The sequence below is a fragment of the Myxocyprinus asiaticus genome, chromosome 9, assembly GCF_019703515.2.
Source record: "Myxocyprinus asiaticus isolate MX2 ecotype Aquarium Trade chromosome 9, UBuf_Myxa_2, whole genome shotgun sequence".
NCBI lineage: Eukaryota > Metazoa > Chordata > Actinopteri > Cypriniformes > Catostomidae > Myxocyprinus > Myxocyprinus asiaticus.
Window position 1 is genome coordinate 40,133,133 of NC_059352.1, and position 144,179 is coordinate 40,277,311.

General features: G+C 40.1%; 6 protein-coding genes and 1 long non-coding RNA gene across 13 annotated transcripts in view; 5 read left to right on the top strand and 2 right to left on the bottom strand.

The window, feature by feature from the left end:
* Positions 1 to 11,655: 11,655 nt before the first annotated feature.
* On the bottom strand, positions 11,656 to 16,233 carry LOC127445682 (ermin-like). The gene is made up of 2 exons (XM_051705905.1): positions 15,450 to 16,233; positions 11,656 to 12,968 (listed from the first exon to the last, which is right to left on the bottom strand). The coding sequence occupies exons 1-2, from the start codon at positions 16,231 to 16,233 to the stop codon at positions 12,547 to 12,549; spliced, it is 1,206 nt and encodes a 401-aa protein (XP_051561865.1). The 3' UTR covers positions 11,656 to 12,546.
* Positions 16,234 to 17,930: 1,697 nt separating this feature from the next.
* LOC127445863 (cytohesin-interacting protein-like) lies at positions 17,931 to 22,582 on the bottom strand. The gene is made up of 8 exons (XM_051706305.1): positions 22,423 to 22,582; positions 22,225 to 22,262; positions 22,045 to 22,099; positions 21,837 to 21,939; positions 21,647 to 21,737; positions 20,932 to 20,998; positions 20,586 to 20,652; positions 17,931 to 20,204 (listed from the first exon to the last, which is right to left on the bottom strand). Exons 1-8 carry the CDS (start codon positions 22,567 to 22,569, stop codon positions 20,128 to 20,130), a joined length of 645 nt encoding a protein of 214 aa, XP_051562265.1. The 5' UTR covers positions 22,570 to 22,582; the 3' UTR covers positions 17,931 to 20,127.
* A 12,461-nt stretch (positions 22,583 to 35,043) lies between these two features.
* c9h7orf57 (chromosome 9 C7orf57 homolog) lies at positions 35,044 to 47,195 on the top strand. Its single transcript, XM_051706304.1, has 8 exons — positions 35,044 to 35,128; positions 35,668 to 35,741; positions 35,914 to 36,090; positions 37,438 to 37,528; positions 37,950 to 38,076; positions 42,900 to 42,982; positions 43,097 to 43,200; positions 46,338 to 47,195. Exons 2-8 carry the CDS (start codon positions 35,705 to 35,707, stop codon positions 46,388 to 46,390), a joined length of 672 nt encoding a protein of 223 aa, XP_051562264.1. The 5' UTR covers positions 35,044 to 35,128; positions 35,668 to 35,704; the 3' UTR covers positions 46,391 to 47,195.
* Positions 47,196 to 50,025: 2,830 nt separating this feature from the next.
* Positions 50,026 to 116,106, top strand: LOC127445821 (plakophilin-4-like). 4 transcript variants are annotated; one of them, XM_051706216.1, is made up of 22 exons: positions 50,026 to 50,228; positions 55,612 to 55,745; positions 58,493 to 58,605; positions 65,445 to 65,479; positions 68,159 to 68,281; positions 69,657 to 69,853; positions 70,221 to 70,650; positions 88,047 to 88,205; positions 88,617 to 88,818; positions 89,334 to 89,466; positions 92,070 to 92,283; positions 95,098 to 95,281; positions 95,508 to 95,625; positions 99,201 to 99,392; positions 100,544 to 100,717; positions 101,056 to 101,206; positions 101,356 to 101,548; positions 104,782 to 104,866; positions 104,954 to 105,071; positions 105,225 to 105,356; positions 113,010 to 113,083; positions 114,804 to 116,106. In XM_051706216.1, the coding sequence occupies exons 2-22, from the start codon at positions 55,617 to 55,619 to the stop codon at positions 115,041 to 115,043; spliced, it is 3,396 nt and encodes a 1,131-aa protein (XP_051562176.1). In that variant the 5' UTR covers positions 50,026 to 50,228; positions 55,612 to 55,616; the 3' UTR covers positions 115,044 to 116,106. The 4 variants fall into 4 exon arrangements, with proteins under 4 accessions (XP_051562176.1, XP_051562177.1, XP_051562178.1 ...); XM_051706217.1 differs by having other exon boundaries at positions 68,159 to 68,275; XM_051706218.1 differs by lacking the exon at positions 68,159 to 68,281.
* On the top strand, positions 59,126 to 60,450 carry LOC127445867 (uncharacterized). 2 transcript variants are annotated; one of them, XR_007898057.1, is made up of 6 exons: positions 59,126 to 59,282; positions 59,380 to 59,446; positions 59,546 to 59,713; positions 59,824 to 59,944; positions 60,030 to 60,100; positions 60,200 to 60,450. It is a non-coding gene; the product is annotated as an uncharacterized LOC127445867 (long non-coding RNA). The 2 variants fall into 2 exon arrangements; XR_007898056.1 differs by having other exon boundaries at positions 59,126 to 59,446.
* Positions 116,107 to 123,249: 7,143 nt separating the features above from the next.
* LOC127445853 (GTPase IMAP family member 4-like) lies at positions 123,250 to 128,144 on the top strand. Of its 2 annotated transcripts, none has more exons than XM_051706291.1 (4): positions 123,250 to 123,558; positions 126,024 to 126,116; positions 126,211 to 127,011; positions 127,109 to 128,142. In XM_051706291.1, the coding sequence occupies exons 2-4, from the start codon at positions 126,086 to 126,088 to the stop codon at positions 127,402 to 127,404; spliced, it is 1,128 nt and encodes a 375-aa protein (XP_051562251.1). In that variant the 5' UTR covers positions 123,250 to 123,558; positions 126,024 to 126,085; the 3' UTR covers positions 127,405 to 128,142. The 2 variants fall into 2 exon arrangements, with proteins under 2 accessions (XP_051562251.1, XP_051562252.1); XM_051706292.1 differs by having other exon boundaries at positions 123,479 to 123,575; positions 127,109 to 128,144.
* A 337-nt stretch (positions 128,145 to 128,481) lies between these two features.
* Positions 128,482 to 144,179, top strand: part of LOC127445818 (protein TANC1-like) — a 142,354-nt gene continuing 126,656 nt past the window's right edge. For both annotated transcript variants that reach the window (XM_051706211.1, XM_051706212.1), the window contains exon 1: positions 128,482 to 128,945. The gene's annotated coding sequence lies outside the window, so the exon portion shown is untranslated. The remainder of the gene's footprint in view (positions 128,946 to 144,179) is intronic.

Genomic DNA, 144,179 nt, shown 5'->3' on the forward strand with positions numbered 1-144,179 from the left:
CCAAAATATTTATACCTATGCCCTTCCCTTTAAGTACGGGCTCCCTATCATTTACACAACTGCCTGCATTCAGGCCGTTATAATTTACCATAAAGTCACAATCACTTTCATTATAAATATACTCCCTTCCCGACTGGGTTCATAAGGAGTTATTTCATACTATATGACTATAGTTCATAAATTCGTTATGAGCGCTCCCCTTCTGGCCAACACGAGGATCACTCACTGTGGCATACTCATGTCGGTCGCCATCCCACAAGACTGCAGCACCATGTTTCCTCTCTGGGAAGTTATGTCATGTAGTGCTGCGTGATGGGATTCTGTTCCCCATATGAATTACTACGTAATGTTGAGTGTACTGAGTCGTAAGGGAACGTCTCGGTTACATATGTAACCTCTGTTCCCTGAGACAAAGGGAACGAGACATTTCGAACGTTAGCAGCACTACAAGACTCTGAGTTCTTGAGAAATGGTGTTTGTGCACCTGTTTTTATAGCGGACAGTTTCACGCCAAAACAGGCGGGGCTCAAACACCATAGCCAATATTAGAATATTGCCGTTATTGTAGAGAGGTTTCAACTAGGTTGTGCAAGAAGGCACTCCCCATATGTGTTACTATGCAATGTCTCGTTCCCTTCATCTCAGGGAACTGAGGTTATTTACGTAACCAAGACAATTCTAAAGCCACTTTTTGTATTGACTTACCCATGATTTACTCCTCTGCCACAATGATGTAATGCATTTTAATTATTAGAATATTCTTTTTTATAATATAAATATATTATTTGTAATTATTTAAATATAACTATTTTTAATTATTTCACCATTATATATGGAATTATTGTTATTTGAGGGGCTTTCTCATCAAATATTTATATGCGATTAATTGCAATTAATTCGATTAATTCATCGGCACACCATTTAATTAATTCGATAAAAAATTTGAATCAATTGACAGCCCTAATTTCTTTGTTTATATTTTCATGGGAGTTTGGCACAAGCCTCTGCTGGGCATGCGAATCAGAATGCTTGAGAAGCGATTCACGTGCTCTTCCGGATAGGAGATGCTCTGGTTGACATCTGTGGTGCGGCTCAGTGTTGCTCGGAGTTCAGCTGAATAACACACCAACACACCGTTCATTGCATTTATAAATTCGCTTAAAATTCCCTTATTTGGGTGTTAAAATGTGATTGGAATTTGAATTGCACAATAATCAAAAATTAGAAAAAAGTTAGATCAAATAACTGTGATCAGACGATTATTTAATAATTGCGACAGGCCTAGTGTTAAAATACTTTCTTCTATCCCAGCTTAAAATAAAGAGACAACTATAAGTAAGCCATTCATATATTCATTTTCTTAATAACTGTAAGCACTGTGTCTGTGTGGCACTATAAACATTCCTGTGTTTGTTTTGAGCAACCCGCTTAGGCCCCAACAACGTTACTCAACCAATGGCGTGAGTTGGGGGCGGGACAATCTGACTGTTTGAACAATAGGGCCATATTCAGAAAGCTGTTTTAAAACATTGTTTATTTTTGCAATTCCATTCGGTGGCGCTAGTGTCCCAGAAATTACATACTTCAGCTTTAACATGAACTAACATTGAATAACACTTTTAGAACAATTTAAACAAGCTTCTCTCGTAACGCTTATGAATGCGTAATGGACGTCAAGGTTTTAATAGTGCTGTAAAACTAATGTTCGTTGTTAGTCCATGTTTACTAATATAGTAAAACCTTTCAATAAAGTGATTCTTTCGTTTTTCACTCACAAAGGATGTGCAAAGAAGAGCCATGGTGAAGGTCAAGCTTTGCAGTAAAATAACTTACATTTTGGGTTGTTTCTCAACAAAACCTATTTATGCCTTTAGAAGAATTGAAAAATGGCCTGTACACTTGAATTTGTTTTCCCATGCCACAGCCTTATAATTTCTACTTCAGCACATAAGAAATCTTTTTTCCCATCCTTCAATTATTCAGTTGAATAAAATTCTCACCATTCTTTGAGCTGATTCTTCTCTCTCTCTCTCTATGTGTGTGTGTGTATGTGTGTGTGTACATGTTTATACTACATTGTGTGGACCAAATGTCCCCACAAGGATAGTAAAACCTGAGATCACCTACCTTGCGGGGCCCAGCCAGCGGTCCCTATGAGGGAAATGGCTTGTTAAACATACTAAACGATGTTTTTTTGAAAATGTAAAAATGCAAAAAGGTTTCTGTGAGTGTTAGGTTTAGGGGTAGAGTTAGGGGATAGAAATTATCATTAGATCTGTATAAAATCCATAAAATGCATGGAAGACTATGGAGAGTCCCCACAAAGATATACAAACAAATTTGTGTGTGTGTGTGTGTGTCTGTGTGTGTGTGTGTGTACTATGTTTATATTACATTGTGGGCATCAAATGTCCCCACAAGGATAGTAAAACCTGAGATCACCTACCTTGTGGTGCCCAGCCAGCGGTCCCCACGAGGGAAATGGCTTATTAAACATACTAAGCGATGTTTTTTTGAAAATGTAAAAATGCAAAAAGCTTCTGTGAGGGTTAGGTTTAGGGGTAGGGTTAGGGGATAGAAATTATTGTTAGATCTGTATAAAATCCATAAAATGCATGGAAGTCTATGGAGGACATTTCTAGTGTCCCCATAATTCAAATTGCTTAAAAAACATACCAAACTATGTTTTTTTGAAAATGTAAAAATGCAGAAAGTTTTTTGTGAGGGTTAGGTTTAGGGGTAGGTTTAGGGTTAGGGGATAGAATATATAGTTTGTACAGTATAAAAATCATTATGTCTATGGAGAGTCCTCATAATGATAGCTGCACCAACATGTGTGTGTGTGTGAATGTGTGTGTGTGTGTGTGTGTGTGTGTGTGTGTGTGTGTGTGTGTGTGTGTGTGTGTGTGTGTGTGTGTGTGTGTGTGAAAAATGACTATAAACAGTAGGCTCTCTGTGTTTTAACGTCTCCTTTGTCACCATTTTCCCTGACCACGTCTCTGCCTCCGGGCAGACAGATCATAATACTCTTCAATCCCACAGACAGTACGCCAGTGGGAACACCATTCAAATATCGTCATGGCTTCCAACACAAATGGAAATTGTTGTACACCCACAAAGGTATAGAGCATATTTTGTGTGTGAGAGTAAAAGAGAGTGAGAACCTGTGAGCTTGGGAACAGTGTTGGGTGTAATCCAATTACAAAGTAATTAGTTACTATAATCTAATTACTTTTTTAGTAAAAAAAAAAAAGTAGTGTATTGCATTACATTTTAAATTCTTGTAATCAGATTACAGTTACTGACTTACAGTTAATTGATAATGCAGTGCTAGAATGAGTCATTTAGCAACCAACATGATCACACAGGAAATCAACATACTGCTTGAGAATGTTCATGTACCCTAAAATCAGCACCAAGTGGTATTTTTGCATCAATTCATAAGTACTATATATTTTAACACTATGAATATAATATCCTTTTTTTATTTGTGATGTATTATTTACTAACACCAGAAGCCCTCCCACGTGACATCATATCCTAGTCTGTTGCATTGTCTGAAAAAAAACTGCATGCCCAAAGCCTTGTGTGACCATCCCTTTACTAAACCTAACTAGGAGGTCTGACTAAATCTCAGATTTCAAACCATGTGACAATGGCTTGGGCCACGCAGGTGAATCTTAGACTGGTGGTCTTCCTTTTCCACAAAGCAGGAAGGCTGCACATGGGAGATTAATGAATTAGAAATTAAAATGGCGTCCTTTGGGAAACCCGACTTGCTCTCTGCATAAACTCTTCCCCCACCCCCCACGTCAGGCCGGCTGCTGTCCATGCCTTCTCAGAGCAGTTATCAAGCTCCCGAGCATTGTGTGGCCAGTAAAATCACACTTCCTCTCTGACTCAACCTCTCCCTCCTGGATGGAGACAAACAACTCTGCGGTCATTTGTGGTGGGAAGGCATCCTTATAATATGCACTGCAGACGAGCATCTCTTCACACCGGCCCTGGTTTGGTGATAAGAATGGTTATAAACCAGAGAGCACCAGTTCACAGGCATCACAATGGAAGCCTGTCACTCAAAGCTTAAAGAGACCCCAAAGGACTGCTCATCAGGAAAACCTCTTGCGACCTCCACTACCCTTGGGTCAGCCTTTCTAATTCCCTCCCCCCTGCTTTATCTCTCTCTCTCAATATATACAGTATATAGGCCTATATAAATGTCTCTATCTATGTCTTTGTTTCTCTTTTCTCTCTCTCTCTCTCTCTCTCTCTCTCTCTCTCTCTCTCTTTCTGTATGTCTAACACGACTGTAATATTATGGATCTCAGATGAGGAAATGAGAATCATAGCTTCATGTTGAAAAAGACTTGGAATTAGAAAAAATATATATAAATTATGTATTATCGACCCATTCTAGTATACTTAGGGCTATATTCACTAGTTAACTAAATTGCTTTGAATTAGTTAGCTTGGTATTAGGGATTTGAAGATCTGTAACCTGGTCTCATAGAATCACTTTACTATACCCAGGGCCATAACCACAATATAATTTATCCCCCCAAAAAATGAGACACCAGTTAAAGGAGTAGTTAACCTAAAAATTGAAAATGTACTTTTACTCACTCTTTACTCACCCGTATGTTGTTCAAAACCCATATGCTGGGTTTTTTCTTGGAACATAAAAATAGATATTTTAAGCAGCTCTATTCCATAGAATAACATTTTATAGTGATCAGGAGCTGTCAAGCTACAAAAAGAACAAATACTATAAAGTACTATTAAGGGTTCAGTTATAAAGACATCATAACAGTATTCCAAATGACAAGTGCATTATATTCCATGCTTTCTGGGGCCACACAACAGCTTTGTGTTGTACGGACTACTTTTATGGTATTTTTATAATGATTTTTTTTTTCTCTTTGGACCTTGACAGCAGTGGTCAATATGAAATGTTTTAGTATGGAAAAGAGCAGCATTATGATTCTTGAAGAAAATATTGTGTTAAGATTCTACTGGGAGGAAAAAACAATGAGGGACAACTTGAGGGCAGTAAATCATTTTGTGTATTTTCTTTTTGCTAGCCAGCTGACACAGCCATGTCATTTTACAGATACATCAATGATGAAAAGAAATTAAAATTATATTAATCTTTTCTTTGAGACAGCACAAGAAAGAAAGAAAAGATGACTGAAACAGGCAAATTGCTAGCAATGCAGACACAGTGTTTATCTTGTACTATGTGAACTTTAAAAATGCATGTATCTTTTTAAACCAAAAATTATAAAATTTTGGGCCTTCATCGCATTTCAAGCCTTTATTCAGAAAATGATTGCATTCAGAGCCTTTACTATATTAAAGGACCAAAGAGGACCATTATATTTGTGACCTCAACACCCATGACCCCCCACCCCCAAAATGGTTTGGTACCTCCCAGTGTTCAAGACATGGTTACAGCCTTGACTATACCTACAAATTTTACGTGGCTTGTTGTATGTATTGCGGCAGTTTCCTGGTGAAATAAACACTAGAGGTGCTACAACAACAATTACTTTTAATAACTTTGACAAAAATTATGAGTAAAACTGCAGATTATCAGTTCATAAACACATACTTTTTGCCCTGTTCATCTTACAATGCTATCTTATGGCATCAAAACACTTTACTGTAGTTTTTGACATGTAAGGTGATTCATTGTACTGTTTGCATTACATAACCTTACAAGCTTGTGTAAATCAAATTGAGTGCTATCAAAATGTGGTGTAGCTCAACTGATAGAGCACTGTACTTTCAATGCAAAGGACCGTATTGAAACACCGTATAGAACTTCCCATCCACACCACAGTGGGGAAAAGAGTTCAGAGCGGTCATCGACCAACAAAATAAAGTAATGCCACTAGCCAACAGGGTAACAGAACATTAAATCATTGCTCTTCACTCTTAGAAGAGTCAAGGAACGGCATGGTCATAAGACCAACAGCCAGAACACACTGTTTCTGTAAACATTAAGAAATTAACTTTCCTTCCCAGCAAGGATTTGGGAAGAAAGAGAGTAAAAATTCAAGTTATAAAACCTTGAAAAGGTGTTCACCCTTAGCCAAATCCCAGAAGGAGGCCATGCTCCTTGTAAAGTGGGCCTTAACATCCATGGGACACTGCACGCCTTGCGAATCATCAGCGAGTGCAATGGCGTTGACCACCCAGTGAGAAAGTCTTTTCTTGGAGACGGCCAAACCTTTTGAACGGCCTCCAAAGCAGATAAAGAGCTGATCCGTCAGCCTGAATTGACTTGTAGAGTCAATGTACATGCATAGTGCCCTCACATGGCAGAGCATGTGCAGCCTCTGCACCTCATCCGATTCAAACGAAGGAGGAGGGAAAGCAGGTTACCACCTAAGCTCTGCAGGATCAGCAGAAGCAGTATGGTGGTAGGAGAGGGGAGCGGTTTCAACTTTCAGAGCGAAAGCGAGCTGAGAGCAAAGATTTTCAAGTTGCATGCATTCACAATGAATGCAATCATTCACAGCAAGCGCTGTGTCAGTGTGGGCTCAGCCCAGGCAATAACAGCTATCATACTGACCGGGGGAAGCCACGTGATAATGAGGAAAGGAGGCACGCAAGGCTAGGCTGGAAACTAATCTCCTCAAATCTCAGCGCTCTATTGCCGTCTTTGAGCGCACCCCTTGTACGGTTCATCAGAAGCCACAGAAGAAGTATAGCAGGAGGAGAGGGGAGGGGCTTCGGCTTTCAAAACTAAAGCAAGCTGAGAGGAAAGCACCTTGAGCTTCTTGCGTTCACAGTGAATGCAATCAGTCTCAACGAGCACAGCTTCTATTAAACAGCGCTCATGCCTGTCAGACAGAGGGATATATATGTCGCTTACAATGTGAAAAACATTTGCAAAATGACATCTTGGAAAGAACGTTAAGTAAACGGTTCTTTAATGTGCTTTACACTCAATAAAACACACAAAAACAATCACAATGCAGTAGCGTTTCAAACTGGAAGTCATAAAGGATGCGCTGTTCGTCGTAGAACAGACAAGAAGACAGAAAATAATCCACTTGCTGTTAATGTGTGCAGATTCAACGACAAAGCGAATATTTGAAAGCAAACTTGGTAGTGCATTAAACTTAAAAATTTTTTTTTATCTGTTTGGAAGAAAATTTAACTTGCTTTTAGCCCCACACAGTGGACATTTCACCTTGGAACTGCTGCGATATGTGTAATGAACCATGTAATAACATTTTGCAAACCTATCTCCACATTCATGTAAAACCATAAATAATACATTTTGTCACTAAACTTACCCTGCACTGTTTGTGCCTATAATACCTCATAATACCTCAAGGTAGGGGTCCTTCACGGCCCTTGTCTCCAAGCTGAATTATCCACCACTGATATCGGTGCGTAGGGCCACGAAAACCCTTTCCCACAAATTGTCAGTGCCCTTGCCTGCCACGGCCACCGAGACAATAGCCATGCCTGCCACGGCCACCGAGCCGACACCACGCCTGCTATGGCCACCAACGCCCACGCCAGCGTTGCCAGCCTCGTCTATCCCAGAGCCAGCGTTGCCAGCCTCGTCCGTCCCAGAGTCAGCGTTGCCAGACTCGTCTGTCCCAGAGCCTGCGTTGCCAGCCTCGTCCGTCCCAGAGCCTGAGTTGCCATCCTCGTCTGTCCCAGAGCCTGCACCGCCAACTTCGGCCTCCTGGAGGAGGAGGAGGAGGAGGACAAAGGCTTCGCCCTAAGAGTCTTCCATGGCTCCAGTCTCCACCCAGGCCTCCTGACCCTGTTTCAGCTCTGTGGTTGTCAACCAGGCCTTCTGATCAAGTCCCTACCCTGAGATGGCCTCCTGGGTCCCCTGGCCAACCGCCTGATCTGCTCTGGTCCCCATGGTCTCATGGCCGTCTGCCTGATCTGCTCTGGTCTTCTGGGTCTCCAGGTAGTCCACCTAATCTGCTCTGGCCTTCTGGGTCTCCTGGCCGTCCGCCTGATCTGTTCTGGTCTTCTGGATCTCTTGACCTTCTGCATGATCTGCTCTGGTCCCCTTGGTCTCATGGCCGTCCGCCTGATCCGCTCCGGTCTTCTGGGTCTCCTGGTCATCCACCTGATCTGCTCTGGTCTCCTGGGACTCCTGGCCATCCACCTAACCTGCTCTGGTATCCCTGGTCTCATGACCATCCGCCTGGTCTGCTCTGGCTCCCTTGGTCTCCTGGCCATCCACCTGACCTGCTCTGGTATCCCTGGTCTCATGGCCATCCACCTGGTCTGCTCTGGCTCCCTTGGTCTCCTGGCCATCTGGCTGATCTGCTCTGGTTTTCTTGGTTCCCTGGTCATCTACCTGATCTGCCCTGGTTTCTTTGGACCCTGGCGTCTCCTGCCTCTTCGCTTCAGGAGCCGCTCACGGGGGGGTGGGGGGGGGGGCTCTGTCATGAATCCTGCCTTTGTTGTTCCTCCCACTCACCACCAGAATGCTCCATCACCTAGGGATTGACTTTAACTCTCTGGATTTTTGCATATGGAACAAAATAACCATTTCATGGAAAGAAATAAGGATTGGCTAGTTTCTCCAATTCATTCAGCCATTTCACTCAAACTTCCCCCTATTTGAGCTAAGATGTCATACGTTCCTGTGCATTCTATGTGCATATGCCATTCCATGGCATATTCGTTCTGAGTCACTGTGACGCCAAGATCTTCAGAGCTCTGGTCTTTGGTACTGACCTAAATAGAGAAGGGACAGCAGAACAGCCCTCCAGTCACCAAGCACCCATCTTAAATCTTACACCCACACAGTGAATGTACAGAGAAAAATGACCCTCCTGACCCCACCCTATGTTTACCACAAGGCGCAAGTTTCCTATTTGTCCCTAATCCCCTTAAATTTTCCAATGTGGCCAGAACATAGATTTTGTGAAATAAACACTTTGATATCTTCTTTTTTCTTTCATTGTATTTCTCTTTCTCCCTCTCGCTCTCTCTTTCTCTCTGAGTCTCAAATATTTTCCACAACAGCTCTCCACCATCCTTCACAAAGCTGTCATTGTGGAGCGATGATGGCATGAGATGGTTTCATGAATGCCCCCCGTAGAGTCAGGCCACAGTGGACCGCTCTCACAGCACACAAACACTGATGGATGACTCACACTTCCGAGGCGACCTCTTGCTCTCAAATCATAATTTATTCTGTACATCATCTTCAAATCTGTTCAAAGGGAAGCTGAACATGTCAGTGTCTCCAATGTGCTTTAATTTTTGCATTAAATAAATAATAATCAGGTAATATTGATTTACTAAACTGCTATTACAGTGCCTGCAAGGCAGCACTGTGTTGATATTCTTCAAGGAAACTGGTTCGGGTTTCTTCTAAGGCCCTAACCCCAGGTATTAAACTTGTGGAACTTTAGCCTGAACCTCTTAACATACAGACTACTTTCAAACTTTAGGTGTGCTATCAATGTTTTTTTTTTTTTTTTACTTTATACAATTTATAACATGTAAGAAAATGTCACACCATTGGAATATTTGCCTATGAAGCCTTCTTTAGACTGCAGCACACAGGTGCTTTCCTTTCCTGTTCTCCTTACTATAATTTTACCTAAAACTTTAACAGTATTTCAAGCAGTAGTTTTCCTAAAGATAATGCATATCTATCTTTTTTTTTTCTTGTTTCACACAATGATGGGTACTTTATGTTTTGTGACCCATGAAAGGCGTGTCTTCATTTATCCAATATAGAACCAGCAGACAACCACCTGGTCTTTATTGCGTAAACATGCCTCAGACATGGACAGATTGCCAGAGGAAGCCTGAAAAAGCTGCGTAAATGCCCCCAGCCAGTCATGGCATTTCAACTCAACATGATGCAACCTGCTCTCTGGGGACACAGAAAGAGTGAATGTGACAAAACCACAGAGAAAGAGGAAACAGAGAAAAAAGGATGAAGAGAAAATGAAAAGCTGTACCGCTCAGTCAGGAAAGGTCAATTACGACTCTAAACCACAGGGGACGTGTGTTGCCCAGGAAGTGCCTCCCGACCCCCTGCCCAGGGAGGGTGCACCACAACAGTCACAACCCTCTCGTTGCCATGGCAGCATGACATTTGTCACTATTCAAATGAGGCCCGGACCTGGCTAAACAAGCCAGGCCAAAAGCCCTGTCTTGTTTTGCCTAAATAAACCTAGAGCAGAATTATAAAACCATTATAGCAACATGAAATAAATTACAACCAATAAGCAGTATGTAATGTGGCTGGTGGAATGAAGGTGTTGTTCATAAACTGGCTTTAAATCAAAAGCAATTAGTGAGATTTGTATTGTAAAGTTCAAGCATTCATGGTGCTAACAGAGGAAACAACATCAAACACACACAGACTCCAAATGAGTCATTAAAGAGGGCCAGAAACATAGAGACATAAATATAAGAGACCATCGGGTCATAAACACCCATATTCCACCAATTACTGCAGTAAATATTTAATTATGCTGATTGTATTAGCACATAAAATGATGCAAGGTAAACAATTAGTTGGCCTTATTTCTTCATTACGTATTTCGCTAATTGAGCTGTTGGAAGTTTGATTTTATTACCAGTTTGTCATTATGGTTGTATATCCAGTAGTTTATTAAGTGTTAACTAGATTATTTAATATATATAACGCAAGATGTATCATTTTTCTGGTCTCATTGATTAATGTTTGAACTGTACACAACAACACAGTCAGAACAATTGAGTACAATGTTCAAAATGTAAATGATGACCTTGTTGCCCATTTACAGAAATGTTCCATCTAAAAGTAAACGGACCAATAATCATGCAAACCTTTTTCCTCACCTTTTATGGACATGAAGATCAAGAAAAAACAATATTGCCATCTTGTGGTGAGGAAACATTTATAGTACATACACTGAATATGTGAGTTGTAGCATTAGGGATATTATTATGTGGTGTGTTTTTATTTTAAAACGTTTAAATATGTGACTTTAACTAGTTTAAAACTAAATATAAGGGTAATTAACAAACAATGTTTCCAATTTTATAAAAAAATTAGGCATCTTTTAAAAATGTAGTTTAAAAAACATGTATCGAGTTAGTAGAAATGTAATATTTGTGTCCATGTTGGTTTCAAACATTTTTGAAAAACATTTATAGCCTGGTGGTGTAAATTAACCATCTAGTAAAAGCTATTAAAATACTTTACTTGCACCTTGAAGATATGTGAATGTACTTTTCACACAACAAATGTTCAAGCATATTTTTCAAAGTAAAAATGTTTATTTATTTATTTATTTATTTATTTTAAATATCATTATTTATTCAGTGTTTTTTGCTTCTAAGAAATTATAAAAAAAGATTATTCCAAACTACTTTTTTCAAAAATATAATCTTTTAATGAGACTTTTAGTTTTTTTGTTTGTTTGTTTTTTTCACGGTCTCCAGGCAGTTACACCACTTTTTGTTCTTTAACCCCCAGAAAAAAAAAAAAAAAAAAAAAAAAAAAAAACTATATATATATATATATATATATATATATATATATATATATATATATATATATATATATATATATATATATATAAAGAATGAACATTACATCATTGACCCATACTGTATATATAAATATGTACAATCAGTTTTAGGCAAATGTTTTTGCACTGATTTTATTTTTTTCTCAACAGATGAAAACAGTGAAATGATTTTTCAGTTTGGTCAATCAGGTAGAAAGACAGACTTCATAACATGAATGCAATTACTAGTAGGTGTCAGGTAAAATTATGTGATTATTGAAAACAAAGCAAACTAATTATCAGACTGCAAATCTATGAGTGTGTCAAAAAACAAACAGCTGATATGTTTATCATCTTTCTCACAGTATTTTGAAAAGCTTGTGTATCATTTACAAAGCTATGAAGCCATAATTACAATGGTTAGAAAGTTGCATCATATTCAAAAGGGCTGTAGCTAACAGGGTAAAAGGTGAGGGCAATTCTAGGCACCCACAGGTGCAGGGGCCCCCAATAAGGGCCCAGAGCAATTTACAGTCAAAGGGCCCAGAATGTCTAGCTACGACCCTGCATTTTACACACAAACACAAATATTGTCTTTGATACTGTATGTTTGTCTATAACTGCCTGCTCTTCCACTTACAGTATCATTCACGTGATTTGAACTGCTTGAGCCAGAGACCCAGATCAGTCAAGCAGACCACATGTTTTTTAGAAGTGCACTCATGATTGAAAAATCTAATTAAGCACTCTTTTCAGACAAATGAATGCCATGAGTGTTTTATTATATTGTCTTGTTTGTTTGCAATCTTCATTTAAAAAAAACTGTATTGATTTCTAACAGTTAATGTGCTCGTGGGTTAGAGATTGAAATAAAGCCATGCCACAAAATACTGTTCATGTGTTTGTGTGTGTGTATGTGAGCATATGTTATGTCTTTTAACTATAAAGAAGCTTAACGACCACAAACTTCCGAACAAACCATATGAAAACATACATAATGACACCCCATTTCTTTCATGTCTCAGACAGCATACATCAGTTATACATCCAGAATGCATTCAAACTCATCTATTCTCTGCTTTGTGTTTCCTCTCTTAATCTTCCTGTAGCTTACAGTGTTGTACCTGCACATAGCAGGCAGTTGCCGTTGTTGGTTTTCTTCCTTCTCGTATTCCTGGATTGTCATCTGAACGGACGGGAAACTCTCCAGATCTAATTCACCCAATCCATCCTCCTCTTCCTCTATCATTTCCTCTTCTTCCTCTATGACTTCCTCCTCTTCCTTCTTATTTTCCTCTTCATTCTTTTCTGAATCATTCGGACTTATATTTGTTGCCTCTGCAGATGTTTTACTCTCTTGGGGTGCTTCTGTTTTTCCATTTGTTTGCTGTTCCTCAGCTTTTACTGTGTCCTTGCTGTTCAGCTCCATTGATGTCACTTCCTGTCCTGTGATTGCAGTGGCTGTTGATGATAAGGAAAAAGAGATGCTTTAAAGAATGTCACACACCATTCTTCAGTTTTAAATTTTATTTTCTATAAAACATCATGTGACTTCCATTAATTGTATTTTTTAACCCTTAAACATACCGTGGGTCTTTAGTGACCCAGGATCTCATTCCACCCCCTCTACCTCATCTATTTTTTGGAGTTGTGCCCACACTTCTTTAGCATTCTCCAATCTTTGTTTTATAAATGGTGTAACACACACACACACACACACACACACACACAAATGCCAAAACTGCAAAAACTATTTTTTATTATGGCTTAAGTATCAAAAGTGTATAGGGTCATTAAAAACCCTAGGTATATTACAGCGTCATTTTTTATTTATTTTTTTATTTATTTATTTTGCACTTCCATAAATTACATTTTTATGATTATTTCATATCTGTATAAGTTTAGTATCACAGGATATCTATTTATTTATTATAAGATAAATCATTACTATATTCATACAAATAAATATGATATCACGCTGATTTTCTGTGCAACAATGATGAATTATCAATATCCCATGCGTGTACACATACATATTATACATGATAGTGATTTACTTGATTTACATTTGACATTGCTATTTTATGAAGAAACAACATGGAAGAAAACTATAGCAAGTGTAACACATGAACAGTATGATTTGGCTATTGTCATTTGGGTTACTACTGAAATTATGTAAGTTGTGCAACTATTTAGACTCAATAAGTGCCTGGGAAAATGCTTATGTGTTATGTGTAGCTCAATATGTGTTTGACAGCCAGTTGCATCTAAATTTCAATGTGAAAGTAATGAATCCTGTTTTAGATTTGTCCTGATTTTTTGCATTATCTCTTTGATATATGAAAAATAACACATTGAAATATATACAAATATATTTTATTCTGTTATTTTCTATCTGGGCATTTTGTAGCTCCATTTGCGATAGACATACGAATATGTAATAGTGTTTGGTGAAATTCCCATGCATATAAGGGTTAAACTAAACAACCCCAAATATAATAAACCAAGTCCAGTCCAATTATAAAACTAAGCTAAAAAAAAGAATCTCTTACATAACATACCTGCAATCATTAGTTTTTCCATATTGATCTAATAATTGGTTGGTCTTGAGCTGTTACCACAATAATCTATTTCTACTTGATTTAACACATAAACATTTTTTTTTTTTTTTTTTGCTGGTTTAACCTAAATTTTCAGGCAAATTATACATTAAATACATTTTTTGAATTTAATAAAACCAGTTAATGAAGATCTTTCCATATGTAGCACAATTTTAGTTTATCTGTCAAACAATTCTTACAGTGTAAATTTACGTATTCATTCAAAATTGGCCATAAAATCAAACAGCAGTCACTATATATGATTTACTGTTGTTTAACCCAATGGTTTGTCATGTTCAAAATAAGAAAGGACTTTTAAATTCTCAAACAGGACAGGACAGGACTTGGCAAAAGATGCAAAGTTGTTTTGTGGAATTTTAATTTGATTTGACTAAACAAAGTGGCTGACTCCTATGCTGGAATGAGCACTGCCAGCACACAATTCTTCCTTTAAGTTCCAACAATGAGACACCTTATATAACATGCCTGAGACTGTGGCTTGTGGTTACATAAATACATAAATACATAAATAAACTCATATTACTGTACATGATTTACTGTGGAGTTTGGACCCAAAAAGCATTTGAACACTTAAGCCACACTTGAATATGACTGAATGTCATTCAAAATATCAAAGCATGTGCCATTTATTGTTGAAAAAAGCACACCTTCCAACCAAAACATTTTTCACAAAATGAAGTTTGTTAGGTTTTAAATGATAAAACTAAAGATACAGTGTTCAAAATAAAGACAACTAGTATTTTGACACTTTCTGGTTTTCAAACGTTAGTGGAACATATCCATAGTATATATGATGAACTAAACCTGTGGTTACATTGCAAGAACACTTAAATGTGTGAACCTCAAATTGACATACTGTACATCCACTAATTTGTTAAATTGGAAAAAATGGCTCAGAAAAGTGATGTTTGTTATTTAATGCAATGACATTCAGACATTTTTTGTGGGATGTACAATATATGTCCAAAGACTTTTTGAGACCAGTGACATACAAAAAAAAAAAAAAAAAATAAGAAAGGATTTTTGATTGTTGTACTTATTATATTATTTATAACTGTATATTATATAGAGTATTATTTCTGCTCTCTTTTTGGCTGTGTAATTTTGTTTAGCAATAGCTTATCCATGATTAGTTTTCCCCAACAAACAGACAACTTATGTTGTTAAACATCTTATTATATTGTATTTTGAAAAAGTAAACTGAACCACCTGAACGTGAATAGTGAACATGCCATTTGCATTGCCAGTACAAAGGTAGAAATCAAACACCACTCCAACGCGACCTCAAAAAACCTTATTGTTTTTATTTAATATTCCTTACCTTGTTCAACTTGGCTCTGTAGTGCTGTGTGCGGTTTGTTTGTGGGGTCTGACTCCAGTTCCTGCGATTGGTGAACTAGAATGGACCCTGAAGGAGATAGATGCTCAGAAGTAGTCTCCTGTGGCAAGCAATCTGTGCATGGCTGTGTCTGTTCCTCCCTCTCTCCACGACTGAACGGAGCCTGGCTGGCATTGGGTGACGCAGACTCATTCTCACGCCTATTTGCAAAGCCAATGAGATTCTCAACCTCATTGTCTCTTTTGACCCCAAATTGTGGACGTGAACTTGGGTTTGTAGGATTGATGGGCTCATTAGTAGAGATGACATATTTTTGCTCCTCTAGTAATGGGCTCAGATGGTCAAATTCTAAAGTGACGCACTCTTTTGTAAGGTCAGAAGGGTTTGTCTCAAGGGTTACAACATTTGCCTCTGTTTGTAAATGTTCTAAATTCTGAAAATGTGAGATGTCTTGGTGCTCATCTACTGCAAAGTTGAGTTCACCTCCTTCATAGTAGGTTGATTTGCAGCCAGACTGGTGGATGTTAGCTCTTCCCATGTCTTCTCTCTCTGGTGTGCCAATTGCAATATCTTCCTGCACAGTGCTGATTCCATCATCATTGTCATCCGGCTCAAATGAATGTGTGTCCTCTTTATCACTGTCATCCATCATGACAGACATGGTGGCTTCCAGAATGTTTTCCAAACTCAGGATGTCCCCAAAGCCACCAAGTACTTTTGAAGCTGTGTGCTCCAGACTCTCTAAAAATCGCCAAAACAAGTCCATCGTTCTGTTGCCTCTTTTGATGGGGTTTTCCACTTTTCTATATGAGTCTTAGCAGTATCTTTTGCTAATCATGTAATCACCTAATCCAAGTCTTGGGATTCAGCCTTGTGTACTCCAAATATACAGTATGAGCGAAAGTGAATTGTTCTGTTGTTGATAAACCATTTAATTTAAGTTAGAGGAGGCCATGTCCACTCCCAGAAATATTTAAATAACCAATACGTTTTTAATCTAATTGGAACCCCTTGAATATCCCTGTTGTGATACATTATTGAGGGTCGTCTCAAAGGAGCTTTTCATTAAAGACCTGTGATTGAAAACTAAACCCTCTTAAAATAACTTTAAAAGGCCAAAACTGTGTGTATTTGTATGGGGATAAAGAACAAAAGGCACCATTCACAAAGCTAAATCTCATTACTTTGCACATGCAGAATAAGTCGTTTTACTTAAATTTAATGCGTCATGAGAAAATACCTCACTCTTCAAAGTATTATACCTGTAATGCGTAATTGGATCAAAATTCCCAAGATTATTCAAATCTGCAAGCTTAGGCTCTAACATATTACATCAGTCTGGTTGAGTTTTACATTGTTATATAACATAAACTCATGGAGCACTTTATTAGGTAACCTGCACATTTACTAATTCATGTGATTATCTTTTTAAGGTCAGAGGGGTTTTTTCTCAAGGGTTACAACCTTTTCCTCTGTTTGTAAATATTCTAAATTCTGAAAATGTGAGATGTCTTGGTGCTCATCTACTAAATCTCATTCTCATTCTCAAGTCTCATACTAATCAGCCAATCGTGTGGCAGCAGTGCAATGCATAAAATCATGCAGATACGAGTCAGGAGCTACAGTTAATGTTCACATCATCCAGCAGAATGGGGAAAAAATAGGATCTCAGTGATTTCGACTGTGGTATGATTGTTGGTGCCAGACGGGTTGGTTTGAGTATTTCTGTAACTGCTGATCTCCTGGGATTTCCACACAAAACAGTCTCTAAAGTTCATTCAAAATGGTGCCAAAAACAAAAAACATCCAGTGAGCAGCAGTTCTGCTGATGGAAATGCCTTGTTGATGAGAGAGGTCAACAGAGAATGGCCAGAGTGGTTCGAGCTACGGTAGCTCAGATATCCACTCTGTACAACTGTAGTGAGCAGAATAGCATCTCAGAATGCACAACACGTCAAACCTTGAGGCGGATGGGCTACAACAGCAGACCATATTGGGCACTTTATTAGGACCATAGTGTTCCTAATAAAGTGCTCAGTGAGTGTAAGTTGTAAAGAAGTTATAAAACTTCAACAAACTCTTTCACTAAGAAGCTAAAGACTGTGCAGTAATATTGGGGTCTCAATGAGGTCAAACACAGAATGAGGTCTCTGTTAATCAAGACATATGTCAATCAGTTTATAAAGTGATGAGCATGCTACAATTTTGTCTGTGAGAGAGGATGTACTGTTAATGATGTGTCATTTCCTGCCAGAGTTAAGATCTGTGTGGTAAAATGTGAACTGCATCTGTTTTTTTACCCTACTGAGATGATATCTGGGAAACCTACATGATCAGCAGAAGAAAACACTACACAAATCAACTTATGCAAACCACAGCCTACAAGATCAAGTGAACTGTAAAAAACAGCCAAACTGAAACAAGTTTGTGCTACAAAACACTTCAACACTTTAAGAGTTTCTTTTAAAGCTTTATTAATTTGACAGAAAAATAATAAATAAACATGTAATTTTTTATAAATAAAAAAAATTATATTTTTTACTAAATATACATAAAATAAAATAAAAAATGTTTTATAATAAATAATTCCTAATGGCAGATACCACTAATACACATACTGTACACAAATACAGTATAATAATACAAAAAGATTAAAAATGTTTTTAAATTACTTTCTCTCATTCCAGCTTAAAGGAATGTTCCAGGTTCAGTACAAGTTAAGCTCAATCGACAGCATTTGTAACATAATGTTGATTACAATTCACCACAGAAAATAATTTTTACTCGTCCCTCGTTAATAATAAAAAAATTGGTTACAGTAAGAAACAGTGGAATTAAATGGGACCAGTCCATAAACATCAAAATACACAGTTTCAAAAGTATAGACACAAAATGTAAACATTATACACCATGTTAACATGTATTTTAACATGTATTTTAGTGTGATAAAATATCTGTACTACATGATTTTAGTGTAATAAAACAGAGTTTACCGACATTAATTCGTCATGACAGCAAAGTTGTAATATTGGATATAACTTTACACAAGGCCAAGTTTTAGTTTGAAAACACTTCTTTTTCTCTACGTTTCGGCCTTCCGTCCACACTGAAAAATTTCTTTTACATCGAAAACAAAGCTTTTCGTAAACACTCTTTCAAGTGGATACATTTGAAAATGCCGTCTTCGCGTTGTAGTGTGGACAGGAGAAACACATGCTGTCATGTGACGCAGTCATGTGATCCACTCAACCAAAAACAATCAAGATGGCTGCCCATGTTGTGCTTGCTATTCACATTGATAGCACTGTTAAAGTTAAATGTTACTTTGTACAACCTTCAAATTACATTCCTTCAAAAGGCAACGGGAAGTTTACTTGGAATTGCTGTCCGGCACTGGAACAAGAAGACAACCCTTACAAAAATCTAAAGTTCATTGCAACTTTGCCGCAAACTTGCCGCAAATTCGCCACTGAGCATTTTCACATGCAAATAAGATTTGCGGCAAACTTGTGGCAAATTGTCCATTGTTGCCAAAGGTTTGCTGCAGGTTGGACACTACCGATGAAGAGCTGCAAACTTCTGGCAAACATTTGTGGCAAATCACAAGCTCATTTTCATGTGAAAATAGTGTGGCAAACTTGCAGCAAATTTGTTGCAAGTTTCTGGCTAGTTTGCCAGAACTCTAGATTTTTTTGTAACGGAATTGCTTTTCAGACCGTACATGGAATGGCAATTTTTTGCATGCGCAATAAGGATATTTAAGAGTTTTTATATGTTTCAATATGGACAAGCAAAACACTTGAAAATGGCAGTGTGGACGGAGAGCGTTTCAAAAACGAAAATGCAGTTTTTAAATGTTTCTGGATTTATGTGGATGTAAATCATTTTAACACCTAAAATGTTACATCTTGTGGCTATACTTTTGAAACAGTGTGTATTTTAACGTTTATGGACTGGCCCTTTTCACTTCCATTGTAAGTGCCGCACTGTAACAGCGTTTTGTTTTTAAGTACACAGGACGTGTCGAAATTATTTTCGGTGGTATTAAACATTATGCCACAAATGCTGTCGATTAAACAACTTGTATTGAACCCACTTTTTGTAGGTCCATTCGTGAGCAATTTGTAGGTTGAATCCAACACTGTTGTGGCTCTGTTGTACTATCAAAACATTCCTCTGTTTGTTTGAGCATCCCAACCATGCAAACAGAGCAACATTGACTCAACCATTGGAAAGAGTTTGGGGAAAGACTATCTGTATGGAAAACGTATTATTTTAGCAATTCTGTTTGGTGACGCTAGTGGCGCAGAAAATACACACTTTACCTATCAAATAAATAAGTTAAATAATTCCATCTCATTCATCAACATTTTCATTCACTATTCAAACCTTTCAATAAACCAATAAACTGAGTACAAAAATAAAGTGAACAGTCTTTGTAGATAAAAACATTTAAAAGTAAGCCTATTTAAAAGTACTGTACAACCCAGAAACAAATTTTTCTCTTTAAGGGTTGGACTGTAGCACAGAGTTTTAAGAAAGGTTGAGTTCCTTTTGTGAAAAGATCTCTAGTGGGGACCTTGATTCTTCTTGCTGGTCTCCCACAAGTTCCATTTTCAAGTCTGAAAAGGATAGTTCTGCCACTCTAGCTGTCTCCTTATCAATCAGTACCATCAGCAGAGGGTATCAGGGGATCCTGTAGGATGTTAGGGGGTTTCTGGATGCCTTCCGTGGCACCTGGAGGCAGAGGAGGAATCATTTTAATCCACTTCGCTTGAATATAATAGAAGGACTTTGAATTAAATAGCAATGGTTTGTAAACTGTAAACATTTTAAGTAACAAATTAAAGTATTAGTTTATTGCTACAGTAGGTGCTAGCTTTACAACAGTTTCACTTGAGAAAAGGGTTTACAATTGTCAGCAAAGCATCTTTCTGTAAAAGTAGATTTTTGTTTTCATATCAGCACACTCACTGCCCACATTGTGCCCACACACACACTTGAACATCTTTTGATGCCCTTGATGGGTTTTAAGGTGAAAAAATGTGCTTCTCTTGCAGGTAGTTTATGCCCATATCTCTCTGCCATTCTCACACACACAACCACACATTAACACACCTCCTTGCAGACGCACTTCCTGTGTGATAAGTGTCTGAAGCTCTTCATGTTTCTCTGTAAGCTGTCGCTGTTGTGTGGTGTGAAAGTGTGGGGGAAACACAGAGAAAGAAAAAAAAACTGTTAAGCATGAGAAAACTGATTCCTCATTCACAATTCACACAATTCCCTAAAAACAACACGTTTACTGTAAGGAAACGCATTTGCATTTAACTTTACGCAAGCTAGAGTAACAGCTCAAAACAGAGTCAGGACAAGAAGGATTATGAAGTGTTATAAAAGAAGATAAAAAGGGCCCAAGAAAGGGCATAGTGTATTATTACTGTAAGAAGATATTTAAGAAAATCACCTGCAGGAGATACAGCTTCCCAAACAGTTGTCTATGTTTTACTGTAGCACCCCTGATAAACTCCATCCTACAGTGAAAATAAGAGAAGACATCCTGTTCAGACAAAGAAGTGTATTCAACACATCCTGATACAAAACTCTACTCTGGGTTATTAAAACTGCTGCTACAAAATTTTAGACTGCAAATCTACAAACAATGAGATATGAACTGTTATACTGACAACTAATTGGACAGTATCTTATAAACCTTCTGATCTAAAGGCTTGAAATTATTGAAATTACTGTTTTGTAAACAAATATAAATTGTGCCTAGGTATGAACCATTTCTTTTTAATAATTATTTTAATACACAAGGAAAAGTAGCCAAGTGCCCAGCATTCATGGGAACTCCTTCAATACTGTTTAAAAAGCAAGCTACAGTACAGTAGGAGGCACCTTATGAAATTGGTTGAGAGTAAGATTAATAAATGCTATAAAAGTATTATTCATTATTAGTTTATTTAACTAATGTTCTTAACGAATGTTAACAAATGGAACCTTATTGTAAAGTGTTACCGTTTTGATGACTTTACTATTATTTTAAAATGTGGAACATTGCAATAAATACAAATGTTTAGGTGTGTCCAAGCTTTTGATTAGTAGTGTGTATCTGTCCAAAAATACACTAAAGATGACTACTGTAGTTAAAAGCAGCAGTTAATTGTGTTTAGTTTTACTTTAAGAGGCAGGACTTTTGAATCAGATCCTTGATCTGCTGACAAGTGAATCCTGCGGTGTGCACACTGTTGACTGTGACAATAGCATCACCTAAGAGGTGTGAGAGAGAGAGAGAGAGAAAGAGGCTTGTAGTAATAAGTATGACATTGGTGCTAGACAAAGAGCAAGGAAGGTGTCTCGATAACTCACCTTTTATTAACCCACAACTCTCTGCGATACTGTTCTCTTTCACCCAACACACACATGCGCCCAAATCCTGCTCTGAGCTGACCGTCCCCTCATCACTGCTTGTCTATGGACAGAGAGTAAAACTCTAATCATCTGAGATCTAATTATCCCGTGTAATGTCCTAATGAATGGTGAAAAGAGGATGAGTAGAGAGAGGTAATGAGGTTACCTGGATGTCAAACCCAAAAGTTTCATTTTCTTTTCTTCTTAAAATGACACTTTTCCTGTTAACAGGTAGAGAGAGAGAGAGAGTAAGTAAAAAGAGATATACGGTCTGAATTTGAGTTTTTATTGTAGGTTAAAAGAAAAGACAAATAAAAATGAAAAATCAATGACTTCGTTTCTTTACCATATGCAATGCTCTCTATTGTCTCTGGGCTGCTGTATCTAAAATATGATATTCAATTTTGTTAATTCAAACAGTTTTTAGGAGAATAAATATTAAAACAACATTAAATATAGGTTAAATTCTGTATTAATATATATATGATTCATATTTAATTTTAATAAGTCAGTGAGAAACTAAATGAAAATTTTGTTCACTTACGTTTCGTGTATGACTTTCATCTTTGTTTTTGGTTGCTTTGTGGTCATTCGTGCTCTTCTGTGTTTTGTGTCCAGTGTTAAACAAGTTATTTGTCGCGCAGCTGCCCTTTCCCAACAGTTTTCTGATGTATTGTACAGATGCTGTCATCTTCAGAGCGCGTGCTGACATCTCTGCTAAGAGTTTCGCTCATCTGGCTTCTTTTACACGCATTTTGAGCGGATGTCATGTGATCATAGTGAAGCCCCTGGGACTCCTCTACAAACTTTTACTTACTGTTAATCTATCAGCGCACAATTATGAAGAAATCTGACACTTGATTGAAGCAAACAAACGAACAAACAAAACGCAGGCTTACCTTATACGTATATATATATATATATGGTTATATATAATATTACGTTTCAAACAAAAAGTGGCCAGTTAGTCTGTTTTTATATATATATATATATATATATATATATATATATATATATATATATATATATATATATATATATATATATGTGTGTGTGTGTGTGTGTGTGTGTGTGTGTGTGTGTGTGTGTGTGTGTGTGTGTATTATTAATATTAAACTATTACGTGTGCGATATTGCTTTTAGGAAATTTTAAGTCAATAATATTAAACGTTTCACACATAAAGTGGCCAGTTAGTCTGTTACTTCTCTGCCAGCAAAAAAAAAGTTCCAAAATAAGCCACAGCATCAAGCACTCGTTCTCTTCACTGCTCTTAACCAAAGTCATTTTCAAGGCACTCAACACTGTTTTGAACTAGTAGAGAGTAGCACTCCCTTACGACTCAGTACACTCGACAATGCTTAGTAACGCATATGGGGAGGGCCTTCTTATACAACCATTATATTCTAATATTGGCTATGGTGTTTGTGCCCCGCCTGTTTTGGCGAGAAACTGTCCGCTATAAAAACAGGTGCACAAACACCATTTCTCAGAATTTCTTCTTTCAAGACAGCGATCATCTCTTCTAGAAGCCCTCTAACTTTGCCGTCGATACACACAAGTCAGCGGGTGGAATCTTCACAGCAGCGAGAAGACTCTTCGCTCCCCTGTAGTGCTCCGGTGAACATCTCTCCGCCTCGCCGCATGACGCTTAGCTGGTGAACGGGCCTCAGCATCCTGATTCTCCGCAGTGTGTCGGCAGGTATAGAGTATCCTTTAAAAGCAATTGTAATTTGTGTGATATAAATATAAATATTAATTATTTACATATCTAAAAGAGCCACTTATGTGTTCGCGTCTTTTTCAAGATGTCGTTCCGTAAGTGTTCATTGTGCGAGAGACACATCCCACCGTCAGACCAGCATGAGAGCTGCGTTTTCTGTCTGGGCCGTGCCCACGCAGAGTCAGCTCTCATGGAGACAGACTGTCCTCACTGTGAGTCTCAAGTCGCTTTGCTCACCAATCGCCCACGACTCAACCTCTCGTGCCCTCCCATCCACTGTGATACACGAGGATTCATACGAGGAGGCACGGCGGGGCTGCGAGGTCGAGCAGGATTAATTTGAGGTGGATCTCGTGCCGGCACATGCCCCGCAAGCCCCTCAATCTCTACGAAGGGTATGTTTCCCAATACGCTATGTGCGAGATAAACTCCGGCCTTCTGAAGGAGCGTTCGGCCTTGTCTCGTTCGGTGGACCTGACGCTGGGGATGATAAGGAGGATAATGACAATGTCATGTCTGGGAGATGCTTCGCGTCCTTACAAGGGTGGTCGAAGAACATAACCTCGAGTGGTCTCCCCCAGAGGAACCTGAGCAGTCTTGCCTTAATGAGTGGTTCTTGCAGTCTGGATGCCATCTGCCCCATTTTTCTCCTAAATTCATAGCGAACTATCTAAGTTCTGGCGCGCGCCCCTCTCAGCGCGCACGCGCAGTGATGCCGTTCTCACGAACGTTGACCATGGGGAAAAGAACGGTTATGTCCAACTACCCCCTGTGGAGGAGGCGGTAGCAGCACACCTCTGCCCTACGAGTAACAGGCCGTGGCAATCACAACCCATACATCCTTCTAAGCCATGTAAATGGATGTCCACACTGGCGGGAAAAGCTTACTCTGCGGCAGGACAAGCTGGATCAGCACTCCATGCAATGGCAGTGCTACAAGTATTTCAAGCAAAGCTCCTCAGACAAATGGACGAGCAAATCTTCAATCCAGAGACTTTCAAAGAGCTACGGGCCACTACAAACTTAGCGCTGCGTGCCAAGAAAGTCACGCCGCAGGCCATCGGCAAGTCCATGGGCAACCTGGTCATTCTGGATCGGAATATATGGCTGACTCTTATGGAGATGAGTGACAGAGAGAAAACTTCTTTGTTGGATGCTCCAGTGTCTCCGGCCAGGCTCTTTGGCAGCGCTGTGAGTAAGTATGCTGAGCGTTACATCGTGACTCAGCAGCAGTCACAATCTATAAGACACTTTATGCCCAAACAGAGCATAGCACAGATGGCTCGCCCTCACTCTGTTTCAAGCCTGCACCCGGCTAAAAGAACCTGCATGTGTGGCCCCTGAACAGGGTGCACTACACGTGCCAGAACTGACGTGTTCAGTCATGAACACCATTTAACAGGACAGAGCACCTACCTCAGAGCCAGCACATGCCGCCGCCAAGCCATCGGTGAGGCCACACAAGCCATGGCCCAGATGGAAGCAACCATACCAGCGCCTGCCTCACGCCGACGGGAGGAACACCCCCGTGCAGCAGAAGAGCTCCTGACGGGCGCAACGCTTTAAAGCAGAAAACGGAGCCCGTGGTTCCCTTCCGGTGCTCCGTAGAAGGATCGATTAGAGACACAAAAGTGTATTGTTGTTCACAATGTTTTGCAAAATGTTGTTTCTGTGTCCTATGCAATAAAAAAATGCTATACAAAATGCAATAAAGAATACAGCACTCATTGTAAATGCACAAGATGCTCATACATTCTCAAAAAAGAGCCCTTTTCCTCTTCAAAGCACACATTATGCGCAACCGCTCCCCTATAGTGAGCGTTGCATCATATCAAACATGAGCAAACCAAATTGCCCTCTGTCCCATTATGCGGATGCGTGGCGAGCCCTAATGGGTATTTCAGATTGGGTATAAAAAAACGATCAAACATGGTTACACGATCCAATTTGCACGCCAGCCACCCCGTTTCAATGGTGTTCTGTCTTCCACAGATTCACCCGAAGATGCACCAATATTACTAGCCGAAATACACAATCTCATCGTGAAAAACGCGATAGAGTTTGTACCAAATTGTCAAGCACAAAAAGGGTTTTACAGCCGTTATTTTCTTGTTCCAAAGAAAGACAGCGGACTTCAGCCAATCCTGGATCTGAGACATTTAAATCACGCACTCACAAAGCACCCATTCAAAATGGTTACTCAGAAACGGATCTTATCACATGTACGCCCACACGATTGGTTTGCACGATAGATCTGAAGGATGCGTACTTTCATATCCAAATTGAACGATATCACATGATCTTTTTGAGATTTGCGTTCAAGGGAACAGCGTATCAATTCTAAGTCCTGCCCTTCGGACTGTCTCTAGCTCCTCGCATATTCACACAGTGCATCGATGCAGTTTCATCCCTATAAGACAGAGCGGTGGACTACCTCGACGATTGGCTGTTACTGGAGCAATCAGAGGCTCTGTTATGCCAGCACAGAGACTTACTGCTTCAGCATCTAAAGAGTTTGGGCCTCAATGTAATCTGGGCGAAGAGTTCAGTTCAAACTGGGGAGAACACTTCCACTGAAGCTGTTTCAGATGGATTAGGGATTTATGGCGGCAGCATCATGCAAATATGCATTTCCCCCGGTATGCCTGATTCACTCTGTCATATGCAAAGTCCGAGAGGACAAGGAAACAGTTCTATTAGTTGCGCCGAAATGGCCCAGCCAGCCATGGTTTCCGGAAATGATGGAGATGCTGTACAGTTTGCCATGGGAAATACCACTGAGAAGGGATCTCCTCTCTCGGGCGCAAGGCACGATCTGGCATCTCCAGCCCCAGCTGTGGAACCTGCATGTGTGGCCCCTGAACAGGGTGCACTACACGTGCCAGAACTGACGTGTTCAGTCATGAACACCATTTAACAGGACAGAGCACCGTCCTCAAGATGCCTCTATGTGCTAAAATGGAAGATGTTCACTGAATGGTGTCTCTTACATGGCAAGGACCCAGTAAACTGCCCCAAACATGAAATTCTAATATTTCTTCAAGAGTGTGTATGTGGCAACTATATCTGCGTATCATACACATGAAGCCGGCGCCTCTATAGGCAAGCATGATTTAATCAATTTCCTTAAGGGAGCAAGGCGATTAAACCCACCTCGGCTGGCTACAGTCCCGACTTGGGACTTAACTTTAGTCCTAAAAGCTCTAGCAGGGCCCCCCTTCAAGCCTTTGGACTCTATTGATTTGCACATGCTCTGTTTTAAGACAGCACTACTGCTGGCTCTGGCCTCAGTAAAACAAGTAGGTGACCTGCATGCACTATCAATCGACAATTCTTGTCTGGATTTTGGCCCCAGTCTTTCAAATGCCACTGTCAAACCCAGGAAAGGCTATGTGCCTAAGATTCTAACCACGCCCTTCAAAGCGCAGGTGGTTCACCTTCTGGCCTTCTTACCTCCTCCATTTAATTCGGATGAGGAACAATCATTGCATTTATTATGCCCTGTGTGGGCACTACATGTATACGTTGAGACTACTTGCCAGTTCAGACTGTCTGATCAGCTCTTTATATGCTATGGAGGATGCACAAAAGGAATGTCTATCTCCAAGCAAAGGCTCTCTCACTGGATTGTCGATGCAATTGCCCTGGCTTATGAGTTGCAGAGTAAGACTTGCCCAGTTGGTGTTAAAGCACACTCAACTAGAGGCATGGCCTCCTCATGGGCATGGACGAATGGTGTGTCCTTACAAGACAAATGTTTTGCAGCAGGATGGTCCTCTTAAAACACATTCGCAAGGTTTTACAACCTAGACGTAACGTCTCTTTCTTCACAAGTCTTCTCTGTTTAGAGCACTTGTTATTCATTGGCCAAATATATATAATTATGCCCCTCCCTTTAAGTATGGGCTCCACATATTTTGCACAACTGCCTGCATTCAGGCCATTATAATTTACCATAAAGTCACAAGCACTTTCATTATAAATATACTCCCTTTCCGACTGGGTTCATAAGGAGTTAATTCATACTATATGACTATAGTTCATATATTCATTATGAGTGCTCCCCTCCTGGCCAACACGAGGATCACTCACTGCGGCATACTCATGTCGGTCGCTGTCCCACAAGACTGCCATGTTTCCTCTCTGGGAAGTTAAGTCATGTAGTGTGGTGTGATGGGATTCTGTTCCCCATATGCGTTACTATGCAATGTCGAGCGTACTGAGTTGTAAGGGAATGTCTCGGTTACGTACGTAACCTCGGATCCTTGAGACAAAGGGAACAAGACTTTGCAAACACTAGCCACACTACAAGACACAGAGTTCTTGAGGCACGAGCGATGCATTCCTTGTTCTCAGTCAGAAATTCTGAGGAAATGGTGTTTGTGCACCTGTTTTTATAGCGGACAGTTTCATGCCAAAAGAGGCGGGGCTCAAACACCATAGCCAATATTAGAATATTGACATTATTGTAGAGAGGTTTCAACTAGGTCATGTAAGAAGGCACTCCCCATATGCGTTACTACGCAATGTCTTATTCCCTTCGTCTCAGGGAACCGAGGTTACGTACGTAACCGAGACATTCTCATTTAAGTCTGTTGTTTCAGTTAAGTCAAATGATTGAATGACTCACTCAAAACATAAAGACACTCATTTATCACCACCTATTGGCATAAATGTGCAATCTTCAGAAATTGTCACAGAAAACGAATCTGTGAATAAAAACAGAGACTATTTAGCAGAGACGGGCCACTTTCCAACTGCAATGTACAAAAGGAAGTCCTGCCTAACAGGTAAAAGAGCCAATCATCTTTTAGATACAGACATCGCCTGTCAATCAACTCGAGAACGCACATGCGCATTAGCTATACAAACCGGGATTTATTTATTTTTTGTGTAATCTGAGGTAAAGAAGCACAATTTATGATCAGAATCAGAATCGGAATGCGCTTTATTATCAAGTGTGCTCATGTACACAAGGAATTTTTACACAAGAAACAAGCAAGTGCACACTGAACATTACAGTGAGACACAGAATATAAAACTAGGAAAGAGTACCCACAGTTTTCCTGAGCAACCACTGGGCGGCGTTATGATGATTCTACTTGCCTGTTTTGTATTTCTAGTCTCGAGATGCCAAGTAAAAACCGCCAAAATGAGCGATCCAGAGAAGAAGAACAACAATTTAAATGTTACTTGGTGTAAAAATGAATTTCAGGCTCAACTTGTGCCATTGTTGGCTGTCATAACAACTCAGAATAATTCATGATATCAATGTAACTTATCTCTGACCATCGCTTCATGTCATCTACACACTCAGGTGAGGCACTGTCTATAGAAAAAAACGGTCATCTCGACTCTGAAGTATCGGCATGTTTTTTGACATTTTACGATTTTTTACGAATGTAATACCTTAAACATTACATTACCTGCTAAGAATATATGCTGATGCGAGTGAAAACACTGGAGACCGGAAATTGAAAACAGTTGAATCGTGGAACACTTACGTGTTCAGGAAAAAGATGGATAAATAGACATATAATATAGAATGACGTATGTACATGTGTAAGTGGTAATGTATGTGCAAGGTAGGGGTATGTACAGTAATTTAATTAAATATGAGTGAATTTACATACGTACATGAGATATTTATTTACATTATTGCACTATGGGGAGTCCTGAAGGCAGTTTAATTTTTCATGTGGTAAATTGAATGAGGGTAAAAACTGTTCTTGTGCCTGGATGTCCTGGCGCTGAGTGCTCTGCAGTGCCGGCTAGAGAGCAACAGTTCAAAAAAGGAGTGGGCAGGGTGTGTGTGGTCCAAAGTGATTCTACCTGCACGTATCCTCACTCTGGATACGTACAGGTCTTGGAGGGTGGGCAGTGGGGCACCAATAATCCTCTCAGCAGTCTAGACTGTCCATTTTAGTTTCCTTCTGTCTGATTTGGCAGCTGAACCAAACCAGACAGTTATAGATGTGCACAGGACAGACTTAATGACGGCTGAGAAGAACTGAGTCAGCAGCTCCAGTGGCAGGTTGAACTTCCTAAGCTGGCAAAGGAAGTACTACCTCTGCTGAGCCTTCTTCACAATGGAGTCTATGTGGGTGTCCCACTTCAGGTCCTGAGAGATGGTAGAGCCCAGGAACCTGAATGACTCCACCGCTGCAACAGTGCTGTTCAGGATGGTGAGGGGAGGAGGGGGAGGTGAGGGGGGATTCCTCCTGAAGTCCACTATCATCTCCACTGTTTTGAGCGTGTTCAGCTCAAGGTTGTTGTGACTGCAGCAGACAGCCAGCTGTTCAACCCCCCGTCTGTATACAGAGTCGTCACTGTCACGGATGAGGCCAATGACCGTGGTGTCATCTGCAAACTTCAGGAGCTTGACAGAGGGGTCCTTTGCAGTGCAGTCATTCGTGTACAGAAAGAAGAGCAGTGGAGAGAGAACTCATCCCTGAGGAGCACCAGTGCTAATAGTGAGGGTCCCGGATATGATTTTCTCCAGTCTCACTAGCTGCTGCCTATCTGTCAGAAAGCTGTTGATCCACCGACAGATTGTGGTTGGCATGGAGAGCTGGGTCAGTTTGGTTGAGAGAAGATCAGGCATGATGCTATTGAAGGCTGAACTGAAGTCCACAAATAGGATCCTTGCTTACGTTCCTGGTCTGTTGAGGTGTTGCAGGATATAATGCAGTCCCATGTTGACAGCATCATCCACAGACCTGTTTGCTCAGTAAGCAAACTGAAGGGGGTCTAGCAGGGGTCCAGTGATGTCCTTCAGGTAGGCCAAAACCAATCTCTCAAATGACTTCATGACCACAGATGTGAGAGCGACAGGTCTGTAGTCATTAAGTCCTGTGATTTTGTTTTTTGGGGGGACCAGAATGATGGTGGAGCATTTGAAGCAGCATGGAACTTTTGCTCCAGTGATCTGTTTAAGATCTGTGCGAAGATGGGGGCCAGTTGGTCAGTGCAGACTTTCAGACAGGCAGGTGAGACACCGTCTGGGCCTGAAGTCTTTTGTTTCTGGAAGACCTGGCACACATCCTCCTCACAGAACATAAGTGCAGGTTGAGTAGCAGGAGGGGGGTTCCAGGAGGTGTTGGTGTTTGTGTGAAGTGAAGATCAGAGTGGGGAATGGGTGTGAGACTGGGCTTTTCAAACCTGCAGTAAAACACATTCAGTTCATCAGCCATTTGTTGATTCTCTCCAGAGCGAGGAGAAGGTGTCTTATACTTGGTAATGCTTTTCAGGCTTTTCCACACAGATGCAGGATCGATACTTTTCAGAGTAGCTTCTTTTAGCCACTCTGATTTCCTTAGTCAGTGTGTTTCTGTCCTGGTTGTACAATATTTTATCCCCACTTCTGTAAGCATTCTCTTTGGCATGACGAAAGGGTTTTCCTGTAAACCATGGTTTATCATTATTGAATTATAAAAATGTCCTAGTAGAGATGCACATATTCTCAAAGAAACTGATATATGATGTCACAGTATCTGTGAGCTTGGCCAGGTCTGTGGCTGCAGCTTCAAAACACACCAGTCAGTGCAGTCAAAGCAGGCTTATATTTCCAGCTCTGCTTCATTAAACCATCTCTTTACAGTAATTGCTACAGGCTTAGCTGATTTTAGTTTCTGCTTGTAGGTCGGGAGAAGATGAACCAGACTGTGATCAGAGAGTCCTAAAGCTGCACGTGGGACAGAGCGATGTGCATCCTTTACAGTGGTGTAGCAGTGGTCCAGTATATTTCTGTCTCTGGTGGGGCATGTGATGTGTTGTTTGTATTTTGGCAGTTCACAGGTGAGGTTAACTTTATTAAAATCTCCCATATTTTTTATTTGTTTTACCCTTTTCTCCCCAATTTGGTATGCCCAATTCCCAAGTCACTCTAGGTCCTCGTGGTGGCATAGTAACTCACCTCAATCCGGGTGGCGGAGGACAAATCTCAGTTGCCTCCACATCTGAGACAGTCAATCCGTGCATCTTATCATGTGGCTTGTTGAGTGCATTACCATGGAGACGTAGAGTGTGTGTAGGCTCACACTATTCTCCGCGGCATCCACGCACAACTCACCACGTGCCCCACCGAGAGCGAGAACCACATTATAGCGACCATGAGGAGGTTAACCCAATGTGACTCTACCCACCCTAGCAACCGGGCCTATTGTTTGTTTAGGAGGCCTGACTGGAGTCACTCAGCACGCCCTGGATTCGAACTTGTGACTCCAGGTGTGGTAGTCAACGTCTTTACTTGCTGAGCTACCCAGGCCCCCAAATCTCCCAGATTAATGATAAGAGAGTCCGGGTGTTGTTGCTCTGTGTCTGTGATGTGATCAGCCAGCTGTTGCAATGCTGCGTTCACACATAGTTGTGGCGGGTTGTACTTCGCACTCATCACCATGCGCTACACAGACGGATTTAACCGTTACACACATTCTCTGTGTTTACATCAGCGTCTTCCATTGAATGAGTTTTCATGTGCGTTCCTGAGAACGCCGACAGTGGAGAATACGGTGGAGGATGCCACGATGGGGCCCCCATAAGCCAGTGCGTTAATACGGCCCTGAGCACATTTTCTTCAATGCTGTTACATCTGTACATCAACTTTTGTTGATGTAAAAGCATGTTCCACCGCCTCTCGTTTTCTGTCTGGGATGGCTTCATTCAGCCAGGTTTCCATGAAACACAGAGCAGCAGAGTTAGAAAAGTACTTTTTTGTTTGAGTGAGCAGAAGCAGTTCGTTTTGTTGCTGAGGGAGCGGACATTTACCAGATGAATAACCAGCAGCGGAGTCCTAAAGCTGCGTTGCAAAGCTTCACAAGCACGCCGGCTCGCTTTACTCGCTTGCGTCTCTTGGAGCACTTGTAGAACACCGTTGCACCTCCAACTAAAATGCCAGAATAATCATTAGGTATGCTCTGCTGAATATTCAGCAGTTCATCCCTGGTGAAACTGATCGGGAAAGAGTGACAAAAAACATGACAAACAAACAAAAGTACAAAATTGTTAGAGAGCTCCACACTGAAGCAGCCATCTGCGGCGCCATCTTGTATCATGATATCAGTGTTGTCAGATTTTACTGCTGATTTGCTCTTTGATCGTAATCTTGACCAACCATTTTGGAGATTTCGGTCTTTCCCCATTCAAGTTCATAGGAGCTGCACTTGTATGCCGCTTGTTTACATAGAAAAATAGCTTCCCAGCCTCCCCAGGAACATTCCAAAGATGGCCGCCAAGTGGACTGACTTGCTAAAATGACTTGGATAAAACCAAAAATCAAAATCCCCACAGGACCGGAAGTAACTGGGTCATTCTCAAAAAATGTTGACTTTTCAACTTACAAAATATTGAATTTATCAAATCAGGTCTGTTCAGTTTTTAGCCATAAAACTGAGGGTAAACATTTTTAACATATTGACATTATGTTTATTCATAAAGGATAACTTGACTGTTGTTTTTTATTGTATTCTATTTTGCTTTAATTTTGTTAATACCATTGACGATAGCACCATGACAAATTCTCTTTTAAGATTAATTTTTTAAGATGGTGTCAATAACATCACAAAACATACAGTACATTACTGATCAGACTAAAATCAATTTTAATAAAATCTTTCAAATTAACATCAATGTGACGAGGAGGAGGGTGTGGCCGGGCCGTGAGGATGCACAACCCGTGCAGAATTGTCCTAATCAGCCGGGAGGGGAATAAAGATGAGCCGGAGGCGACAGTTCGAGTGAGAGAGAGACACATGCGGCCACTGTTCAGTTATGTCAATAAAATTATGTTGTCTGTTCTGCCAGTTCCCGCCTCCTCCTTGCCCGTCCTGTGAATCCCGTTACAATCAAACAATGTAACACCAATGATATTAAAGGTCTTTTTGTCATCTTGGATTTTCACTGACACCTAGCGGCTTGGATGCAGCATAATTTTAAATCAACTGTTTTCAGTTTCAGATGCCGTTGTAGAAATTTTATATTCACAGTCAGCCATGATTACTTTAATCAATGAGTGAAAGTGTCAAATAACAGGAGGGTTGCTGAGATTAAGCGAGAAGTATTCGGCTGGTCATGTGATTCTAACATGGCAGCCCCCATGTGCGGACCCTCACCATGTAGAATTAAACAGCTTTTAAAAGATTTCTGATACGACTGGAGTCTTCATTTTAATGTGAGTGGTCATACTGTACTGTATATTGTAAAATTACAATTCATGTCTTTAGGAATAAAACTTTTTTAATGAGGAACAAACTGAACCATGTGAAAAAATACAGTTCAAGGAATGTTCCAGGTTCAATAGAAGTTAAGCTCAATCAACAGCATTTGTGGCATAATGTTGATTACCACAAACTCTGGGTAAAAGGCAAAAATATGGGTTTCAGTGAGGCACTTACAATGGAAGTGAATGGGGCCAATGAAAGTGAATGTGGCCAATTTTTGGAGGGTTTAAACAAATGTGAAGCTTATATTTTTATAAAAGCACTTGCATGAATTCTTCTGTTAAAACTTGTGTATACTTTGAGCTCTAAACTTGTTTAAATTGTAATTTTTACAGTCATTTTAGGGTTTGTTGACATTACATCATCATGGTAACAAAGTTGTAAAATTGGTTATACTTTACACAGAAAAGGTTTGTAAGCGATTTTATGACACAAAATAAGTTTTTACATGCATATCCTTTATGTCTTGACGCTATACTTTTGAAACAGTGAGTATTTTAATGTTGGCCCCCTTCACTTCCATTGTAAGTGCCTCACTGGAATGCAGAAAAGGAGGGACGAGTCAAAATAAAATGTTTGAGGTAATCAATATTATGCCACAAATGCTGTCGATTGAGCTCAACTTCGGAACATTCCTTTAAAATGTAAATTATAACCTTTTCAACGTTGTGGGAAAATCACTATATGCACATTTGAGCAGCCTTGGAAGATCTTTTCCACAACATTTTGTATTTTCAAAATACATATTTTTAACATTGATAACTCCAAAGACATTATATCAAGGGAAACATTTTTTTTTATTATTGTTATTATTTAAATTATGAATTAGTTCATTTGTTTTGCTTTTTCGCACACTTGTTAGGCCTTGCAATAATGCTTGAGCTGAGAAAACAAAATGAGTAAAAAATAAAGATTAATAACTGTAAATGTCATAGAAGTTTTGTACCAGTTGAAAGGGACAAGGATTTTTTCAGGCATATAATATAATATAATATAATATAATGCAAAGAATGATTATGCAAAATAATATGAACACAGTCTCCTTCATAATTAGTTTGTAAGAAAAAAAAAAACATATCACCCTAGTTTATCAACACTTAATCCCTATGTCTCAAAAACCATGGCATGTCATGCAAAGACTTGTGCTTCTCATGCAAAGTCTGAAGGAGCTGTGTTTTTCCACGTTCTTGAAGATTAATCCCTTTCCAGTAGGCGGCAGTATCAGGAGTCTCCCGGTTTAGCATGCAACAGTTCCGTCTGATGAAGAAGAGGAATCTAGGCGTCCCCCCTTCTGTGTGCTGAACAACGCAACGTAAGCTTTGTCTTTTCCTCCATGAACTATATATATATATATATATATATATATATATATATAATTGTATATCTATCATATATCTTCTAGTAGCTTCAGATATAAAAAAATAACAGATCGATTTTTTATATAAGAATTGCTCTAAATATAATTTAAAATCCGCAATATCCGTGATTTCTTTGGTAATCAATGAGAATTGGCTTGATTTGCTTTGGTAATGCTTGTGGTCCTGATGCTGCTTTTGTTACTAGGCGACCAGGCTGATTTACAAGCGAACGATGAACAAGACAAAAATCTTAAGAGAATTAGCCAGAAATAACCACACTGGTTCAAAATATAGTCCTTAATTATAGCATAATAGCTGAATTAAGTATTTTCGCTAGTCAGATGGCGGCAGATGCACCACTCATGCCTAGTGCTAATTGTCGAGCTAATAGTAATTCGCTATTAGACAATTCCGAAATGAATTAAATGACTACAGGCCGTCTTATTAGAGTAAATGTAAAAACGTAATCAATATATCATTCCTAATGTTGCAGAGGCATCTTAACATCACTATCGACGAAGACCCGAATCATGGATGCCGAACCCAACTATCGCCGGACAAAACCGGGTAATGCCCATTCTGAGCTACACCTCTATCTCCTTCCCATCTGTGTATATATATATATAATGCATGCTGGGTTGTTTTAACATTATGCACCAAATCTTTTAGTTTCTTCTTTTTTTGTTGTTGAAAAATATAATTAAGCAAATAATTGTTTAAGTATATTATTTTACTGTAGGTGTTAGGTCCAATCAGCATGAGAGTACAAACGGAAGCTCTGGACCCACGTCACAGATTCCGGGTTTGTCAGCAAGTGCTGATATTACACCTGAAGAAAGAACAAAAGGACGCCGTGTAGGAATTCAGTCCACTGACTCGGACTACGTTAAACTTGCAAAACAAGGGGGACAGAAAGGTACATTTGTCACACCTGTATGGAATATCTTTATTTTATGCTTGTCTTAAACTTTGCAGTGACTTGTTTGTAAAGGTATACTACATACTACTACTCCTGTTTTTGAAAGGAATGCAGTATGTAGTATTTATTTGCATGAAAGACCCAGATGAAACGCTGCATTTGCCATAATGTACTGTAAATGTCCAGAGACAAATTAACCAGATCCATTCAACCACGCCCTTTTTGAATACTTGAATACTTCTTGAATACTGTGGATAAATATGACTAGGCCATTTTCTCGTATAGAATATTTGCATAACACATTTTAAAGGTTACTAATTTAATATAAGCACATTCTTCTGTCAGCTTGGTAAATGGCTACTCAGTGGTGAACTAATTTAATACTGTAAAATATTTCATGCAATCATTTGTTTTGCAATTAATCTTTATTTAGGCTTGGCTAATATGAATACAGGCACAGACATTAAGGGATGAAGGCACTCGCCAATGTAAAACCAGTCTGACATTTTTCACTATAAAGAACTGGTCTCTCTGGGCCTGTTCTTACAGAATGCTGACTCACTGTTGCTATGGCTATGAGCAAATCACTCAGAGGATCTCTGATCTGTGGTTCTTACCCCTGCCCCATCATCTTCATCATAAGATAAACAGGAAATGGAGTCATCTTACCACAATCAGTCATTTTATTATTTTCCTTCATACTTCTTTTGTGATTTTTATTTTTTATTTTTATGAAATTGGGTCTGTTCCAAAACTTAGTGAGCTGCCTAGCTGTCTCCTGCCTACATAGGCAGCTGTCTACTATGGCAGCATCCTAAGTAGAACGATGCCTCATAAGAAAGAAATTTGGAACACTTTTCATAGGCGGCAGCTCTGCGCGTCTTGCATATAGAGTTCGTCATGCGCAACACGCGGGACGCGACTTGCAACTGATTTTTAACACGGGTGACGCGATACTCTAATGATCATAAATATGCATAGTTGACACACATTTGTGGTAAAATAGCCAGTATTCTATTAAACTAAACGATTTTAACTATGCTTTTTAGTATGAATGGATTGAATGGGTACTTATCAACCATGCCTTTAATGCATATTTTATGAGTGAATTGTCAAAAGTTAATATTAACATGAAATTGGAAATGCAAAATTAACTCATTCCTTGATGTAAATAATCATCATAGTGAGGTCATGTGACAGTGTAGCATGTTCCAGTTTAATAGGTTTATTGTTACATTAAAAGTTTACAGTATATAATGTGCAGTATAAAGTAGGCAATGCATTAGCATTTGATTTCGAACATACTCATAATTATAATCCTGCTTCTCTTTTATTGTTCTGTAGGTTTGCTGAGCCATGATGACCCTGTGGAAGCGAAACCCAGTTCCTACCAACCTTCTAATTGGTTCTCTGGCTCACCAGATGATCAAGAGAGGTGAGAATTTGTTAGCCCATATGATGCCGACATGTTTGAGGCCTTGGGTGAATGTCATTTAGATTCAAAGAGTGATCCTAGACTTATTATAAGGAATCATCTGAATTTATTGCATTAATAAGGCAATACATTTACGGTAAAATTTTATAAGGTCATGGCCTGGTGAAAGAAGATATAAAGGTGTCAATTAGACCTGGTATTTAACGCTTTCTAAATATAGCATGGCATGTTCATGTGCTGTCAAACAAAGCTGTATATGATAACCATATCTGGTCCATATTTAGGGTGACATGATGAAGGATGTAAATTCTTCTAACAGAAGAATTACAGAGATTGTTTAGAGAGATTCAAGGGTCCACCCCAAACCATCCAGTATGGAGGTGTAAAACTGGGGTTCAATCGTGTGATTTTATACTTGCAGCGGAGGTAAAGCAACTACCCCTGATGGATTCAGCAAGGGTCAGTCTAAAGGGGCCGCACAACCGCTGGAGCCCCCTTTTGGAACTGATGACTGTTCAACCTGGGAGAGGGAGTCTGATGATAGCAAGGTGAATGGATTGGAACAAACATTGCCTGCCTGCTCACGCATGGTCGTCACTTAAACAAACTTCCCCTACTTCCTTCTGCCACCATATTATAAACAATCTTTCAGTTGCCATAATCCTTTTAAGTTTTTCTAAATTTTTACCATGCATTTGCAAAAAACATCAACAACAATAACAAAAAAACTGTAATAGTGAAAACATCCTCATTTGATTTACTTGGGGGGGGGGGGGGGGGAACACCAAGATGCATGCTGTCATTGTTGTGATTTTTGTTTTTTAATTTTTGAATACTTTGGATAAATATGACTAGGCCATTTTCTCATATAGAATATTTGCATAACACATTTTAAAGGATACTTATTTAATATAAGCACATTCTTTTGCCAGCTTGGTAAATGGCTACTCAGTGGTGAACTTAATACTGTAAAATATTTCATGCAATCATTTGTTTTGCAGTTAGGCTCGGCTAATATGAAAACAGGCACAGACATTAAGGGATGAAGGCACTCGCCAATGTAAAACCAGTCTGATATTTTTCACTATAAAGAACTGGTCTCTCTGGGCCTGTTCTTACAGAATGCTGACTCACTGTTGCTATGGCTATGAGCAAATCACTCAGGATCTTTGATCTGTGGTTCTTACCCCTGCCCCATCATCTTCATCATAAGATAAATAGGAAATGGAGTCATCTTACCACAATCAGTCATTTTATTATATTCCTTCATACTTCTTTTGTGATTTTAATTTTTAATTTTTATGAAATTGGGTCTGTTCCAAAACTTAGTGAGCTGCCTAGCTGTCTCCTGCCTACATAGGCAGCTGTCTTCTATGGCAGCATCCTAACTAGGATGATGCCTCATAAGAAAGAAATTTGGAACACTTTTCATAGGTGGCAGCTCTGCGCATCTTGCATATAGTGCTCGCAACGTGCACGAAACGTGACTTGCAACTGATTTATAATACAGGTGACGCGATACTCTAATGAGCATAAATATGCATAGTAGACATACATTTGTGGTTAAATTGCCAGTTTTCTATTAAACTAAATGATTTTAACGATACTTCTCAGTATTGAATGGATTGTAATATTTATAATCCAAATTTCTCTTGCTTCGACCGCCATCTTTGATTTATTTTCCACCGAGCTCATCACTGTGCATTTTGGGATCGCCTACCCGGGGGAAGGAGAAAAGGATATAGCTGCAAGCAGAGCTCCAAAAAGGGGTGGGAGCACTAAACAACCATTAAAGATATAGGGAGCTCCTAATCTAACCCTTACCCTACCTTAACCGTGATTTGGAAACAACCCCCTTTTGGGGTAACCACGCCCCCTTCTGAAGTAACTCCACCCTCTTTTGGAGATTCAACCTCCATTTGGAGGTCTCCGGCCTGCAGCTATACTGTTGTGCTCAAAAGTTTGCATACCCTTGGAGAATTGGTAATATATGTACCATTTTTAAAGAAAACATGAGTGAGCAGGCAAAACACATTTCTTTTATTTCTTATTAGATTCATATTCAACTGTAGGTTATAACAGAATGGCACAATCATAAAACAAAACATGGCAACAAAGAAAAAAATTAAATGACCCCTGTTCAAAAGCCTTCATACCCTTAGTTCTTAATACTGTGTATTGCCCCCTTTAGCATCAATGACAGCGTGCAGTCTTTTGTAATAGTTGTCTATGAGGCCCCAAATTCTTGCAGGTGGTATAGCTGCCATTCGTCTTAGCAAAATGCCTCCAGGTCATGCAAAGTCTTTGGTCGTCTTGCATGAACCGCACGTTTGAGATCTCCCCAGAGTGGCTCGATGATATTAAGGTCAGGAGACTGTGATGGCCACTCCAGAACCTTCACCTTTTTCTGCTGTAACCACTGGAGGGTCAACTTGGCCTTGTGCTTATGGTCACTGTCATGCTGGAAAGTCCAAGAGCGTCCCATGCGTAGCTTTCCTGCAGAAGAATGCAAATTGTCTGCCAGTATTTTCTGATAACATGCTGCATTCATCTTACCATCAATTTTCACAAGATTCCCCGTGCCTTTAGAGCTCACACACCCCCAAAACATCAGTGAGCCACCACCATGCTTCACTATAGGCCTTGTTGACCCCTCTCCAAACATAGTGCTTATGGTTGTGACCATAAAGCTCTATTTTGGTCTCATCACTCCAAATTACAGTGTGCCAGAAGCTGTGAGGCATGTCAAGGTGTTGTCGGGCATATTGTAACCGGGCTATTTTGTGGCATTGGCGCAGTAAAGGCTTCTTTCTGGCAACTCGACCATGCAGCTAATTTTTGTTCAAGTATCGTCGTATTGTGCTCCTTGAAACAACCACACCGTCTTTTTCCAGAGCAGCTGTATTTCTCCTGAGGTTACCTGTGGGTTTTTTTTTGTATCCCGAACAATTCCTCTGGCAGTTGTGGCTGAAATCTTTCTTGGTCTACCTGACCTTGGCTTGGTATCGAGATCCCTGAATTTTCCACTTCTTAATAAGTGATTGAACAGTACTGACTGGCATTTTCAAGGCTTTGGATATCTTTTTATATCCTTTCCATCTTTATATAGTTCCATTACCTTGTTACATAGGTCTTCTGCTCAGTGCATCCACGTGAGAGCTAACAAACTCCATTGACTATTTATACACAGCCACTAATTGCAATTTAAAAAGTCACAGGTGTGGGAAATTAACTTTTAATTGCCATTTAAACCTGTGTGTGTCACCTTGTGTTTCTGTAACAAGGCGAAACATTTGTAAACTGTAAACTTTTGATCAGGGCCATTTGGGTGATTTCTGTTACCATTATGATTTAAAAAGGAGCCAAACAACTATGTGATAATAAATGGCTTCATATGATCACTATCCTTAAAAGTAAAACAGTTTTTTTGCATGATCAGTCATATTTTCAAAATCAATGCCAAAATGTCACAATTTCTGCCAGGGTATGCAAACTTTTGGACACAACTGTACCTACTTGGGGAAGAATATATACAGAAAAATAAAGTAATTTCTATGTTACTACATTTGTTATGAACAATTTTTATTGATTCCATGCACCAAATCAAATAGACACAACAGAAAGTGCAGAATCAAACCACATGAAATCATAACTTTTCCATGAAATCCGAACATTAACCCCCCACCCGACACAAACAAGCACCTCAGTGGTCAATAGCCAGATGACAAAGACACACAAATAGACAATAAAACAGCAGAAAATACTTAGAAACATAAAAAATAAAAAAAGAATATTAAAAGCATACTTTCAAAAACCACTAGTCTCTCTCTGCTGCCCCTCCCCGAGAGCCTTCCAAAAAGGCTAAATAGCTGCCCCATTTCCTGTTTTACAAATCCCGGTTGCCTAGCCTTCTACATGCCATCTCCTCAAATGCCGCTACCCTGCCCATCTCCGTGTACCACTCCTGAAATGAGGGCACTCCAGCCGACTTCCATCCCCTAAGGATGACCTGTCTACCGATCATAACACTGGATAGAACCCAATTTTTTAAGTACTTTTCCCCTATAATAATGACCACCCAATCACCTGAAATACAGAGTCTGGGGCAAAATTAAATTTGAGTGCCCAATACGTCACACATAAAACTCTGAACCCTCAACCAAAATTCTTGGATCTTAACACACCACCAAAAACATGGGTTGTGTCCCCATCTTCTAATTGGCATCGCCAGCAGGTGGGTGTGTCTTTAAGACCAAGCCTGTACAATCTAGAGGGGGTCCAATAGATCTATGTTACTACACTGAATATTTCCTTCAGTGGCAGCAAACACATTAAGCTGTAATTCTTACAAACATAATTCAGTGGAGGAACTAGTTTTGTACATGAGGGGGAGGGGGACAGGCCTTTGAATGTTTGTGCAACACAGGACGCGATCACTTGGTTTGGATCGACCACTCGCTTTATTGTCAGAAATATGTGTATACAACCATTGAATAGCGATAGATCTTTGTTCAAACATCAGCCAAAACTGTTGTTAATTAATCCTTATAAAATGTAAGTTAAGTGATTACTTCATTTCTCCACAATCAATCTTGTCATCCTTCGTCATTACAAGTTCTGAATTTACCAACAACATGTGGCATTGCGTGCATTGTTTACATTTGAAAGCACACTCAGCTGTGTATATGGATATTGCTGTTAACCCTTTAGACCTGCTCTCTATATAATTGTATAATATGCAGTTTTATTTAGTTTTAAGCCTATTTTTAGTAAACTGTAGTTTTAAATGACAAAACCATACTTCTGCGTAAGCTATATAATAAAAATACGTTTTTGTTTTTGTGTCATTTAACATCTGACAAGCGTGTTTCTTTTTTTTTTTCTTATGTGTTCTAATTCATATAAAACACACACTAGACTTCAAATAGATGCCGAAAACCCTGCTGCACTACAACTCACACGATGCTCTGGCGCGCTGTTGATGCATCCGATGTGAATGCTTTAATCTGTTAACATGGGCAGCGAAAAAAATAAGTTCTGCTCATGCACTGCTCATGCTTGCGGTGTGAAACGGGCATAAGAATTTGGCCAAAACGACGTATCTTATGAGGTAGCATAATTAACATACCTACCTTTTGGAACAGCCTTCGTGTTGTGAGCATGCTCAAGATGTCTTAAAATGCTGCCTTCGAAGGACGCTCACTAAGTTTTGGAACATACCTATTGTGAGTTTATTTTTTATTGCTGGATTTAATTATTAATTGATAGATGTTGTTGTCAAATCCTTTCATCAGCAGCACTTTATACTCTTATGTTAAGCAATAATCTAGGCTTGATCTTAAAATGACCAACATCTAATGTCCTCATGCAGAAGATCAGCCATGCAACATCTGAGATGCAGAAACTCTCCCTAAGCCAAAAAGAAATTGATGAGGTCAACAAGTTCAAAAAGACGTATGTCTCCTTTTAAGTTTTTCGCTAATTTCTTTCCAGATGTATTTTTTTTTTCTTTTTTTTTTTTTTTTTACAGTCTCCATAATGTTTCCAATATTTGATTTTACCCCACAGGTCTCATGAGAAGAAGAAGGCAACTCCAGTCAACATGTCCAAACTGTTAAGCTTTGGTTATGTTGAGGAAAATAAGAAATCTCCCAATGATGATGATGCTTCAAGTGAGACTTCCTGTTTTTTATTCTTACATCATGATTGGTATTAGTTTTGTGTTGCATTAACCACAGGAAAAAATATATATGCAGTGCATTCAGAAAGTATTCAGACCGCTTAATTTTTTTCACATTTTGTTATGTTGCAGCCTTATGCTAAAATGCTTTAAATTGTTTTTTTTTCCCCCCACATCACACTCCATACTAGGGCTGCAACTAATGATTATTTTGATAATTGATTAATCGACTATTCGGCGATTATTTCAACGATTATTCATTAGCTCTTAACCGATTATTCAGCTTGTGTCCAACTTAAAAGATTGTATTAAACGTGCTTACTAACAATAAAGAGGACAAGATCATCTTTTTAAAATACCTCTAAATGACATTCACTGAATTAAAGGGAAAAAAACACTTTTTATTAAGTTTAATTCAGTATAGAAATTCACTGCAAAAAAAAAATCCTATTATCAAATTTTTTTGTCTTGTTTTCCATTTAAAGTTGTCTAAGAATCCTTAAAACAAGGTACATTTACTTGAGAACCAACATATAAGATAGTTTGACTTGCTTTAAGACAATGTTTCTTAAATATAAGTGTATTTTGTATATAAGTGTATTTTTTCACTTTTTTTTTGCGAGTGCAGTAAAGATGAAATATACTAATGTTCTGTTAAGATCTATCAGATCTATTCTAGTCTAAATATCTTATATGCTGCTTCTCAGGTGAATGCATCTTTTTAAAAGGATTTTTAGGAATTTTAAAATATTTGTATTTTTAATATTATATTCAACATTCTCAGATAACAGTTTTTTTCTTGTGCAGTATAGCTGCTAAAGAAAATCTATGTCATTTTCAAGGAGTTTTAGATATTTATATTGGAAAACAAGCCAAAACAAAAACAAATCAAAAACGTATTTTGTTTCAGTGTTTAATGGGGCGAAGACTACCCTCTCTTACCTTTCTGTTCACTTCAATCCATATTTAGCTCACAAAAAACAAACTCTCTCTTATTAATAAAGCTGCATATTGCCAATTTTCTTCACGATAAGAAATGCACAGTGACATTTATTATGATTCAATAAGTCACGAGCCATAACGTTATAATCTAGCTGCATTAAGTGTGTGCGCTTGAGGGATGAGCGTCCCCGCGCCAGAGTGTGCATTAGCCGGGTGCAGTTTCAACCTCTCCCCCTTAGATCAGGACATTCGCGCAACTCATAGAAGAGGCGCTGACTGCAGTTTGTAGTTATTCAAATGATCTGCTGCCGTATTATTTGAACTTTAATAAAGCTATAACGCATTAAATAAAACTGCATTTAAGATGTAATGCCGGGGTGTTTCCTTTCAAGACGTTCGACCTGCAAGCTCGAAGCTCCAGCTCCACTTATTCCACAACGAGAGTGCTTCTGTATTTACTTATTTGTTATTTTTGCATGATAATTCCGTCATACTTTGCAATCTACATCATCTGAAGCTGTTTGGAAAGTTTAGAGTGCATCTGGACTGTGAGCTGTTTTCTTCCTCTCCTCAATCAGCGCGAACTGCAGTGCTGCTCTCGTGCCTCATCATTCGAGTTTCGTATGATCTCATGTTATGTTTAATGACATCAAACGACTATTCGGCAATGTTGTTGATAACGTCGCCTAATCGTTTCAGCCCTAATCCATACCCCATATTGACAAAGCACAAAACTGATTTTTGATAATTTTGCAAATTTATAAAAAATTAAAAACTAATATATCTCATTGAAATTAGTATTCAGACCCTTTGCTGTGACACTTGAAATTTAGCTCAGGTGCATCACATTTTTCTGGATCATCTTTGAGATGTTTCTACACTTTGATTGGAGTCCACCAGTGGCAAATTAAATTGATTGGACATGATTTGGAAAGGCACACGCATGTCTGTATAAGGTCTCACTGCTGAAAATGCATATCAGAGGAAAAACCAAGCCATGATGTCAAAGGAACTGCCTGCAGAGCTCAGAGACAGAATTGTGTCAAGGCACAGATCTGGGGAACGCTACAAAAAAATTTCGGCTGCATTGAAGGTTCCCATGAGCACAGTGACCTCCATAATTCGTAAATGGAAGAAGTTTGGAACAACAAGGACTCTTCCTAGAGCTGGCTGCCTGGCCAAACTGAGCAATCAGTGGGGGAGGGCCTTGGTAAGAGAGGTGACCAAGGACCTGTTGGTCACTCTGGTTGAGCTCCAGAGATCATGTGTGGAGATGGGAGAAACTTGCAGAAGGACAACCATCACTGCAGCACTCCACCGATCTGAGCTTTATGGCAGAGTGGCCAGATGGAAGCCTCTCCTCAGTGCAAGACACATAAAAAAGCACCTAAAGGATTCACAGACTGTAAGAAACAAGATTCTCTGGTCTGATGAAATGAAGATTGAACAGTTTGGCCTCAATTCCAAGTGACATGTCTGGAGGAAACCAGGCACCGCTCATCACCTGCATAATACCATCCCAACGGTGAAGCATGGTGGTGGTAGCATCATGCTGTGGGGGTGTTTTTCAGCAGCAGGGACTGGGGGACTGGTCAGGGTTTAAGGAAAGATGAACGCAGCAAAATACAGAGATATCCTTAATGAAAACCTGGCCCTGAGCACTCAGGACCTCAGACTGAGCCGAAGGTTCAGCTTCCAACAGGACAGTGACCCTAAACACACAGCCAAGACAACGCAAGTGTGGCTTAGGGACAACACTGAATGTCCTTGAGTGGCCCAGCCAGAGCCTGGACTTGAACCCAAACGAACATCTCTGGAGAGACCTGAAAATGGCTGTCCACCGATAGTCCCCATCCAACCTGACAGAGCTTGAGGGGATCTACAGAAAAGAATGGCAGAAAATCCCCAAATCCAGGTGTGCAAAGCTTGTCGCATCATACCCAATAAGACTTGAGGCTGTAATCGCTGTCAAAGGTGCTTCAACTAAGTACTGAGTTAAGGGTCAGAATACTTAAGTCACTGTGATATTTCAGTATTTTCTTTTTTTAATAAATTTGCAAAGTTATCAAAAATCAGATTTTTGCTTTGTCATTATGGGGTATAGCATGTAGATTGATGTGAAAAAATAATACTCTCTGAATGCACTGTATAATCCAAAAATTGTTTTGTGTGTATTTGATATTTTAGGCATTTCTTCTGAGCAAACCAGTACCATTGAACCAGAGGATGACTTGGAATAGAAGACGTTGTTCCCCTAAACCCTTCTTCATGAATTTGTTCTTCTCTCGTATCCACTAGCTCTTTTGCATCAACACCCCTCTCTCTGCTTTATGCAATACACATAAACCAGTGTCAGTCATTTTGCATCTTTATCTAAACAACACATTTGTGTAATACTCACATAACCTGTATGGTGCTTGTCATCAGAATAAATACACCCCTAGAAAGGAGGTATATTTGTTAAGGCATGTGCACCATAAAATAAATCCATGATGCATTGAGCATTGATGCCAAGGTGGAGCTGATTTTTCAGAATTTCATAATATTCATTCGAGAACTCACTCATTGCACAACCATGTGCCAAAACCTTAGGAACACTCAAAATATCACACATGATACACATATTACACATAGACAGATAGGATGTACTTATGCCACGTTAAACAGCGGTGTCCCAACTCACACCGTCAAAGAAAATGTGTATAAGCTGCAAACCCTTATTACACTCTCCATGGCTGTTTCTTAGTCTGGCTTGAACACTTTTGAGTGCTCTTGTGCCCCTTGTAGTTAACTAGTTGAGCGCATTCTTGGCAGACAAAAGGCCAATACACTAAATGAAATAAGGTGATGCCCTTAGTAAGGATTTGAGAACAGGAAGGGGGTTTAGGGAGTTTGCGATTGTGAATGTGTTTTATTGTTAACATTGATGTGATCGTATTTTGCTGTTATATGCTGTTTAATTTTGTTTTCTCCCTTCTTAATGTTTACACTTGCTGTCATTTAATGTCTATAAATGATATCAAAATAAATTTGCATGTGCATGAAGTGTTTGCTGTTTTGTAGTGATTGCTTTAAAGGTTGGTCGGCCTCATTGCTTTTCATTTTTACAGTTTTGGTTGTGTAATCATTCAACCAAAAATGCACTCTAAAATACCAGAGTGTTGTTGGCAGTAGCGCCAACATGTGCTGTGCAAAATGGAATGGGACATCTGTTTACTGTCGGCGCAACATGACATGCCGCAACGGACGCTTCCATGGTAGACAGCATCATTGATTATAATGGGTTCTATTGCTTTTGACATGCGTGACTCTCATGTCTGGTGTAGACAGGGTGATAGTTTTAACTGTTGTGCTTGAGATGAACAGTTTAATATATTCAGATCCAATGTGTTGGATGTGCGTTATGTGTAAACCCTGACATTTAATTATATAATGATGTTGAGCTGGTTCATCCTCTTCCCACTGATTTTCAAAAATGGCTCTGTTTGAGGGGCTGCACGATGTTAGCCAATCAGAACAGTGGGCGGTGAAGTTTTAAGGAGGCGCTTAGTCCAAACCGAGCATTTAAGACAGAGGGCCAAAAACAGGGTGGAAAATGATCATTTATTACTAAATTTTTAATGCAAAAAAACCTTTACTAACATTGTCAGTGGGCCTAAGGGAAGATAATACAACTATAAAAAAGAGCATTTCATGACCCCTTTAAATATTGATCTGTTTCTCACCCACACCTATCATAACACTTCTGAATATATGGATTTAATCAATGGAGACTTATGGATTGCTTTTATGCTGCCTTTATGTGATTTATGGAGCTTCAAAAATTTGGCACCCATTCACTTGCATTGTATGGACCTACGGATTTGAAATATTTTTCTAAAAATCTGTGTTTGTGTTCAGCAGAGGAAAACCAAGTCATACACATCTGGGATGGCATGAGGGTGTGTAAATTATGAGAATATTAATTTCTGGGTGAACTATCCCTTTAAACTCAGTTACTGAATTTGCAGTTTGGAGATTTCACCAGCAGGTGGTAATAAAGTATATTTCCTAATTCTGAAAATATAGTGAAACATTTATGCATTTGGCAGACGCTTTTATCCAAAGCGACTTACAGTGCACTTATTACAGGGACAATCCCCCCAGAGCAGTCTGGAGTTAAGTGCCTTCCTCAAGGACACAATGGTGGTGGCTGTGGCTTACCAGTTCTGTGCTTTAGCCCACTATGCCACCACTCCAGCAAGATTAATTGTGTTAATGACGATCACTGATGTAGCCGTTTTATGAAACAAATCTTTGAGATTTGTGTTAAACTATCTTTAGGTTGTGTGTTTTTTTTTAATTATTATTTACAATTTTATTGATATTTTTCCACCTGTTGTAGTAGAGTGATTTTTAAGTCACTGCTAAATAAGCCGGTAGAAGTTGGAGAGAGTAAAATGTTTGGATTTGGTATGATTTTTTTTTTTTTAATCACTTCGTTATTTTGATTATACTATATATTGTGTTTCAATAAATTAATTGAATTTTTCAAAATCAACTGGTAGAATTAAAGTGCATTCTGCTACAATCACTGTTAATACTAGCCATGATTTGTGTGTCAGTAGATGAAAATGATTAATACTTACATTCCCTATAATTTAATGGAGCGCAAATCTAAATCCTGAGAAGAACCACATTTTTCATGTGTATAAAAGGAGCGTGTCACTGTCATAGAAATATGCCTGACATTCAACAAAGATGCAGTTAATGCACAAAAGAACATAAGTCCATATTTCTATTCTTCTTAGTCAATGCATACATTCCATTTACACTACCAACTTCTTATGAATGTGCTGTCTTTGTTTATATCGTTGGTGCTTAAGGGAATGGACTATATAATAGGATGCAGACGATGCCGGAGAAGAACCTCAGAATTAAACTGCACTTGACCCAGCATTTGATTTCACCAAACCCACTTGCACCTAGACTTAAATACGAAAATGGCACGAAAATACCAAAACTTCATGGCCATGCCCATTGACTTTGTGTGTATGACTTATCACATAGTGCTGCGCTTGGTGCTAGCGTTCTTCAAATAGGGCCCATGATATGTTGGCCCCCAAGTAAAATAACAGCTTTTATTAGGCTGGCTTACTGATTTACTTCATCTCGTGTGAGTTTACATGATTTTAAACATATTTGTCAAATGTGCTATTCATTTTTTTAAAGGCAAAGCTTTTTTAAGGGGTGCACCTCAGTATGTACCTTAATTATAACACCATAATAAACAGTTATTACATTGTAACATGTGGTTAGTATTTATTGCTTTTATTTTTGTCTAGTTTGCCGTTAGTAGTTAAAAATCGAATTGCTAATTCTATGTTTGCTTAATTATTTACAGTAAAAATCTATACATATTGTGCTTACATTATCAATTACAGTCTTAGTTTAATTTGATTGGGCAGAGCACATGACAGGGCAGTTAGGTCACTCTCAATGGATGCTGTCATTTTAACCGCACGATGGCAATGTTGCCTAATGTTCACTTTGAAAACCCCTTCAGGAACTCAATTTGTTATCATACATTCTTACAAAAATATTTATGTTACACCGACTTGGCTTTGCCACACTTACAAAGTTGGACTTTGTTTTTTGTTAAGAAGATTAAATATACCCAATACCCAATATCAACCAATGCAAGAGTAATGCATTTTTTGAGCGTTAATGCGCTCTACACGCTGGAGTCTTGACATGTCCATTTAGAGCATAATAAAAGCTTAATGTGACAATTTAGGGATTGTTTTTCTCTCTCTTTGTAAACGTATTTTTCATTTACTTCGATGGGAACCCCATGTATTTGCATCAACTCCTATTCGAGCACATGGCAACGCATTTAAATTCCCTGAAACAGCACCTCTCTATGTGGAGCGTCTACGTCACGCGATCTGACCCGCTCGCCCATGGAAGCGCGCGAGACCCAGCCGGAGCCGCCCGTTCATTGTATAAAAACAGCTCTGGGAAAAATGTAATTCTATGATTTTATTTCAAATGGATATATCGGTCGCCAGGAATAATCTGCGTTTCGGTGGTGTTGCGGTAAGTGCTAGTGATTGCGCGCAGCTCCAATGGAGAATTGCTAACATCTGGCGCGCGCTGGCGGCTAGAATTCAGCGCTGGATCGCGCGAACGTTTCGCTGCTTGACATTTATCCATAGATTTCGTGCATCGCTCCATCACTCATTTAAAATACTCAGCTGTAATAGGCGCACGAAGAACAGTTTTCTTTTCTGTCGATGTGTTGTGCATGCTTTAAACCTTTATCCCCTCATATGTCTTCTGTTTTATTCCTTGTAGTGGTTAACTGTGCAGAAAATATGCAATTGTCCTACAGTTATGCTTATATTATTGGACTGATGGCCTTGGTCAATGCGTACCGCTGATAACTTGAGCAGGTGTAGTGTCGCCTCCACCTCTAATCGACATACCTACACCTCTCATCATCATCATCATCATCTCTGATCCATCATCTGTCCTTCTGAACACTGACTGCATGGTGCATTTGGTCCATCTGTTCATCTTATATTAACCTGGGTAGAACATTGCATGTTGCATTAGATGTAATTAAAATGGTAGATGACATTTGTTATGGCCTCCTGCAGCCTAGTAACCCACAGCCTGTGAAGTGGGCTGGTCTCCATTACGTAGATGATAAATGCTGTCACTGGAACTAATGCTGGACCACCTAGAAGACACTTTTCATTATGCATAATTGAGCATCTCTGTCCTTGCTCTCTTTTCCTGCTCCAATAATTTGAGCTCGACAGTATCTAGAAGAAACATGTCTTGGACTGTAATGGCAGTGTGGTTACAGTTTCAGCTGCCTCATCATATTGACCTGAGATTGTTTAGATTGAATGCAGGTTTGCTGCTGTGCACCATGTAATTGCTGCTGTGCAGTGATTTGGTTTGAGCAGTTCACAATTACAGTATGTAAAGATTGCAGGGACAATGCATCATCATCATTATGCAGCAGACGTGTTTCTTGGAGACTGAGCTGTCTTTACTCTGCATAGGCATGTTATGTGGTCAAGCATTTTAGGGAGTTTTATGTGTGTATTTGTGTATGTTTAAAATGCAATCAGGGCCGGGATTTTGCTGTTAAATTACTCCAATAGAAGTGAGAGAATGATCTCTCTATTAGTGCTATGTGGTGGTACACACTGTCAGATGACTCCCATAAGTAACAATTTATTACTGTTTCTTGGTCATCACTGCACAATAGGATGGATTGCTTGTCTTACACTCCTCTCCTCTGCTGTATTTAAAGGAATATTCCAGGTTCAATACAAGTTTAGCTCAATCAACATCATTTGTGGCATAATATTGGTTACCACAAAAAATAATTATGACTTATCCCTCTATTTCTTAAAAACAAAAAACAAAAAAACAAGCTAAATTCTAGGCTACAGGAAGGCATTTACAATGGAAGGGAATGGGGCCAATCTGTAAACGTTAAAATACATGTAGTTTAAAAAGTATAGCCACAAGACGTAAACAATATTTGTGTGAACATAATTTTAGTGTGATAAAATCACTTACTAACCTTTTCTGTGTAAACTTAGGCTATATCCAATTTTACAACTTTGTTGCCATGATGAACCCTAAAACGACCATAAAAACAACTTTACAGCTTAAATATTACATAGGTTTTAACAGGTGAATTAATGAATTGTAAGTGCTTTCATAAAATTATAAGCTTCACATTTCTGTCTTTTAACCCTTCAAAAATTTGCCCCATTCACATCCATTGTAAGTGTCTCAATGTAACATTTTTTCTTTAGTAGGGATGGAACCAAATTATTTGCCACAAATGCTGTCGATTGAGCTTAACTTGTATTGAACCTGGAATATCTTTTTAAGGCCAGTTCTATGACTGACAGCAGAGTCTTGGTAAATCCAGTGTAGAGGAGGGCTTTTAAAATGGATTTTTGAATTTCATTCTTGTTAATGCCAGCACACCGAGTTACTGCCGTTTGTGAAGTATATGAGCTTCAAATAATAGAATTATGGATGGATGGCATGAGTTTGTGGTTATTGCTGTCATGGACCTGTCACTCTGTCAGTCTGGGTTTTTGTCTGACAGGACCGTGGCATTATCGTCCCATGTCTGTCTTGTTTTTCGTGGTTTGTCTTTGTGTGAGCACACGGTTTCGGTTGTATTCTCTGCCGTGCCCTCCTCGGTCCGTCTGGTTTCATGTCAGGAGCACGGTGTCTGGATCCTGACTTCCTGTCTGGTTCGGTTTCGGTCTGTGTCGTGATCTGGACACTTGTGCTCCATGTCTGTCTGTTATTACCGTGAGTGTATCGCGTTTATGTCATCTTGGCAGCATGCACTCACGTCAGCAGTTTGTCTGGCTCTCGCAAATGCGATGCGCCTCGCATCACACTGTCTTCATGTTGTTCTGAGGTTCGGTCACTTCGGTCTAAGGTGTCGGGTGTGTGTGTGGCCAAACTCTCGCACAGGTGTCCTGTCTTGTTTTTGTCACCTGTTGTGTGCATTGCATGCCGTTTGCCTCGTGATGTACGTTTCATTTGGTGTGAGAATGCGTGGCATCCCTTGTTTGGCATTGCTACGCATTCTCTCGTCTTGTCTGTTGGTTGGTGTTTTATGTTTATTCCCTATCCTTACCCAGTCCAGTCGGTCCTGCAATCAGTTTCCCCTGCCCCAGCCTGGATTGCCTTTTTCCCCTTCGTGGTTGTTTGTGTGTTCCCCCTCGTGGGAGTTTGTTTATTTTTGCCTTTTATTTTCTGTATAAATAAATTCCTGTTTTTTGTGAACTCTGTGCTTGGGTCCTGAGCCTCCATCATTCCCTCTGATCGTGACAATTGCACATATATATGTTTTTCTATGGACTGCCTGTCTTCTTAAGATGTTTCCATCCCCTTAAATGTTTTTCTACGTTCAAATTGAAATCCTATCCCATTTTAAAGCAGAGACTTTGACACTACAAGTAAGCTGTAGGTTAATTTCCCTGAAAATTGTACAAAATGTGGCTCTGTAGCGCTATCAAAACATTACTCTGTTTGTTTTAACCTTACATAGAAACATTGGCTCAACCAATGACACTGATTTGAGGCTGGACTTTCTTTTTTTGACCAGTGGCGGTTGAGGGTTAAGGGAACCTTCAAGAAAAGTTGCTTTTTGCAACTTTTCCATTCAGTGATGCTAGTGGCACAGAAATTACAGCTTTATCCTTTATGATGTTCAGTTTGAATGTGTGTGTGTGTGTTTGCACACTGTAAAAAATGTTAACGAAATTAACTGGTTTTATTTAAGTCAAAATGTTATTAATGTGATTACATTTATCTGACAAATTATGTTACACTGAAGAAAGTAATTTTTATGGGTTAGGTCAAGTAGAAATAGATCCTTGAGATAACAATTGTAGGTTGCCACTTTTGCAGTGCATTCAAAATATCACTTTCTCTAATTTGGATTTTCTACTATTTCAAAGAAATGCAGCCAGCCAAGGTATGGATTAGACTCTTCCTTCTATCTTAAAGACACTAAAGGAAACAGGAAATGTAACAGGAAAAGAGTGCATCTGCCGATCAGGCTATTTTTGCTGTGGGTTGAGGGAGGGTATTGGGAAGGGAACAGGTTGTCTTGTCATGCTGTGATGCTGGAACAAATGTTGGAATACTTCCCTTGTTGCCCTGCCATAATGCTGCCAAGAACTCTGATTCCAGGCCTTGTGCACCATTCTAACAGAATCTCAGTGATATGGACTGAAACTGCCATGGAAATTTCTTGAACACCATCACAATCAACAAAGGTGATGTGTGTAATCTTTTCGATGTTAAAATACTTTATCCTATCCCAGTTTAATGTGCAGAGACAACTATAAGTAAGCCATTCATAGATTGATTTAACCAAAAAGTCTAAACACTGTGTCTCTGTGGTGCTTTCAAAACATTGCTCTGCTTGATTGAGTGTCCAACCCAGCCTGACATAGCATCTTTTAGGGCAAGACTCTCTGTTTGACCAATGAAAGACAGGGGGAGTGTTCAGGAAATCTGTTTGAAAACAGTCACAATTAGTGCAGCTACATTTGGTGATGCTGGTAGAACAGAAAAAAAAAAACACACTTAAACTTTCCAATTGTCCCTATACTTTCCTAATACACATGCCTAGTCTTATTGTGCATGATTCATCAGTGTATAATATTCTAAATAAAAGATGTTTGCCTTTATCTTTCATTGAAATTAGCTGTATTACAGTAAATTGCATATTCAGTGTCACTTCAAAAAATGTCCCATTACGAAAGAGAAAAGGGGTTCTAAATGCCTTTTCATGTTGACTTTAAAGGGATCATGACATGCCTCTTTTATTATTTTAATATTTTCCTTGAGGTTCACTTATAATACTAGTAAAGTTTTTTGCACAAAAATAGTCATATATTTGTAAAACATGATCATTGTCCATCCTCATTTAGACCCTCAGAAATGTTCGGTTTTGGTGCTGCTTCTCCTTTAAGACTTGATAGTACATGTCCACTGCTATGATTGGCTCTCTGCTCTTGACTGACCTGCTTTCTCAATGCCATCTCACTACTCGCCTCTACTGGGCAGGCTATGGAAGTGATAAGGTAAATTAGGCTTAGATTTGTTGTTGTGGAGGCGGTCAGATGCAAATGTCTACCACAGTGTGACATCACAATGTGGAGGAAGTAGGGAATGAGTCATTTTGGCAGCTTGGTTTCAACAAATGCACTGAGGAGGAAGTTTTGAGTTCTGTAACTTTCAGTATATTTCTATAGTACAATGACCATTTCTATGTCAAAAGATCAAGGAAATTATCCCTTTAAGCAACTCATCTATTGATGGAAAAATTGATCTGTGATATTACTATAATTTGGCTAATAGACCTTATTCACAGTAGTGCCATATTGGATTATTTGATGTGAATGAGAACAAGGCTGGGAGAAATAGACTTACATTCTCTTCAATGGAATGCACTGTATAAAACTGTATAAAGCTCCAAGATCACATCCAAGTTTTCACAAATGATGGAGTTTTTTGTTTACTGAAATTTTTTGGAAAGATTTTTTTTCAATGTTTTATCAGCTGAACGATCCAAAACACTTTAAACAACAGTACAGCCAATTGAAAAGACTAAGTCTGTCCATCACAGCCTTGTTATCACTTCCGTCAAAAATTTAAGATGGCACAACTGTAAATAAGGTCCAATAGCTGATAAAAAGAAGACAATCAGCATCGGCCATTAAAAAAAACCATATTGGTTTGCCACTAAATTTAACAACTCTTGGTAGACAGTAGTGTGGTCTTGAACATATTTATATGATATAAATAGTAAAATCCTTAGCATATTTAAATAAATATTATTGGACTGAGTAGTGTGTTATTATCACTGCATATGAGTGTTAATAACTGTGTTTATGTGTGTTCATGTGTGCAGGGGGAATGCCTACTCCTAGGCAAAGCCCTGTGGAGGAAGGGGAGGTGCTGAGTGGTGAGGGAAGATCCAACAACAACAACATGGCAACAGATGCCGCCGCCACCACCAACCTGCTGGCCTCTGTTAAAGAGCAGGTACGCCACACCATCTTCATCTGTCAGTGTCTGGCTGTACGCTAGCTATAATCTGAGCACAAACACAAGAGGCACAAACACTGTTGTTAGAGGTAATAAATCAACCCAGTGCTCATTAGTCCAAAGTCATATTTGCATTATTAATTGTTGGGTGGGAAAATCTCACTTTGAGGACACTAATATCCAGTCTACTCTGAATGAGAGCTGATACCTTGTTCCTTCTATTTGTTTACTGAGTAACTGTGTTTTCTCATCAAGTCTGATTCTTAAGCCTTCAAAGACTCATTGTCAGACTTAAAGGGATAGTTCACACAAAAATGAAAATTCTATCATTATTTACTATTCTAACTTTTTCTTGGAACAAGAAAGAATATCCAACAATTTAGTAAATGAGGGCTGTGGCTGATAAGCTTCAATTAAAAAGCACCATAAAAGTATCATGAAAGTAGTCCATAAGCCATACAATAGCGATTGTGTTAGTAAAAGACTGAATTGTAAACTTTTCTGATTAAGCTGTCAGTCATATTATTAACGTATTACTAGGATGCATTTAAATGCTTATGAAGAGCTGGAAATAAGACCTGTTAACCTCTGTGACCAGATCATTGAGTCAGTGATCAGTGATTTGAACTCAAGAACCAGATCAGTCCAATTTGTGAAAAAATCATACAAACCAATTTTGTGAACTGAATTAATTAATTCATTGAAAAGATCTGCATTATTAATAAAAAAAGATTTGTTTTTGGATCGGACTTCTCTCATGAACTCTAATGAACGCTCCAAGAAGAACTAGGATGTATGTTCAGTGAACAGGGACCAAAATTTCAGTCTGTTCCTCACATAATCACTGTTGTATTGTTTCAGAACACTCAAATGGTTTTCTGGACCACTTTTATGACACTTTTATGGTGCATTTTTTGTCAATTTGGAGCTTGACAGCCCCAGTCCTCATTCATTTTCATTATATGGAAAAGAGTGAGCAGGACATTCTTCCAGAATATTCGGCAAAATATTCCTTTTGTGCTCCAAGTAAGAAAGAAAGTCATATGGGTTTGGAACGACATAAGAATTTTCATTTTTGGGTGAACTATAGAACGTGTTTTATTTGGACAGCAAAAACTGCGTAGATCTCATTGCTTTTTCTGTGTGTGCGCAAAGTGTGTGGTCAAGTCTTGTCTTTTCTTTGTGCTTCTCTTGGACAGAATCAGGACATAGGCAAGTATTGTCATTCTGAACAATAGGTTGAATAGTAGAGGCTTGGTACAGCTGGTAGCTCACAGCATGGCACAAGGCAGATGTCTTATCTTGTCTGTAGAACAACACTCAATAATCTCTCCTTTTCATTGGCTATTTCTGAGAGAGGGTCTAAATGATGGTGGACAATGATTGTGTTAATATTTAGAAAAACATTAATTGCAACCTCTTCTAGTGATTGGCTGGCTGCTTGAAGTGAAATGAAAATTTCCCATGCTTTCAAATTATGATATTTCAGAGCAAACGTTGTGTTTCTATGTAACAATGGAAGGCAATCATAAAAAATATAATTGTGTTTTCACAAAGAGATTTACGTCCCAACATCGGAATTCAATCCGATTGCACATTTGGAATGGTGATGGATGCTTATAGCAGCATTTCTGTCATGGTAACTTCTCAATCCAAGACATGGGTTCTGGTCCCATTGGAACCAGGAAGTAAATGCATTTACATAAATAATGGTGAGCACTATGTGGAGGTTGCATTTTCACTCTAAAATAAAAAGTTTTACTCAACTGATGGTTAGGTTTAAGGTTGGGGTTTGGGTTAGGGGGATAAGTTAATAAAATCTGCATTTCTGATGACTGTATAACACCATTTACAACTAAAAATACAACTTGCTTTTGGCGCCACCTTGTAGACATTTCACCTCAACAGCACTTCACCACTGGGGGAAATAGTTCGAATTTCAATGAGCTTGGACTGATTTCAGCAGCAGAACCTTTGAACTACTGTTGCTGAATTCACTGTGCGATCAGTCTGAATCTGATTTTGTAAGTCGTTTTAAGGATTTACACAGTAGTTATTCTTCTATTTTGTGGATTATGTAAGATCTGCACCACATCTTTCAATCAGATAGAAATTTCATTCAGATCCAACTAAGATATTATTTTGACAGATTAAGGCCTTTACATGAAGGCTTTTCAATTCGAATGAGCTATCAGGCTTATTATTAACAGATTAGAGGCTGTATTTAAATGCTTAAGAAGGACTCATACAACAGTGATATTTCTAGTCTTAAAAACACTGAGTCAATGCTGCAACAATGTGTGGCTCTCTATGTGTTTGTCTCCTTTAAGGGCTGCTCCATCAACAAGTCTATCTGTAAAGAGGCAGGGCAACAGTGTTGCCTTCTCACCTTCCACACACAAACACACACACACACACACACACACACACACACACACACACACACACACACACATACATACATACACAAACACATGCAGACACAGACAGTCTTCAGAGACAGCACAAGAGAAGGGGAAGAGGGCACAAACTCAGAGGCAAAGAGCAATGTGACAGGATAGAGGTTGAAAAGAGATGGGATTTAAAGACGATGGATTTTGAAGCTAAATTAATGGTTTAACTGGAAACGGGTATGAACTGCGTAGAATGGCTCTTTTATAGTGGACAGTCTGCACATCATGGCTCTGTTTTTGGTGGTTAAAGGCAGCAGTGGTGACTCTTTTGTCCCTCCTGTCTTTCTGAAGGAGCTTCAGTTTGAACGACTAACCAGAGAACTTGAGGAAGAGAGACAGATTGTGGCCAATCAGCTGGAGCGATGCAGGTTGGGGGCGGAGTCTCCAGGTGCTGCGAGTGACAGGTAAGGCACAGTTCGGAAAAACATTATGATCCAAAAACCACACTGCATGGCTCTGTGTTATGTGCGCACATGATATGGTTTTAGAGGACTGATTTAGATTAATTGTTTAGACCCATATATTACTTTATGCCAAAAAGGATCTATTTACAAAGATTTACAGAAAAAAAGTGTTCTTTGGGTTGACAATTGCTTAACATGAGTATGTATGTGTATGCATAAATTACATTATTGAAAGTTTTGTTTATAAATAGTTTTGAACACTATACTGCATTACTTTTGCATTTGCATTTCATACTGCAAAAAAGAAATAAACTTCTGTACTTCTACAGTTTTGGGTTTGATTAGAAAAGGGTAAATGACAGATGATCAGATCCAATGTCCTTTCTCTTTTAGACGACAGGTTTATCGTAGTATTAATGTACAGTCTATGGTGTAGTCTATTCTTGACTCATAGTTCACAAAAGATGCAAAAAATGTGTTTATTATAAACAGAAAACAACTTGAGCGTGTAGCGCTGTTTTTAACCCTCCTTTCTACATAGCACAAAGATGCATTTAAGCTGCGCTCTCGCAGACGCTTTACTCGGGCGAGTGATCAAAACGCACGAATGTCCTATTTCAAATTTTAACGTCACAGAAAGTCGGTTGAGCTGAAAGTTTGAGGGCGACATTACCCTGGTAAGTAAGAGCAATAAATTAATTTGTTGATTAATTTGTTATTTTTAGTTATTTTGACCTAACTCATTGTCATTTATGACTTACATGTTTATTTCAGCAAGCACAAAGAATAAACGTCGACAAAACTGTTTCGTCCAGGCTTGCGATACTCTCGATTTCAGGAGGTTAGTAATTTCACACTTGCATCCCTAAAATCTCTTTTGTGGATTGACTACAAATCCTGATACCAGGTTATGTCATAATAACATTTTCTTTGCATCTAGAAAACATGGAAGAATACAAAACAAGTTTTCAGGAGCACATCAAAGCATTGAATTAAGCCGACTGCACTGAAATAAAGAGATTAATCAATCTCTGTTCAAGAGTTTGAATATGTCAGATGTCCAAAGTCAAAGAGAGGAAGTGAAGGAAATGTTTCAATTTCTCAACTTGTGAGTATTTGGTGTTTGTAGCTTTATTGTCATGTACAAAAATATGATAATAAGGTATTTTTTTTTTATATTGAAGATGCCATATTTATTTAACATGGGTTTTGTCAAAGTCCTTCACCTATCTCAGAGCATTTCTGAAGTTCTGGACATCAACATCATCAGGGCCATGACAATGGAAAGTCAAAGGGGACATTTGACTTCAAAACAATGACATAAACAATGTCATAAAAGGTACATATTTTTCTATTATTACTCATTATTTTGCATTGCATTAAGGTTTTAGTGATACTAAATAATGGTTAATTTCTGTTTGCAGTGGCTCTGGAGTGCAGCATTACTATTTTGACCATCATCATACAGTTAAAACACAACACTCCTATTCTTCATGTAAGTATAAAGATGCAATTTAGAGAGATACCAATTTCGTTGTTTTTAATTACTCTGCATACTGACAGCAGGTCAATTAAATGTTTCTCTTACTTACAGGGATCAGCACATCCATCCTCAAACTAATCTTTCATATGGTGTCCAGACCCCTCAGAGAGTGCAGAGAGTCTGCATCAAACTGATGACATGTAGATGGCTGAAGTGAAGTGACTTTTTTTTTAATTTGTTATATCCAAAAGACCTCACTCAGTCTGTCAGATCAGTGGCAACAAAATTATTCTGTATTTGCCCCAGTGCTAAAATTGTTTAACAGCTTTTCATTGGTAATTTTTCTTTTTATTTATTCTTACTTTTTTACTTACTTATGGTTATAATTTTAATTTATAGTTAATGTTAAATGATTTAATGTTTATGATTTTTATATAAATAATATTACTATTAATTAACTTTTAGCTTATTATTACAATCCTGAGGATTTATTAAGTCAATTCTCATAACTATTGCATTATGAATTGTGTTAATTATTGCTTGTGTTGTTGTAAATACAAACTATTAAAAATGCTGTACTTAAGAATTTTTAAATGTCTTTTATATGGTTATTTCCCTTTCTTAGTGATATATTAAATGAACTATTCAATTTGCATATCCATTAAATAATCTTCTGGTAATAAAACAAAAAATACATTTAAAAAATAAAATAAAAATGTTACGGTTGCATTTTGGGAACCCCTAAAACCTTTCCACCTGGCTCAAAGAACCCTTAAAAAGGGTTCTGTATTTTCTTCTAAGAATGCGGGTTTTATAAAGGTCTGTGGTAAACATTACTTGAAGATATTATAATGTTTTGTTCAACAACTTATATTACACACAGTCATACCTCAAACGTGAATTTTGAAGCTGCCATGTTTTAAAAAAAAATTTAGCTAAAAAGTTGCTTTTTGACCAGGTTGCTTTGTCAAACAGTAAATCCCAGTTATCCTAAACTTATGGTTAGCACTCACCACTCACTTACTGACATCTGCCTTTAAGCAAATCAGTTGGGGCGAACATCACACAACAGAATTAATACTCATTACTCAAGCCGCACCTGACACAAGTAAACTTCCTGAGGAGAGAAAATGTGCATTTTTATATTCATAGTTGTTGTAAGAATGTTTAGGCCTAAATATTAAAATTTTATAACAAAAATGCCAGAGTGACTGATGTTTCTGCAAGGTTTAGTTTTTAAGCTCTCAAATGGTATTTTATACGAGTGTATCCGTGGCAACTAGGTATTTAAAACAGTGTCATACTTGTGAAGAGTGACTAATGAGATTTATAATGTGCCCACTTTACAGATCATTCCTACGCCCCTGCCTACACACTGTACAGTATATAACACATTTGAATGTATGTATATGATCTGTTTACATACAGAAACACAGCATCGGTCTGTGTCAATGTGTGAAGGAAAAGAATGCAGTGATGCACAAATTGTTGTCTCTCTCTCCACACTGAGTAATAACGTTCATGGGAAGTGAGAGGATGTTTGTCATTTTACAATAAACACATTCAAGCTTTAGGGTATTGTGAATTTGTTTTGTTTGATGAATGTGACAGAAACAGTGTTTCAGATAAATCAGAGATGTTTGCTACAAGAATCACTTCAGAAATATTCTTGTTTCTCTACAATAGTGGTTCCCAAACCTTTTTGTCAGCCAAACCCCAATAACCTAAATTATTTACTTAAAATATCCCATAAAATTTAAATAATTAGTTCACCCAAAAATTCTCTCATCATTTATTCACCCTCATGCCATCTCAGATGTGTATGACTTTGTTTCTTCTGCTGAACATAAATGAAGACTTTTAGAAGAATTTCTCAGCTCTGTTTAAAATGCAAGTGAATGATTACCAAAATTTTAAAGCTCCAAGCACATCTAGTGGTTAAATCCAGGTCTTCAGAAGTGACATGATATGTGTGGTTGAGAAACAGATCAATATTTAAGTTCAATAATAAAATCAATCTCCACTTTCACATTCACATTCTTCTTCTTTTATTTTTGGCTATTACTGGGTATGAAGGAGAATTTATGGTTAAAAAGAGCTTAAATATTTTTCTGTTTCTCACCAACAATTATCATATCACGTCTGAAGATATAGATTAAACCACTAGAGTCATATGGATTATTTTATGCTGCCTTTATGTGCTTTATGGAGCTTCAAAACTTTGGTACCCATTAACTTGCATTTTATGGACCAACAGAGCTGAGATATTTTTCTAATAATCTTTGTTTGTGTTTACCAAAAGGAAGTAAGTCACACTTGTGAGATGGCATGAGGGTGAGTAAATGATGAGAGAATTAAAATGTTTGGGTGAACTATCCTTTAAAGATGCACTCAGTAGTTTTCTATGTATGTTGTCTTGGGCTTACTCTGACACCTATGGACTTGGATGCAGTATTATTCAAACACAATAGTTTCAGTTACCGACGCCATTACAGAAATTCACTATTCACAGTCAGCCATGAATAATTTAATCCATGAGTGAAAGTATCCAATAACAGAGTGGTTACTGAGATCAAGCAAGTAGTATTTGTCATTTAACTGGTCATGTGATTCTAACATGGCTGCTCCCATGAGGGGATCCTCTCCATGTAGAATAAAACATCCTTTATATGGTTGCTGATATGACTGGATTTTTCATCTCATGTGAGTGCTCATGATTATACAGTAAACAGTATATATGTGTGTGTGTGTGTGTGTGTGTGTGTGTGTGTGTTTCAAAATTACTATTCATTTTTTTTAGGAGTCAAACTATTTAATGAGGAAAAAATGATTGCACATTTAAGGAATGCAAGCCTTTCATTCAATAAAATTAATCTTCACATGTTATTCATTCAATATTATAAAGCTTCATGTTATTTGGTTGTTATTTGTAAACAATTAAACAAAAAAAACGTATTTTGATTAGATTATGTAAGTGTTCGATTTTGATTTCATTTTATACAGTTATGTTTTAAAACTTTATACATTTTTATTTAATATAATTGGCATTTCATAATCATCTCACAAACCCTATGGAAACCCTGCTTTATAAAGTGAAGATTTATTTACAATCTGGTTTACCTGTAGTCCAGTAACTCATCCCATGCTTTGCCAGAGTGAACTCTGTGTGTCTGTATTTTTGAATGGACATGTCAGCTGCCCTGTTAGTTCCTCTCGTGGATCAGAGAGTGTCCATTCTGTTTTTTTTTTTTTGTTGTTGTTGTTTTTCAGATGGCCTGTGCTGTTGGGTTATGCAGCAGAACAGGACATTTTTCCCCTTCCTTAAAGAAGGCTCATATGAGCACTTTTGCTATCAGCGTGCCCTCACTGCAGCCAGTTACCTTTAACCTTTCTGTACATGCCATTCCTGCTGTCCCTGCTCTGTCCCCTACTGCTGTCGCTGTAACCTGATGACCGCTGCCCTTTAACCCCTCTATTGCAGACAGTGACCTTCTGTGGCAGGAATTAGCAGACGCTGGTCTGTTTTTTTAAGACGGTGATCTACATTCTGTCATTTATCCAGCCTACTTCTACTTAGGGATTGGAATCATAAGGAATTTAACCATTTTGGTTCGGATTCCAATTCCACATAAAAATGTTGGTTCCTTAAAGGGTCACTCAGTAATTTCTTTCCTCATTTAAAAAGTTTTACTTCTAAAGAAATGAATAGTAATTTTGAAACATATAAATAAAATCATGACCACTACTGTGAGATGAACAGTTCAGTCATATCAGTAACCTTATAAAAGCTGTTTTATTCTACATGGAGCAGGGGTGCCTCATGGGGGCAGTCATGTTAGAATCACATGGCCATCTGAATACTACTCACTTAATCTCAGTAACTGTCCTGTTATTGGACAATTTTATTCATGAATTAAATTAATCCTGGCCTAATGTGCATAGTGAATTTGTACAATGGCAATGGTAACTGAAAACTACTGTGTTTGAATGATGCAGCATCCAGGCCACTAGGTGTCAGTGTAAGCCAGTGTAAGCCACTTTGACATACTTCAAAAAATAACTGAATGCACCTTTGACAATTGCATTAACGATTCTAAGTACTGTTGAGGAAGCACCAAATAATTGATCCTAACTATATTGTACAATTTACTACATTTTATTTACATATATTATTATAAACAAAAACAATACTCTTTTTTGTTAATTATTTTTATTGTTACATTTAAATAAAACAAAACTGTTCCTAATCAACATGATCATAAGGGAAATCAACATGTTGCTTCTGAATTAGCTAATTAAATTGTGTTTACCTTTTCGTTTGGTGCTACTGATAGCACGTTGAGCAAGCATCTCCAAGAAATGGGTTCTGGTCCCATGGAAACCAGGAAGTAAACATGTTCACATAAACAATGGTGAGTGTGATTCGGAAGTTGCATTTTACTCCACAGATGGTTAGGTACAGTACGGTTAATAAAAGTATGCATTCCTGTTGAATGTAAAATACTCGATTTTGATGTCTCTCTGTGGACATGTCACCTCAACAACACTTCCAGCTTCGGCGACTGGGGGCAGTGGTTCGAATTTCAGTAAGCATAGACCAATTTCAACAGCAAAAATTCTGTCCTAATGTGTATCTTTAACTACATTGTCATATCAACAATTAGTCAGTTATTACACAAATTTAAGTCTCACATTACACAGTAATGGTTCTTGGTTTACTTTGAGTCAGAAAGGACTGAAAATAATGTCTTGCAGTTTAATGAGTAAGCCAGATGTTAAGTCAGCAACCGCTCTGACTGATTTAGTGGGTGAGTGAGCCATTTGACTACTTAGAGTTTGTCAGTGACTGATTTGTGAGATATGTTGATTGATTTGTTAAAAAGAACCATTTAATAAAAGTCATTTGTTTGTGTGTCAGACTTTTAATATGATATTCCATTCGCATTGGTAGGAGAATGCAGACATTAATGGAACCAAATGTCATTCAGATTCAGTTCTGGAACCGGATGATTTTCATAAGAACCGGTTCTCGATTCCAGTCCTTACTCCTACTACCCCATATCCAACCATGTCTGTCAGTAAAGCATGAGCCTATTAATTTAATGTGATTAACTGGACAGGCCTTTGAAAATTTGTGCCAGAGAGATGAACACGAAAGTCAGAGGACTGTAACAATGTGATTGATATCCTCTTGTAATGCCTCACTATTCCCGGGCAAATGGAGCGTTCTTTTTGCTCTTCATTGACTTACTGGAAGATTAGATGTATGTGTGTCTCTCTGTGTGTGTGTGTGTGTGTGTGTGTGTGTGTGTGTGTCTTTGTGCTCCCCTGTTTCATACTTTCTTATTTTTTCCAGCTCTTCTGAGAAGTCTCTGCTGTGGAGATCTGCAGGTATTCTTTCTCTATTTCTCCTGATGCTTGCTATTTTACCCTTTTCTGTTGAAAAGTAGATGTAAGCAGAACTGTGACACTTTAGAAAGCACTGTGGTAACATACAGTATGTACAGCACATGGCACATATTCTAACACTAGTCTGATGATGGTTAAGCTGTCTTTTTTTTTTGTATTCAAGGCTCTCTGTAGCCTTAGAGGACATTTGTGCAAAATTTTGTAAATAGACACAACAGACAACTTCTGGAAGTAAAAATCCCATTCATATTCTCCACAGAGAAACACATTTTTTGTAAAAACATAACGACAGACCTACCATAAGCTCCAAGGTGTTTAATTGCCAAATTCCCAATTAAGTACAGCATTACCCAAAGCCTGAGGCAGGATCCACCAATCAGAGAAGGTACTGTTACCATGGCAGTCTGACTCAATAGCCATAGCCCACCAAGGTTATTATAGTTAACTGAAACTAAAACTGAAACAAAATTAATTTTGTTATTAATCTCAGAAGCGGTTGGTTTGGTTAATCACTTAAAACTCTTTAATGAAGAATTTTTTGAAATCCCTATTAGGGCTGGGCTATTAATCAGGTTTTATATTCAATTACGATTTTGGCTTCCAACGATTATGAAAACAAGATAATTGAGATAAAACGATTATTGTGCCGCATTCAGTTTCGCAATGAAACACCCCGGTGTTATATCTTTAAAGCATCCTTTATTAAAGTTCAAATAATAAGGAAGTGGGGTATGAAAATAAACTCCGAAACTGGCATTTCTCTGTGCGGTCTATGAGTTGCGTGAAGTGACCGGGGAAGAGATGAATCTTCTCCCTGCTGATGCACACTCTGGCGCGGGGACGCTCGTCACTCGCACACATTTGCTGCAGCTAGATTATAACATGATGACTCGCGACGTAGTGAATCATAACATGTGTGTCACGTTCACTGTGTGTATCTTATCATGAAGAAAATTGCCAATATGCAGCTCTATTAAGAAGAGAAAGTTTTTGTGAGTTAAAGATGGATCGAAGTGAACATAAAGGTGTGAGAGTGTAGTCTTAGCCCATTATACACTGGAACAAAATACGTTTTTGATTAGTCTTAGTTGGCTTGCTTTCCAAAATAATATCTAAAACTCATTTAAAACAGCGTACATTTACTTTAGGAGTTATACTGCAGAAGAAATTTTTTTTTAGCGGAGAATGTTAAATACAATATTTAATCAGGACTCGACATTAACGCTTGTCCGCTTGATTAAAACGTCAGACTGATTAATAACAAAAAAATAACCGGCTATATTTGAGATAGCCTAGGCCTGTGTCACTTATTAGAAAGTTAATATTCTTATTCTGCTGTTGAAATTAATCCAGAGCACATCATTTTATAATTCGCTAGCGATCTAATAACAGCTGCTCACTGTCTGATTGACAGGCGGCGTATGCATGTGCGCTGAACATGCGTTCTGAAAATGCTCGTGCTAATGCGCACCTGAACGGTCAAATACATTTCAGAATTCCGCCAAAATGGCCGTCTTGGTGAGGTATTCATGTAAACACAGAGAGTGATGTCTAAAGTGAATGTAAACAGCGGAGAAAAAACCGGAATTGTATTAAAATGTCAGACTTGTAAGTATAAATGTAAGCTAACAGACCTGCTGCCATCTAGTGTGTCATTATAATAATCAAACAACCATAACAAGAAAACGAGAAAACACTCACTGCTCTTGACTGGATAGCTTTAGTAGCTTTAAAAAAGTATTAATGTATTATAATCATACAGTGAAGACCAGAAGTATTTTTATGTTGCATTTCATTCTAAATGTTTACTTGAATACTTGATAGCCTTCTGCTGTTAATTGTTTTTAAAGCTGTTAAAAAACACTGAATTTTATTAATTTGTATTTTTTGTTCTATTATTTTTTATCTATTTCTATTCATTGCTGTTTTTTATTGTTATTTTATTACTGACTGTTTACTAGTCATGAATAATTACTTAAGAACTTGAAACCATTCTTCCATAATTAGCATATTAGTTAGTGTTATTATTTGTTGTGGTTTTGAAGCTGGCATTTAGAATCATCAAATTTCACGACCGACTACTGAAATTTTGGTATTTTGATAATGTATAGCCTTTATTGTACATGGTAGATCTTGCTGCAATAACATGGTGAAAAAATAGATCTCATTCCATAGAAGTATGAGCACCCATGCTGTAAATGGTGGTAATGGAGGCTTTATTTATTTGACTACTGTACGTAACAAAATATAACTACCATATGACAATAGCCTCCTTCCCTACCCAGTGCAGTTTACATTTCAAGTTCAAGGAAATCCACTGTTTAAAAAGACACGTTTTTTTTAAAAGTTCAATAAATGCATGATGTTTCCAAAGTCAATGAGTATTTGTGTTAAATAATCGTGATCTCAGTATTGACCAAAATAATCATAATCGAGCAGCCCTAATCCCTATGGAGAAAATCAACGGGAACCAATGCTGCTGTAAACACGGCAGTCACTGCTGCACTCTATTGAACCTGCCTAAAATATATTTTCTCTAAAAGCACCATGTATGATGTTTTTGGTTTAGTTAGCGTAGCTAAAGATAAAGGTAGTTTTATCATGATATTGTCTTCAGATACTTAAAACCTGCTCATACTGTGTTAACCCTTTGGTCATCAGAATCCTCAGGCGCAGGTGTGTTTAAGCCGTCGGATGGTTGCCCATCACCCACATTTGGGGTCAGAGGTCAGGGGTCACTTTACTCCCCTGAATTGGAACAGATCTCCCTGCATGAAAGTGAGGGTCTGTTCATTGACACTCCAGATTGTCACCTTCTGTTACCTCTATATGAGCAATTTATTTATAACAGTAATACTCATGCAAGTGTCTTAAAGCAATATTCTGTGTAAAATACAACGTAAGCTCTGTCAACTGCCTCTGTGAACTGCAGTCGATTACTACAGAAAATAATTTCGCTCAACCCACAGTCCCCCAAACAAACAGAAAACAGGTTTACTTTAATACACACATGCTTTGCAGTAAATGTCAGAGTTTTGGCAAATGCGACTAAAATACATTTAGTTGTTTGTTGTCTGAACATTAAAAAAACAAAACAATATAAACCCCATCCATTTTTATTTTGAATCCAATTAAAATTAGTTTTGGAAATTGTTTCAGTCTTGGATTTCTACTGTGATATAAAAAATGCTTCTGACATGTATGTTGTCTCATGAGTCCAGAACCATGGCAACATGTCATGACTGATTTTTCTGTTTTCTGTCCTCTCTTTCCATAATGATAGCTACTCTTTTATCATCACTTGCAAAATAAGACTGCGGACCGTCGCTCCTAAAGATTGGATTTAAAAAAACAAACAAATCAGATTTATGTGCAGTGTGAACAAAGCCTTACAGTGGAAGCCTAGTTGGGTATAAAAGCACAAATGTAAAGCTTATATTTTTGTAAGAGCACTCTTACAAAATGTTAGTTATTAGTGATATTTGCTAAGGCTATTACTATTGCTCATACTTGGGGTTAGGAATTTGAATGAACTCTAAGTATTAAACTTCTAACTGCCCTGGATCTTTTGCACTATGGACATAAATAATACCTCAAATTGTGTGGCTTGTTGAGGAAAGTTTTTCATTGCGGAAAAAAGTCCCATAGACTTACAGGTACAGCAATAATTTTGTACCAAAAAGTACCTTTGGCTTTTTAGACATACGGTACCCTGAAAATACATGTTTTTTGGACCATTTACAATGGTAATACAATGGTATTTTTACCTTAGAGTTGTGTGCAAATAATGTTTTACATGAATATAGTGATAATTCAGTGCAATAGTATATATCAAAGTACCATAGTATTACCATCTGATATAAAATCAATGCGATTTGAGGTGCTGCCAGCTTTCCTGCTAGGCTTTCTTTGTACTTATAGTACTGTACCCACATTTTTCTTTTGTTTGTTTTTTTTTTTTACAGACTAAGGGATTAGTCAATAGAAATTTTTATGACAGCAGGCTACAGATGCTGTCGATAGAGCTTAAATCGTAATTAACCTGGAAAACAGCAATCCATAGTCTAAATAGAAATGTTCACCATCTTTTTACAAGATTTGAATAGAACAACTTTTGTCTCTGTACTTTTCTCTTTCTCTCGCTGTTTCCTTTGTTCAGGGTCTGCGGCAAACTCACGCAGCTCTACTCAAATGAATTCATATTCAGATAGTGGATATCAGGAAGTGAGTGGTTACTATAGCAACACAGTAACACCTAGGCGTTCTGAAGGGAGGTCCCAGTCCACTAGCTCCGCCCCTAGTGGAAGCCCCACCCTTGCCATGAGTTCTAGGGCTGAAGGACAGGCCTCAGCACAGGTATAAACACACACACAAACACAAATAATTTGTTCAATTTACTTTTTTGTGAGTTGTATTTGACCCTAAATGTCATAAAAGGTGGTTTAAGCTAAAAAAAAAAATGTAATACCTAGCATATAATCTCACTACCTGACAGCTATTACTGAAATAGGTGTCCTGAAAAATTAAACTTGAGTTTGACAGACAAGAATTACACACTTCACCTTTAGTGCTGAAATATACACCCTAAAATGTAATTAAATATAAGCTTGTGATATCATGTTGTTGATAATGAAATGGTGTTTGATTACATGACCTTCATTACCAGATCGTTGTGTACTGCATTGTGCTTACAGTGTTTGTATGTTTGGAATATGTCTTTCAGGTGACAGGAAGTGGGCGTATCATGAGGCGTGTTAGTTCTGTTCCCTCGCGTGCACCTACCCCGCTCTACACTCCCTCACCGCCAGCGTCTCGGCAGCCCCTGCGCACTTCACTTGGAAGCCCATTCGGCTCACCAATAGTCTCAGAGCCTCGTCCTCTACCTAGCGTATTTCCTGGCACCACCTTGCCTCTTACCTCCAGTCACACCCCCGATCCAGTTCACTCCACTTACCTGGAACGGCATGGGGCGGGGTCAGAGTCTGAGTCATCTCAAACGCTCCTGCGGTCCGGTATGACTGCTCAGCCTCAGCAGTACGGAACCCTGGGGAAGCCCGAATCACTAGCCTATGACAGCACTCACTCTTCTTTTGGGTCTCGGGCTTATGACATCTTTGAGAGGATGGTCCTGTCCAGGCCCGATAGTCTTACAGGTGGGTTATACACAGAAACTGTCCTGTTTCATAGTTTGAGTAAGGCTGAATCACATTCACCCTCAAATGGGGAAATTGCACAGGCGAAATCGCGCAACCAGGAATTTCAACAAAGACATATCCCTATGTTGTAAATTTGCATGGAGTTAGAGTTTGGTGAATTTTGAAAAAATCGCAGCGTTGACCAATAACTGGTTGCTTGGTTTGGCAGTGACCTCTGTGTGGGTGGGTTTCAAATGCACATTTCATCCAACCATACCGTCTTTACCTGTAAAAATTGTCTTTGCAAGGGTGACTGAGTCTTTTGTGTTGCTTGCTAAGGCAATCATCACTATTATTATTGCTCTTTCTTAGGGTTAGGGGTTTTCTGTTTATCCAGAACACCCTAGCATCCACCTAGCAATGCCCTAGCAACCACCCAGAACACCCTAGTTTCCACATAACAACACGGTAAAAAGGACACCTTAAATTTGTTAATCTTGTCGATGAAATAACTGACTAAAATGTTCGTTGATTAAGGTTTTTTATTTTATTTTGGCGATGCTAATAAAGACAAGACGAAAAAGACTTAAGGAAAACATACTGTTGAAGAAAATATGACAAGAACAAAATAATACTGTGACATATTAAAAATGCATTAAAAATGTTTTTTGAAAAAGAATAATCCAGAAAGAATTGCTTTAAATAGTCCATTTTTAGGCATTTTCCCCCTTGAGCTGCGTGAACAGAAAGAGCTCAACCGCTTTAACGAGTTAATTACCTCACTCAAACGCTGAATAATGCTGACTTTGTATCAAACTGTAATTCCAGAATTTGCATGAATAAATCAGCTCTTCCGCATTCCTCTCTCTCTCTCTCCCTCTCTCTTGCAGCTTTCAGCAGCTCGCTGAGTTTAGTGTATGCTTTTTGAGTTTAGTGTAAGCGCATGCAGTGAGGAGGTCACAAATTAGGTTTTCACATATTTACTGAACTTAAGATTTATAGAAGTTACAGATCTGTTGGAGCGGTCTAGTTTTGGGGCTCCCTAACAATACAGCACCTTTGATAAGAAAGGCAGAAACAGCAAAAATGCTTTGTGTAAAGTGCTACCAGAACTAATCAGCTGCAGGGTGAAGAGCTCTCTCTAGAGCTCCATATGATGTATAAAGGTATTTTTTCTGCAATGTGAATGAGCCAATTTTAGTAAGTATGTAAACAATAATAATGCAGTAATATAAATATTATAATATTAATAATATAAGTTGCAGCCTTATGCTAAAATGCTTTAAAAAAAGAATAATTTCACATCTACACTCCATACCCCATAATGACAAAGCAAAAACCAGATTTGTGATAACAAATTTTTGATTGCAAATTTATTAAAAAGAAAAAGTATTCAGACCCTTTGCTATGACACTTTAAATTTAGCTCAGGTGCATCCCATTTCTCTGGACCATCTTTGAGATGTTTCTACACGTTGATTGGTGCCCACCTGTGGCAAATTAAATTGATTGGTCATGATTTGCAAAGGCAAGCACCTGTCTATATATGGTCTCACAGCTGAAAATGCATATCAGAGCAAAAACCAAGCCATGAGATCAAAGGTCTGCCTGCAGAGTTCAGAGACAGGATTGTGTTGAGGCACAGATCTGGGGAAGGCTACAAAAAAGGTCCAGAGATTCTAAGCGTCATGTCTGGAGGAAACCAGGCACCACTCATCACCTGCGCAATACCATCCCAACGGTGAAGCATGGTGGTGGTAGCATCATGCTGTGGGGGTGGTTTTCAGCAGCAAGGATTGGGGGACTGGTCAGGGTTGAAGGAAAGCTGAATGCAGCAAAATACAGAGATATCCTTAATGAAAACTTGGCCCAGAGCGCTCAGGACCTCAGATTGGGCCGAAGGTTCACCTTCCAACAGGACAATGACCCTAAGCACACAGCCAAGACAACGCAAGGGTGGCTTAGGGACAACTCTGTGAATGTCCTTGAGTGGCCCAGCCAGAGCGCGGACTTGAACCCAATCGAACATCTCTGGAGAGACCTGAAAATGGCTGTCCACGGCGGTCTCCATCCAACCTGACAGAGCTTGAGAGGATCCAGGTGTGCAAAGCATCATACTCAAAAAGACTTGAGGCTCTAATCGCTGCCAAAGGTGCTTCATCTAAGTACTGAGTTAAGGGTCTGAATACTTATGTCAATGTGATATTTCAGTTTTTCTTTTTAATACATTTGCAAAGTTATCAAAAATCTGGCTTTTGCTTTGTCATTATGGGGTATGGAGTGTAGAAAATGTATTAATGTATTAATGTGAAAAAAAATAAATAATTTAAAGCATTTTAGCATAAGACTGCAACATAAAATGTTTAAAAAAATGAAAGGGTCTGAATACATTCTGAATGCACTGTACATAATATGAAAATATATTATTATCTATCTTTTATATACATAAGCAAGGTTCTCTCTCAGGATTTCACCTGTTAACATTTTCAGTGCATTTTATCAACATTAAACAGACATTTTTTTATGAAACTGGTGAGTATTGACTTGGACTTTTAAAGTGATAGCTCACTTAAAAATGAAAATTCTTTCATCACTTACTTCGTGTTGTTGCAAACCTGTATGATTTTCTTTCTTCCGTGTAACTCAAAAGGAGATTTTAGGGAGGATGTTAGTTTCAGACACCATTTACTTTCTTTGTATTGGAAAAAAAATTGCAGTGACAGTGAATGGTGACTGAGACTAACATTCTCCCTAACATCTGCTTTTGTGTTCCGATAAAGGGCTGATAATGATGACAAAAAAATAATTTTTTAGGTGAACTGCCCTTAAACCTTTTTGAGACTTTGTGAAAGGTATCTGCCAAAAACAACCACATAAATGTACTGTAAGTCAGCACATGGTTGCATCACATCTTGCTGGGAAACAAGTGACTGAAGAGAAGGATCATAATTAGGCTACATACTTTAAAAATCATTCCATCTGAATAAAACTAGAGGTATTAATTGAGAAAAGTAACCATCCGTGAGATTTAGGTGAGATTGGTGCCCTAGCAACCACCCACCCTATGTGGAGGTACTGAGAGTTACCCGTCTAGATCAAGTCTAGTTTATTTTCTGATACATAAAACTTTATTCTATAAAGTTTTAATTTATAAAATGATTTACCCTTCCATCCAGGCCAGAGTTGTATCAAACACATTTTCTACTCCTGAAAAGTTGCGGATTAAGGGACACAGATTTGACTATGTATGAAACTTTCTTACTGTTGTATATGCCTCATATTACACAAGGATTAGTAATGCTTTCACATCTGTGTGTGGGTGTGTTTGGTTCGGATTATTAAATCTTCCCCGGTTTAAGAAGGTATTTCTTTCCTGAAAATCCCCTCATAAGGTACATTTTCATACCTTGAAAGTATTGGGGAGAATTTATTAAGTGTTTCTCAGCATAATTTATGATGTCTATGATAAAATCTATTAAAACCACAACTATGAGATCCACAGGAAGAAAATATTTCACCACAGAAACAATTGAGAAGAGGGTCATAAATTGGTCTAGGTGGGTGCCGCAGAGAGGGTCACACAAATTGGTTCTCATAAAAGCATGAAAGAGGATCCTTGTAAATGGTACTACCTGAATTATCATAACCCTGTGGATGAGTTTGATTATGAGATGCTGTGCGTGCATATGAGTTTGTGAATCAAAAGTGCTGTGATGCATTAATATAGGGCCTTTTTATTGTATTGTTTCTAAATCTTATTACAGGCTCAATTCCATTTGGAATGAACATCCACATGAAACTGGAGCTGCAGGGATATTGAGTTTGTGTGTGTGTGTGTGTGTGTGTGCGTGTGTGCGTGTGTGTGCTGTAGTGTTCTGTAGGATTACTCAGATGATAATCTCACGTTCTGGCTCTGTGAGATACTTCCTCAGATGTCCCCCACTGCCCCATTTATGCTGTCTATCTTTGTAGATCACACGTGATGTAAAACATTTGTAAAGAAGGTTTTAACTTCAGGCTCCTCTGAAACAACTAGTGGAATTTAGAGATTTATGAAAGACAAACTCACTGAATTCTGCATGACTGTTCTAAACCAGCTCACTTGTGTAGTTTTGCTCAATTCAGTTTGTTTTATAATATTGACAGTGCCTGATTGACTGACTTACAATTCCAAAACGTTCTGTGAGAAACCGATTAAGGCCTTTATATTCTAATGTTCTGTTCACTCAACATCCAGTCATTTTATAAAGGCAGGGATATTTCATATAAATAAGTGAGGGCAGGTGTATAGTTATGGGGGTGATCGTGGCATGTTATCACACTTTTTGCTTCAGTGAATATTTCTCAGGGTACTTTTTTTTAAAGTCAATTTCTGCCTAGCCACATTCCTTGAAGTCTTGGCTACAAAAAACCTTGAACGTTTTTATCCGTTATTGCCCAGGAAAAAAGATACAGTTCCTTGAACACATGTTGACATTTTGTAACTAAATGCCCCAGTAGGTGGGCATATTGTTACACTATATGGGGCAAGCTGTCACAATGGAACTTGCCACTAAACCAGTTCTGTATGTTTCATGTGAACAAACCAGTACAAATACTGGTTAGAAGGGCGGAACCTTTGTGATGTGTCTGCCTGCGCACACCACAAACACACACAGCAGTGATTCAGTGACAGTGATAAAGAGATGAGGAAAGGAGCTCTTAAAGCTATTTGTTGTACAAAACAAGCCTAGATGGAACTTGTGACAGATATCAAGTATTTTTCAACCTAAGTAAGGTGCATTTTAATTACCAAAGAAGCATACAAGTTTTAACTATCACCAAAATGCAGAATGAGACGTTTTTTTTCTGCAAGCACTTTTCATGTGGAGTTCAACGCTGACGCCCTGACGCGAATCATGAACACCGCTTCACGATTGTTGTAACAAAGCGGATTGCCACAGTCTGCCAGCTGATTAATATTGTGGAGGATGAGAGTTTAAGCGATTTAATGCCCATTGCAATGAAACTGCAACCATAGTGGGGACTAGTTCTTTCAATTAGTCAAACTCCGACTTAGACTTTGGGAAACATTTAAAGTTACTTGAATTGGTGCTATTTTACTGCATTTCTATCTTTATACTGTACAAGGCTTTTTTTGGGGGGGGTGTTAATAAAGCATTATATCGATACATATTCTTTTCTAGGAAATAAATTCATTTTGACAGATATATTATAGTCAAATTTCAGCACTTTCAAAATCTGTAATTAATCACTCCAGTGGTTGGTTCAGATTGTTCCAGGAGCCTACAGTAGTCTGTTTATATGGCAGTCACAAATTGCAGGTTGCATAATAGCAGTAAGGCTACAAGTGCACAGCGCCTATACCTCTAACTAGATGATAAGTTAATGCACCAAGTGCCTCTCTATAGAAGACAAATTGTCTTTAGAAGACAAAGTCCAGAACATATTGCCAAAAGTTTCAGAATTAAGGCCCCGATATATTTCCAGATAGGTTTTTCTTCGATCTTCGTTCAGAGGTAAAAAGAAGTTCTAAGCAGCCGAGCAACAGAATAATGTTTGTGAACATTCAGACACTGGTCATGCCCTGGGAGGCATTTATACAGTAGGATCATTTAAATATGAGGACACTACATGTAAAACCTAAACTATGTATTAAAATATGTTATCAATGACTTTATGCCTCATTCAGTAAAATAAGTTGTTTTCACCACTCAATGATGATTTAAAGTAATATATATGCAGTAGAAAATGTTTAATTTGTCTTGTTTAGATTCTGAATTCATGACGCTAATACATTAACATGCTATATGCAGCCATAATATGCTCCAATTAAATTATTGTAATTTATCATGACACTGTTACAGCTTCAAATATGCGTGTATAAAAGAGAAATAATGAGCAAAATACAGACAGAAGAATGCTGATAAGTGTTGCATGGCAACACTTAAAGCTCAGCATGTTCTACAATCATACTTCATTTAATACATTAATGAGCACACAATGTCAGTAAAAATATTTACAAGGTTTGTCAGTAGTTTCAGTAACTATTCTCCCAGAGTTGTGTAATTGGGAATGCAGTATGTGGTAGGCGTCTGAGCAAACCTGTTGGAGCCTGTTTGCCATTTGAAATCATGTGTGGGAGAGAGGCTGAGAAAATGCTGAAGGCCTTTCGCTAATTCAGCTGAATTGCACAAATAATTGTATGCATTTTACTGATATGTCACAAAATTGGCCATACGACATTCAGAACCAACAAAGCTTAGCAAGTGCCTTCTTTTAACATAGAAATACAAACTGCTCATACCAAGTGTTTTCACCTCTTAGCTGCTGCTGCCAAAGTCATTATCTCTCACAGCTATGTCTGATGGTGTGAAAGTCCAGTGGAATGGTTAATTATAGCAGACCATTTTTATATAATACAACTCACATTTTAACTTAAAGGTGCACTCAGTAATTTTTTTAAAAGTATTTTGAAGTATGGCTTACACTGACACCTTGTGGCCTGGATGCTGCATAATTTAAACACAGTAGTATTCAGTTACCAACGCCATTTTAGAAATTCATGATGCACAGTAGACCAGGATTCATTTAATCGATCAAAGAAAGTGTCCAAAAACAGGGCAGTTACTGTGATTCTAACATGGCTGCCCCCATGATGCACCCCTGCTCTATGTAGGATAAAATAGCTTTTATAAGGTTACTGATATGACTGAACCTTTTATCTCACATACACTATATGGCCAAAAGTTTGTGGACACCTTCTTCTAATTAACGAATTTAGTTACTCCATTAAATCCAGTAAAGAAATATTTTAATGTTTCTTATGGCTTAGCCTTTGTGTGCTTCCAAATTTGTGGCAACTGTTTTGGGATAGCCCTTTTCTGTTCCAGCATGACAATGCCCCTGTGAACAAAGTGAGGTCCATAAAGAAATGGTTTACTGTGTCTGGTGTGGAAGAAATGGACTGGCCTGCACAAAGCCCAGACCTGAACCCCACTGATCACTTTTCGGGTGAACTGGAACAGCAACTGTAAGTCAGGCCCCATCAACCAACATCAGTTCCTGACCTCACTGATAGCCTTGTGTCTGAATGAGTGCAAATCCCTGCAGCCATGTTACTACATACAGTATAGTGGAAAGCCTTCCCAAAAGAGTGGAAGCTGTTATTACAGCAAAGGGGGAAATTGATGCCTTAGATTTGAAATCAAATGTTCATCAAGCACATATGGTGTCCACAAACTTTTGGCCATATAGTGTAAGTGGTCATGATTTTATTCATATGTTTCAATATTACTATGAATTTTTTTTAGAAATAAACTTCTTAAACGAGGAACAAATTGCTGAGTGCATCTTTAAAGCTGAATATATGTTACTTTTACTGTTAAAATAGTTTCTGCTATCCCAGTTTAATATGCAGAGACAACTGTAAGTAAGCCATTCATTGGTTAATTTTCTCGAAAACTGTAGTGCTATGACAATTGCTCTGTTTGTTTTGAGCAACCTGCTTAGACCCTCGGCCAATGGCGTGAGTTGGGGCCTGGACTATCTCTTTGTTTGACCAATGGCGGATGGGGGGCATATCCAGAAAGCTGTTTTGAAAACAAATTTTATTTTTGCAATTTCTTTTGGTGGCGCTTGTTGCTCAGAAATTACACACTTCATCTTTATGACTCAAGGGGCACATTTGCTTAATATAAGAAGCACAATGAAGCACATTAAACTAATTGCAGGTTAGCATTTCTCAGTTAACCCCTGCTGGTAGATGTTGTAACTACACATTTACATTTACATTTATTCATTTGGCAGACGCTTTTATCCAAAGCGACTTACAAGAGAGGAAAACATAAGCGAATCATCTTAGGAGACAGTGGTATAAAAAGTGCTGTATTACAAAGTATCACTAGCGTCATAATAGTATTCAAAATAGAATAAAGTGCAACAGAATTTTTTTTTTTTTTTTAATGACTGGTTAAGTGCTCATGGAAAAGATGTGTTTTTAGTCGTTTTTTGAAGACAGAGAGTGAGTCAGCTTCACGGATGGAGTTGGGAAGGTCGTTCCACCAACGTGGTATGATGAAGCTGAAAGTCCGGGAAAGTGTTTTGGTGCCTCTTTGTGTTGGTACAACAAGGCGACGTTCCTTAGCCGACCGCAGACTTCTAGTGGGCGCATAGCTCTGCATAAATTATTTTAGGTATGCTGGAGCAGACCCAATAACTGTTCTGTATGCCAGCATCAGAGCCTTGAATTTGATACCTGCATCAACCGGTAGCCAGTGGAGAGAGACAAGGAGTGGTGTAACATGTGCTCTCTTTGGTTCATTAAAGATCAGACGTGCTGCTGCATTCTGGATCATTTGGAGGGGTCTAGTTGCACATGCAGGGAGGCCTGCAATGAGAGTGTTACAGTAGTCCAGTCTAGTTATGACAAGTGACTGGACAAGCAGTTGTGTGGCATGTTCAGAGAGGAAGGGTCTTATCTTCCTGATATTGTAGAGTGTAAATCTACATGATCTTGCGGTCTTTGAGATGTGGTCTGTGAAATTTAGTCTGTTGTCGATGGTTACCCCTAGATTTCTGACAGTTTTGGAAGGCGTTACTGTAATTGCACCCAGCTGCGCGGTGATGTTGTGTTCAACATCAGGGTTGGCTGGAAAGACAAGGAGTTCAGTCTTGGCTGGGTTGAGTTGCAGGTGGTGCTCCTTCATCCAGGCCGAGATGTCCGCCAGGCAGGCAGAAATTCGAGCAGTCACTGTGGTGTCGTTGGGCTGGAAAGACAAGTAGAGTTGCATGTCATCAGCATAACAGTGGTAGGAGAAACCATGTGCTTGAATGATGGGTCCCAGTGATGTTGTGTATATAGAGAAGAGAAGTGGCCCAAGCACTGATCCCTGAGGTACCCCAGTAAGTAGCTGATGTGGCTTGGATACCTCACCTCTCCAGGCTACCTTGAAGGACCTACCTGAGAGCTAGGAATTAAACCAGTTATGCACGGTGTATAACTACACCATCTGGCTGCAAAAAGCATCTTTCTCCTGACAGCCATTCAAAGGTAGCAGTGTATTCTGACAAAATATTTTTGTTTGCAAGAGAGCTATTGTTTTAGTGCAATTTATTATATGAAAAACAACAGTTTAAAAAATGTATGCAATCAATCATGCCCCCAACCCGTACTTAAATTCTGTCATTAGGAATGTTCCAATGTGCCATTGGAGTAATTCAAGCTTGATATACCACCTTGATGTTTCTGCAAATCTATGGCAGTAGAGGGCAGTCAGTGTAACTCCAGCAGTACAGGCAGTGCACCTCGTCAAACCAACAAGAGCAGTCAGCAGTCTTCCAGAGATAACGCGCTCTTGCACACAAAGCCTGAATGCAGGGATCTTGAAATGCGTTTTTTTAATGTTTTAAACTTTAGTAAGGGATAGTTCACCCACAAATTTAAATTCTCTCATTATTTACTCACCCTCATGCCATCCCAGATGTGTATGACTTTCTTTCTTCTGCAGAACACAAACATAGATTTTTAGAAGGATATTTCAGCTCTGTAGGTCCATACAATGCAAGGGAATGGTGACCAAAACTTTGAAGCTCCAAAAAGCACATAAAGGCAGCATTAAAGTAATCCACAAGACTCCAGTGGTCAAATCTATATCTTCAGAAGTGATATGGGTGAGAAACAGATCAATACTTAATTCCTTTTTTACTATTAATTCTCCTCCCTGTCCAGTAGGTGCGTTATGCATAAAAACTAAGGAAGAAGAATATAACAATGAAAGTGAAGATTTAACCCTTAATCAGGCAAGAGTGGAAAATGATTAGCAAAAAATCATTTCATGTCACTTTTTATATCATTTGGACTTAAGTAGAACATATCCAAAGGAATTTTTTATATATTTGATATATTTTGGATTTTATGAGTTGTATCTCCCAGGATACGTTGCCCTATTAAGGTACAAAAAAGTCAGTCATCAATATTTCTGTTTTATTTGATGCAAAAAAAAAAAAATCTGTTTGAGTTTCTGACTTCCCCTCTTATTTTAAAACATATCATACATATGTGTGTGTGTTTGTGTGTGTGTGTGAGAGAGAGAGTGTGTGTGAGTGTGTGTGTGAGAGAGAGAGAGGGTGTATTTTTGTGTGAGTGTGTGTGTGTGTGTGTGAGAGAGAGAGTGTGTGTGTTTGTGTGTGAGAGAGAGAGTGTGTGTGTGAGAGAAAGAGAGTGTGTGTGAGTGTGAGAGAGAGTGTGTGTGAGAGAGAGCGTGTGTGAGAGAGTGTGTGTGAGCTTAGCTCACAGGGTGATGTGATGCGTCTAGTGCAGCAGTGCATGTGCGTGCTTCCCGCCTGCTTGCTAACCTCTTGCTTACAGCCTGCTGCCTCTGGCTAGCCCTTGTGGTGAAAAGGGAAGCAGCCTTGTATGTAAGTCTCCCCCTGCCAGAACACAGCCTCTCCTTCACCAAGACTCCTGCCAGGCCTCCCCGTGGCCACACACGGTAACTGGGTGCTTCGCGGCCCCAGGCTAACTTTGGTGGGGGATCTCGGAGCTTCAATGGTCCCCAGAGGTTGTTCATGGCCAGCCACCACCCTGCTGCCTTGTGGGTAAGTCTATTGAGACAAAGGCTAGGGGAGTACACCCTGAGAGAAAAGCAATGTGTTGGTGGCACACGTTAGGCGGTCCTTCAAAAGACTGGTGCTCTGGCAGCCTCCTGCAGCCATGTTGGGGGACTGGTCATCCTGGGTTTTCCCCTTGCCACCGGGATCTACCTCATCATGGTGAAGATAGTGCTACTGGGGACTGTGCACCCCCTGTGGCACTCTAAAAAACCTCTTTGCATAGGTCTCCGTCTCTGACCACGGTATACAATATCTGACCTTACATCCGGTTGAAGTCTGGTGGCGATGGGGTGCCTGGTGACGGGAGCAGGAAAGAATGGCCTGGGAGCTCCTAGTTAGAACCCTGCACGTCAGCAGCACGGGGTATATGGTTGCTAGCAGCTGGGGTTGAGTGGCAGCTGCTTTCGGCAGACCTCTGTGCAACTGAGCAATCCTATTTAGGGACTAAAAATGTCCCACTCCTGGGTAGGTTACCGTGCCTACCGGGAATTCCACCCTGTGGACAAAATAAGAAAAGGATCCCATTCAAACTGGCAACATGGAATGTCAGTACTCTCCTGGATAGCGATGGCAATAGACCTCACCGAAGCACCGCGCTGATTGCTGAGGAACTGAGGCGCTGCAACATGGACATCACTGCTCTTAATGAGACAAGGCTCCTGGGTGAAGGTTCTCTGAAAGAAGAGGGAGGAGGATACACATTCTTCTGGTGAGGCTACCCCCCTAGTTGCCATCATCAGCATGGTATGGGACTAGCAATCAAGAACAGCCTTCTACCCAACCTCACTGAAACACCCACAGGAATAAGTGAGAGGCTGATGACCCTCCGTATCCCCCTAGCATAGGCACGCTATGCTACTCTGCTAAGTGCATATGCGCCAACACTGCCAACAGACAACAGTGTGAAGGACAGCTTCTACCAGCTACTAGATGACGCCCTTCACCGTATACCCAGGAACGACAAGATTTTTCTTCTGGGTGACTTCAATGCTAGGGTGGGAAGAAAGAGTGATATATGGAGTTGAGTAATGGGTTGGCACGGTGTTGGGCAGGTCAACGTGAATGGCCTGAGGCTGCTAACATTCTGTGCAGAGCATGACCTCCCCATTACGAACACACTGTTTCAGCAGAAGACCAAATACAAACATCTTGGATGGACCCACGATCCAAACACTGGCACCTGATCGATTACATTATAACAAGACGTGTTGACACAAGCGATGTCTTGTTGACCCGGGCCATGAGAGGTGCAGAATGTTGGACGGATCACCACCTGATCATGACCAAGCTCCACATCAAAGTGCGCCCCCCACAGTGTCTCAGGAAATTTACTAAAAAGCAGCTGAACTGTGCTACGTTAAAGTCAGCCCCAGCAAGGAACATACAGTATATTGTCATTCTTTAGGTATGAGGGCACCAGATGTTGAGGCCATTCTGTGCTGTGATAACACTATGGATCAGAAATGGACCTCCATAACCACAGTGCTACATAAATCTGCAGTTGACTGGCCATATAAAGCCAGAAAACTTCAGAACCGGTTCGACGAGAACTCCGAGACCATCATGTCCCTGCTGGAAACCATTGGCAGAGCACACAGGGCTACTCTCAACTGCCCTGCATCCACCATCCTCTGGCAGTGGTGGAAAACAGCATGAAAGGAGCTACAAACAATCTTATACACTCTACAAAATACATGGTGGAAGAACAAAGCTCAAGAAATTAAATTATGTGTTGACAGAAAAGACTTCTCTAAAGCTCCATAAAAACCATATACGGCCCTAGGAACTGCTCCATCACACCCACAAAAGCAGCAGATGGTCTCTCAATCTTGAAAGACCAAAACAGATCTTTGCAAGGTAGACTAAACATTTTGAAGCCCTCCTTAACCAACACTCACCAACTGATCTCTCCATTCTGGAAGAGCTGCCTAATTGGCTAACCATTCAAGTCCTTGACCACCCACCAAACTTTCAAGAGGTGCTAGCAGCTATCAACTCCCTCAGAAACAAGTCCCCTGGCAGTGATGGTATCTCAGCAGAACTCCTCAAACAAGGTGGCTACTTGTGTACCAGGATGATCCACCAATACACCCTGCAGGTCTGGGACCTGGAGAGTGTCCCTCGACAATGGAAGGATGTCAACATTGTCACTCTCTACAAAAACAAGGGTGACAAATCCATCTGCGGCAACAGTCGTGGCATATCGCTGTTAGCTGTTGCAGGCAAGGTCCTTGCAAAAGTCATGCTATGCAGGCTGGTGGAAAACCTAACAGAACATCTTCTGCCAGAGTCACAGTGCGGCTTCAAGATGAACCGGAGTACTGTGGACATGATTTTCACAGTAAGACAGCTTCAAGAAAAGTGCCGTGAACAGCATCAAGACCTTCTCATGACATTTGACGATCTTTCCAAAGCTGTGAATCGAGAGCTACTCTGGGACATCCTAATAGAATTTGGCAGCCCATGAAAATCTGTGAACATCCTGTCACAGTTCCATGATGGGATGGTGGCCCATGTAACCATAGGGGGACAGGAATCGGGGCCCTTTAATGTACACACTGGGGTAAGACAAGGGTGTGTGTTGGCGTATGTACTCTTCAACATCTTCCTCCTATGTGTCACGAAACTTCTCCATGACGAGCTGGAAAGCAGTAGTGGGATCACACTAGACTTCAGGCTAGACGGAAACCTTTTTAATATAATATCTGAAGGCTCCAGACAACCACCAACGTCACAGCTGTGCAGGTCCTTGAGCTGCAGTATGCTGATGACTGCACGCTTATGGCTCACACCCCAGAAGAACTACAAACCATCCTTGCCGCTGCTGTAAAGGCCTACAGCAGACTGGGTTTGTCAGTCAACACCACCAAGACTGAGGTGATATGCCAATGGAGGACCAGCCCCCCACCCACTACACCTGTTTTGTAAATCCAGGGGATCATGTGGCATGACTGTGTACCCCATTCCGAAGTGCTGGCTAGGACAAACTGCAAGAGCATTGAGGCCACGGTCACAGAACACCAACTGCGCTGGCTTGGGCCGACCCCTCACGATTGGAAGAAGCTGCTACTAACCGTTCCATCTGGCGGCAGCTCTGCCACACAGGAATTGAGCAGCTGGAATCGGAGAGGAATATGTAGAAACAGCAAAAAAGACTATGAAGGCTCACAGCCATGCCTGCCCCCACTAAACCAGACTTCACATGCCCAACATGTAATAAAATTTGTGGATCTAGGATTGGACTTTACAGCCATCAAAGAACACACCATTAATGAGGAGGAATGCCATCATCGGATACGACGGACTACCATAAGTATAAGCAAGCAAGTGTGTGAGTGTGTGTGAGAGAGTGTGTAAGTGTGCATGTGAGAGAGAGCGAGAGAGTGTGTGTGTGTGTGTATGAGAGTGTGTTTGTGTGTGTGTGTGTGTGTGTGTGTGCGCACATGCATGTGTGTGTAACAAAACTGAGAAATGTTTAGCTTTAATGTTGCATGTATGGACCAACGAAGCAGAGCTGGAACTACAAGCCTGCTTTGACTGCACTGATTGGAGTGTTTTTGAGGCTGCAGACACCAATCTGGATGAGCTCACAGATACTGTTACATCATATATCAGTTTTTGTGAGGATATGTGCATTCCTACTAGGACTTATTTAACATTTAACAACGACAAACCATGGTTTACAGCGGAACTCAGGCAGCTTCGTCAGGCCAAAGAGGATGCTTACAGAGTTGGGGATAAAGTCTTGTACAATCAGGCCAGGAACACACTGAATAAGGGAATCAGAGTGGCTAAACGAAGATACTCTGAGAAGCTGAAAAACAAGTTTTCAGCTAACGACCTTGCATCAGTGTGGAGTGGCATGAAACAACTTATGAATTACAGGACTCCTGCCCCCAACCCTGTAGGGGACCAACAACTGGTTGACGACCTGAATGTGTTCTACTGTAGATTTGAAAGGCACAATCTCACACCCCACACCCACTCTGACCTTCACTTCACACAAACACCAACACCTCCTGCAACCCCCCTCCTCTCCCCTCCTGCTTCTCAACCTGCACTTAAGATCTGTGAAGATGATGTGAGCCATGTCTTTCGAAACAAAGGATAAGGAAAGCACAGGGCCCAGATGGCGTTTCACCTGCATGTCTTAGATCCTGTGCTAACCAGCTGGCCCCCATCTTCACACAGATCTTCAATAGATCACTGGAGCAGTGTGAAGTCCCATGCTGCTTCAAACGTTCCACTATCATCCCCATCCCAAAGAAACCAAAAATCACAGGACTTAATTACTACAGACCTGTTGCCCTGACGTCTGTGGTCATGAAATCATTTGAGAGACTGGTGTTGGCCCACCTGAAGAACATCACTGGACCCTTTCTAGATCTCTTTCAATTTGCTTATCAAGCAAACAGGTCTGTGGATGATGCAGTCAACATGGGATTGCATCATATCCTGCAACATCTGGACAGACCAGGGACATATGCAAGGATCCTTTTTGTGGACTTCAGTTCTGCTTTCAACACCATCATCCCAGCTATACTCCAGAATAAATTACACCAACTCTCTGTTCCCATATTTATCTGTCAGTTTATTACCAGCTTTCTGACGGACAGACATCAGCTTGTGAGACAGGGGAAACTCACTTCCAGCACCTGTACAATCATCACTTGTGCTCCCCAGGGATGTGTGCTCTCTCCACTACTCTTCTCCCTCTACACCAAAGACTGCATCACCAAGGACCCCTCTGTCAAGCTCCTGAAGTTTGCAGACAACACCAATGTCATCGGCCTCATCCGAGATGACGATGAGTTTGCATAGAGAAGGGAAGCACTGTGGCAGCAGTGGAGTCATTCAGGTTCCTGGGCACTACCATCTCACAGGACCTGAAGTGGGAGACCCACATTGACTCCACTGTGAAAAAGGCCCGGCAGAGGTTGTACTTCCTTCGCCAGCTGAGGAAATTCAACCCGCTGCTGATACAGTTCTGCTCAGCAGTCATTGAGTCTGTCCTCTGCACTTCAGTAACTGTCTGGTTTGGTTCAGCTACGAAATCAGACATCAGAAGACTACAAAGGACAGTTCGGACTGCTGAGAGGATTATCAGTTGCCCCCTGCCCCCCCCCCCCCCCTTCAAGAACTATACACTTCCAGAGTGAGGAAAAAGGCTGGAAAAATCACTCTGGACCCCACTCACCCTGCCCACTACCTTTTTGAACTGTTGCCTTCTGGCCGACGCTTCAGAGCTCTGAGCACCAGATCCGTCAGGAACAGGAACAGTTTTTTCCCTAAGGCTATCCATCTCATGAACAGTTAAATTGCCCCATTGAGCAATAACTATGTGCAATACACAGTTTAGTCTTTCTTATATTTATCCAACACATCCAGCCTCTTCTGCCATTTCATTCCTCTGAAAAAAACAAAAAAACATTTGGACTGTACATAACAGATTTGTATTTACACTGTACATAACAGATTGTATTAGATTTGCACTACCCATGTGTATGTGTGTATGTATGTATGTATGTATGTATGTGTGTGTCTGTACGTAGGTGTATAATTCGTTTTTATTTTTAATTTTTTATTATTATCTATGTCTTGCTGCTGTTTTTTTTTATTGTTTTTGTATTGTTGTACACTGGAAGCTCCTGTCACCAAGACAAATTCCTGGTATGTGTAAGCATACTTGGCAATAAAGCTGATTCTGATTCTGATGTATGACACGTGTAAGTGTAATAAATCTGTATGTGGATACGCATACTTCAAAATGTGCTAAATAACAGCATGAACAACATATGACTTCATTTTCTCCTTCCGCTTTTTAAGACAATGTCAATCAGTTTTATTGTTTTTTTTTTTTTTTTTTTACTGAAGAAAAGTCAGATTTATATATAATTAATTATCACAAAGTCAGCATGTCCTGCACCATGTTGGTTTTAATTCAAGCTGACTTAACGATCACAGAAAATGTGAACCTAGTCATATGACCTACATACTCAAAACAGACCCAACAATGATAAATGATAACAAGACTGGGTGAGAACCTCTTTCTTATACCCCCTATAAGAAACTAAAGAGTATGTATCTTGTGGTGCATGTTGCCTTTTCTAAAGTTAAAGTAAAAAAGGACTTAAATATTGATCTGTTTCTCACCCAAACCTATTATATATTATATAGCATCTAAAGTCATGGATTTAACCACTGGAGTCATATGGATTACTTTTAAGCTGCCTTTTTGTGCTTTTTGGAGCTTCAAAATGTTGGTACTCGTTCACTTGCATTTTATGGATCAACAGAGCTGAGAAATTCTTCTAAAAATCTTAATTTGTGTTCAGCAGAAGAAAGAAAGTCATACACATCGGGGATGGTATGAAGGTGAATAAATGATGAGAGAATTTTTATTTTTGGGTAAACTATTCCTTTAAAATCTCAGGAACATTTTAAGTAAATAATTTTTGTTATTGGGGTTTGGCTGACAAAAAGGTTTGGGAACCACTATTGTAGAGATACAAGTATATTTCTGAAGTGATTCTTTTAGCAAACATCTCTGATATGTCTGGAATTTATCAGCACATCATGTAATTAATTTGATAATGTATAAATCACAAATATTTAAATATAGTATAATAGATACTAACCCTAACCAGAGACTTTTTGGAGGGCTCTTAAAAGCACAAAACATACTTCCATATTTTTGCCTGTCTGCTGCCTTACACAGCAGCAAAGTTTTGGCTAAATAGGATTTGTTAGTGGGTTATTGAAATGTATGAGATTGATTGTGACTCTCTGATCTTGATCTAGGCCTGCAAACATCTTATAGTCAGAATAGCCAGTTAGGCCAGGAGGCCTGTTCCCCTGACTGCCACGTCACACCCATCTATGAGGACAGAACCTTTCAGAACCCTCTGTACCAGACCCCAACTCACGGCTCCCAGAGCGCTCTCTCCAGAAACAGTATAGGTATGTGCTGGATTTCATTCATGCATAGCAACTATCTTTGCTAACTCAATATATGAGACGTTCACCCAGTGTTAAAGACCCCACGAAACAATTGTCATTCCTGCGTTGACGTATTTCCTATCGAATGTTGTAATTGGGGTGAGAAGGGCTTGTCCCCCTTTTTTTTTAAATGGCCAATAGCCTTTAATTTACATCATAAACATTTTTGGTCCATTTTCCCAGAAGGGAAAGACTGTACATTTTAAATGTGTATATCTGCTAAAAAATATTTCATCAACTTAGGAGTACACTGACTTGCATATAGATGAGCTCAAAGCTAACACACATGGACTAAAAGCCTTAAAACTCAAAACTTTATTTCATGGGGTCTTTAATCAGATCCAATGTGTAAATCTGTATTCTCTTACTCAGGGTTTGGTACTTTACAAAGGACCTCTAGCCAGTGTAGCACTCAGAGGTACCAGAGAGGGATATTCTCCATGGCAACACACTCTGACACCTATCGTCCCGCCCACTACAGTCAAACTGAGTCAAACTACAGCAGACACGCGGCTGCTGTCGACAACGCTGTCACAAGATCTCCTTCCATAGAGAGCATTCACAAAGATCCCAGGTGATTCCACAAACTAAGTGTTACGATTGGCTAGTCATTGCTGTTTAAACATGGAGACTGTGCTTTGTGGTCAGATAACTTGGCTTGTAAATTATCTCAGCGAGTGTTTTCCCTTGTTGCTACATGATTCTTATTAGCTTATTTATTAGTTGATTATTTTCAATGTTTGCACATATGCCTTTTTATAATATAATCATATTTATAGGTGTATATTTATTTTGCAGACAGAACAAGGGCTTGAAAAGAATATAAACCACATCGCCTGCATGCTCATTCACATTTGCAGTGCATATTTTAATGAGAAATGGGATTGTAAAAAATAAAAGCTGGACTGACTCCATATGTTTAGTTGTTAGTCCTCATGCTAACATGTAAATACTGTAATGTTTCTGAGGGAAAAGAAAGATTGGAATATTTATTAAAATCTGCAAACATTAATTTGTCAAATGTGAGAGGTTTCGCATTCATTTGTTTGTGTTTGCCATCTGTATTCTGTATGCGTGTGGGGGGGCTAGAGAGTTTTCCTGGAGAGACCCCGAGCTGCCAGAGGTGATTCGGATGCTGCAGCATCATTTCCCTTCTGTTCAAGCCAATGCAGCAGCGTACATACAGCACCTGTGCTACGGAGACAACCGCATAAAGGGAGAGGTATGATTATACTCTTGTAACACATTTACCTCCCTATGTAAATTTCCCACTTCCTATTGACTTTTGTTGTTTTCAAATCAATCAAAGTTTTTTTGTAGATTAACCCTAACACAAGGCCTAACCCTAAAATACAACTTTTAACATTTTTATATAATAAAGGAATTATTTAGTCACTTTTATTAATAATTTTTCCTTTTGTTGATGTTCTTTCAGATTTAGCTAACTTCTCCAGCTGAAAAGGCCTCTGTAAAGGGGCTGTTCACACAGGACGTGTTTTACGTGCATACATTCTGTGCTGTTTTTTAATTGTTGGTCTTTGTACACATGTGCAAGATGGCCGTTTTTGGCTGTTATTCAGCGTCTCACTATTTTTTAGCATCTCTCTCCATGATTCATCAAAAGATCAAAATATTAATAACTACAGTCTTGACCAACACAAAATAGGTACTCTACTTTTGTTTTTTAAGGTAAAGCTCTACTTTACAGTGCATGTAGGCATTATGATGAAAACTGAACAAGTGCTTTGAAATTTGCAGACAAATCAGAAGTCAACTCAAGTCAAGTCATTTTTATTTGTGTAGCGCTTTTCACAACACACATCGTTTCAAAGCAGCTTTACAGGAAATCATGCATTAACAAAAATATTTAACTGTAATATGTATAAAGTCTTGTGATCATTGTGTAGTTTAATTAAATATGATTGTAAATTGAGTATAAAAATTTAATAATTAAATAATAATTGTATTTAGAACCCCTGTGAGCAAGCTGAAGGCGACTGTGTCAAGGAACACAAAACTCCATAAGAAGTGTTCCGTTTTGATAATTTATTAGAAATGTTGTATCGTACATGTTATTGTGATCGGTAAAAAGATCAGACTCATCAAATAGCCATGTGTAATATGTTTTTGGAAAGCACTCAAAGAGTAGAATACAACCTATTTGTTTTACTTTTCGTTTTTGCCTTTTTGCTTATAAATTCATGAAAAATAAACAGAACATAAAATATCACATACCATTACTTGGAGGAGGCGATTATCTTTAAAAGGAGACAACCCACAAAGTAATCGGATGCATAGATCATTAGAAAACCCACACAAAGCACAATGTGCACACAGCATCTGGCTATCTTGCTATCTGGCTACAAACACATTAACTTTCCTGGATCAGGTGATATCATCGGAAATGCTGTAGAGTCATGGAACGCTAAACCAATAGCACTGGGTTCAGATTGCTCCAACCAGTGGTGATAGTCTTCCATGTTTGGGCAGAGACTCATGTGATCAATCATTCTTATTACATATGGCCATGAGGAGATGGTTCCAAGTACATGATACAGACTCAATGATGACTCAGATGGCACAGAATGAAACTCATTACCAAAATCATATCTCAGTGTTATGCAAACCTTTAGTCACTGTTGCGGTTGCATGTGTAATGAGTTCTCGTGTACAATTATTATGATTTATTTGTTTGGAGAGGGTTTTGGACATTTGGAGAAGTTTTTGGACACTTGGATAAATTATTTGTGTAACGCTATAACTTTTAATAGCTTTGTTGTATCAACAAAAAAAAATTATCAGTTACAGGTGACATGATTGGAAATAAAACAAAAGCTGTTTTTTTGGAGCCACTTTATTTACACCCTGAGATATATTATGTCAAATCAGCAGAAGAAAAAAAATAAATATTTGGCTCAAGATTTTTTGTGATCTTTCAGCCGTTTCTTAGGCTGAAAGTCTCAGAATTTATCATAATATATATAATTAAAAGAATGGAACAGTTTTCTTTAAAATGATACCAAACACTTGACCCTCCTTGTTATTTTTTTTTTGTTTAATTTTTTTTTGTCGAGTTATATTCCTTTAATTTTGGGTATGCCACTGAAACAGGAAATCTTTGGAAAAAAAACACCTAAGCTTAAAGAGTTAATTAATGTGTTTATGTTTATATTAATATATATTTTTTTAAATTGTGTTTTCAAAAGCATATTTGTTTATTCATTTATTTATTTTTCGGTGGTTGGGGTGTCATGGGAAAAAGCACCATAAAGGTGTACTGTACTTAAAAAAAAATTTGAGGCACCACTGGCCTTTAAACATGCCTTCTGCTTAATTCTATTGCACTTTGTCTGTTTTTAACACAATAACACGTCCTATGTGAATGCACCCTTAGACCAGCACTTCTAGAACCTCCATGCTTGTTCAGTCGTGTTGGTTATTGGTTATTGCTGTTTTGGTGCTGGACTACCTGTTGGACCAACATAGCCATGCTGTTCACCAGCAAAACTTAGCTGTTTGCTAGCATGGTCAGCCATCATGACCATTATGTGAAGTTGGTTGACCAAGGTTGATGGTTAAGCTAGTTTAACAGCCTGCTGGGGACACTGGCATACCAGCATCCAAAACACAACATATGATGGTGACCATTCTTTCTGGTCTTTTCAGCAGGGTCTGGGGACAGTTTAGCAATTTTGTCCCAAAAATATAGTTTGTGTCAGAAACACAAACGCACATGCTCACAAACAAGCAAACACCTTGGACAAGAAACACACACCTTGGACACACATCAGTAGACACACATATTAAATTCTCACACCTCCACAGGTGTGTCGGCTGGGTGGGATCCAGCACCTGGTGGATCTTCTCGATCACAAAACCCTGGAGGTTCAGCGAAACGCCTGCGGAGCTCTGAGGAATCTGGTGTTCGGAAAAGCCACTGATGATAATAAAGTGTGTGTGAGAAACGCTGGTGGAATCCCAGCATTGGTTCGTCTGTTGAGAAACACTCCAGACAAAGAAGTGCAAGAGCTTGTAACCGGTGAGTGGGTGTGTGAGGTTAGATGACTGGCTGACATAAGGGAGTCTTTCTTTCTGCTCTCATTCTGAGCATCATGACGAATTTCCATTTTGAAATAAAGCATCTCACTAGTTTCCGTTTATATATATTTACAATCTGCCATAGTTATCTAAACTGCTTAAAATGAGTGTTCAGAAGAAGATTTTAAAGTACAGACATTTTCAGAGATAGGAGAAAAATATTCTGAACATTACTGTACAGTGTCTTCAAAATTCAGTGGAAGAACAGTTTTCAAAGCTTTAATTAAGCCCAAGTCAATCAGAGAAAGCAATGGCTGGTAAACACTTCAAGCACATTTTACCATTTCTCCTCATACTGAGGTTTGTAGCAGACATTTAACTACAGATAAGCTTGAACCGCAAATGACAGAAGGTTGAAGGAGACAAGTAAAGGCTGTCAGTACCAACACTCTTTGAATGAAATAACTACACGCTTCAAACACTGCAATGCTCCATGTTTGAGGGAGGAGAGAGAGAGACCTAATAAATGCATGCATCACCTTGTTTGTATTAAATGTATGTTTTAATCTCTATTTTGTGGCATTGTTTCATTGCTTAGCATATCAGTACAGTATATGTTGAAATGTAAATGCATAAGTGGAAGAGCTTTCAAAGATAATGAGTTCTAAAGTTTGAAATTGATTAAATATATTTTAGCACAGTTTATTTATTTAATCAATTTGACATTAAAACTACTTCATTCTGTTCTGAGTCATTTTTAAAGACTGGTAAAAGTAAGAGAACAGCTAATTTATTTATAAATGAATCCGTCTGGGACATTTCACCAAGTTCATGACTTATTGTTTTAATCAACTGACAGCCCTAAAAAGTAGAAATAATCTGCCTTCCTTTGAAACCTCTGCATGTTGGTGCACTGAACACTGTAACCAGAAAGGCCTGAACCGTACTACATAGAATGCGGAAGCAGTTGTGCAAGTAGTCCATACTGTGTCAATGATCAAGTGATGGAGAAAGGACCTCTTAACAGTAATCTTTTGTACAAAATAAAACCAGATGGGACTTGTGATAAGCCGTAGTCACACTACCCGTTTGGAGTGAAGCATCAGCATTTCCCCGGCGTCACGTTCCAGACAATTCGGCTGAAGTATTACATTGACAGTACCAGCGCCAAAAGTGAAACAAGAATTTCTTTGCAAGTGCTTTTCATGTAGAGTTAAAAATGGCACGAATCATGTGAATGCAGCTTCACGATTGCAGTAGCAAAGTTGATAGCCTTGAATTTGTGCTATTTTATTGCATTTCTATCTATATACTGTGGAATGCTTTCTTTGGAAAATGTTAATAAAACATTATTGTTACATATTGTTTTCTTTTGTACGAAGGAACTAAATGCATTTTGACAGGAAAATAAGTATATGCAGAGTAAAATATTAGCCCTTTCAAAATCTGCAATCAATCGCAATGAACTATGAAAAATGATGCGATTGATCGTGATTAATTCTTTTAATCGACTGACAGCACTAATTTTTCTCTCATTTTCTAATAGTTCTATGCTAAATTATCAAGTGTCTTTATTTCATGTTATGCTAAAATGAATAGATCACCCTAAAATGAAAATTCTGTCATCATTTACTCATGTCATTCAAAAACCTATATGTCTTCCGTGGAGCACCAAAGGTGAAATTTTAAAGAATGTCCATGCTGATCTCTTCCATACAACAAAAGTGGGTGTTGATTCACATTGTCAAGCTCCAAAAAGGAAAAAAAAAAAGCACTATAAAAGTTGTCCATAAAACTCGCCTGATATATCCCAAGTCTTTTTAAACCATACAATAACGTTGTGTGAATAATATCCAAAATACATATTCACAATTTTTTGCAAATTTGTCCCTCCACTGTAGCTCCAAATGAGGGCTTGTTAGTGCATGCCAGGGCCAGTTGCGTTCCCACTGTCACTTCTGGGGCTTCATCGTGTTTCCACGAGGCCAACGACCAATGGCCTTTGGCCCTCCGATTACCCTTGGGTCAACTGGGGATTGAGGCGGGGTCAATGTCAAAGGCAGATTTTTGCTAAGTCAGGTCAGAGGGTACAGCACCAAGATACTAATTTCCCAGTTTTTCATACCTAGCTGCCAGCTTACCTCAACAGATAAACGGAGAATGTAGATGAATTCAGGGCTTTTCTGAACATTTGGGCTGATGAAAACATGCAACATTGGATCAACGCGTCTGCCAAAATGAAGATGTGATTGTATAGACGTGAAGTATATTGTCGCCAAACTTGCCTAGTTGTGTATCCAGAGTACAACAGTACAAGTTCGGGAAAAATTAAAAGACACTACAAATCCGTATTTATTTCAAGGGCTAGCTAGTCTCCAGAGTCTAATACCTAAGCTTGAGCTTCCCTCTTGCTTGTGAAATGGGCATGGTTTGTGATGTTGGCATCAAGGCGGCGTATTAGAGGCGGGTTTTAGGGCAATGCTGCAGGAGTATTGGGCCAATGGTGGAAATGCAGATCAATTTTGTTCTCATTGACCAGTTGTTAGTCCTGGCTCGCACTGGCCCGATAGTGGAAAAGTGACTATTTACAGTTGCGCACATTTAAACTTGGTACGTTATAACATCAAATGCCATTGGTTCTCACTTGTCTTGTGGCATTCTGCAAAACACCTCTGTTAAAACAGCTCGACACTTCTCTCATGTTAGGTTGTCCCTCCCCTTATTATGGGTGAACTACTCCTTTAATTCTTTAATAATGAATGTTATGTGGTATAGACCTACATTACTAATACTTTTTGCTGTCCCATTTATGCAGGTGTGCTGTGGAACCTGTCGTCATGTGATTCTGTGAAGATGACGATTGCTCGGGATGCTCTGGGTCCATTAACCAATACAGTGATCATCCCTCACTCCGGGTGGGGTGCGGCTCCCCAGCGAGAGGACCAGAAACTCAAACTGCACTCGTCTTTGGTGCTGAGGAACACCACAGGATGCCTCAGGTACAGCCAACACACTAGTCTGACACACTCTTACACGTACACACATTTGTATCTTACACCACCACCAAAGGGACCCAGAGTAGAAGCAACATTCATTTTCACTCTTAACCTAAGGGAGTGTTACTATTTACCTTCCCTAGTGAAAAGGACTGTTTTTTACCACAGATCTGATGAATGCCATTGTATTGTTGACCACATGATGCTGACGTGTGTTTGTGTGTGTCAGGAACCTGAGCTCAGCAGGAGAAGAGGCGAGAAGGCAGATGCGTTGCTGTGAAGGGCTCATTGATTCTCTGCTCTATATAATCAAAACCTGCGTAAACACCTCAGATTATGACAGCAAGGTGAGTGAGAGGTTTCCTTCTGTTCGGATATAGACTATATCAGGACTGGACAAAATTTCTGATTTTAGGGTTAGGTTAGGGTTAGTTAGGCTCCCTTTTAATTTGTAAGTTGAAATCTGAATGGAATTGAACACCCCTAGGATGTTGAATTGGATTGGCAGGAAGAGGAATGTACTGAATTGCAATTCAACGACATTTAGTACAGTCACACAATTGAATTTGTTTTTAACAAAACATAAATTAACATTCATTTTGACTAATGATTTATTCCCTGGTATGTAGAACACATTTTTCTCTATTTTTGGGTCAGTGCTTTATGATTAAAACATTAAAAAAAATAGTTTAGAATTATGTCTAAACTAAGTTCAGTACTTCAGTACTGTTAACAGTTAATACAGCCATTAATTAATTAATCATCATTTAATGATTTCATATAGCACTACAATATGTCCACCACATTGTTATAAGATAATTTTATCAAAATTAATATTGACATTAAAATTTGTGATAAGTTAGAGTATTCTGGGAAATGATGTCTTCTTTTATGGTCCAATAAATGAAAGTTAATTTATTATATATGAAGTATAAATACATTAAATACAAATTTCTATAGGTTGCATTTTAAACAGTGATTATTACTGTAATTTCATAAAATGTTTTTAATGAAATACTCCATATGTTGTTTTTATTATATAAATTGGTGTCTATTGGTAATTCATACTGTCTAAGTCTTTTTTTCCCACTCCAATTCTACTTCCTTAAATTCAGATTACAATTCTGCATCCTGTTTGTTACCTTAGTCCAGATTCAGAAATTCAAGTATATATATATATATATATATATATATATATACACCGATCAGCCACGACATTAAAACCACCTGCCTAATATTGTATAGGTCCCCCTTGTGCTGCCAAAACAGCACCAACCCGCATCTCAGAATATCATTCTGAGAGGCTATTCTTCTCACCACAGTTGTACAGAGCGGTTATCTGAGTTACCGTAGACTTTGTCAGTATATACAGGTGCATCTCAATAAATTAGAATGTCGTGGAAAAGTTCATTTATTTCAGTAATTCAACTCAAACTGTGAAACTCGTGTATTAAATAAATTCAATGCACACAGACTGAAGTAGTTTAAGTCTTTGGTTCTTTTAATTGTGATGATTTTGGCTCACATTTAACAAAAACCCACCAATTCACTATCTCAAAAAATTAGAATACATCATAAGACCAATAAAAAAAAAAAACATGTTTAGTGAATTGTTGGCCTTCTGGAAAGTATGTTCATTTACTGTATATGTACTCAGTACTTGGTAGGGGCTCCTTTTGCTTTAATTACTGCCTCAATTCAGCGTGGCATGGAGGTGATCAGTTTGTGGCACTGCTGAGGTGGTATGGAAGCCCAGGTTTCTTTGACAGTGGCCTTCAGCTCATCTGCATTTTTTGGTCTCTTGTTTCTCATTTTCCTCTTGACAATACCCCATAGATTCTCTATGGGGTTCAGGTCTGGCGAGTTTGCTGGCCAGTCAAGCACACCAACACCATGGTCATTTAACAAACTTTTGGTGCTTATGGCAGTGTGGGCAGGTGCCAAATCCTGCTGGAAAATGAAATCAGCATCTTTAAAAAGCTGGTCAGCAGAAGGAAGCATGAAGTGCTCCAAATTTCTTGGTAAACAGGTGCAGTGACTTTGGTTTTCAAAAAACACAGTGGACCAACACCAGCAGATGACATTGCACCCCAAATCATCACAGACTGTGGAAACTTAACACTGGACTTCAAGCAACTTGGGCTATGAGCTTCTCCACCCTTCCTCCAGACTCTAGGACCTTGGTTTCCAAATGAAATACAAAACTTGCTCTCATCTGAAAAGAGGACATTGGACCACTGGGCAACAGTCCAGTTCTTCTTCTCCTTAGCCCAGGTAAGACACCTCTGACGTTGTCTGTGGTTCAGGAGTGGCTTAACAAGAGGAATACGACAACTGTAGCCAAATTCCTTGACACGTCTGTGTGTGTTGGCTCTTGATGCCTTGACCCCAGCCTCAGTCCATTCCTTGTGAAGTTCACCCAAATTCTTGAATCGATTTTGCTTGACAATCCTCATAAGGCTGCGGTTCTCTCAGTTGGTTGTGCATCTTTTTCTTCCACACTTTTTCCTTCCACTCAACTTTCTGTTAACATGCTTGGATACAACACTCTGTGAACAGCCAGCTTCTTTGGCAATGAATGTTTGTGGCTTACCCTCCTTGTGAAGGGTTTCAATGATTGTCTTCTGGACAACTGTCAGATCAGCAGTCTTCCCAATGATTGTGTAGCTTAGTGAACCAAACTGAGAGACCATTTGGAAGGCTCAGGAAACCTTAGCAGGTGTTTTGAGTTGATTAGCTGATTGGCATGTCACCATATTCTAATTTGTTGAGATAGTGAATTGGTGGGTTTTTGTTAAATGTGAGCCAAAATCATCACAATTAAAAGAACCAAAGACTTAAACTACTTCAGTCTGTGTGCACTGAATTTATTTAATACACGAGTTTCACAATTTGAGTTGAATTACTGAAATGAATTAACTTTTCCACGACATTCTAATTTATTGAGATGCACCTGTATATAAAATACACATTGTTTCAAAGAAGCTTTGCACAAAATCGTACTGTAATGTTTTAAATCTCCAAAGGCTTCCAGTGAACAGCTTTAGAAATGTCTTTAGTGAGCAAGCCAGAGACAATTTGGAATTTAAAAGACAATCAAAAGAGATCTAAATTCTGAAAGGTGCTCAACCTTGGACTAAATCTGAAACTACCTGAACAGTTCTGATGTAGAACAGTCAGTGCATTGGTTTGTTTGTAATATTTGTAATGTGTTTTGCACATTCTTGCCAGATATTTGACTAATTGTCAGACCGCACATGTGATGGAAGCTGCTAGCTGGCAGAGGCTCTTGTCACTTAAAAAACACCGTTACATGTTTTCTATGCCACTCCTTGAAGGGCCAAAAGAGTATTGAGTGCCCCTAGTTGTGGTTTGCAGCATTGTGTGGATGTGGTTCTTTGGTCTTTGTATGCCATCTGCTGGAACAGGAGGAACTGATATTTAGTGGTGTCTGTTAAGAAAAGCATCACTATTAATATTGCTCATGCTTTGGGTTAAGGATTTAAACAACCCCTAATGCTAAGTATTAAACTTTGGCATGTAACTTGTTTAGCACTGTATATGCTATGGACATGAATGATGCTTCAAATCATGTAGCTCATAAAGTGGTATGCTATTATTTTTTTTTTTTTCAAAGTGATCAGACTAATGGTTTTTAAGACTTAGAGGTGGACTGTTTTGACTTGGGCCATTAAGCAACCAACAAGAACACCCTAGTAACAACATAGCAACCATCCAGAATACCATAACAACCCTAATAACTGCAAAGCAACATGCTAAAAACCATCCAGAACACCTTAGCAACCACATAGCAATGCACTGGCAATCACCCTAGAATTAAGGCAGCGGGTTTTGCACGGTAAAATGCCATTCACATTTTCTTCAGAAAAAGGAGAATCTATGTCACATTCTGTCTCATCAGATTGTGGAAAACTGTGTGTGCACTTTGAGGAACCTGTCATACCGTCTGGAGCTTGAGATGCCTCCCTCTCGACTGATGGGAAACCAGGACCTGGACACACTATTGGGACCCGACAGCCCCAGTAAGCAGGCAGACTACAGCTGTTGGGGCCTCAGGAAGAAGAAGAAGAGGAGATCTTGGCAGGATCAGCAGGTGATCTCTCACTACATAAACTGACTGATCTTGGTTTCCCATACACTTATGTCATGTTATGATGTCCCCTCCCCATATGAATGTAGTCAAATAATTTGGGGTTGTTTGAGAGGGAAATTCATTTTGCACGGGCCAACAGATGTTTCAGATGAACAAGGCACCAAATGTTGTCAGTGCTATGTGTATACAGGATTTCAGCCAGGTAGCTGGAACATTCAGCGGGTTTTGTCATGAAAAACCTTGAAATATTAAAATTTTCAGGGCTTGAAAAGTTATGAAAATTGATTATATCTTACATAACGTCATTGAAAAGTAATGGAAACTCCTATAGTGAATATAAATTTCTCAAGTTATGCTTTGGTCTTAAATATTTCATCCCTAGGAATTGCTTTTTGCAGTAGAGTGCAATCTCTATAAGATTTTTTTTTAAGCTTTATGCAATAATCATGAACATGGCATGAACAGTCATTGTTTTTTTTTTTTTCACATTGACATTCATTGAGCCTTGAATAACATTTTGTAAATCGTAACAGATTAAAAAACAGAAGAATTTTTTGCCCCCACTTTTGAAATACCTGGGGTATTTCATCCTTTTATCCAAAGCGACTTACAGTACAGTATACTTATTACAGGGATAATCCCCCAGAGTAACCTTGAGTTAAGTGCCTTGCTCAAGGACACAATGGTTGTGACTGTGGGGGTCGAACCGGCAACCTTCTCTTTACAAGTTCTGTGTTTTAGCCCACTACGCCACACCATCCGTCGCTTTTTAACCAAGCCCTCATTCATTTTTCACCTGTATTGAATTATTAGGTTCTGGATTTAAATGTTTGATGTCATTTATCACCAACCAATGTGTTTCAGTCCTTTTAATTAAAGGAATAATACACCCAAACATTAAAATTCATAATTTATTCACCCTCATGTTGAAATAAACAATGCAAGATCTCGCGTTAACTTGCAAACCATTGTTTACAGGCTTCATAGCACGCACGAACATGCAACAAACGTCAAGATTTTCTCTAAAGAATGAAAAACATCTCTTCGATAATATAATTTTGCATGCTAATAATAATAAATATGTTTGTGTTTGACTTTGTTGTTGTCGTCACATGATTATATGAGCATATTTGTGCAATCCTATGTTGCAGTGGGATGGAGTGGGGCCCATTCCAGGATTTTCTGGAAGTCCAAAGGGGGCAGAGATGCTGTGGCACCCATCTGTGGTAAAGCCGTACCTCACCCTACTGGCAGAGAGCTCTACCCCAGCCACGCTGGAAGGTGCGGCTGGGTCTCTGCAGAATCTCTCTGCAGGAACCTGGAGGGTAGGCATCTTGCGGTCACTATACCATAAACACAATTATATATCACAGTGCTCAGAATAGAACTGAATTATATGAATACCAAATTGGCTTGTGGATAAAGAATTTGGCCTGCACACACTGCCTATCTTGCTCCATGTAGCCTGAACATTCTAATACATTAATATACAAATTTTTCCCTTTGAGAATATACTGGAGTGAATAACTATGTAAAAATAAAACATACAGGCTGTGGACAATTTAATTAATTAATTTATTTATTTATTTATTGCCATATTTAGAGGTGCTCTGAAAGATAACTATTTTTGTCTTTCTTTCTGTCTATCTCTCTCACCGGTCAGTTTGCAGCCTATATTCGTGCTGCCGTACGTAAAGAGAAGGGTTTGCCCATTCTGGTGGAACTGCTAAGAATGGATAATGACAGGGTGGTCTGCTCTGTGGCCACTGCTTTAAGGAATATGGCTCTTGATGCCAGAAACAAGGAGCTCATCGGTCAGTCACTCAAACTTATTGCAATCAACTCAATGCAATGCTTTACATTCCATTTTTATGACATGTCAGTTTAATGTAGTCATTATAATTTGCATTGCATCTTCTAAAATAAACATTTGCTAAAGCGGGTTCCTTTAATTGTTTTAAAGGAAAGTATGCAATGCGGGACCTAGTGACCCGTCTCCCTGGCAATGGACCATCATTGCTGTCAGATGAGACGGTGGCAGCAGTCTGTTGTGCGCTGCACGAGGTCACCAGCCGGAACATGGAAAATGCCCGTGCACTCGCCCAGACGGGCGGCATCGACAAACTGGTTACAATCAGCCGAGGACGTGGAGAGCGGTACATACCTCTTTTTAATGGGCTGTTGGTGTCTCATATTCAAAATTAAAGGCTGTAAATAAATAACTTGACAAAAAAACAAACAAACAAGGAAGGTCAAGTGGTTGATATCATTTTAAAGAAAACTTTTCAATATTTTTAATGAAATACTGTAGGTTATAATAAACTCTGAGACTCTCAGCCTAAGAAACTGCTGAAAAATCATAAAAACACATTTTATTTTGTAACAAAAATGTACTTTTTTTGTTATTTTTCTGATTTTACATTATATACCTCAGGGTGTAAATAAGGTGACTCCAAAAACTGCTTTTGCTTTGTTCCCAATCATGTCATCTGTAACTGAGTAAAATTTTGTGTTGATACAACAAAGCAATCAAAAATAGTATTACACAAATAATTTATCCTAGTGCACAAAAATGTCTCCAAGTGTCCAAAAGCCTCTCTAAACACATAAAGCATAATAATTGTACATAAGAACTAATTACACATGCAAACACAACAATAACTAAAGGTTTGCATAGCATTCAGACATGATTTTAGCAATGAGATTTCATAGAATGAGTTTCATTATGTGCCATTTGAGTCATCATTGAGTCTGTGTCATGCACTTGGCGCCATCTCCTGGTGGTCATTTGTAATTACAGTGACTGATCACATGACTCTCTGCCCACATATGGAGGACTATCACCACTGGTTGGAGCAATCTGAACCCAATCTGATTGGATTAGCATTCCATGATGCTACAGCATTTCCGATGAAGTCATCTGATTCAGGAAAGCTAACATGTTTGAAGCCAGATAGCAAGATGCCAGATAGCCAGATGCTGTGTGCACATTGTGCTTCGTGTGGGTTATCTAATGACGTATGCATTTGATTACTTTGTGTCTGGGCTCGTTTTAAAGATAATCACCTCCTCTAAGTAAAGGTATGTGATATTTTATGTTCTGTTTATTTTTCGTGAAGTTATAAGCGAAAACATGGCATATGAGCAACACCTGTCAATGACATACACTGGCGGCCAAAAGTTTGAAAATAATGTACATTTTCCTCTTATGGAAAGAAATTGGTTCTTTTATTCACTAAAGTGGCATTCAACTAATCACAATGTATAGTCAGGTGTTAATAAAGTGAAAAATTACTATTACAATTTGAAAAAACTTCTTAAACTACTTCAAAGTGTTCTCATCAAAAAATCCTCCACGTACAGCAATGACAGCTTTGCAGATCCTTGGCATTCTAGCTGTCAGTTTGTCTAGATACTCAGGTGACATTTCACCGCACACTTCCTGTAGCACTTGCCATAGATGTGGCTGTCTTGTCGGGCACTTCTCACGCACCTTACAGTCTAGCTGATCCCACAAAAGCTCAATGGGTTTAAGATCCATAACACTCTTTTTCAATTATCTGTTGTCCATTGTCTGTGTTTCTTTGCCCAATCTAACCTTTTCTTTTTGTTTTTCTGTTTCAAAAGTGGCTTTTTCTTTGCAATTCTTCCCATAAGGCCTGCACCACTGAGTCTTCTCTTTACTGTTTTAAATGAAACTGATGTTGAGCGGGTAGAATTCAATGAAGCTGTCAGCTGAGGACATGTGAGGCATCAATTTCTCAAACTAGAGACTCTGATGTACTTATCCTGTTGTTTAGTTGTATCTGGGCCTTCCACATCTCTTTCTGTCCTTGTTAGTGCCAGTTGTCCTTTGTTTTTGAAGACTGTAGTGTACACCTTTGTATGCAAACTTCAGTTTTTTTTGGCAATTTCAGGTATTGTATAACCTTCATTCCTCAAAACAATTATTGACTGACTAGTTTCTAGAGAAAGCTGTTTCTCTTGTTTTTGCCATTTTTGACCTAATATTGACCTTAAGACATGCCAGTCTATTGCATACTGTGGCAACTCAAAAACAAACACAATGTTAAGCTTCATTTAACAAACCAAATAGCTTTCAACTGTGTTTGATATAATGGCAAGTGATTTTCTAGTACAAAATTAGCAATTTAGCATGATTACTCAAGGAAAAGGTGTTGGAGTGATGGCTGCTGGAAATGGGGCCTGTCTAGATTTGATCAAAAATGACTTTTTTCAAATAGTACTGGTGCAGTTTTTTATATCAGTAATGTCCTGACTATACTTTGTGATCAGTTGAATGCCACTTTGGTGAATTAAAGTACCAATTTCCTTCCGAAACAGCAAAATCTGTACATTATTCCAAACGTTTGGCTGCCAGTGTATACTGTACTTAGCTATTACTCGCTATATTTTTGTTTGTGAGTAAAACAAATAGGCTGGTTGTATTCTACTCTTTTAGAGTTTCCAACAACATAAGACACATGGCTATTTGATCAGTTTGATGTTTTACTGATTACAATAATATGTACAGTGCAACGTTTTTAATAAATTGTCAAAAATGGAACACTTCTGATTTGTCTGCAAATTTCAAAGCATTTGGTCACAATGCCGAAATGCATTGTACACACACAAACGTTACCTATTTTATTTTATTATATTTTGTTATTTTTTATTTATTTATTTATTTATTTTTTTGTTGGCCCTTCTGAGCTTAAAGGGTTAAAGAAGGCACACTGTTTTATAACATGAAATTTATTGTTGTAAATTTAAACATAATATACACTACATGGCCAAAAGTATGTGGTCAGGTGAACACCACACTCATATGTGCTTGTTGAACATATAATTATAAAACAATTGGTTAATAGTGAACTGGTCCTCCCTTTGCTGCTAAGTCAAATTCTGCTCCTCTGGGATGACTTTCTTTTATGCTTTGGGGGGTTTTCCCATTCAGACACAAGAAAATTAGTGAAGTCACGCAGTGATGTTGGGCGATGGGGACTGGCTTGCAATCAGTGTTTCAGTTCATCCCAAAGGTGTTCAGTGGGGTTCAGGTCTGGGCTTTGTGCAGGCCAGTCAAGTTTTTTCACACCATACACAATAACATTTTATGGACCTCAATTTGTGCACAGGGGCATTGTCATGATGGAACAGGAAAGGTACACCCCATTCTATTAAAAATTTTGCCTAAGGAGATTGCTTGGCTGTATGCTTGATTTTATGCCCCTGCTAGTAATGGGAAATAGCCAAACCCATTCATTAGTAGGGGGTGTTCACATACCTTTGGCCATGTAGTGTGATTAAAATGTGTATATATAGAGCCTAGTTGTTTACTATGGACTTGCCCGTCCAGACAGAGTGTTTAAGTTCTTTTTTTCTGTTACAGGTATTCCATGAAAGTGGTAAAGGCAGCAGCTCAGGTGCTAAACACTCTGTGGCAGTACAGAGATCTGCGTACATTCTATAAAAAGGTACACATACTCAACCATTGTTGTCTGTGGTAAGGAGCACTGATGTTCTCATGAGATCTCAGGACAATGTGTTCTGTGGTTCATCAGGATGGATGGAACCAGAATCATTTTATCACTCCAGTGTCCACTCTGGAACGAGACCGTTACCGGTCCCAACCCATCCTACCAACCAGCAACGTACAGATGTCACCTGTCATCCAGTCAGGTGGGCCATCATAACCTCAAGGAATTGTGGGAAATTGTTGGAACTATTCCTAAAGGCTGTTATTCATTTTTTTTCTCTCATTTTCTATTTGTTCTTTAGATTGTTTTATCATCTTCATTTTCTTAGTTGATGTTTTAAATTTTTTACACTTAGGAGGAAGTGCCACCTCATCACCTGCGATGTTGGGTATAAGAGGTCACCATTTCAATCAGCGAAGAACCCAGTCGTCTATGCAACTTCATAATTATTATGGAGATGCCAACAGAAACACAAGTCAGTATACAGGTGAGCTTTCCTGAATCCCTCTGTCCCCTTCATAACAGGCAAAATGCAATTTTTTTTAAAAAGATTTTTAGGCCGTACTATGCTAATTAAAGTTTGTTCGCATATTTACATATACAGTATACTTAAATGATTAGTTCACCCGAAAATGAAAATTCAGTCAGCCTGTGTTGTTATAACCCTACAGTATATGACTATTTTTTTTCTTAACACAAAGGGAGAACTTGTGAAAAAATGTTGTGCTCAGTGATGTCATATAATGTTTATAGTAACCACCACTTCAAGCTTCAAAAGGACACAAAATTCAGAAGTCTAATAAATTATTCCATGAGAATCATGATTGTTATGAAAGCATACGATAAGGTTTGATGAGAAACGAAGCAAAATCTATTGTATTATTTAGTGAAAATTTTCACTGACCATTGATCACCTGTGTGCATTCATGATGAGGCACGAAAGCAACAGTTAATGCAGCCCCCTAGCGACATTGGGGCGTTCAAGCGAAAACTAATTTTGTTTATTTAAAAACAGGTCCTCCACAGCATTTGCGACAACAGAACACAACACAGCTGCACACCAAATAGAGAACAGAACTTACCAAACATGTCTGAAATTTTGTAGTCGAAGAATTGATGCATTTCTACGTTTTTTGAAGAAAAGAAACAAATTTGTCAAGCCAATCACCTGAGCCGTTAATGCATCAATTAGACCTTGTTTCAGACAAGGAACAACACAAGTCTATTTCACTCTGTTAAAAGCCATCCAAAAAATCCAACATGATTACGATGGAAATCAACATGTTGCTTCCGAATGTTTACGTACCCTGAAATCGACCCCAGTCTGCCAAATTACTGATAAGCGGCATGGCTCAACAGACATTTTTGCATCAATTCAAACATAACGTCATGGTTACTTTCGTAACCTCCGTTCCCTGATGGAGGGAACGAGATGTTGTGTCGATGTAGTGACACTAGGGGTCACTCTTGGGAGCCCCAAACACCTCTGAGAATTGGCGAGTGGAATTTGCATGCCACTCCCCTGGACATATGGGCACAAAAGGAGCTGGTATGCAACCACTCATTCAGGTTTTGTGCTGAGGAGCCGAGATAAGGTCCCGGCCACACCCCGCCCAAAAAAGGGGGGGGTATTTTTAGTGGAAATACGTCACATGGCTTTACCGAGCCTTGTCGGAAGTATGTCATGTGGAGAGGTCCCATGGTAGGTTCTACCCAAAGGGGGAGGAGTTTGTACAAAGCATGGCGACCGGGGGCAGAGGGGACCCTGCCCAAGGAAGACGCAGTTTACCGACAGGGAAACGATTTTGCGGAAAATATCACATGGGGTTGCCTTCGGGGGAACCAGCACATGCGGAGCACCTACCTCAGTATAGGGCCTCATTAGCACACTTACTGAGCCAGCAGCGAGTTTCTCTGCAAACTCAACTGCCACAGGGCTAAGGAGGAAAGTCATTCAGGGATCACAGTCTGTGAACACTACTGGGAGTCAAGAGTGCACGTCTTCCCCTCAAGGGAGGGGAAAGGCACTATGCGCAAGCAGTACACCCGACCAGTTGTCCCGGAACTTACCTGCTCGTGCCTGCCACTACTCTGGACGAGACCGGCTCAACCCAGAGATTGTAGAACCTCGCAAAGGTGTTAGGTGCTACCCAGCCCGCTGCTCTGCAGATGTCTGCCAAAGAGGTGCCACTGGCCAGGGCCCAGGAGGCCGCCACACTCCTGGTAGTGTGGGCTCATAACCCCGCAGGGGGTGGCACGTCCTGAGCCTGATATGCCATTGTGATGGCGTCAATGACCCAATGGGTGATCCTCTGTTTGGAGACAGCGCTTCCTTTCCGCTGTCCACCAGTACAGACAAAGAGCTGCTCGGAGCTTCTAAAGCTCTGTGTGCGTTCCAAATAGGTGCGTAAAGCTCACATTGGACACAGCAATGCCAAGGCTGGGTCTGCCTCCTCCTGGGGCAGTGCGGACCGAACTCCAGGCATGATTCGCTGACAGAGAACGCCTGCAGGTCCCCTATCCTCTTGATGGAAGTGAGCGCAGTCAGGAGGGCAGTCTTCAAAGAGAGTGCCTTAAGCTCAGCTGACTCCAAGGGCTCAAAGGGAGCTCCCTGTAGACGCTGAAGGACTACAGAGAGGTCCCACGGGGGGACGAGGCACGGTCTAGAGGGGTTCAACCTCCTAGCGCCTCTCAGGAACCTGATGATCAAGTCGTGCTTCCCCAAGTACTTACCATCTACCGAAATAGTGGCTACATGCACCTTCAAGGTGGAGGGGGACAGCCGCCCCTCCAACCTCTCCTGCAGGAAGGAAAGCACCGATCCGACTGCACATCTCTGGGGGTCTTCGCGTCGGGAAGAACATCACTTAGCGAACAGACGCCACTTCAAGGCATACAGGCATCTCATAGAGGGAGCCCTAGCCTGAGTGATCGTGTCTACCGCCGCGGGCGGTAGGCCACTTCAGTCCTCCGTGTCCCGTCCAAGGGCCAGACGTGGAGATTCCAGAGGTCTGGTCACGGGTGCCAGATGGTGCCCCGTCCCTGAGAAAGAAGGTTCTTCCTCAGGGGAATTCACCAGGGGGGGGGGGCTGTCGTGAGGAGAGTGAGATCCGAGAACCATGTATGGGTAGGTCAGTAGGGTGCTACTAGTAGGCTCACTTGGGGAAACGCATACTTGCATAGTCCAGGGGGCCAGCTATGTGCCAACGCATCTATACTGAGAGGTGCCTCGGTCAGGGCATACCAAAGCGGGCAGTGGGAGGATTCCCGGGAAGCAAACAGGTCTACCTGTGCTCGACTGAATTGACTCCAAATCAGCTGGACCACCTAAGGGTGGAGTCTCCACTCTCCCCTGAGGGTAACCTGATGTGACAGTGCGTCCGCTGCGGTGTTGAGGTCGCCCGGGATGTGAGTGGCTCGTAGCGACTAGAGGCGCTGCTGACTCCAAAGGAGGAGACGGCGGGCGAGTTGTGACATGCAATGGGAGCATAGACTGCCTTGGCGGTTGATGTATGCTACCGTCGCTGTGTTGTCCGTCCGGACCAACACATGCTTGCCCTGGTTCAACGGCCGAAACCTCCGCAGGGCAAGCAGTACTGCCAACAACTCTAGGCAGTTGATGTGCCAATGCAGCCGCGGGCCAGTCCAGGAGCCAGCGGCTGTCTGCCCGTTGCATACGGCGCCCCAGCCCGTCTTGGAGGCGTCTGTTGTAACCACGATGTGCCTGGAGACCTGCTCTAGCGGCCCGTAGAAATGCCAGATCGGTCCAAGGGCTGAAGAGGCGGCGACAGACTGGCGAGATGGTCACGCGATGTGTCCCACAGTGCCATGCCCATCTCGGGACTCGAGTCCGAAGCCAGTGCTGAAGCGGTCTCATATGCATCAACCCAAGCTGCTGAGGATGCCATATGCCCCTGGAGCCTCTGAAAGTGTTTCTCTGTCTGAATGCCTTCAGACAGTTCAGCACCGTTCGTGAGGCGCACTGTCATCGAGACTGAGTCCAACTCCAAACCGAGAAAAGAGATGCTCTGAACTGGGGAGAGCTTGCTCTTTTCCCAGTTGACCCGAAGCCCCAGTCGGCTGAGGTGCCGAAGCACGCGGTCCCTGTGTGCGCACAGTAACTCTCGAGAGTGAGCTAGGATCAGCCAGTCGTCGAGATAGTTGTGGATGAGGATGCCCACTTCCCTTAGCGGGGTAAGGGCTACCTTTGTAACCTTCGTAAAGATGCGAGGGGACAGGGACAGGCCAAAGGGGAGGACCTTTTACTGGTATGCCTGGCCTTCGAAGGCAAACCGCAGGAAGGGTCTGTGTCGAGGTAAGACCAAGACGTGGATGTACGTGTCCTTCAGGTCTACCACCACGAACCAATCTTGATGCCGGACACTTGCTAGAATGCGCTTTTGCGTCAGCATCTTGAACGGGAGTCTGTGCAAAACCCGGTTCAGTACTCACAGATCCAGGATTGGTCGCAACCCACCGCCTTTCTTTGGTACGATGAAGTAAGGGCTGTAGAACCCTTTCTTCATCTCGGCTGGAGGGACAGGCTCTATCGCGCCCTTGCGCAGAAGGGTAGTGATCTCCGCATGCAAGGTAGCGGCGTTCTCGCCCTTCACCAAGGTGAAGTGGACACCGCTGAACCTGGGCGGGTGCCTGGCGAACTGAATCGCGTAGGCGAGTCGGACGGTCCGGATCAGCCATTGCGACGGGTTGGAAAGCGCGAGCCACGCACCCAAACTCCGGGCGAGGGGGACCAAGGGAATGATCATGTCGGATGTACCGGCAGGTGGGGCCTCGCGGCGGGGCGCAGCTTGAGGTGCCACGTCGAGGGGATCCGAGTCCCGTGGCTGTGCTGAGTCCAGGGACATCGAAGCACTTACCTGGCTCCTGCTGCCCGCCATAAGATTGGCCAAAGGGGGGGGAGGAGGAGCAAAGATGAGACGGTGGACGGTGGTCATGATGACGGCCATGCACACCGGACATGTGACCCAGGGAACAAGAGAACTGCTCTTTTGCTGAACTTTTGGGTACCACAGCCTCTTGGGCATGCAGTGCAATTAAATGAAAACGAAACAAAAGATTCTTCTCCAGGCCCTCCACTGGGGGATGGAGTGGTCTGCTTACCAGCTCCAGTGTAGCAGGTCTCCTTGCCCCTGGGCCGCCCATCTCAGGGGCTCTTCGAAGCCTTCATCGGGTTCTTAGCGGCCGGCCGTGAGACGGGTGGTGTCTGCTTCCTGCGCTGGGCTCTTTGCCGGGGCTGGGCCACGGGAGCAGGCTGCGGCGGAGCCGATGTCGTTGCAGCAGGAGGACGCCCTTGGCGATGAGCAGACGGGGTGCGGGGTCTTGCGCCGTGCCGAGGCAGGATGTGACGTATGGCCTCCATCTGCTGCTTCACCACTGAGAACTGCTGGGAAAAGTCCCCGACGGTGTCGCCGAATAGGCCAACCTGGGAGATGGGGGCATCAAGGAACCGTGCCTTGTCAGCCTCTCGCATCTCAACCAAGTTGAGCCAAAGGTGGCACTCCTGGACCACGAGGGTGGACATCGTCTGCCCGAGAGACCGCGCCGTGACCTTCATCGCCCGGAGAGCGAGGTCAGTCGCCGAACGCAGTTCCTGCATCAATCCTGGGTCAGAACTACCCTCGTGCAGTTCTTTTAGCACCTTGGCTTGGTGTACTTGCAGGTGTGCCATGGCATGCAGGGCGGAGGCGACTTGTCCAGCGGCACTGTAGTCCTTAGCTGTTAGGGACGACGTAACCCTACAGGCCCTGGACAGGAGTTTCGGGCGCCCGCGCCAGGTGGCGGCGTTCTGCAGACATAAGTGCACCGCGAGTGTCTTATCCACCTGGGGGATCAACGAGTACCCCCTGGCCACTCCGCCATCGAGGGTAGCGAGAGTGGGGGAGCTGAAAGATCGGGACCTGGCAGAAAAAGATGCCTCCCATGATCTTGTCAGCTCGTCATGCACTTCCGGGAAGAAAGGAACAGGGGCGGGGCGTGGCACCCCGAGCCCAGGAACCAATCATCGAGCCGCGATGGTTCCGGGGAGAGTGGAGGGTTCCACTCTAACCCGACACTTGTGGCCACCCAGGAAAGCATGTCCGTCATTTCCACGTCAGCCTGGGACTGGGCGACCATTCCTGAAGGAGGAAGCCCAGTCGAAGCCTCTGCGTCTGACTGGACGAGCCCGCTCTCCGATGCTGCACTCGATAACTCATCCTCTTCCTGGGCTCTGAACGAGGGGTCGAACTCGCCCTGAGACGAGCCGGCAATCTCGTCCGAGCGCGCGACCAGGGCAAGCGAGCGTGCTGGGGAATGGGAGGTCCGTGGGGGGATGCCCAGCGGAGGTGGTCCCATTGAGGTCCCCAAATCGCCCCCAGTGCTAACCGGCACGGCCTCATACCCGTAGGTAGAAGGACCGAGGCAGGGAGCCGCTGGGGTGGCTTGCTTTCTTACGAATGCAAGCCGCAACCGCAACGTTGCCATGGTCATGTTCTCGCAGTGAGGATCCATGAACGATGTCTCCGCGTGGGCAGCGCCCAGACACGTAAGACAGCGATCGTGGCCGTCGGAAGCGGAGAAATAACGACCGCAACCAGGAATAACACACAAACGGGACGGCATCTTTAAAAAGACGCGTCTTTAAAAAGACGTTCCGTGTGTGCCGCTCTTTCAGAAAGAAAATATACTTTATTAGAATATACTCTTTTAAATGTTCTGCCGAAGCGCCCAGGGGCGTTCTCTGCAAACCACAGATGCAGAGGGGGAGAAGCCGCTGAAATGCAGCGTAAGATCCAGCAGAGAGAGAGGTGAATGAACTCGGTGGATGAATTCAGCTCAATGAATAGAACCGCTCAGCTCTGAAGAGAAAATCTGAATGAGTGGTTGCATACCAGCTCCTTTTATACTCGTATGTCCGGGGGAGTGGCATGCAAATTCCACTCGCCAATTCTCATTGGCCTTTTAAAAAAAAAAGATCAGAGGTGTCTGAGTGTCACTACGTCACTACTGACCCCTAGTGTCACTACATCGACACAACGTCGAGTGAGTGACAGATAGGGAATCACATTTCCCTCTGGCACTACTGCATTTTGTGCGAGTAACCTTTGAGGCACGGGTTCTGGTCCCATGGAAACCAAAAACTGGAGCTCACACACATCCATAAGTTCAATAACACTTCCAGCTTTGGCCACTGGGTGCAGTGGTTTTAATTTCAGTAAGCACAGACTAATTTCAGCAGCAGAACATTCAACCTACTGTTGCCGAATTCACAGTGTGATAAGTCTGAAAAAATCACTTGTGAAACATATATTATAATATTCATACATTTTTGTGATTTATATTTTGCTTGCAAAAAGATTTGTCAGAATACATGCCAACTTTGTATGACCGTTCATTTTACCCACATAATAGTGTAGTTACAGCATCTACTAGGAAGGGCTAACTGCTGAAGCTAACCAGCCAAACTTCGACCCCCCCCTTAGCCTAAAATGTTTCTTCAGCAAACTTCAGCAAAATGACTAGACAATAATTAGCAATGGCACAGCACTCTTATAAATCAACAGAACCACCTGTCTATTAATTAAGAAGCTGGACTTGAAGAACTAATAGATATTTCTCTCAGCATGCTCTGTTCAACTAATAGAGCAATCTGATTTTTTTCCCGTCTGGTCTAAAGCATTAATGGTCATTAATTTAAGAGCACTTGACCTCTGTAGTTACTCTTTATTGATTGTGGGTACTTCAGCCTGGAGGGTGATTCAGAATGTGAGTTCAGTGTTAGTGAGGTCTTTATTAAGCCTGTTGTGCTGCTGAATCGTTTCCGAATCAAACTGACTACTACAGATAAACATTTCTTGCACAGACTTATCTCATATACTGTATGATTCTGCAAGTAACACATTGACTTGCACTATTTCCACTATTATTTGCAAAAATACAGTTTCATGGCTTGGAAGAAATATTTATGGCTGGTAAAAAACAATTAACCAGCCATTAACAGGTATGTAAAAAAAAGTAAATGTTTGACTCTGGTTACAACTACATCAAGTATTAGTTACTAAGTACTGTATATGATAGTGGGACATTTTAATAAGAATTTGTTTGAATGTGTTATAATTTGTGTGTGAATGTGTGTGTTTAGGGTCTGGGAAGCAGTCTGCTTATTTCATCAGTTCTTTTCCATCACCTTCAGCAGAGGAGTCCCATAGGTCAAAGGTGAGTTTAACCAACCCTGAACACATGAAAGAAATGGCATCTCATGCCACCTGCACTTAAATGCCCTGTGCACACAGCTTCCTGCAAATTATAACCATTGACTTGGATTTAATTTGTCTAATCCCAAAGATTACATTTACGAAATCCATTGAGCATTTCCTTGGACATTCCTCACTGTGCCCACAATTACAGATGCGATGCAGCCAGGGGCGTGGATTCCAGGGGGGATTATTACCCCCCCAATAATCAAAACAAGCAAGTACAGCCCCCCCAATATTTATACCAACTTCACGTTGCAACCCCCCAAAATTCAAGCCAAATCAACGCCCTTGGATGCAGCCTCTAAGAAGCACGTCAAAAGAAAACAGATCTTGTGATTTCATGCAGTGTGACGTGACATGAAGTGGTGCAGGAGAGACATGATCAGTAGAGGGCAGAGGGAATAGTCAGTGTTTTCTAATATCAGTAATAATACATTTTAAACTACACAAAAAAAAAAAAAAAAAAAAAAAATGTATATGAACAGAGCCAAGCATTCACAAAATACTCTTTGCGATGAAATTAACAGTGCATATGCATATAAAAAATGATTTAAAAACAACAATACATTTGCTCCACATAATTACATTTTTACATATTTTTAAAAAGCCTAATACAATTTTTCAAGGATCTCGTGGCCTACCTGCAGTACATGTGTATTGTCCACACTTGGGAAACACTCATAATAAAACCAGTCTCATTTTAAATCACATTTGCAGTCCAGCGGTTCTCATCAGCGCAAATTGTAGCCTATATTTAATATATTCTAATAACTCTCTTACAAGGTTATAACTTAAAATGCTCATGAGATTCTGTATGATGCACCCACAAACGATGCAGTAGGCTATATGTGACTGGAGTAGGGGCGTGAGCTCTTACCCTAGTTGCGCCACCTGTTGGATATTGTGAGAAGTGCAACAAATGTATTTTAATTCTAAGAAGCCTGCCTGTGTTCACATTATCGATTGAAAGAGCATGAAAAATGCATGATTTTAAAGGCTGCACCTGAATAGGCACTTTAACAGCACACTATGTGTGCGTGTCTTTCCATTTAATTTAAAATGTTTAAATAAACTGATGTGAGATTTTAAACATTCAATGTTTGCAAGTGTTCATTAATTGCATTGTGCATCTCAAGATAATTAACATAAATTATGTTAATATATGTTGGGATATAACTATGCCTTCAGGAAAGTAAGAGGCTTGACAGTTTTACTCTTCAAGGTATTTATTTCAAGGATAATTTAATTCTAATATTTCTATACAAAATCATCACAGCAGAGTGGACCATTTAAGATTGTTCCCTTTAGACAAACCTAACAAAATATATGAGACAATGATAAACAAAAGAGGAGACATTTAAAGCTAAAGTATGTCATTTTCTATGCCATTAGTATCACCAAATCGAATTGCAAAAATAATCACTGTTATCAGATTTCAGAAAATCAATGCATCCTAAATATAACCTCATCACACAAGAAAAATAATAACAATAATATTTAAAAAAAACTTACAAATAAAACAAAGTCACTGGACTTTTGTTAACGTGTCTAGAAATATAACACTTAGTAAAAATGTGGTTTCAGATATTTGTTGTTAAAGTTATTATTTACATATACTATATTAATCAGGCACACAAAAGGCACCTGTTTTGTAGAATGACCCCCATCTCCTCTTTCAGCATGGCCAGCTCTACTACCCAGAGGAGGCAAATCAAAGCGGCTACGACTCCTACGGAATGTACCTGACATCTCCGATGGGATATGAGGATGCGTTCCTCAATGAGCCAGTTCAGTACCCAGTGGTGAGCGAGAAACAGGTTCTCAAACCCAATACCAACTACGTGGACTTCTACTCCACCACACGCAGGCCTTCATACAGAACTCAGACCTACCCAGCCTCACCTGACTCCTGGGTGTAGGCGTGTACTGTGTGTGTGTGTGTGTAAATATGTTTATGTAAAGTGTAGCCATAAATAGACTATTGCAAGGAGATGACACTTATCTGAGTCAGTGGAATCCAGGAGTATTCCTATACCATGGTATGGACAAGCTGTTGATTTTGAGTGGTGACTGGATTTTAATTTGCGGGATTTATTTTGTGTTTTTTGTGTGTATGTGCGTTCGGGTGTGTATGCGAGCAAGCTGTTGCATTTGAAGTGATTCATTCATTTTCAGTTGTTGAATTTAAATTGTGCAAGTGTGTGTGTGATTTTATGATGACAGATTTATGTGCACCATTGAATTAACTTGAATTTTTTGACCTGGAATTGAATGTTAGCCAAAGACTTTACTTTTCAGTCACTGATATTTTTAAACAGTAGTGTGTTTAAGGTTTAATGTAATGAGAGCCATCTTTTAAAGTTTGTATTATTCATGTTTTTTTTTTTTGTTGTTTTTTTTATCGCATGTTATTAAAAGTCACCTCAGTTCCTGAGCCAAATGAAAAAGTGTAACGAAATTACATATTGGCCTAAAAGACCAATTAAGAAATAATAGCTGTGTAAAACAAAAAAAAACTTTAATGATGTTCTGTGCATTGAAAAACAAAATGTCCTTTTGTCTGGTTTCATTGCTGTAGCCTACTTAATGTAAAGACAAATCTATGTTCCATTGAGTCTTGTACAACTACGTCAGTTTATTGTACAGTACAACTGTGATCTGTGCTCCTACGCACAAAAAACTGTTCCACGATAAATCGCTATGTAGAAGTGTGTGTATATGTAAGAGCCCTTATGGAAACAGTTATTACTATACTATCAGAATATTTAGATGTAATAAAGATAACATTTGTTTTTTGTTGTTTATGTTGTTTGTTCCCCTACACTGAAAAAAAAAATCTTGTTGTTTCGACTTAAAAAAGTAAGTGTTTATGCTGCAAAATGTGTCAACTTAAGGTTTTTAAACAGAACCTAAATTTGACTTAAATTATTATAACTTGTTAATTGATTAATGTCTTAAGTAAAATTGACTTTCAAAGATCAACTTCATTCTAATAATTTCAAACTGAATATAGAAGTTTATTTCACATATTGATAACCATAGATGTAGTTAGTGCTATCCAGTCAGACCAATGTCTGATCCCTTTATCATATTCAGAATTAAAGGGATAGTTCACCCAAAAATGAAAATTCTCTGATAATTTACTCACCCTCATGCCATCTGAGATGTGTATGACTTACTTTCTGCAAACCACTTTTGAAGATTTGTAGAAAAAGATCCAGGCTCAGCAGGTCCTTAGAATGGGAGTGGATGGTGATTAGATGTTTGTAGGTCCAAAAAGCACAGATAGTCAGCATAAAAGTAATCCATCCTGTCTCTAGCGGTGACATTAATGTATTCTAAATCAAATCGATCAATTTGTATGTGAAAAAGAACGATATTGAAGCACTTTTTAACAATAAATTATCACTTCCAGTCAGGCGTTGAAGAATGGCCGAATTTATCTGAGTGCTACCGTGACGTACACATCTCAGATGGCATTAGGGTTAATTATCAGAGAATTTTCATTTTTGGGTGAACTACCCCTTTAAGTTTGTCAATGAGACAAATAACTGAAAGTGACTACAAACACAACAACCAACAGCATTAATAAAAGCAGCAAACAGAAAAAATTAGAAGTATAACAGTAACACTGCAATTTGCATAATGTATTCATGCCACAGTGCATGCTGGGATTTCAAATACGTTAGCTTGAAGTGTTTAGTTCTCTTGACTTAAATTTTTGATTTCAGCTGAACAGTTTTTCTAAGTTCAATACTTTAATCACAGGTGAAATAATTGAGTTATCTCAACAAGATCAGTCCAGGGCAGTTATTCTAACTCTTCATTTAAGTTATGATACCTAAAAGGCAAAGTCCTTTTTTACAATGCACCACAATGTGCTACAGTTCAATTTAATTTAATTTTTAAAGTACTTTTCACAGTACAAGTTAGGCTGAGAGCAGGCCATTGGTCATAGCGGCAAAAAAGAAGTCCTTGAGATTTTAAATAGACCAGTCCGGAGTATTATTGTCACTGCCACAGTTTATAAGACTTACGTATTAAAGGTTGTCTGTAAACTGTCTGTGTACTTTGGTACTACAGTAGAGATAACTGTCATGTGATAGCAGGCTACTGTTGGTCAAAGCCACACCCATTTCATCAAAGATTGTAGAGAAGCACTCATATAATGACTAACTACTGTAGGTGAGTGAAGTCAATACTTATTTTAACCATTATATAATAAGATGATTAGTCTTCAGTATTCAATCTTTAACATGTATGGCATGAAATGGAAAGTAAGATTAAGGTTTGGGACTTTTAAGTGTACCTGCGTTTCATAAATATTATGACCTGCTTACAGTAGTTTCACTTTAGAGTAAATCAGAAGAGTGTATTTCTCCTTTCTTTGTCATTTTGCAAACCACTCCAGATTTAATTTAGAACAGTGTAATTTAAAATTACATTATATATTAGGATCATTTGTGATATGTATGTGAAAGGATTCAGGTCACCAAGATTAAATTAAATTAGTGCATTAAAAAGAATGAAAAACTAAGCTACACCTGCGAGAATCTGGCCTTGGTAACTGTCATTAAGTAATATTCCGTGTTTAATACAAGTTAAGCACAATCAGCAGCATTTATGGCATCATACTGATTACCACAAAAATTTATTTTGACTTGCCCCTCCTTTTCTTTAAAAAAAGCAAAAAATCTGGGTTCCATGAGGCCTTACCAATTACCACTTTCACTTAAAATGGAAGCGAATGGGGCCAATCTGTAAACGTTAGAATACTCACTGTTTCACAAGTATAGCAACAAGACGTAAACAATATGCGTGTTAACATGACTTTAGTGTGATAAAATCGCTTACTAACCTTTTCTGTGTAAAGTTAAGCCAATTTTACAACTTCATTGCCATGAAGATGTAATGTCCTTTACATTACGATTTAAACAACTTTACAACTCAAATAATACATGAGAATTCATGTAATTGCTTTTAAAAAACTTAAAAGCTTCACATTTCTGCCTTTAAACCCTGCAAAAATTGGCCCCATTCACTTTCACTGTGCCTCATTATCTAGATTTTTATTATTATTATTATTATTTATTTATTTATTTATTTTTTTTAAAGAAAAGCAAGGATGAATCGAAATAATCCTTTGTGGTAATTAAAGTTATGCCCTAATAATTTGTATTGAATATTCCTTTAACAACAGCTCAAGGTCTGAGTGATCGCACTTGCTGAGTGTAAACAAGTTCTAATGGGATCATCATTCTTCTACATAGAAATATAAAGAGACCAGTTAAAGCCTAAGCTGAGATATAAAGTCATGACATGTTCTAAACCATATGATTTCAGTCAGCCAATAGATAGCTGCGAGCAGATATGCGAATGGGCTTTCGGCTCTGATAAACACCTGTCCTGGGGTGCGTTTCCTGTACAATGACGTAACTTGCTGCTGAACCACCATAGTACGACGCATCGTTAGATAAACTAACTAGCTAGTCACGACTGTTTCCCGAAACCCTAGTAACTATGTTGCACATTCATCATTCGAACCATGTTGGTTCAACAATGTGGAGCTGTCATTAATGACGTTACTCAGGGGGTGGAGTAATAACTTCTGCAGAGATTTAATGGATATCAAATTATAACAGCTCATTTACATGGACAGAAAGCCATATATTGTGAAAAAACTGTTTAAGACACGTAATAGACATTTACGTTTATATGCATTTTGTCAGTGGCATACTCTTTACTACAGTAAGAGGTTTGGTCAGTAAGCAGCTCCACAGCAACGTTATTTCCCTGTGACGCTGCTGTATATAAAGAACATGGGCCATGGCATCTGAGGACTACTTCTGTTATTTTCTGTTCTCCATTGTTTCGCTTTATTTTCACATGCCCTTCTGTTGCTGGTGTGTTTTTGTTTTTATTGCGACCTCTCACAGCATTGAGCTGCAATAGTGGGGTTTCCCTCTTACCTCCGGGGCACTTGAGCACATACATATGTACACTTTTCAAAAACCAATAAGAATGCCACTTTTATTCTTGACACAATGTAAGATATAGAATTAAATATATATGGAGTGAAAGATACAGACTGGATCTGGCAAATTGGGGTCTGATGAAGCTGTGTGGTGCTGCATGGCAATAAACATACGATTTTCAACTTGCTTTTCAGTGACAGAGAAGTTAAAACCCTTCTCAATCTGAATTTAAATACAAAATATAATAACCCATTTGATGACCAAAAATACTCTGTCATTTTTTAACATGTGTTTTGAGTTAGTGCTTTTCTAATATACTGAGAATTCATCCAGTAGTTTAACATGTAGAAATGAGCACATAATAGGTGATACTTGTGACTTGGTGCATCACAGTATTATCGGAATGCCAGATCAAATGTAGGCAATTATTGTGTGAATCATGTCATGCAATCCCATTACTTCATTATCAACTACCAGAATAATGTCATTAATAAAGGATATACTGTAAGTGATTAAGAATGCTATGAATGAAATTAAATACAAACCTTTATTGTTTTGCAGTGGTGATGACACACCATCACAACAACAGTCAAGTAACTAAAGCTGGCTATGTAAAGATTTTCAGAGTATAAGGTAATAGCCATGACAATATAAGCCAAACATGACACAAAACACATCCTTTATTTAAATCCTCAAACAATTCTAACGAGAGGCATTCTCATTTTTCCCAAGCCACAGCATGAAAACTATGAGAGAGAAAAAACATAATGAAAGCAGCCTATTTTAAAACCAAAAACTCATTAACAGATCAATACAATAATTCTATAATCAAATTAAGCTGTACATTATAACTGTCACAAATCATTGATGAAACACTCACATTTAGCTAGTTAATTTAGATGATTATTAGCCACCAAGATGTTTCTATCCATTCCTCAGTTGCATCAGTAGCAGGTGTATTAGTTTTGTTAGGTTTGTATTGTTAGGTGACTTTCCTAACAAATACAGTATCTATGTGTGTTTCAAATGCTCAACAATGGCAGCTTTATAAAGAATCCTACAGCTTGAGCACAGAAGGCGACGCAGAAGTCAGGAAGTGTATATAAATGCCTACATAAGGACAAATTTCTCCCCACTTGACTCTCTATCTGATGATGACATCTTAAGGAAATTTTGGATTCCAAGGACCAAGATCCTTGAATTGCTGCAGGTTGTGAAACCACACCTTCAGAGGGCCACAAGAAGAAACTACGCCTTAAGTCCAGCAGTGCAGTTCTTAACTGCATTGCATTATTGTGCTGTGGGATGTTTTATGGAGGTGGTTGGTGATGGCCTGTGGCTCAGCAAGTCTTAGGTCAGCAAGGCTGTGAAAGCATTAACATCTTTGCTGTTACAGCTTATGAAAACCACAATGACTTTCCCCAAAACTCCTCAAAAAATCCAGTCATAACATTGCAGTCACGGAAATTTGTTCAACTTCCTGAGGAGGAAGAGGGTGTCATGCTGGTGTTGCCGATGATGAAGATGCTGCTGCTACTGATGATGATGATCCACTGAACCCCCATCAAGGCAGAATGCATCCTGCAGCAGCAAAAGTCAGAGAACATTTAATTCAGAAAATGTTTGGTTACTTTTTTCATTTTTAAATACAGTTTGGTTACTGAATTTCTATTATTTCATCGACTGACATAACTTGTGTTAATAAACATTTTGTGTAATTTCCTACCTTGGTCTATGTTTTTTTTCCCACCCTGCAAGCATTAATTGAAAGACTACTGCAAACAAGTATACATTTGTTTTCTATAACAAAGCCTACTGAGAATATTCCATATTCTGTTATATTCTACTTCTGTGAACAGCTCACTATAAACACAAAACCACTTACACAGACATGTTGTCCCAAATAGAAATCATATATATGGCCATACATGTATATTTCTACAATTATTGTTCATTAATTTATTTGGGTATATTGGCTATATATAATTACACTGTGATTTGAGAAATTATGTTTTACATATATGAAAGTGTAACGTTTTGAAATATATAAATGAATTAATTTTACAATTACATAGCGCTTTTCTGAAACTATACTCAAAGTACTGCAGATATGTTGCATATACTCTATGTACAATACAGATAACTTTTTATATCAGTGAAAACCATTAACATGCATATTGTGTTTTACATATATAGCCATATGTGAAATTTCTCTTTGGAAAATGTTGTAACAAAGACATGCGCTTGTAAATAATAAAATAACTCACCTTTTCTACTCCAAACTAAGCCAATTCTGTGTTCCAAACGTCATAAACAATGCCTTAGAAGGGCACTTCGAAGGGAGGAAAATTGTGACAAGTCACGCTGGAAGATCATTTCAAACTGAATTTCCAATAAAAATAACTTTGAGCACCACAACTTACAGGTGCATCTCAATAAATTAGAATGTCGTGGAAAAGTTCATTTATTTCAGTAATTCAACTCAAATTGTGAAACTCGTGTATTAAATAAATTCAGTGCACACAGACTGAAGTAGTTTAAGTCTTTGGTTCTTTTAATTGTGATGATTTTGGCTCACATTTAACAAAAACCCACCAATTCACTATCTCAAAAAATTAGAATATGGTGACATGCCAGTCAGCTAATCAACTCAAAACACCTGCAAAGGTTTCCTGAGCCTTCCAAATGGTCTCTCAGTTTGGTTCACTAAGCTACACAATCATGGGGAAGCCTGCTGATCTGACAGTTGTCCAGAAAACAATCATTGACAACCTTCACAAGGAGGGTAAGCCACAAACATTCATTGCCAAAGAAGCTGGCTGTTCACAGAGTGCTGTATCCAAGCATGTTAACAGAAAGTTGAGTGGAAGGAAAAAGTGTGGAAGAAAAAGATGCACAACCAACTGAGAGAACTGCAGCCTTATGAGGATTGTCAAGCAAAATCGATTCAAGAATTTGGGTGAACTTCACAAGGAATGGACTGAGGCTGGGGTCAAGGCATCAAGAGCCACCACACACAGATGTGTCAAGGAATTTGGCTACAGTTGTCGTATTCCTCTTGTTAAGCCACTCCTGAACCACAGACAATGTCAGAGGCGTCTTACCTGGGCTAAGGAGAAGAAGAACTGGACTGTTGCCCAGTGGTCCAAAGTCCTCTTTTCAGATGAGAGCAAGTTTTGTATTTCATCTGGAAACCAAGGTCCTAGAGTCTGGAGGAAGGGTGGAGAAGCTCATAGCCCAAGTTGCTTGAAGTCCAGTGTTAAGTTTCCACAGTCTGTGATGATTTGGGGTGCAATGTCATCTGCTGGTGTTGGTCCATTGTGTTTTTTGAAAACCAAAGTCACTGCACCTGTTTACCAAGAAATTTTGGAGCACTTCATGCTTCCTTCTGCTGACCAGCTTTTTAAAGATGCTGATTTCATTTTCCAGCAGGATTTGGCACCTAACCACACTGCCAAAAGCACCAAAAGTTGGTTAAATGACCATGGTGTTGGTGTGCTTGACTGGCCAGCAAACTCGCCAGACCTGAACCCCATAGAGAATCTATGGGGTATTGTCAAGAGGAAAATGAGAAACAAGAGACCAAAAAATGCAGATGAGCTGAAGGCCACTGTCAAAGAAACCTGGGCTTCCATACCACCTCAGCAGTGCCACAAACTGATCACCTCCATGCCATGCCGAACTGAGGCAGTAATTAAAGCAAAAAAGGAGCCCCTACCAAGTATTGAGTACATATACAGTAAATTAACATACTTTCCAGAAGGCCAACAATTCACTAAAAAATGTTTTTTTTTTTTTTTTGTTTGTTTGTTTTTTTATTTATTATTGGTCTTATGATGTATTCTAATTTTTTGAGATGGTGAATTGGTGGGTTTTTGTTAAATGTGAGCCAAAATCATCACAATTAAAAGAACCAAATACTTAAACTACTTCAGTCTGTGTGCATTGAATTTATTTAATACAAGAGTTTCACAATTTGAGTTGAATTACTGAAATAAATGAACTTTTCCACGACATTCTAATTTATTGAGATGCACCTGTAAGCCTTTTAAAGCTCTCGGAGTGGATGGTGAAGTCTTTGAAAGCAATAGGGCATAGGGGTGATAAGTCTGAATGGAACACACCAGCTGCGGCGAAATCAAAGACGTTGACGCCACAAACTAATAAGGAAATGAACTATGCTTCTAACTACAGGCGGAAACCTGTAGCTCTACCTGCACAACTTTGTGACACTGTTTTCGAATGTTCGTAGGAACTACGGTTTCGGGAAACGCCAAATCGTTGAAATATGTTGGTAACGATTAAACTTTTGACCATAGTTCGCTAACGATGCTTTTGGGAAACGCACCCCTGGTAGGCTGCTAATACCCTGAGGAAAGCTGAACTGTCTTCCATTCCAGCCATCTTTAACAGGACAGGACTATGATGTTTATGAAATAAAATGGACGCGTACAATCAGGTGGGAAAGCCCATACGGTAAAAAAATATATTTTTAAATATATTTCAAAATATACAAAAAAGGGTGTTTCAGCAAATGCATAATTTTAAATAGTTTTGATTATACATTCAAATTTTCCCAAATGGATTCGGGGTTGAAATAGCAAGTATATCAAGAAACTATTTAACAGGTGCTTTCATCCAAAGCGACTTACAGCACATTTATTCCTGGGACAATCCTCCTGGAGCAACCTAGGTTAACGTGGTCACGGCTCATGCATTTGTCGTTCCATTGGGGTTCGAACAAGCAAGCCTCGCTTTTATAGAGCTGAAGGCTTGTGCGGGCCCATTACCATTATATAATAAATCGAAAGTAATTGTTGCTCGTCGATGCTATGTTACAAGATGCATGTAACTACTTGTAAAAAAAAAAAAGTAATAATAATTAGTAATAGGCATATGTAAACATAAATGGCAATGAAGATAGTTTTGATGCTCTATACTAATTCTAAAAATGCATCATACGAGTTCTATGCAGAAAGGTAGTTTTTGTAAAAAGTTACGCCTACTTGTGTTTAAGTTTTAATCAAAAATTTAATTATCTCCTAAATTTTTACTACTGTCAAATGACTTCACTTGTGGCTATACAAAATCATTCCCAGCCGGCATTTCAGCACTTATTCACGGGTGAATCGAGGTTGAATCGCCATTGAATTTGGTTTCGATTTTGCAGATCGAATAAACGTTAATATCGCGACGTTGTTTCAACGTCTTTTAAGCATTGGTGAATTAAGGTCTTGCGTCAACGTTGAATTAACATTTAATTAAGTATTGATTTTGCAAACCGAATCAACTTTGATATCGCGACGTTATTTCAACATTGAATAAACTATAGATTGAGTTTAATTTTCACTCTACACTGTACACAGTTTTGCATTCAGTTAAATTTAACCTAGTTTGCAATTGGATCAACATATAACAATACTTACTGAGTGATTCACTGTACATGTTCCATGTTTTTAATGCAACTGATATGTATAAAACTTGCTGTGCATAACTTGCAATACAACTGTCCCTATACCATATACACAAAAACAAACACCTCTGTGTAAGTCAGTGGTAAAGCTTGAATGTGATCAAATGAGACTCCCTGGAAAAAGAGATTATGGCACATTCCTGAATAAATATGAGGGAAATCAGCTGTTACGATTTATCTTTCATTGATGTAAAGACGTTCTTTCACAGACAGTCAGATTTCCAAACTGTTGGTAGCTATCTGTAGTGCAGGAGTGGGATGTTCTACATTGAATGGGAGAAGAAGAAGAAGAAGAAAAAAAAACCCCACTGTATAAGATGCCAAAATGAAAAATTAAAACACAAACCACTTTTTTAGAATATATATATAGATATTTTATATTCCTCTGAATAAAAATGTACAAAATAACAATCATATTTTTTATTCAGGGAGTAACTGCAACAACAGTAAAACATAAAACTGTAAACAAAACAAACAAAAAGAAATAAGAGTCTTTTGAACACTTAAAAAACAAAAACAAAAAAACTGCAAGTGGCATTGGTCAAGGGAGAGTCTTTTTACTATGATTTTCTCCCCAATTTGGAATGCCCAATTGCCAATGTGCTCTAAGTCCTCGTGGTAGCGTAGTGACTCGCCTCAATCTAGGTGGTGGAGGACAAATCTCAGTTGCCTCCATGTATGAGACCATCAATCCGTGCATCTTATCGCCAATTTCACAAAACCTTTGCCTATCCAAGTTTTGGACCAATAATAGATCAGAGGACACTTGTGTGACAAGTTCAAAAGCAATGATAGACTGACAACCAGCTGATGTAGTGTGCTTTTTCCATACTGCATGTCAAATAATTACAATATTCTACTCACTGCACACCAAAAATGACAGGGTGCCCAAAGAGGATAATTAAGAAACCTGTCTAACCTATTTGACTGCATATTTTAATGATAGAATTGGCTTTTCATCTAAATGTATGCACTTTTGACCACTAGAAGTAAAAGAGGCACAAAAATGAATGAAAAGACAGCCATTAACTTAAGTTATGTTGAAGTGACATCACTGATGAGAAATTACAATTTGGGACTACTTTGTGAAATTTCATGTAATTTGGAAATGCACAACCTGAATTGTAAAAAAAAAAAAAACAACAAAAAAAAAAAACAACGGACAAAAATTAGTAATAGGCATATGTAAGCATAAATGGCAATGAAGACAGTTTTGATGCTCTATACTAATTCTAAAGATGCTTCACATGAGTTCCATGCAGAAAGGTGGTATTTGTATAAAGTTATGCCTACTTGTGTTTGTTTTTTAATTTTTAATAACAAATTTCATTAACTGCTAAATTTTTTACTACTGTCAAATGACTTCACTTGAGCCTATACAGTATCATTCTGATGCTTTTTGGGACAATTTTGTTGTATTGCTTTAAATTTAGTTTTGTATTCATTCACAGTTACTTATCCTCATTATGATGTTCTGAGTGCATCTCCAACCTACAACTGCTGTAATCTAACCATGGCTACTGGAATCTCAACAGCAGCTTTCGGTAGGTATCTTTACAACAGTTTTCAAAACAATTTTCATCAAACAATATTATTAATTTATGTTATGCCATTAATCTTGATGTTGCCTTTTTGAAGGAGATTCCTCTCCTCTCTCAGAGCTCAGAATTGTGCTCTTGGGAAAAATCGGTGCTGGAAAGAGTAAAGTGGCCAACGCAATCCTGGAACGCAAGGACCTCAAAGGAGAGAAAAGGGCATTGTGCAGTTTACATGAGGGTGAACAGGCAGGAAGAAAGATCTGTGTTGTGGACACACCAGGATGGGACAGAGTCTCAGTACACCGAACACCAGAATACGTAAAGAAAGAAATTGTCAGAAGTGTGTTACTTTGTCCTCCAGGGCCCCATGCTCTGCTTCTAGTGATACCTGTTAAACTCTCTCTTGACAAACCTTCTGTAAGTGAAATGAAAGCTGCTCAGAAACATATGGAGCTACTGTCCAAGCGGGTCTGGAAACACACAATTGTGTTGTTTGCTTGTGATGAAGGAGTCGAGGAATCTGCTATTGAAGAACACAAGCAGCAAGCAAGGAAAATCCTGGAAAAGTGTGCAGGCCGATTCCATGTTCTTCAGAGCACGACTTGGGAATCTCCCACTCACATCTGTGAGCTCCTCAAAAAAACAGAGCAGTTAGTGGAAGAGAACTGTGGTGATGTCTTCATATCACAAATTCACCATGAATTGATTGAGCGCAACACACCAAAGGACATTTTAGAGTTAAAATGGAAGTATGAAGAAAGAGAAGAACAGATAAAACAAGCAAACAAGAAAAAACTTGATGAACTAATGAGTGTATATAAAAAACAGGACGATGAACATTTAAATAGATCAGATGGACACAGAAAGAGACGTGGAAGTCTGCAAGGTCTGCCTCCTGAAAGTGAGTATTTGGTCAGACCACAAAAAATAAAAAATAGTCACTTTTACACTTTACATGTGCACTGATTCGTTGTTGTGTTTTATTTCTCTTTGTTTAGTGGAAGAAAATAAAGGAGATCCTGATGTACGGAATGTGGACTTGGAAGCCATAAAGCGCAAATATCGAGAAGAAATTCTAACACTATTGAGATACTACCTTAAACCTGTCGCGGTGATATTTATGGCTATAATTGGAGCTCTTGTTGGTTCAGTTGCTGGATCTGTGTATGGGGTTTTTGGGGCTTGTGTTGGAATTGTTATTGGAATCTTGGTACCAATTCCACTCACCTTGTCACTCATTGAAGCAGCAGAAGTGGCAAAAGACAGATCACGAAGGGATATACGAACCAAATAGTGCACAGACTCAATAAGCTGGGCTTTTCTGGGAATTTTCATGCAAATACACAGTGCTGGGTAGATTACTTCTGAAATGTAATCCAGTACTGATGACAGATTATACGACTCAAATTCTAATCAGTAATGTAATCTTTTAAATTACACGTTTCATTCATTTAATGTACAATCGGTCACAGACTGACTTATTTCCATGCTTGTCTATTATTGTGGTTTTACCTATTTCGGATAAACTGCTGTATTTACTAATGAAAGTAAATTTGATGCACAAACTTTGTAAGCAACCTGTTTAATCACATTTTATTCGGTGTCCTGTCTGTCTCTAGGACACACCAGATGTTGAAGTGAAACCTGTTACCTGATTAAACCTTAAATTCAACAGCAGCTAATTTTATAGTTGTTTGACAATCATGTTCACACTTGAGTACCTGAGATATCTTCGTATCTAAGCATCAGTTCTCAGCCATCAGACAGAATGGTATTGTGCCTCAGACTAAAAGGCTTCAAGTCTCAGGAAAACAACTTATAAGGTCTTGTACAATATGGTATAGGACCAAAAGGCATCAGATGAAACGGCCTAAGACTCAAAAGGCATCAAACTAATTTGAAAAGGATTTTTGCTTTTTCAGAGAAGAAGCTGATTAAAGCAACAAATTGTTTCAAATACTGTATGGCTGTTTTAATACGCAACATGAGGAAGACATTAACAAAGTCTATGCATTGGAAAAAGTAGAAATAAAAGATGACAATTCTTTGCCATTGACATCAGAGATAATGCATGTTTTTTCAGTGAAAGGGAATATACAGGATCTATCTTTAGTGTTGCTTTAATGATGATATGAAAGAATACCAGTTGACCAAAAAGTGAAAGACATCAAGCCAGGTCTTTTTATGTTATTTTTTATGACTATATAAGACGGAAAGTGTCTTTATGGCTACTGGAATGTAAAACAGCAGGTTTTAGAGCTATGAAAAATGGATGCAACTTTAATGACAAAGGCGTCCCATTTGAAGCCACATAGGGGCGTTAAAGAGTCGATTATACTACACACATGAAACAAGAACCTAGCAACACACTATGCACATGTTGGTTTGGAATTTTATAATAGTGGATCAGTGATTTAGGTGAAAATGAAAGCAAAAAATATCAGACTACTCATAATTATGAATGTGTAGCCTACTATCTATCTATCTATCTATCTATAGCGTTAAAGCAGAGTAATTGTTCTGACAATTTACCGTTATGAAAAAGTTTTCCCATTTACCTTTGGGAAAGAAAGTTTTCCCATAGGGGTCTAAACACTTCATTGCGTAACTATCAGCTAATTCCGCAAGGAAATCAAAGCGCTTGATATTCCACAGTAGCGCGTGGAGGTCTGTCAGTTCTAGTGCAAGCTGTTCTGATAGAGCTCGAGGGACGTTGAGAGGAGTTCATTTGATTGAACGCGCTCATCCACTTCAGTTATAAAGTTATACTAGAGCGAGAAACGCGTGTGCAAGGAGTATCTGAATCCAGTCTGTGTGGCATATCACTTTAAACAGGTAAGTTTCCTTCAAAATTGCATTCAGTTTTCCTTTGGACATGACACAATGTAGTTACGGGCAAGCGTGGCAAGTTTTGGTCTCGTGATGTTCCAGCGGATAAGCATAGACAGATTGCAGCGCCGGTATTATTTGTTTGAAAAATATCTACGCGTCTTATCCGATGTTCTGAAATATTCGGTTTCTGAGATTTTCGGTTGCACTGGGAGGAGTATATATATATGAATATTCACGAGTTTCCTGTTTCGTGTTAAAGCGACACTGAAAATAATAATGCCTGCTCCCCGGATCACAGTTCATCTATGTTTACAGAAATAAACCCAGTTAAACTATGTCTGTTCAAATATTCACAATAATTTATATATTGTGTCGTGTGTGTTCAGAATGATTACAGCCATTGATTTGCTCAGGTAGCCTGTCTTAAGAAACAAATCCAAGTAAAAAAAAATTAAAAAATAACCTTCAACCATTAAGTATTTTTGTTCTATTCTTCTGTTTTCCCTTGTGAAGCTTTAAAACTTTGGATAATTTGTCATAAATGTATCTGTGGTAGCATTAATAAAGTTTATTTTGTGAATATTCTGTGCCATTCCTTTATCTCTTTGTTCATTTGGTAAATAACTTAAACAGAAATGATGCATTTATTATTGTTTTCTTTTTAAGTGTGGGCTTTGGTACTACTTTCAGAAGTATGAGATACATTTTCAAAACTCCTAATACAAAACTGTAAAGTGATCACACACCTAGTCATTACTTCAAAACCTGATCTCATGCTTTCATTATGGTTATGCTTTCTTTCCATGTAATCATTGTTTCAGAACATAAGATCATTGTAACATGTAATGAGAACATTTGGTTTACTCACGAAAACACAACAGTATGGTCTGTTTTCAATTTAGTACTTAAAAAATCAGTTAATTCAATAGCAAACAATGCAAGATACATGTTCAAATCACCCTTGGTGCTGAATAAAATAACTTACTCTACTATAATATACACAGTCATCACAATGGGCATTACACTTAAATTATCTAAGCAAATTGACAAAATCCATTATGCCTAACATATTCATCCAACATATGATCAAAGAAAACATCAAAGGTAATTCATGCAAATATGAATATGTGTGTGTATATATATATATATATATATATATGCACTGGTGGCCAAAAGTTTGGAATAATGTACAGATTTTGCTGTTTTGGAAGGAATTTGGTACTATAATTCACCAAAGTGGCATTCAGCTGATCACAAAGTATAGTCAGGACATTACTGATGTAAAAAAACAGCACCATCACTATTTGGAAAAAAAAGTAATTTTTGATCAAATCTAGACAGGCCCCATTTCCAGCAGCCATTACTCCAACACCTTATCCTTGAGTAATCATGCTAAATTGCTAATTTAGTACTAAAATCACTTGCCATTATATCAAACACTGCTGAAAGCTAGTATTTGGTTAGTTAAATGAAGCTTAACATTGTCTTTGTATATGTTTTTGAGTTGTCACAGTATGCAATAGACTGGCATGTCTTAAGGTCAATATTAGGTAAAAGAAAAATGGCAAAAAAGAAACCCCTTCCTCTAGAAACTTGTCAGTCAATCATTGTTTTGAGGAATGAAGGCTATACAATGCTTGAAACTGCCAAAAAAACTGAAGAATTCATGTAAAGGTGTACACTACAGTCTTCAAAGACAAAGGACAACTGGCTCTAACAAGGACAGAAAGAGATGTGGAAGGCCAGATGTACAACTAAACGAGGATAAGTACATCAGAGTCTAGTTTGAGAAATGGACACCTCACATGTCCTCAGCTGACAGCTTCATTGAATTCTACCTGCTCAATACTAGTTTCATGTAACATCTATGGCAAGTTCTACAGGAAGTGTGGGGTGAAATGTCACCTGAGTATCTGGACAAACTGACAGCTAGAATGCCAAGGATCGTCATTGCTGCACGTGGAGGGTTTTTTGATGAGAACACTTTGAAGTAGTTTAAGAAGTTCAGAATTTTTTTTTCAAATTGTAATAGTAATTTTTCATCTTATTAATATTCTGACTATACATTGTGATCAGTTGAATGCCACTTTGGTGAATAAAAGTAACAATTTATTCCCATAAGAGCAAAATCTGTACATTATTCCAAACTTTTGGCCGCCAGTGTATATATATTCATATTGCACGAATGACTTTTGATGTTTTCTTTGATCATATGTTGGGTAAATATATATATATATATATATATACACACACACACACACACACACACTACCGGTCAAAAGTTTTTAAACACTTACTCATTCTTTATTTTATATACACTATATTGCCAAAAGTATTCGCTCACCCATCCAAAGAATTGAATTCAGGTGTTCCAATCACTTCCATGGCCACAGGTGTATAAAATGAAGCACCTAGGCATGCAGACTGCTTCTACAAACATTTGTGAAAGAATGGGCCGCTCTCAGGAGCTCAGTGAATTCCAGCATGGTACTGTGATAGGATGCCACCTGTGCAACAAGTCCAGTCATGAAATTTCCTCGCTACTAAATATTCCACAGTCAACTGTCAGTGGTATTATAACAAAGTGGAAGCGACTGGGAATGACAGCAACTCAGCCACGAAGTGGTAGGCCACGTAAAATGACAGAGCGGGGTCAGCGGATGCTGAGGCGCATAGTGCGCAGAGGTCGCAGAGTCAATCGCTACAGACCTCCAAAGTTCATGTGGCCTTCAGATTAGCTCAAGAACAGTGCGTAGAGAGCTTCATGGAATGGGTTTTCATGGCCGAGCAGCTGCATCCAAGCCATACATCACCAAGTGCAATGCAAAGCGTCGGATGCAGTGGTGTAAAGCACACCACCACTGGACTCTAAAGCAGTGGAGACGTGTTCTCTGGAGTGACGAATCACGCTTCTCCATCTGGCAATCTGATGGACGAGTCTGGGTTTGACGGTTGCCAGGAGAACGGTACTTGTCTGACTGCATTGTGCCGACTGTGAAGTTTGGTGGAGGGGGGATTATGGTGTGGGGTTGTTTTTCAGGAGCTGGGCTTGGCCCCTTAGTTCCAGTGAAAGGAACTCTGAATGCTTCAGCATACCAAGAGATTTTGGACAATTCCATGCTCCCAACTTTGTGGGAACAGTTTGGGGATGGCCCCTTCCTGTTCCAACATGACTGCGCACCAGTGCACAAAGCAAGGTCCATAAAGACATGGGTGAGTGAGTTTGGTGTGGAAGAACTTGACTGGCCTGCACAGAGTCCTGACCTCAACCCGATAGAGCACCTTTGGGATGAATTAGAGCGAAGACTGCGAGCCAGGCCTTCTCGTCCAACATCAGTGTCTGACCTCACAAATGCGCTTCTGGAAGAATGGTCAAAAATTCCCATAAACACACTCATAAACCTTGTGGAAAGCCTTCCCAGAAGAGTTGAAGCTGTTATAGCTGCAAAGGGTGGGCCGACGTCATATTAAACCCTATGGATTAAGAATGGGATGTCACTTAAGTTCATATGCGTCTAAAGGCAGGTGAGCGAATACTTTTGGCAATATAGTGTATGTATATATATAATTTTTTATTTCTTTATTTTTTCATATTTTAGAATAATAGTAAAGTTATCAAAACTATGGAACTATGGGAATTATGTTGTGACTAAACAAAATCCAAAATAAATCAAAACTGTGTTATTTTAGCATCTTCAAAGTAGTCACCCTTTGCCTAGTATTTGCAGACATGTACTCTTGACATTTTCTCAACCAACTTCTTGAGGTATCACCCTGGGATGCTTTTTAAACAGTATTGAAGGAGTTCCCATCTATGTTAGGGACTTATTGGCTGATTTCTTTATTATTTGGTCCAAGTCATCAAAACCTTTTTATTTATTTTTTTTATTTTAGTTTTATAATGAAGTAAATTAATATGGTGGCTGTAAAGAGGAGACGAGAAGCAGTTTTCCTGGTTCAGGTTATAGTTTATTTTCTCTCTCTCTGCAGCACAAAGTTAATTATCACTTGCACACCGCTTCACAAAAATAAACTCTCAACGTTTGTAAAGAAACTCCTAGCTTCTTGCTCGGGTCTGTCGTGCCCAGGCTCTCTCTCCCTCCTATTTGCGGTGTGTCTCTATTTATGCCGCTCTCCCCGTGCTCACTGAAATTAGAGACAGGTGTTATACATAATTTAGCTCAGGTGTAAGCGCCCTTACCGCTTTTTCTCTCTCCGGAGAGATGCTTGACCACGCCCCCGCTGCCACATATCCCCACCGCCCGACTCAGGCCGGGGCGACATCCGGCCTGCCTACCACTCCCCCCATTCCTGGAAAGGAAGTCGGCGACAGCCATCTGCGTCCCCGGTCTGTGGACCACCTTGAACTTAAACGGCTGAAGAGCCAGATACCAACGGGTGATTCGGGCGTTAGTATCTTTCATGCGGTGGAGCCACTGGAGTGGGGCGTGATCCGAGCAGAGGGTGAAGGCCCGCCCCAACAGGTAGTATCGGAGAGTGAGGACCGCCCACTTGATGGCGAGACACTCCTTTTCCACGGTGCTGTACTTAGTTTCCCTTAACGAGAGCTTACGGCTAATGTACAGCACCGGGCGCTCCTCCCCTCCCACCACCTGCGAGAGCACAGCCCCCAGCCCCCTGTCTGAAGCATCTGTCTGTAAAACAAAAGGGAGAGAGAAGTCAGGTGAATGTAACAGCGGCCCCCCGCAAAGTGCGGCTTTAACTTGCGTGAACGCCTGTTGACACTGCTCCGTCCACTGGACCGGGTCTGGAGCTCCCTTTTTAGTGAGATCAGTCAGCGGGCTGGTGACGTCCGAATAGTTAGGCACAAACCTCCTATAGTAGCCAGCCAGCCCCAGGAACTGCCTCACCCCCTTTTTGGTCTTGGGTCTTGGGCAGGTCGCAATCGCCGCCGTCTTGTCAATTTGGGGCCGCACCTGCCCGTGGCCCAAGTGGAACCCCAGATACCGTACCTCCACCCGCCCAATCGCACACTTCTTCGGGTTCGCTGTGTGTCCCGCTCGGCGCAGCGATCTCAGAACCGCCCTCAGATGTTGCATATGCCGCTGCCAATCATTGCTATAAATGATGATGTCATCTAAATAGGCAGCGGCGTAAGCTGAATGCGGCCTGAGGATTTGGTCCATGAGACGCTGAAACGTAGCCGGGGCCCCAAACAAACCGAACGGAAGTGTCACAAATTGGTGTAATCCAAACGGTGTGGAGAAGGCGGTTTTCTCACGGGAAATTGGTGTCAAGGGGATCTGCCAATAACCCTTCGTCAAATCCAATGTCGAATAAAAACGAGCAGTGCCCAACCGATCAAGCAACTCATCAACGCGAGGCATTGGATATGCATCAAATTTAGACACCGCGTTGACTTTTCTATAATCCACACAGAATCGCACAGATCCGTCGCTCTTAGGCACTAGAACAACTGGGCTGGACCAATCACTGTGGGATTCTTCTATTACCCCCATATCAAGCATCGCATCCAGTTCCTCCCGAACAATTTTCTTTTTGTGTTCGGGTAGTCGATAGGGGCGGCTACGTACCACCACCCCCGGCTCGGTCTCGATGTGGTGATGGATGAGGTTTGTACGTCCCGGTAGAGGGGAAAACACGTCTGCAAACTCCTGTTGCAACCTGGCAACCTCCGCGAGTTGGCTCGGTGAGAGGTGGTCTCCGCAAGTGACCGGGGTGAACTGTTTATGTTTCGAGCTCACCTCCGGTCCGAGCTCCGCCTTCTCGGGAACTACCGTAGCCAACGTCACGGGGACCGCCTCTCTCCACAATTTTAGGAGATTGAGGTGGTATATTTGACGTGCGTCCCCTCTATCGGATCGTTTAACCTCATAATCGAGATCTCCCACTCGTCGTGTGACCTCAAAGGGTCCTTGCCACTTGGCGAGTAATTTAGAGCTCGATGTGGGGAGCAATACAAGCACTTTATCTCCCGGTGTAAATTCCCTTAGCTGAGTTCCCCTGTCATACAGTCGGCGCTGTCGTTCTTGAGCTTGGAGCAAATTCTCCTGTGTTAGTTGCCCCAAGGTGTGGAGTTTTGCTCTAAGATCAAGAACGTACTGAATTTCATTTTTACTGTTCGAAGGTCCTTCCTCCCAGGCTTCTCGCAATACATCAAGCACGCCGCGTGGGCGTCGCCCATACAGCAGCTCGAATGGGGAGAAGCCAGTGGAGGCTTGCGGGACCTCTCGTACTGCAAATAACAGGGGGTCGAGCCATTTATCCCAATTTCTAGCATCGTCGTGCACGAACTTACGAATCATGTTTTTGAGGGTTTTATTAAATCGTTCCACCAGGCCATCCGTTTGAGGATGGTATACACTGGTGCGAATCGATTTAATATTTAATAACTCGTACAGTTCGCGTAGTGTCCGTGACATAAACGTTGTGCCTTGATCGGTGAGGATTTCTTTCGGAATCCCCACCCGGGAGATTATTTTGAAGAGTGCCTCCGCAACACTGCGTGCTGAGATGTTGCGAAGAGGCACTGCTTCCGGATATCGCGTTGCATAGTCCACTAGGACCAATACAAAGCGATGTCCGTGAGCTGACCGTTCTAATGGCCCGACGAGGTCCATTCCAATTCTCTCAAAGGGGACCTCGATCAAAGGGAGAGGGCGCAATGGCGCTTTTGGGGTGGCCGGTGGGTTAACCAGCTGGCATTCTCGGCATGCCGCACACCACCTGCGGACATCGCCGCCAATGCCCGGCCAATAGAAACGGGCTATTAGACGGTTCAGTGTTTTCCTTTCTCCTAGGTGACCTGCCATAGGATTATAATGAGCCGTCTGGAATACCATTTCCCGACGGCTCCTTGGAATCAAAAGTTGGGTTGTATCCTCTTTGGTTCGAGTGTCCTGTGTCACTCGATACAACCGCTCATTTATAATTGCAAAATAGGGATATGAGAGTGCGATGTCAGGCTGGAGTCGTTGACCATCGATAACTCTCACTTGGTCAAAGGCGTGTTTGAGGGTTTCGTCTCGCGACTGCTCCAAAGGGAAATCCCCCTCAGGGAATTCCCTGAGAAGGGGAGGGGCCGCGGCCTCTCCCCCTCTCTCGTCATCATGACGTGGAGCTGTCGAGGACGGCCCCGGCTCCGCCTCCCCTGCCAGAGCATCGCACATCACACATCTCCCTATTCTCACACAGGACCCATCCGCACAAATTCCCTTTAATAAAGCTTTAAAATCAGGCCAATCAGTCCCCAAAATCAGCGGATGGGTGAGGCGGGAGCTAACCGCAGCCTCCACTCTATGCTTTTTACCCCGAAATTTAATTGTCAGGGTCACCACTGGATACTTGTGAATATCCCCGTGTACACACTTCACCTTCACCGTTTTGGATGTGACCAATGCCTCGGGTTGAACCAGGCGTTGGTGGATAGTGGTTTGATTACACCCGGTATCCACCAACGCTTGGTGAGTACCCCCTTGACACTTACCGGTATCCGGTACGCTCCGGCCCGGTCGGGGGCAGCCTGTGGGAGGTCAGAGACCCGCACCACCGTCCCCAGCTCCATCAGAGGGCACTGATCTCGGAAGTGGCTCGGGTCTCCGCACCTCCAGCAGGCCGGCCCAGGCGCCACGCCCGCACTTGCGTCGGCGGGCGCCCCCCTGAGGGGGAGAGCGGCGGGGTACTGGAGTAGGGGAAGGTGTCGCCTCCCACACCCGGGAAACTGGTCTCAAGGGCTGGGTTCCTCCTCGTCTGCGTGGGGCAGAAACGGGACCTGGAGAGAAAGCAGACGAGAGAGAGAGAGGGGAGGGGGAAGAAACAGAGGGAGGAGAGAGAAGGTAGGAGGGATCTTCTGTCCTCGGGATCGCCGCCATGTGGTCCTCCGCAAGTCGGATAGCTTCCTCCAACGACGCCGGGCGGTGGCACTGGACCCACTCCGCCGTTCCTTTTGGCAGTCGAACTATGAACTGTTCCAGTACCACCTGGTCGATAATTCCCTGGACGTCGCGATCCCCCGCTAACAGCCATCTTCGGCAGGCGTCACGGAGCCGCTGGGCAAAGGCAAACGGGCGGTCAGAGCTTTCCAACTTCAAGCTCCGGAAGAGTTGACGACTTTCCTCCGGAGTGCGACCAACCCGTTGCAAGATGGCTCTTTTAAGATCTCCGTAGGCCAGGAGGCTCGACGCTGGCAGTTGTTGAGCCGCGAGCTGGGCTTCCCCGGACAGTAGTGGGATCAGTCGGGCTGCCCATTGGCCGAGCGGCCAGCCCCAGATCTCGGCGGTCCGCTCAAACAAATCCAGGAAAGCCTCGGGGTCGTCCGCCGCCCCCATTTTCTGTAATGCTGGCGGGGGTAACGGCGTGGGTGTGTCCGGGGTCGCGGCTGAGGATGCCCCCTGACTGAGGAGGCTCCGGATCGCCTGCCGGTCCTCGGTTTGAGCATGCATGAGCTCGACAAACCGGCGGTCTTGATCTTGCCGGAGCTCAAGCAGCGTTTGTTGGTGGTTCCGATGTAGGCTGGCGAGGGCTTGGAGGATCTCCGCCAACTGGGAGGACTCTACGGGACGACCTCCATCCATCTTCTACCCAAAACTTCAGTTCCCGGGTTTCGGCACCAGTGTAAAGAGGAGACGAGAAGCAGTTTTCCTGGTTCAGGTTATAGTTTATTTTCTCTCTCTCTGCAGCACAAAGTTAATTATCACTCGCACACCGCTTCACAAAAATAAACTCTCAACGTTTGTAAAGAAACTCCTAGCTTCTTGCTCGGGTCTGTCGTGCCCAGGCTCTCTCTCCCTCCTATTTGCGGTGTGTCTCTATTTATGCCGCTCTCCCCGTGCTCACTGAAATTAGAGACAGGTGTTATACATAATTTAGCTCAGGTGTAAGCGCCCTTACCGCTTTTTCTCTCTCCGGAGAGATGCTTGACCACGCCCCCGCTGCCACAGTGGCACAATTATATTTTTGTCTACAAAACTAATTTCAAACATTTAAGCATATGCCTTCAGATCAAAAGATTTTTAAGATCATGAGAAACATTTCAGTCAAGTGTTTCAAAACTTTTGACCGGTAGTGTGTGTGTGTGTGTGTGTGTGTGTGTGTGTGTGTGTGTGTGTGTGTGTGTATGTATGTATGTATACACAGTGTGTATATATATATATATACATACATACATACATACGTACACAGTACTGTGCAAAAGTTTTAGGCACTGGTGAAAAATGTTGCATAGTAAGGATGTCTTCAAAATAATGCCATAAATAGTTCTCATTTATCAATTAATGTCATGCAAAGTCCTGTAAACATAAAAAAAAGCTAAATCAATATTTGATGTGACCACCTTTGCCTTCAAAACATCATCAATTCTTCTAGGTACTCCTGGACACAGTTTTTCTTGGTTGTTGGCAGATAGGATGTTCCAAGCTTCTTGGAGAATTTGCCACAATTCTTCTATCTGTGTAGAAGCAATTGAGACAGCCTATCTCTTCATTTAATCCCAGACTGACACAGTGTTCAGTAGGGATTCAGTAGTCTGTGGGGGCCATGCTATCTGTTGTAGGGCTCCCTGTTCTTCTATTCTAATCTATTCTATTTACAAAAGTAATGATTGGGAGTCTAAAATTTTATATTTCCTATTAACACACGAAAGCTGAAGATATACATAACTATCTTAAGATAAATGTTTTTGTGAAACACTTTATGTGCCTAAGACTTTTGCACAGTAGTGTGTGTGTGTGTATTTTATTATATATATATATATATATATATATATATATATATATATATATATATATATATATATGTGTGTGTATGTGTGTGTGTGTAATTTACAGTATTTTTACAACAGTACTGTGCATTGCATTGCATTGACCTAGTTGAAACCTTTCTACAATAATGCCAGGATTGGCTATGGTGTTTAAGCCCCACCCTTTTAGGCACTAAGCTGTCTGGTATAAAAGCGGGCATGGAAACACCATTCCTCCGAATTTTCTGACTGAGGGTCAAAGAACGCATCGCTCGCACCTCACCTGAGTGCGTAGTGCGGCCAGCTTATGCAATATCTCATTCCCTCCATCTCAGGGAACCAAGGTTACATACGTAACCGAGATGTTCCCTTACGATTCAGTACACTTGACGTTGTGTCACTTAGCTGACACTATAGGGAACAGATTCCCATCATGTCGCACTACACAACATAACCTTCCCAGAGAGGAAACATGATGGCGCAGTACCACGGGATGGCAACCGACATGAGTATGCTGCAAGTGAATGAGCCTCATGGTGAGCCAGGAGGGGAACACTCAGAATATATATGAACTATGGTCATATAGTGTAAATTAACCCCTTCACGAACCCAGTCGGGAAGGAAGTTTATTTGTAATGAAAGTGCCTGTGATTTTTGGGGAAATACAACAGTCTGAATGCAGGCGGTTGTGTAAAATGACAGGGAGCCTGTACTTAAAAAAGAGGGGCATAAGTATATGTTTGGCCAATGAAATAGCAAGCGCTTTAGACAGAGAGGACTTGCTATGACAGAGACGTTACGTCTAGGTTGTAAAACCTTGCGAAAGTGTTTTGAGAAGACCGTCTTGCTGCAAAACATATGTCTTGTAAGGACACACCATTTATCCATGCCCATGAAGAGGCTATGCCTCTAGTTGAGTGTACTTTAACACCAATTGGGCAGTTCGCACCCTGCGACTCGTAAGCTAGGACGGTCGCATCAATGATCCAGTGAGAAAGTGTTTGCTTGGAGAAGGACATTCCTTTCGTGCATCCTCCATAGCACACAAAGAGCTGGTCAGACAGTCTGAATTGGCGGGTGTGCTCAACGTATGTGTGTATCGCTCACAAAGGGCATAACAAATGCAAGGACTGTTCTTCATCCGAGTTAAATAGAGGGGAGGAAAAAGGCTTGAATGTGAACCACCTGCGCTCTGAAGGGTGTGGTTAGAAACTTAGGCACATAGACTTTCCTGGGTTTGACAGTGGTTTTTGAAAGACCCGGACCAAACGCCAGACATGAATTGTCAACTGACAGTGCTTGCAAATCACTGACCCATTTTACTGAGGCCAAATCCAGCAGTAATGCGGTCTTAAGAGAAAGCACACACAATTCAACATAGAGGCTCGAAGGGAAGCCCCACGAGTGCTTTTAGGACCAAATTTAGGTCCCACTTCGGGACTGTAGACGGGCGAGGGGGATTTAGCCACACTGCCCCCTTAAGGAATTTTATGATCATGTTTGCCTACAGAGGTGCCAGCTCCATTCAAAGGCCACATGTGTAGGCTTCACAGCTCTGGCTGGGGATGCCAAATCGTGCCTTATGTTTGAGAGAGAAGGTCTCTCCTCAGTGGTATTTCCCATGGAGGCCCGTCCAGTGTTTCTACCATCTCCAGAAACCAGGACTGATTGGGCCATTTCGGGCGCAGTTAACAGAACTGTTTCTATGTCCAATCGGACTTTGCTGATGACCGAATGTATGAGGCGCATCGGGGGAAACGCATACTTGCGTTTCGCTGGCAATACATGGGCCAGCCTGTCCTGGCCACTTATATACGCCACTACTGTTGTGTTGTCCAAATGAATCAGAATGTGGTGATTCACAATGTCGGAATGAAAAGCTCTCAAAGCTAGAAAGACAACCAGTTACTCTAGGCATTTGACATGCCATACCCATTTCGCACCTGTCCAGGTGTCGAAAGTCGGGCATCCATCACACACCGCGCCCCAACCTGTGTCGGATGCATCTGTGGTCAGCACTTTCCTTCTGAATATTTGACCCAGCATAACACCCTGTTGGTAAAATACCAGTGCTGTATATGGTGTTAGAGCAGCCAGATAGCGCCAAGGCACCGCGATGCACATGTGCCCGAGGCTCTGGATGCTGCTGCCATGAAACCCAGCATTCTCTGAAATGACTTCAGTGGTAATGTTTTTCCAGTTTGAACTGAGACAGACACTGAAGAATGGTCTGTACGTGCTCGTTCGTGAGGTGCGCACGCATGCTCACGGAGTCGAGATGAACTCCTAAAAAGGAGACTTACTGGCTGGGGGAAAGTGTGCTTTTCACCCAGTTGACATTAGACCAGATTTTCTAAATGGCAAAGCAGCAAGTCTCTGTGTTCACTCAGTAGTGCCTCTGATTGGCTAATAACCAATTGCCGAGGTAATTCAAAACACGCACATCATTCATTGTCAATGGGGCTAGTGCCACATCGATACATTTCGTGAACGTGCGGGGAGCCAGAGACATACTGAAATGAAGGACTTTAATCCAAATATAAAAAGCTGTCTGTAATGCGGTGCAATTAGTATATGAAGTACGCGTCCTTCAGATCTATTGACGCAAACCAGGACGGATGTGCGATAAGGTCTGTTTCCGAGTTAACATTTTGTATGGGCATGTCGTGAGCGTGCTTTTTAAGTGTTTCAGAACTAGAATGGGCCGAAGCCCGCCCTCGTTCTCCAGAACAAGGAAATAACAGCTGTAAATCCCGCTGTGTGTGTCGCAGTCTGGGGCAGTCTCTATGGCGTTTTTTGCAAGGAGACTGTGAAGCGAATTGACCGGCGTACAAACTGAATCGTATGACCGTGCTCGATCGTTGTGTGTGTCTCCAGTCGAGTCTTCGGAATGGCGTGCTCTGCATTCCACTTCATAGGGCTGTGCCTGTCAGGAGCTCTTTTGCTGCGTGGAGGGGTTGTCCCATCAGCGAAGGGCTGCCTTTATTTGGGCCACGGTTTGTGTGGCTTTCCGGCGGCTTGGCGGTGACGCTGAGGCACCGGGCATGGGATTTTTAGACGGGCGCTGCCCTAGACAGAGTGGGAACGAGCCGGTTGTGATGAAGTACTGCTCCGTTTTGGCTTAAAATGTCTCCATATTCTGTGAGTGTTGCTGAGTCGTGACGTAGCGCTCAGCAAATCTATCCAGAGAGCCGCCAAAAAGGCCGGCTGGAGACACCGGAGCATCAAATAGAGCGGCTTTATCAGTGTCATGCATTTCCGTGAGGGTCAGCCAGATGTGATGATCCAAAATCACCAGGTTGCCCATTGACTTGCTAATGGCCTGTGCAGTGACTTAGTAGCGGTGCAGAGCTTTTGAACGTCTCTGGATCATAGCCTTGTTCGTCCATTTGTTTGAGGAGCTTAGCATGGAAAACTTGGAGCACCGCCATCGCAAGGAGTGCTGAACCAGGTTGGCCCGCCGCTGAATATGCTTTTCCAGACAGTGCGCACGTCAAGCGGCTTGGAAGAATGAACGGGGCGTGATTTCCACACCCTGCTACTTTATGGGCAGAGATGTGCTGCTTGCGCCTCTTCCACAGGGGGTAGTTGGGCATAACCTTTGTCTTCCCCATGGTCCACTGTAGTGAGGAGAGTGGAATCGCTGTGCGAGTGAGCTGAATTTGAGCTCTTTTGCCGGAACACTGCAGGGGAGTAGAGAGTCTTCTTATTTCTGTGAAGTTTTCGCCCGCAGACTCATGTATGTCGACTGCAAAATAGTAGAAGGCTTCTAGACAAGAGAGATGCTCACTGTCTTGAAGGAAGACAATTCTGAGCAATGGTGTTTGCACGCCCGCTTATATACCAGCTTAGTGACGCAATGTCAAGTGTACTGAATCGTAAGGGAACCTTAAATCACAATGGGACATTGTAATGTTTTTTTCTCTTTTTTTTTTTTGTCATCTTTTCAATACAAACATTTGTGAAGAAAACTTTACCACTTAATCAGTTGCTCTCTTTATTCTCATCAGCAAAAGGCAACTACTCCCATTAGTAACTTTATTTTTCACATTTACAGTAAATGTGCAAATGATTATATGGACTTTTTTTTTCTCCCCTTTTCTCCCCAATTTGGCTTGCCCAATGCGCTCTAGGTCCTCTTGGTGGCGAAGTGACTCGCCTCAATCTGGGTAGCGGAGGACAAATCTCAGTTGCCTCCGCGTCTGAGACAGTCAATCCATGCATCTTATCATGTGGCTTGTTAAGCGTGTTACCGCGGAGACCTAGCGTGTGGAGTCTTCACGCTATTCTCCGCAGCATCCACGCACAACTCCCCACGTGCCCCACCGAGAGCGAGAACCACATTATAGCGACCAGGAGGAGGTTAACCCAACGTGACTCTACCCACCCTAGCAACCGGGCCAACTGGTTGCTTAGGAGGCCTGACTGGAGTCACTCAGCACGCCCTGGATTCGAAATTGCGACTCCAGGTGTGGTAGTCAGCGTCTTTACTTGCTGAGCTACCCAGGCCCCCGATTATATGGACATTATATGTCATTTAAAATGTAAACATTTTACTTGTTATGGTAAGCTCATAGATTAACATATTTAATTATCAAAGTACTCACAACTTGACCAACATACATTTGATAATTCCATCACCATTCTTGCACCAGTCTTTTGTCTAACCATCTAGTGCATTGTTTCCACTAAACACATCGTTTTGGAAAAAAAAGGAAAGATTTGAAATTATTATATTATTGTTCATGCGTAAGGAAACAAAACCCATTACGATGTCCCTTTGTGATTTAATAATACAATGAATAATACAAAGCCTGTTTGAATTTATTTACCAAATGAGCAAGACATTAAGGAATTGCACAGAATAATCACAAAAGAAACTTTATTATGCCACCACAGATACATTTATGACAAATTAACCAACGACACAGTTTCAAAGCTTCACAAGGGAAAACAGAAGAATAAACAGTTGTGAACAGATATAGTTTAAGTTTAAATGCGTTTGATGCTGAAACATAATTACCTTTCCGAAAACATAGTTTAGATGAATTGTGATCCGGGGAGCAGGCATTAATATTTTCAGTGTCCCTTTAACATGAATCAGTGTATTTCAGAACACTGGGCATGTGACCTGTTGCGTCATATATTTATTAATTGTTTTTAAGCAGCATTATTTGTTAGACAGTTTTCCTTGTCAAGCTCCACACCAGTGATTGATGGAATGGTCTACCTTGCTTGATAGCTGTTTCTGTTGACATTTGCAGCACTGATCATAACAGCTTTTTACTGGGAATGAGCGATTTTCCATTTCAGGCTATTTACTCTATATGTTCGAATTTAACTTAGCAGTGTGATTCTGCTTTTGTTCCTAATTTTGTAATTCACTTTGGATAAAAGTGACTTCTAAATTACTAAATGTAAATGTAATTTTTTTTTTTATTAATTCAATAATTTGCCAGCTAATTATGTTTGTTTACTTGCCTACATATTGAGAGTCAATCAAGCCAGGCACTATTTAT

Coding starts and splice junctions, on each gene's coding strand:
- LOC127445863 (XM_051706305.1), bottom strand. CDS start 22,569: ATGACAGCATCTGTACAATACATCAGAAAACTGTTGGGAAAGGGCAGC. Junction 22,100..22,224: donor AATAGAGAGCATTGCATATG/GTAAAGAAACGA, acceptor ACCTGTTAACAG/GAAAAGTGTCATTTTAAGAA. Junction 21,738..21,836: donor GAGTTGTGGGTTAATAAAAG/GTGAGTTATCGA, acceptor CACACCTCTTAG/GTGATGCTATTGTCACAGTC.
- LOC127445821 (XM_051706216.1), top strand. CDS start 55,617: ATGCCTACTCCTAGGCAAAGCCCTGTGGAGGAAGGGGAGGTGCTGAGT. Junction 88,819..89,333: donor AGCATTCACAAAGATCCCAG/GTGATTCCACAA, acceptor TGGGGGGGCTAG/AGAGTTTTCCTGGAGAGACC. Junction 95,282..95,507: donor AACACCACAGGATGCCTCAG/GTACAGCCAACA, acceptor TGTGTGTGTCAG/GAACCTGAGCTCAGCAGGAG.
- LOC127445682 (XM_051705905.1), bottom strand. CDS start 16,233: ATGGACTTGTTTTGGCGATTTTTAGAGAGTCTGGAGCACACAGCTTCA. Junction 12,969..15,449: donor ACAGAGCCAAGTTGAACAAG/GTAAGGAATATT, acceptor TATCATCAACAG/CCACTGCAATCACAGGACAG.
- LOC127445853 (XM_051706291.1), top strand. CDS start 126,086: ATGGCTACTGGAATCTCAACAGCAGCTTTCG. Junction 126,117..126,210: donor AATCTCAACAGCAGCTTTCG/GTAGGTATCTTT, acceptor GCCTTTTTGAAG/GAGATTCCTCTCCTCTCTCA. Junction 127,012..127,108: donor GCAAGGTCTGCCTCCTGAAA/GTGAGTATTTGG, acceptor CTCTTTGTTTAG/TGGAAGAAAATAAAGGAGAT.
- c9h7orf57 (XM_051706304.1), top strand. CDS start 35,705: ATGGATGCCGAACCCAACTATCGCCGGACAAAACCGG. Junction 38,077..42,899: donor GGGAGTCTGATGATAGCAAG/GTGAATGGATTG, acceptor GTCCTCATGCAG/AAGATCAGCCATGCAACATC. Junction 42,983..43,096: donor GTCAACAAGTTCAAAAAGAC/GTATGTCTCCTT, acceptor TTTACCCCACAG/GTCTCATGAGAAGAAGAAGG.